Source organism: Mytilus galloprovincialis, chromosome 1 (genome assembly GCF_965363235.1).
Source record: "Mytilus galloprovincialis chromosome 1, xbMytGall1.hap1.1, whole genome shotgun sequence".
Taxonomy (NCBI): domain Eukaryota; kingdom Metazoa; phylum Mollusca; class Bivalvia; order Mytilida; family Mytilidae; genus Mytilus; species Mytilus galloprovincialis.
Window position 1 is genome coordinate 66440255 of NC_134838.1, and position 144179 is coordinate 66584433.

Consider the following 144179-nt stretch of genomic DNA (forward strand, 5'->3'; position numbering starts at 1 on the left):
ACATATTTTGGTTTCCTAGTTTTCATTTGGATCAAATATTAAGTGCAAATATACTAATTTAATTTTTATCTTTAGTTATCAATTACAGAATATCATTCTGTAACTGCAAGTGGTCCTTTGTTAGTTCGTGTATCATTGTCATTTTGATTAGTTTCTTCTTATGACATTGAACTCTTAACTGATGTTTACTCTGCGTATTGCTGCGTGTTTGTTTTTCTTCATTAGTTAGAGGTATGAGCGGAGGGTTGATAACTAACAAAACATGTTTAACCTCGCGGCATTTTTGCACTTTTCTCAAATCAGGAGCCTCTGAGCTTTGTTATTCTCATATGATTTTTAATTTTAGTTCATTTATATCTTTTTCCCGTTTAGTATATATGACGTCCATTGTCACTGAACTAATAAACATTTTTGTTTAGGGGCCAACTGAATCCCGTCTCAATGTGCGGGATGTTGACGACTCATTAGTGGCCTCCGGCTGTTATCTGCTCTTTGTTCGGGTCGTCCCTTTGACACATTTCCCATTTCCATTCTCAATTTTAAAATTTTAGTTACACCTAAAAAGTTGAGACATGTTTAACAAAACTCATAAAAAGATGGCATCATTATTTGCAACATAAGTTAAATTGCTAATGTACAAGGTCTATATGCCATATTGTGCTTCTTTGTTACATATTTGTTTGTTTTTATAGTGATTAAGATAATAACACAATGTTGACTGCTGTACCCCTTTTTGACATTTTGAACGCTTAGTATTATGTCTTTTTGTTTTGTTCATACAATCGTTGTCAATATGATGAAATTTGATGCGACTGTAATTCAAATGAGAGGTTTAGTTAGCTTTAAAACCAGCGTTAATCAAGTATTTTTTTTCATTAGAAAATCCGTGGACCAATTCAGGAATGTGACAATTGCTATTCATTCGTTTCATGCGTTTTAGCTTTTGATTTTGCCGTTTGATTATTGAATTTCCTTTTTGAATTTTCCTCGGAGTATAGTATTTTTGTGATTTTAATTTTTGCTATGTAGAAACAATTCAACAGCATTTAATAAATGTTCCTGTGCTGTGTTACCGTTCCAGTTATATCATCCTAAAATTTTCTGTCGCAATCAGGACTTCATTGACTATTGATAGAATACCTTGGTCATAAAAGATTCTCAAAAAGAATGAAAAAGATAGTATAAAACTTTACGATCCTCGATGTTAATATATATGATGTCCCTCATTAAACATGTCAAATTCAAATATACAGCTTTTGTGAAAGGCGGAAATCATAGTTCAATTTAAAATCCATTAGTCAAATACTGAACTCAAATGTTGATTTCAAATTAAACAAAAAAATGAAATGACTGTTCTTTTCTGTGTTTGGGAAGGAGATTTTTGTATAACATTTGATATGATATAATATCACTAAATACAAAAATATCTTAAATTCTACTTACATGCATTTCTTTGCTTTGTTGAAAACTAAAGAAACTATTAAGAAGACAAAAAATCTTAAAGTTTGCATAATAATTTTTCATATATAATTTTCCTTTGATGGCCCTTTTTTTTTAGAATTATTACACCGTTTTATAGTTAAATAAGAATTAATTTAGTTTGTACATTGGTCTAGCTTTTATTTTCGTTTTTATCTGAATTCATTCGATATGTTGATTTTAATAACTTAACATTGAATTTTAAAAGTAAGAAATGTATTTCCCTCTTTTAACTCTAGATCATTAAATATCTTTATTACCTTGAGCTCCGAATTGTTATTTATCAACATGTTATAATTTAGTTATATATGCAAAACGAACTATCATTATGCTAATCTGAAGACATCAAAATAAAATAAGGATAATTATGTCAAGTATATCAGTTAGTGATAAATTTATTTGTGCATTTCTCGCCTGAACATTTTCAAATCTGATCACACATACATCCAGAGACGAATTGATTTTTAGATAAAAAAAGACTTTTTTATTTTCTTTTTCACATCCTTCTATGTAGGTTGTAGCTAAAAATGTTTAAGCGGGACTTATTGTTATACTACAGTAAATGACTAGTAAATTATAAAAACTCATAAAACTACCAAACTGTTACACACATATTTTAAAGTAACAGATAAAATTGAGGATGGAAATGGGGAATGTGTCAAGGAGACAACAACCTGTCCATAGAGCATACAACAGCAGAAGGTCACCAACAGGTCTTCAATGCAGCGAGAAATTCCCGCACCCGGAAGCGTCTTTAAGCTGGCCCCTAAACGAATATATATACTAGTTCAGTGATAATGAACGCCATACTAAACTCCAAATTGTACACAATAAACTAAAATCAAAATAATACAAGACTAACAATGGCGAGAGGCTCCTGACTTGGGACAGGCGCAAAAATGCAGCGGGGTTAAACATGTTTATTAGATCTCAACTCTCCCCCTATACCTCTAGCCAATGCAGATTAGTAAACGTATAACAATACGTACATTAAAATTATGTTCAGGAGAAGCCCGAGTCTGATGTCAGAAGATGTAACCAAAGAAAATAAACAAAATGACAATGATACATAAATAACAACAGATGTACACTTGGTGGCGCTGGTACAAATCAAAATGACATGTGCAATTGAATACTCTAACAATTCCCATCATCAATTTCTGCCCAACAAAAACAATTTGTAAACATTTGTGATTGCATTTAATATTAATGTGCACTTCTCACTAAAATTCTATTTCAAGAGTATTTCATTTGTCACTAGTAATACCTATTTTCTTTAAATCTTGGGTATAAGTACTTTATTTTATTCTAAACAGTTTTCATAATTTGATTGAGAATAAGATAACGTTACAGCTATTTAATGGTATAGAGTTTTAAAATAGAATACTTCTCAGATCATATAAACATAATAAAGAATTGTTAAAGTAAACGTAATTTGATTATTTTTGTAAAAAAAAAAGTGATGTTACAAAAATTATAACACGAACGTTATATAGTTCAATTAATAAAAAAATAACTAAAAAAATGCGAAATATGAAATATGCATTAGATCAGAACTCTCATCATTATTGACAAAATGCATCGTGACTGTTCTTATTCATTTTCATTTATATACGATTTATGTTTGTTTTGTCACATTTACCAAATAATAAATATGTTATTACGGTTTTCGTGGAAGAACTGATAAATTTTAAATTATGACTACATGTAATTATAAATTTATTATGATTTATAAAGGTTAAATTGTGTGTTTCGTCAAACATTTCAAACACTATACAATATTTGGTACTCAAAAATTCCGTGTATAAAATTGAGAAAGGAAATGGGGAATGTGTAAAAGAGACAACAACCCGACCATAGAACAGACAACAACAGAAGGTCACTAACAGGTCTTCGATGCATCGAGAGGTTCCATAATATTTACTTATTAATTTTGGATTTGCCTTGATTATAATTTGGTTTATTCAAATTAATTCATGAACGAATTATGTATTTGCTGGTGTGTTTTTAAAAATATTGAATTGATTTGACGCTAGTATGCGGAAAAGAGAGGATATTGGTTTGTTGAAGAAGGAAACGCAAATATATAAGGTAAGTCCTGATTAGAATTTCGAATTATTCTATTTTAGGCGTTGAGAATCTTTGGTGACCTTACAGTTTAAATGTATATAATAAGTAAGTCGTGAGCAGTGGGCATAACAGACGAACGTTCACATAATCTGTCCTAGTCAATGGATGGACGTAGCTACACTGTTATGATGTTCATTCTATGTAACCTTTGTGTTGATTTCTTTGTTAGAAATATTTTCATGTTCGATTTAATGTTTTAGTAAGTTATGTTTTTTTTTTTATTGATGTTTGAACATATTTGGATAGCCTAACTATTGTCATATTGATCTCTTATGCCTATTGCAGTTGTTCAACAAAATTTGTCAATATAACAGAAATCCAATCATTCCCTTGGTTAATAACGTTTGATTTTGCCAGTTTTAATACACGTCCCTTTATTGATTTACCTTGGAGATCAGTATTTTTCAAATACTATTATTCTGCACAAGCGAATATATAGCTAAGTTGATACATACGTGTGATTGTTTAAATCTGTAACTATATAAATAACAAGCAATTACGCATACTGCATTTTTATAAAATATCTCACCTTGACTGAATTGCAAAATCATTATATGTAATGAATAAATCATTTAAAAAAAAAATCAAGGACACGAAAAAAAAGCAAAACAAAATATTTTGGACATCAAAACCATTGGTTCAGAGAAATCAATTTTATTTTGCAGATACAAACATGGAACGTTTGTATTTTTATAACTAGAAGCTACAGTAAAACTACCGAAATATCATTGATTGATCAACCCAACTAGAGTCATCAGGGAAAATAGTTCTTACTAAAGAACAAGTATAAATTTAAAACGAAGTGTGTTATATGAAGCAATTTTTTTTACAAAATGGCTTACATATATTTAAAGCAGAGATACCCAAAAAGTCCATTTTTGTACTTTGAATTCCTCAATTGGACAGATGTTAATTACTGCTGTAGATATAAAGCACTTTGAAATGACGTCAACTGTTTTACTTATTTTACAATATATTATTTTATTTATCATATGCATGTTTATATTTGAAGACACTCATCAACAGACTTATATGATTGAACAGAGGCATTTGATGCAAATCTGTATAGAAGTCAAATGAATTAAAACTATGAAGAGAAAACTACTGCAATACTTTTCTGGATGAAGAAACACCTAAATAGTTCAAATAACTTATAAGACTATAAACAGTTATTAACAAAGAAATAAGGAGACAGAAAATCGTACACATGATGATAAAAACATTTTCAGAGATTTGTTCATGATAAACAATGAACAACTAACAAAGTAACTTATTACAATTGTTATATCTTTATATAACTGGTTCATCTAATAGAATGTTCCTGTAAGCATTATATTTATTGCCGCTCATACCATTTCAATGGTTTCCAACTCGGATTAGAAGAACCACTTGGTTGTCCTTCGTTTTGCTGGTTTACTGAAACATAAATTAACATAAAAACGAGATAACGGACAGTTAATTTTGAAATAATCATAGTTAGTTTCAGCAGTAACATTTTGATTATCAAAGTAACATACTTTTACTATGTTTAAGAGCGTTTCCAGAAAAAATCTCGTACCGAGGTTAGCTCTCCTTACATTCATGGATACAAATTTACGAAAGACTGTGTGGTGAATGTTACGGTAAAAGTTTGTATTACTAGTTCTATTTCTCTTTTATTTTGTTAGCACTTTAGATTATTTTACATATATTACTTAGATGATGTACAATATATCATTAAACCTATTAAGCTTTAAAGAATGTAAATTCAAATATGTATCATGTATTTTCAGTGATAGGTAGTGCTGGAGACAGTCTTTGTACCAGAATAGTTTACTGATAAATGTTAGTTTATATTTCGTTTATAAGTGACTAGACTGAGTAAATAAATATTCGTGTTATTGCCGATATTCAATCTTCAAGTATAAGATGGACATTCAGTGACTGTTCACTAGTGTTAATTAAGAAATAATTCCATGAATTATTTCGATTCTAATAGGACAAATAAGTTCATTCAAATACTGAAGCTAGGGTGGGTATGCCGTGTGTGTAGCTGTTCTTTTTTACTCCTTGTTAGATAAATATTCTCATAAATCTTTAGCTTGCATTGATTATTTCGTCAATAACCGCTAGAAAAAAATATGTTTAATTCTCAACCCAATATTTCCGATTTTAGATTTACATGTTTTCTCGTAAACTACCGTCAAATCCAAAATTGACATTTCGTATCGAAGGAGCTGTCATGTTGACTCGCTAAAATTAAATGCAATAGAAAACAAAACAAAACAAAACCTACCTCAGAATTCCATTCAAATACAGTATTAAACGAACTTCGATGGTTACAAAAATGTTTGTATTTTTGTGACATTGAAATAATATTGTTTTTATACTGCAACTTAAATTAGTATATTGATAGCTTTTAAAATCGTAACATAAATATCAAGCTTATTTTCATCCTTTAATGAACCCCTGATTGTAGAGAAAGTGATGTAATCGACATGGCACAAAATATAGCTGTGTTACTATATTTATGAAATAAACAAAACTAGTTGCAATATATTAATTCTTTTTATATGCATAAAATAAAAGTTCTTTTTTTTTTTGTTTTATTACAATTTCTAATACAATAAAATTGGCAAAGCGTTTGCAAAGTAGGTTCAAATACATGTGGATTTACGTGGGAGGTATGTTGTAACATCCATTATTATGGATATCTCTGAGTCTGTGCTAAGTATAGATATATCGAGATTTTTCACACAGTGTTGTTTACAAAGCGAAAGAAGCACGTCATATTAGAATATGTATTTTGATTGAGTTAAGTCAATGTTAGGAATCTGATGTTCAGTAGTTGTCGTTTGTTGATGTGGTTCATAACTGTTTCTCGTTTTTCTTTTTAATAGATTAGACCGTTGGTGTACCCTTTTGAATGTGTTTACACTTATCTAGTAATTTTTTTAGGCTCATTATAGCTTGCTGTTTGGTGTAAGCCAAGGATCCTTGTTAAATAAAACAGAGAAAAGACCGTACTTTGACCTATAATGTTTTTTTATTTTTACAAATTGAGACTTAGATGGAGAGTTATCTCATTGGCACTTATATCACATCTTCTCATTTCTACATTCATATTATGATATATTTTTTGAGATAGAGTGTGCGAGAGACAGTCGTTGTTCCAGTATAGTTTATTTATATATATATAAATGTTAGTTTTTTTTAGTTTGAAAGTGACTAGAATGAGTAAATGAGTATTCTTGTCATTTGCCGGTATTCGGGCTACCGGTTTACGATATACCTTATCAATTATTCACAGAATATCATTTTCATATAATTGTTTGCAGGTTAAACAGGTTTTGTATATAATAAACACCCTGAGAAATTTACATAATAATTACAGGTTAGCAATAGCATTGAATATGTGTAAACAATCCGATGATATTCTCCCAACCTCTGAGATGTAAAAAAAAGTTTCTACTCACTTTCAGATGGTTCGTGAAGCTTTTCGTGGTAGTCACCAGGTCTATAAAAAGTCAATCTAATTAAAAACCGATCTCTCATAGCTCCTGTTTCTGATATGTCGCGTGGGAGATCTAACGAAACCCGCTTTGAGGTCACATGTGAGTGAACTAAAAGTCATGAATTTATAAAGATATGCAAATGAGTTGACGACCTATTAATAAGCCAATCAAAAAAGTTTATGAATTATTATGACTGACGATTTCGTCGTAAAACAACTGAGTTACATCCCTTTGTCTTACGTTAAACTTCCAAGATCGTGGAAGACTCAATTTCATTGGTCGAAAAAGACACACCTACGAGGTCACTCACATGTTACCTCAAAACGGGTTTCCTTAGATCTCCCACGCGACATATCAGAAACAGGAGCGATGAGAGATCGGTTTTTAATTAGATTGATAAAAAGTGCATTGGTATTAAAGAATTGAAATTATAAATTATCATCTTCGGGGCCTAAAATAAATAGTAATTTGTTTCCGTCTTCTTGTCATCACTTGTAAACAAACTTTGATTTGAAACGGTCATTTTGAGAAGGAACCTTTATTAAAGACTTAACAATAAATAATTAATTCATTTTAATTCTTTAATTTAATTTTTCTTGCAGTCAAATAAGATATGTCGTACTTAATATTCTGATTGAAATCAATGTTGTTTTTATCTTTTATAGAGGCTGAATTTAAGTAAGAGGCAGCTATTGTCAATCGATGTTAAAAGTTGTTTTTTTCCAAAACATACATTCAGTTAAAAACGTAAAATACTCGTAAGAGCTGTAAATCATCGAAAGGCCGGATGCGTTAAAACACAATGTATTTACAAACTTATCAAGACCAAAGGGAAATACACAAAACGTAACAAACCCAAACGACTGAATTTATAGTTATCAAAAGTACCAGGATTATAATTTTATACGCCAGACGCGCGTTTCGTCTACATAAGACTCATCAGTGACGCTCAGATCAAAATAGTTTAAAAGCCAAATAAATACAAAGTTGAAGAGCATTGAGGATCAAAATTCCTAAAAGTTGTGCCAAATATGGCTAAGGTAATCTACTCCTGGGGTAAGAAAATCCTTAGTTTTTCGAAAAATTCAAAGTTTTGTAAACAGAAAATTTATAAAATGACCATATAATTGATATTCATGTCAACACCGAAGTGCTGACTACTGGGCTGGTGATACCCTCGGGGACGAAACGTCCACCAGCAGTGGCATCGACCCAGTGGTGTAAATAGTTATCAAAAGTACCAGGATTATAATTTTATACGCCAGACGCGCGTTTCGTCTACATAAGACTCATCAGTGACGCTCAGATCAAAATAGTTTAAAAGCCAAATAAATACAAAGTTGAAGAGCATTGAGGATCAAAATTCCTAAAAGTTGTGCCAAATATGGCTAAGGTAATCTACTCCTGGGGTAAGAAAATCCTTAGTTTTTCGAAAAATTCAAAGTTTTGTAAACAGAAAATTTATAAAATGACCATATAATTGATATTCATGTCAACACCGAAGTGCTGACTACTGGGCTGGTGATACCCTCGGGGACGAAACGTCCACCAGCAGTGGCATCGACCCAGTGGTGTAAATAGTTATCAAAAGTACCAGGATTATAATTTTATACGCCAGACGCGCGTTTCGTCTACATAAGACTCATCAGTGACGCTCAGATCAAAATAGTTTAAAAGCCAAATAAATACAAAGTTGAAGAGCATTGAGGATCAAAATTCCTAAAAGTTGTGCCAAATATGGCTAAGGTAATCTACTCCTGGGGTAAGAAAATCCTTAGTTTTCGAAAAATTCAAAGTTTTGTAAACAGAAAATTTATAAAATGACCATATAATTGATATTCATGTCAACACCGAAGTGCTGACTACTGGGCTGGTGATACCCTCGGGGACGAAACGTCCACCAGCAGTGGCATCGACCCAGTGGTGTAAATAGTTATCAAAAGTACCAGGATTATAATTTTATACGCCAGACGCGCGTTTCGTCTACATAAGACTCATCAGTGACGCTCAGATCAAAATAGTTTAAAAGCCAAATAAATACAAAGTTGAAAAGCATTGAGGATCAAAATTCCTAAAAGTTGTGCCAAATATGGCTAAGGTAATCTACTCCTGGGGTAAGAAAATCCTTAGTTTTTCGAAAAATTCAAAGTTTTGTAAACAGAAAATTTATAAAATGACCATATAATTGATATTCATGTCAACACCGAAGTGCTGACTACTGGGCTGGTGATACCCTCGGGGACGAAACGTCCACCAGCAGTGGCATCGACCCAGTGGTGTAAATAGTTATCAAAAGTACCAGGATTATAATTTTATACGCCAGACGCGCGTTTCGTCTACATAAGACTCATCAGTGACGCTCAGATCAAAATAGTTTAAAAGCCAAATAAATACAAAGTTGAAGAGCATTGAGGATCAAAATTCCTAAAAGTTGTGCCAAATATGGCTAAGGTAATCTACTCCTGGGGTAAGAAAATCCTTAGTTTTTCGAAAAATTCAAAGTTTTGTAAACAGAAAATTTATAAAATGACCATATAATTGATATTCATGTCAACACCGAAGTGCTGACTACTGGGCTGGTGATACCCTCGGGGACGAAACGTCCACCAGCAGTGGCATCGACCCAGTGGTGTAAATAGTTATCAAAAGTACCAGGATTATAATTTTATACGCCAGACGCGCGTTTCGTCTACATAAGACTCATCAGTGACGCTCAGATCAAAATAGTTTAAAAGCCAAATAAATACAAAGTTGAAGAGCATTGAGGATCAAAATTCCTAAAAGTTGTGCCAAATATGGCTAAGGTAATCTACTCCTGGGGTAAGAAAATCCTTAGTTTTTCGAAAAATTCAAAGTTTTGTAAACAGAAAATTTATAAAATGACCATATAATTGATATTCATGTCAACACCGAAGTGCTGACTACTGGGCTGGTGATACCCTCGGGGACGAAACGTCCACCAGCAGTGGCATCGACCCAGTGGTGTAAATAGTTATCAAAAGTACCAGGATTATAATTTTATACGCCAGACGCGCGTTTCGTCTACATAAGACTCATCAGTGACGCTCAGATCAAAATAGTTTAAAAGCCAAATAAATACAAAGTTGAAGAGCATTGAGGATCAAAATTCCTAAAAGTTGTGCCAAATATGGCTAAGGTAATCTACTCCTGGGGTAAGAAAATCCTTAGTTTTTCGAAAAATTCAAAGTTTTGTAAACAGAAAATTTATAAAATGACCATATAATTGATATTCATGTCAACACCGAAGTGCTGACTACTGGGCTGGTGATACCCTCGGGGACGAAACGTCCACCAGCAGTGGCATCGACCCAGTGGTGTAAATAGTTATCAAAAGTACCAGGATTATAATTTTATACGCCAGACGCGCGTTTCGTCTACATAAGACTCATCAGTGACGCTCAGATCAAAATTGTTTAAAAGCCAAATAAATACAAAGTTGAAGAGCATTGAGGATCAAAATTCCTAAAAGTTGTGGCAAATATGGCTAAGGTAATCTACTCCTGGGGTAAGAAAATCCTTAGTTTTTCGAAAAATTCAAAGTTTTGTAAACAGAAAATTTATAAAATGACCATATAATTGATATTCATGTCAACACCGAAGTGCTGACTACTGGGCTGGTGATACCCTCGGGGACGAAACGTCCACCAGCAGTGGCATCGACCCAGTGGTGTAAATAGTTATCAAAAGTACCAGGATTATAATTTTATACGCCAGACGCGCGTTTCGTCTACATAAGACTCATCAGTGACGCTCAGATCAAAATAGTTTAAAAGCCAAATAAATACAAAGTTGAAGAGCATTGAGGATCAAAATTCCTAAAAGTTGTGCCAAATATGGCTAAGGTAATCTACTCCTGGGGTAAGAAAATCCTTAGTTTTTCGAAAAATTCAAAGTTTTGTAAACAGAAAATTTATAAAATGACCATATAATTGATATTCATGTCAACACCGAAGTGCTGACTACTGGGCTGGTGATACCCTCGGGGACGAAACGTCCACCAGCAGTGGCATCGACCCAGTGGTGTAAATAGTTATCAAAAGTACCAGGATTATAATTTTATACGCCAGACGCGCGTTTCGTCTACATAAGACTCATCAGTGACGCTCAGATCAAAATAGTTTAAAAGCCAAATAAATACAAAGTTGAAGAGCATTGAGGATCAAAATTCCTAAAAGTTGTGCCAAATATGGCTAAGGTAATCTACTCCTGGGGTAAGAAAATCCTTAGTTTTTCGAAAAATTCAAAGTTTTGTAAACAGAAAATTTATAAAATGACCATATAATTGATATTCATGTCAACACCGAAGTGCTGACTACTGGGCTGGTGATACCCTCGGGGACGAAACGTCCACCAGCAGTGGCATCGACCCAGTGGTGTAAATAGTTATCAAAAGTACCAGGATTATAATTTTATACGCCAGACGCGCGTTTCGTCTACATAAGACTCATCAGTGACGCTCAGATCAAAATAGTTTAAAAGCCAAATAAATACAAAGTTGAAGAGCATTGAGGATCAAAATTCCTAAAAGTTGTGCCAAATATGGCTAAGGTAATCTACTCCTGGGGTAAGAAAATCCTTAGTTTTCGAAAAATTCAAAGTTTTGTAAACAGAAAATTTATAAAATGACCATATAATTGATATTCATGTCAACACCGAAGTGCTGACTACTGGGCTGGTGATACCCTCGGGGACGAAACGTCCACCAGCAGTGGCATCGACCCAGTGGTGTAAATAGTTATCAAAAGTACCAGGATTATAATTTTATACGCCAGACGCGCGTTTCGTCTACATAAGACTCATCAGTGACGCTCAGATCAAAATAGTTTAAAAGCCAAATAAATACAAAGTTGAAAAGCATTGAGGATCAAAATTCCTAAAAGTTGTGCCAAATATGGCTAAGGTAATCTACTCCTGGGGTAAGAAAATCCTTAGTTTTTCGAAAAATTCAAAGTTTTGTAAACAGAAAATTTATAAAATGACCATATAATTGATATTCATGTCAACACCGAAGTGCTGACTACTGGGCTGGTGATACCCTCGGGGACGAAACGTCCACCAGCAGTGGCATCGACCCAGTGGTGTAAATAGTTATCAAAAGTACCAGGATTATAATTTTATACGCCAGACGCGCGTTTCGTCTACATAAGACTCATCAGTGACGCTCAGATCAAAATAGTTTAAAAGCCAAATAAATACAAAGTTGAAGAGCATTGAGGATCAAAATTCCTAAAAGTTGTGCCAAATATGGCTAAGGTAATCTACTCCTGGGGTAAGAAAATCCTTAGTTTTTCGAAAAATTCAAAGTTTTGTAAACAGAAAATTTATAAAATGACCATATAATTGATATTCATGTCAACACCGAAGTGCTGACTACTGGGCTGGTGATACCCTCGGGGACGAAACGTCCACCAGCAGTGGCATCGACCCAGTGGTGTAAATAGTTATCAAAAGTACCAGGATTATAATTTTATACGCCAGACGCGCGTTTCGTCTACATAAGACTCATCAGTGACGCTCAGATCAAAATTGTTTAAAAGCCAAATAAATACAAAGTTGAAGAGCATTGAGGATCAAAATTCCTAAAAGTTGTGCCAAATATGGCTAAGGTAATCTACTCCTGGGGTAAGAAAATCCTTAGTTTTTCGAAAAATTCAAAGTTTTGTAAACAGAAAATTTATAAAATGACCATATAATTGATATTCATGTCAACACCGAAGTGCTGACTACTGGGCTGGTGATACCCTCGGGGACGAAACGTCCACCAGCAGTGGCATCGACCCAGTGGTGTAAATAGTTATCAAAAGTACCAGGATTATAAGTTTATACGCCAGACGCGCGTTTCGTCTACATAAGACTCATCAGTGACGCTCAGATCAAAATAGTTTAAAAGCCAAATAAATACAAAGTTGAAGAGCATTGAGGATCAAAATTCCTAAAAGTTGTGCCAAATATGGCTAAGGTAATCTACTCCTGGGGTAAGAAAATCCTTAGTTTTTCGAAAAATTCAAAGTTTTGTAAACAGAAAATTTATAAAATGACCATATAATTGATATTCATGTCAACACCGAAGTGCTGACTACTGGGCTGGTGATACCCTCGGGGACGAAACGTCCACCAGCAGTGGCATCGACCCAGTGGTGTAAATAGTTATCAAAAGTACCAGGATTATAATTTTATACGCCAGACGCGCGTTTCGTCTACATAAGACTCATCAGTGACGCTCAGATCAAAATAGTTTAAAAGCCAAATAAATACAAAGTTGAAAAGCATTGAGGATCAAAATTCCTAAAAGTTGTGCCAAATATGGCTAAGGTAATCTACTCCTGGGGTAAGAAAATCCTTAGTTTTTCGAAAAATTCAAAGTTTTGTAAACAGAAAATTTATAAAATGACCATATAATTGATATTCATGTCAACACCGAAGTGCTGACTACTGGGCTGGTGATACCCTCGGGGACGAAACGTCCACCAGCAGTGGCATCGACCCAGTGGTGTAAATAGTTATCAAAAGTACCAGGATTATAATTTTATACGCCAGACGCGCGTTTCGTCTACATAAGACTCATCAGTGACGCTCAGATCAAAATAGTTTAAAAGCCAAATAAATACAAAGTTGAAGAGCATTGAGGATCAAAATTCCTAAAAGTTGTGCCAAATATGGCTAAGGTAATCTACTCCTGGGGTAAGAAAATCCTTAGTTTTTCGAAAAATTCAAAGTTTTGTAAACAGAAAATTTATAAAATGACCATATAATTGATATTCATGTCAACACCGAAGTGCTGACTACTGGGCTGGTGATACCCTCGGGGACGAAACGTCCACCAGCAGTGGCATCGACCCAGTGGTGTAAATAGTTATCAAAAGTACCAGGATTATAATTTTATACGCCAGACGCGCGTTTCGTCTACATAAGACTCATCAGTGACGCTCAGATCAAAATAGTTTAAAAGCCAAATAAATACAAAGTTGAAAAGCATTGAGGATCAAAATTCCTAAAAGTTGTGCCAAATATGGCTAAGGTAATCTACTCCTGGGGTAAGAAAATCCTTAGTTTTTCGAAAAATTCAAAGTTTTGTAAACAGAAAATTTATAAAATGACCATATAATTGATATTCATGTCAACACCGAAGTGCTGACTACTGGGCTGGTGATACCCTCGGGGACGAAACGTCCACCAGCAGTGGCATCGACCCAGTGGTGTAAATAGTTATCAAAAGTACCAGGATTATAATTTTATACGCCAGACGCGCGTTTCGTCTACATAAGACTCATCAGTGACGCTCAGATCAAAATAGTTTATAAACAAACGAAACTACGTTTGTATCGTAACTTGGTAAAGACATTTGTAATAAAAAGAAATGATAGTTTATATTGGTGTTATAACTGTCCAAAGCTTCTACTTGTATGTCAATTGTTTATAGTTTCGCCTAAAACTAACAGAGTCATCTAGAAAATGTGACATTTGAATTCAGTTGCCCAAAATATGCACACCTTCATTATAAATGTCAATCACATTTTTTTGTCAATGTTGGTAATTTAGGAAACTGTATAATGTGTAAAAAGAATATGAAAAAGGATGTTTTCGGACATTTATCATTTGTCTGAGATATACTATACATTTCTGGGAATATTATTGGTTATTAGCGTTCGCGTGGAGACCGTGTATATTCCATTTTAGGATAGTAGGGAGGTGGGGCTTATTCCAATACACGGTTAGTAGTAGAGTTGCGAATTTGGCGCACTATTTGATTATTTAAATGAATTGAAAATTCTGTTTAATGTTGTTATATCAAGGTTGTTGATATTAAATTGTTATAGTTGACATAAGTTTTTTTGTGCAGACCAATGGAAGTAGGTTCTTAAAATTTAATACTTAAACACTTTAACATATAGAATATGAAGATGTGGTATGATTGCAAATGAGACAACTCTAGAATAAATTCAACAAATAGAAAAAGTCGGTAAGATAAATTCGTTACATAGTGTACTAGTGACCTAATACGATAAATACGGGGTCAGTAAATTCCATATGGGGTGAGAGCGAATTCACTGACCCCGTTTATATCGTATTAGGTCATTAACACACTAAGTAACTAATTGTACAGGAAGGTTGTTGGCATGCAATGGACATCGTACAAAAATTTGCTTTGAAAAGGGGTGAAGATAAATGAAAGGAGTAGATCCGATAAGGGCCGATTTTGGCCTCAAATTTCAGGTTCATCTGACGAAAGATTTTGGACACTTTTTAAACCCTTAAATGTCTATTTCAGTTGATTCAGTTAGTTTATGTAAAATATTTTAACTGATTTAGTCATTAAAAACTCTCCGATTCAAGCTTAAATATGAAAAATCTATCAAATATGCAAAAAAATGTCACTTTTCATATGGTTTTTGTTTAAAATGAAAATGGCCGATTCCGTGTTCATTCTCAACCTTTATATATATTATGTATTATCATTAAATACAACTTACTTTTCAACATTAATAATGAACACAAATGCGGCCACTTTCATTTAAGACGGAAACCGTCTAAAATTTAGCTAAAATGCTAAAATGGTGAGGATTTTAGTAATTTAGCATGACTTAATGATGCTAGTACCCGATATGTGCATTGTATTGTCATAAACAGTCCATATTTATTTAGCAGAAGCATATTACTTTCCAATAAATAACTAAAATTTACATTTTTACAATTTTGTAAAACTGCTATAGTTTGGGGCCAAAAAGGGATCTTACTGGACCTACTCCTTTACACAAAACATGTAAAAGCATTAAAATATTTAATCAAATACCGATTGTATATGGTGCATAAGCTTTAATTAATTTCACATAGCAAAATAATAAAGGTGTTTGACACGTTTTGTCTAGAATAATAGTTGACTTACCGCCCTCTCCATGTACAAGAAAATCCGTTTTTGTAACACATGTAGCAAGGCAAAACCATAATTATAAGTCCAAGAAGACCAGCAATAATAACCCATGCTGGGTTAGCAGGGTATTCCCAAAATGTAATAGGTCGTTCCGTTGTAGTTGTGGTAGTTGTAGTAGTTTGCGGTATAACGATGAAAACTGTTGCTGTACCCTGAAGACTGCCAGTATCTGTAGCCTGAACAATAAAGCTAATACTTGAACCATAACCATAACTTGTTAAAGAATTCTTCAAGTATAAATCTCCATTTGCTTGAATTCCAAATGTTTCTGTTCCTAAGGCCGTTTGGTCAATGCTATAAATGAAATTTCCTGGAAAATGCATCAGTAAATATGAATTCATCGTAAAAAAGAGTAAAAAGGATTTAAAACTCATTAGCGAAAAAAAAAAATACTTGCACTGACATAGTAAAACAAGACTTTAAGGGCATACGCTACAGTTTTGATCCCATATTAAAATTTTGCTGACAATTTGCATATTAGCTATTTTTTGTCTGATTTAATCAAATATGTAATAAAAAATACACCTTCTTGTGCTACTTTTTGAGTAAAATGAGGTCGACATTTTTTTATATTTGCTCAAAATTCGGATTTGTGGACGTGATTTTTTCCTTTCGACAGATCTACTTAACCTTTTTGTTTCAAAATTGAAACACAAGCTGTTTTTTGTTTAATTATTTGTAAATTCTGTTGTTATTTGATGTCCTTTAAATTTGTGCATTTTGTATTTTTAAATAACTCATATTTATCAAATGTTCATGAATGTAGAAAAAAAAAATTTGCTGTATATTTATCAAATTTAAAAACAATTGCTCAATTGACGTTTTCATGAAAATTGACACGCATAATCGTCTCATGTAAACAAACCAAATAGCATTTAAAAAAGGAGGGGTCCATGAAATCGTTTTCAAGTTAAATAAGTCTGAATGATAAAAATCAGTCGAAGACTTCATCTTTTCCCGATCAGTCATAGTTTGACGTCGCAAAAATAACAATACACGTTAGCGACGTCATTGCCACTCCTGTAACTGTATCGTATGCCCATAAGTCTACAAAACCCAACACATAACAATAGACTGTGCGAAATGAAATACTTGGATTATTACAGGTGCTCTGGAGAGAAAAGCATATTCATTATCACTGGTGGCACCTGTTTGATTGCGTATCAAAATATAAACTCAGTGATAAGCCTTAATTCTTAGGTAACAATCTAGGAGAACATGTGGAATGAAGAGACAAACAAAAGCTCAAAATCACTTAATAGACGACTGAGCAATAAAAATGTCGGCATAATCCGAGAACTTCTCGGGTGTACTCGATAAATAAACATTTGCAGCAATCATCGTTTCGCTCATGTCATGTGAACATTCGAATTTGTAGACTTTTACAGTTGAAGGTGTAATACCACCAAATCATGGTACGTCACATCCGGTTGTATACGAAAGTAGGTCTAAAAAAATATTCCCTTGAATTTGACAGTTGTAGGTAATTAATCCTACATTTTATTGCAGTAAAAACATTTTTGTGTCATAAACATATGTCTTGGGTATTTCAAAACACCATTATTTTTATTTGGGATTTCTATAGAAAATTTTGTAATCTTGAGGTTACATGGTGACTAAACCTTGTAAACAGATAAAACAAGGGGAGACATTTGATTGGTTAACTTCCAATGATGGTTATTTTCTTATATGCAATGAAATGTTATGTGAATTTTTTTCTATAGTACTGGACAGGATAAAACTTTACTCATGCCAAGTATTTCTTTATTTGAAACAAAGATAAATTCTGCACATTTTTTTGAAAAGTGCAAATTTAACAAAGACTAATAGGGGAAAATCAATGGTGGTATTACACCTGAAGTAAAAAAACATATTTTTGTCACCACGAAAAGTAGAAATAATGCATTTTGAAACATATACATGATATATGATATGGTGGTCAACCTTAATGATAAATTTCGTATATCTATACACTTTAATGTGGTCAATTCAACCTTACCAAGAGGAGCAGTTTATTAAATACATTCCAGTTAAGCAGCAACCTTATACTTCTAAATCGTTAAGGAAAAGGAAAGCCCTGGTATATGTTTTTATTTTAAGTTATATAATGTATATACAATCATTTATGGAAGGTTCCTTTGTTTGAATTTTAAAACTGAAAACTATAAAATAGCATATGTCAGATGTTAAAGTTAATCAGATTATTGTTTTAAAATATGTATTGAATAATTGATTTTCTAGTCTCAAAGGTTTGAATGTAATAATAATAATAATTGAAAAATTCAACAACTGTCAAAGATGTCACTTGAGACCTGGTCAAATATATTTAGATGTGAACCGTAACACTTGGATACAAGATGCCTTATTTGGTCAAATGTTAAGGGGGCTCACGGGTCTAAATCAACTTTTTTTCTAATATAGGATTTTGCTATTTTTTTCTATGATTAAACTTTATCTTATACCTAATTGAAATATAAAATAAAAATATGGGGTCACCGTTCATTTAAGCTCACAATCTGCCTCCGTAAGAAGCATACATTTTTTGTTAATGTTCTTTTTTTCTGTTGAACTAATAGGTGAAATATTGGTAATATCGAAATAAAAAAGAGCTAAATTACAGAAATCGCTTAAATTTTACAATTATTTAGTTTATGTACAGCTCGTTTGAAAACAATAATAAAAAATATAGGTCACCGATGAGTTAAAAGAGATATTTCAATTTAAACGTCAAAAAATGACTTTTTTTTTGCACCAAAGGGAGATAATTTGGAGCTTTTTCAATGATATAAACATTTTTAAAGTCATCTGTGGCCAAACCAAATCGATTTGTCTGGGTGATTTTTGTACCATATTATAAAGTAATGACTAAAAGTGTTTGTAAAGAAAAAACAAATGTTTAATTTTTTGCTGAATTTTTTTATACCCACGAGCCTCCTTAAACGTTATTTATTTGTAAATGTGTAATTTTCGAAGTATAAAAAAAAAACCAAAGTCTTAATACAACTGGCATTTTTCATTGAAGTACTAGCATCTTCAGAGTTTTCATTCTTTTTATTTATCAATACAATAAAAAGATACGAAGGATTGTTAAAATCACTTACCAAAGGGTCCAGTATCGGCATCAGTTGCAATCGTGGAACCAAAGACAGAGTTAAGTGGGTAATTAATATCCAGGTAGTAGGTAAACAGATTGTTTGAAAACCTTGGAGCATTGTCATTTATATTATTAACGGTTATTGTTAAAGATGCACTGTCTGTAAATGAACCGTCTGACACAACCACTGTACAAGTAAAGGATATGGCAGAACCAGCAGCATCAACATCAATGTTAGTAGTAAGGCTTATGAATCCTGTTGTTGGGGCTATCGAAAAATATCCAACATTCGATGCACAGGTCATTGAAAACTTATGAGTGTCACCATTATCCTCATCTTGAAAGAGGTAACTAGGGTCAGCTAAAGTAGTACCAGCCTTAAAAAATGTTTGACATGTTATGAAGATATTTGTCGTGCTTGATATACTGAATATGCACTCTCCCTTAAGATTCTAATGATCCATGTGATAGGAAGGCAAACTGAAGCAGCTGAATAATGTTATTGTCTTAATAGGGAATTACGTTATCAGATATTTATAGGTTTCATAACGAATTAGAATTGGATACCGCTTCATATCAACTCGAGTTATTGGATTTCAATATTATAATAAAGATGTGGCGAGTTTTTTTTTATTACCATTTAAATTAATTTATGAGATTTGAAAACAAGTGATATCCAATTATCAAGAGTTTTTCTTCTGGTCAACACTCCTATTGTGTTAAATAAAAAATTCCGTGAATCTTTGTTCGAGTCTTTTGCACATAATAATATAACGATATATATCTTTTTAGATGTTTTTCGGCGTGTATCTTGAATATCAGACAGTTTAAAATAAATTTGCAACGGGATATTCCGTTTAAATTACACATGTTCGTAGCTATAACTAAGAAAATGTCCCGATATTTTGCGTTATGTTATGTTATTTTATTCTTTGTCATAGTAATCAAAATTCCCAATTTAATTCATTAAGTTCAAATTTACGCCAGTAATGTGAAGATGTCACAAATATTCATTTATTCATGGACATTGTGAATTATTTAACAAAATAACAGATGAGATAAATTTAACAAATTGTCAATACTTGTCAATAATTGTAATATATTTTAGATTATGGTTTCTAATAGAAAGAAAGCATCTAAAGTTTAATACATACCACACCTTCATCAACACTTAGGGCATATGCCTTCTTTGTAAACACCGGAGCCTCGTTTTGATTGACTATACTTATAGATAGATTCTGAGATGCCGAATCTTTTGTGTCAGTAACTGTTATCGTAAAAGTGAAGGAAGTTGATGATACGCCCTCGAAATTAATATTTGTTGATGAAGATGTACTGAAAAGGCCATCTATAATTTTTCAAAAAGAGTAAGTTTATCAAAAAAAAAAATAGACATAATGAATAATTCATATTTGTTTTTGAAGTACATAACTTTGTTTTGAACTGTGGTATACTACTGTTGGCTTTATCTATCGCATGCTGTAGCAATATTTTAACCAGGCAAGTGGTTTTCGATTTTCGGTTTCATTTGTTTAGGAAAAGGTTATACTTTGCATTATGAATTAAGAATCAAAATATACCTGCGTATTATATAATAATCTTTATTTGTCATATAAGTAACATTATACTTGTGACATAAACAAAAGTAACTAGTATATTGATTTCACTGTTGGTTTGTTTTGAAAGTTTACATTATTTGCTGGTTTACATAGTTTCTGTTATATTTACTGGAAACGATATTACGATTTTTATTAGATAGTAAACAGTTGTTAAGGGTAAAAACTACTGTAAGTTGTAAGATATAGTAGCATGTTTCTGTACAATTACAGGAAGCAACGTTTTGACTTAAAATTTCTGTAAGTTATTCATGAAATCGTTTGTACTGGTCGCACTTTTTATTTCATAAGACATAGCAAGAGACGCTTACATTTTCGACTCATACTACCTCGCTTTTGTAAGTTCATGCGAATAACTCATTTATTTTGTTAACTTGAATTGTCACCACTTAATTGACTTCCGTCCCCTCATAAAGAATATTATAATATAATAAATTTAAAATATCATAATAGGGGTTTCGAATAATGATATAGTTGCAACTGCGTGACGAGTTTAACGATTAACATGTCGGCTTAGTCATTATCTGCCATACAAAGATTATTACTCAAACTTCGTTTATTCTTACTTAAGGTTCATTTTCCGACAAAATACCATACATATCTCTTTATGCACCAGTTTTAAGCTTTCACTGAATTTGTCAGCTAGTATAGTGATGCATTATCCAGGTATGTAAATAATTCTAAAGTTACATTGTTTCTCCTTAACTCAAATAACACAACACATTATTGTAGTAACTTACTTGAAGGATTGATATCGAAATACGACACCCCATCTGAGGGGAATGACATCATTGTGTATGTGTGTGTATCTGCACCATCATTGTCTTGTATTGATACTTGAAAAATGCTCAATCCTAGAGCGGAATTTTCGGACACCACTAAGGCTGACGGTAGTGGTAGATTCTTTATAACAGGGACGTAGTTTATATCTGAAATAGGTCAATAAGGAATGAAAAGACACCAAATGTAATTTCAAGCTATATATAAGACATATCTCTTTAAACGTATAACTTAGAATAGTTCAATCCTTTCTATTTTAGATTGGTCTAGTAAAATGTTGGATATGTTAAAATTTATCATGAATGCTTTTTGTCCAGGAATATTTTTCTTTGTTTGTTACAACACCTGTATTTCTCTTTAATATAAACCACACTCTTGCATTGTCTTGGATATGTAATTACATAATCAAACATCGTTGTCAATATAATCGAATTTTATGCGACTGTCGTACAAATGAGAGGTTTAGCTAGCTATAAACCAGGTTTAATCCACCATTTTCTACATAAGAAAATGCCTGTTCCAAGTCAGTAATATGACAGTTATTATCCATTCGTTTGATGTGTTTGAGCTTTTGATTTCGCCATACAGCTATGCACGCTTATGGTTTTACATCTAGTCGATATATGTTTGGCTTTGTAAACGATCATGCTATCATCAAGCTGTTTATGATAATAGCATAGCTACTGATTGATATAGTTTTCTCGAAAAACATGACTTATTTATCAGCTTTGAGTATTTCCGATCCGCATACTGTTTCTTTTGTGTTTTTGTCTTCTTGTAAGTTGATTGTTTGTGATTCTTGTCGATCTGAACTGTCAGATCCTTTTAACTTTTTTTAACGTGTGTGCTTATGTTATGCTATATCACCAATATACACTGCTAGGGTAATGTTTAGCCATCACATTATGTTAAAATTGGCCAAATTAAGTATACTAGTATACCTGTCCAAGTCAGGAGACAGTCATTTAGTGGCTGTCGTTGGTTGCTGCTTGTTATATTTGTTTTTACTTTTTTGTTTTTCGTACAAATTTGTCAGTTGTATTTCTATTTTTGAACACCGGTATACTACTTTTGCATTTATTGAATTGTTTAACTTTTGGTCATAACATACCATTTATACCTTACTATTATATACTATCCATATAGTTGCTTATACTACTGACTTTGGTGTCTGGTCGATAGTTTTCTCATTGGCAATCATAACCATTCCATTGTTCTTCAAGAATATCGACACAAACAGTTTACAAAAGTTTACGAGATGGTATATCTCAACAAAGACGTCCAGTTAGAGGTATCGTATTAAAAGCTTAGTACTTATCAAAACGATCTATATATTCTGGCTCCTTCACGGATATTTCTTTATATCGTTATTTCAACAATGGCGTTAAGTAATCAAGATATGATTTTACCTAGCACATGAACTGTCAATGATCTAGGTCCCGCTGTCGACCTTCCGTCGGTTACATAAACATACACGTCATAAGCTGGTATAAATTCACCTTCAATAGACCGCTTGAGCACTATTTCTCCAGCTATAAAATATTGAAAGAATAAAAAAACCTAATCAGTTAAATTTTACAATTTTGCGAATTTTGCGATAATATTAATATGAAAGAAATACTATTTTAACAGTTTTTCTTATAATTAAAAATTATGTTCCTTGTAAAATTTATAAAATATTATTCTTGTTTATAAAAAATTACAAATAGGCAATAAATAACCCTTTTTCATATTACCGACTTTAACGTTAATATTTTTCGACAGGTAACCTACCTTCTCTGTGGTAGGACATCCTGGTACTGAGTAAATCAAGAACAATGTAAATAAGTAAATTTAAGATTTCAATAGGTACAATTTTTAGGGAAAGTTAACTGTTTACATGATTTCTATACATTACTAAATCATCGGAAAATAGTGAATCCCCCCCCCCCCCCAAATTGCACCTATCATATATTTAATTTATTTTGTTGGCTGCTTGTAATTGACCGAGTACCAGGATGTCCTACAATAGAATATGTAACCTGTCGAATACTTGTAGAACCAAGAGTCAAAAGTCGGTAAATGAAAATGGTCTATAATTCATTTTTTACATTAAAAAAATAATCTTACAGTGATATATTTCAAATGGACAGTTGGTTGACGGTACACAAAACATTGAGAACTCCACCTGGTCATTTTCTGGGTCAGATATATCAACGTCGAAGACAATTTGTCCAATATAAGTTGCAATACTCGACACTGATGTTATATCTAAAAAATAAACAAAGTCAATTAGATTTCATTTAAGTTAATTTACAAATAAAAATCTAGTTTTTTAAGGTTAAGCACTTTACATTAACAATCGGCTTTGCAGTGGATACAAGTATGTGTCTCTCTTACTCAAATCTTTTTCATTCGCTGTTTAAATCTAGCAATTTGACCTTTATTTGCATCAGTGTAATTAACATGAACTATCGTATCAAAAACTTTAAAAAATCAGCACACTAAAATATTCTAACTCTGTACTATTGTTCTCAATAAAGTAATCCCAACAAAGTAATAACAGTTAACTGCTAGTAGTCTGTTGTTATTTATGTATTATTGTCATTTTGTTTATTTTCTTTGGTTACATCTTCTGACATCAGACTCGGACTTCTCTTGAACTGAATTTTAATGTGCGTATTGTTATGCGTTTACTTTTCTACATTGGTTAGAGGTATAGGGGGAGGGTTGAGATCTCACAAACATGTTTAACCCCGCCGCATTTTTGCGCCTGTCCCAAGTCAGGAGCCTCTGGCCTTTGTTAGTCTTGTATTATTTTAATTTTAGTTTCTTGTGTACAATTTGGAAATTAGTATGGCGTTCATTATCACTGGACTAGTATATATTTGTTTAGGGGCCAGCTGAAGGACGCCTCCGGATGCGAGAATTTCTCGCTACATTGAAGACCTGTTGGTGACTCTCTGCTGTTGTTTTTTATTTGGTCGGGTTGTTGTCTCTTTGACACATTCCCCATTTCCATTCTCAATTTTATACAGTATCGATGGCAGTACAAGATTGTTTTTATTATCAGTTACAAAGTTTCAAAGCATTTTACTTTTTAATCACTTGACTCAAATATATGCTTAAAAACTTACTTTGAAGGTTTAAAAATACAGGTGGCTTGTTACGTAAAACGTTCATGAAGAAGACACTGGAATCGGGGCGTCGACCGTCTCTACACTGGATATCAATTCTGTAAGTTCTTACCAGATCATATTGAAGACTGGGGTTTGATTGCAAAATTATATTAAATTCTGCAAGAAGAAGGTTTTGCACATACATACCACATCTTCCTATATCTATTGCACATACATCCGCCTTTTGTACAAAACTGTCATCTACTCTTTGGTCGGGTTGTTGTTTATTTGACATATTCCACATTTCCATTCTCAATTATAGTATTCAACTTATGTCACGAAAAACAATCATTTATATGTTACTTTGCTGTACACGATATGTGTACATATTTTAGAGAAACACGCACAAGCGACATAATAATTTACATTATATGTAAAAAACGAACTTAAGGATTTGATACATGCGCAACGGTATGAAAGTTGTAAAAAATCGGTTAATTTGAAATGGAATAACATTTCTTTTTTTTTCTAGAAAGGAGAACAGTGATTGACGAAAATAAGACATCAGCCAAGCGATGTAAAACACTAAAGACTTCTTAATCATGTTAATGACAATGTTATTTTCGTATGTCAGACAACAACAGTGTTTCGACATATATAAGTGTATATTTTATGCTAACCTTTATTTGTAATATGTCGTTCAATTTTTTGTTGTTTTCTATTTTAGACTAAAGTCCCCTAAATAAAAGATGACAGTTAAAACTGTTTTTGAATATTTTGTCAAATTTAAGCTATGTTTGTGAAGGCGGAGAACTATTGCTAAACGAAATACAAAGCTAAATAGTATAAAGACGTAGAAAGCTATTAATTAATGTATTCTATATTTCAGTATAATACTTCACAGCCGCAGAGAATTAATGATGAATTCTATGTACGCAAACATGATGTAGTTACAGAAAAAAAGATAAATAGAATCGTTAGTAACATATAATTCTAACCAAATCTTGCAACTGCAAAGACCATTTATGGAATTCTATCCACCTACAAGACAATTGTCAAGAGATGCGAAAGATAATTCCATATTTTAACATTATTTAATATAATTTCAAATAAAATAATGTAATTTGTAACATTGAAAAATCCGAGGATTACCGTTTGGAAGAGAACAAAATATCCTTCTAGAAAAGGAAATAAGCTTTTTAATATCAATTTTCGTTTTCACATATACCGTTTAATCCATTAAAATGTTACTTACGATTAAAGTTGGTGGATGGCTTCATGAATATAATATTTGTATTGGGAGTAATTGCTGTTACAGAACACGTTACTGCAGTGTTTTCTGGGTCAGTCACAGAAAATGTGTAAAGTGTTGTCTCTACGACAACGTCTTCTTGTATATCGGTAGCTCTGGGAAGTCCGTTTATTGAAGGAGGCTGAAAGTACAAAAAATAGATTTATTTTATGCTATAAGTCTACTGGCAAATAATTCATGCTTTATCAGGACAATATTTTGGACAATCAACAAAGGACCCGTTTGGCATGATATGAAGATAGCTTGTTCACATTTATTTTTTCTAAAAGTTGTAGATATTTAAAAATAAATTATCTTTGCATGTACAAATTGATATAACAAGAAACACTCATTGTTGAAGGCCGTACGGTGACATATAGTTGTAAATATCTGTGTCATTCGGTCTCTTGAGAAGAGTTGTGTCATTGACAATAACACCACAACTTCTTTTTTATACTCACCTCATTTCTAATAAGATAGACCGTATACACACCCGCTGTGTCATCATACGTATCAGTGCAAGATAAGTCTAACACATATGCATTTTGTGCGTCGTAATCTAATGATGCACCGGTCGACAGGAATATTCCAAATTCTGAAGTACATACAAAGCAGTTGAAAACGCAAGGAATCTAAGAATTCAAGTGTTACAAACATTATTTTGTCAAAGCTAATATCAAAACAATAGGAAAACTAAACAAAATGGTAAAATCAAACATGAACATTAATGAATATTTGAATGAGATGGTGTTGCCAAATATGATCTTGATTCAGGAGTATGAAGCTTAGATTTGTAAAAAAAAAATTTACAACTTGGCGGAACTTATAAATGAACAGAAATGAAGATTAAACGTCAATGCTACAACATGATTGCAACGCAAAAAGAAAACCAAAACAAACCCAAACAACAAACTATGTTTAACAAATTATATTATACGTGTATGTCTATTGAGTTTACCAAGCAATACATCGTCCTGAATCATGGCAATTTCATATTCTTGTACCATTACAAGGGGAGATAAAACAGAATAAAATCCATATTAAAGACACGCCGCATATATATATAAGCTAGACACACACGTACATAACGGGGAGACAATATGAACTCATATAAATAGTACTTATCTTTAATAGAAGGTTTTCAGGATGACAAATGCAAATAAAAAAAAAGAGAAACATACGTAAAGTTTAATACTGTCATGATGTTAAAGAATGGTCGTGTCAGGTCTTCAAGGAACATTATGGTGATACAACTTACTTGTACTGCCGGAAATACGTTTGATTTCAAATGGAACTCCGGTAAACAACGGTTTACAGGTTGTCGGCTGTGTGTCCGTGACATCAAGAGTATGAAGTAAGGTCTCTGCTGATAAGTCCTCTGATATAGTGGTTGAACTACTGGTAGCCAAACTTGTAATAACTGGTGGCTGCAACATCAAATGTTACTTATTCAAGGTGATGAGATTATAGCAATTTTTTGAATGGTACAACCTCCTCTCTCGTCCGCTCTCTATACATTTATAATCCAAAAATCTATTCATATTGCATGCCTTAATGTGAATTTGTTAAATCTATCCTCCCAGTTTCTACGGTATGCGTTTTAGTGTTATGTCTATGCATTCCCTAGAATGTCTATTTGGGAACTTTTATGTTTCCATTTTGGAGGAATAAAGATTTTGTGTAATGTGAGTTTGTTAAAAAAACTAAAAATATTCAGGACATCGTTGGTTTATGTCCTTTATGGTACGTTCCCGTTTTATAGTTTGTTGATCCACCAATATTAGTTCTATGTCGCAAAAATAGAAGCTGTTCTACAAAGTTTTGTTATTTAATCCACTTAGTTTTATTTAAAGTTTTTTCGATAAATAAGTACTTCTATGTATTTTGGACGAACGTTCCAGGACAGGAAAATAATAAAAGCTGTCAACTGTCTTAACTCCTTCAGAAAACTAGGAATTGATGCTCTAAGATTTACCATGCTTAACCGAATCAATTTCTTGGTGCGCAATAAAATCTAGGTATTTAAAACATCACGTACTATATTGTTCTGTTTTAAATGCAGTAAATTATTCGATTATACTTACATCATTCTCCACCCGTATCGTCAGAATGCCTGACGACGATCGTGCACATGGATCAGTTACAGTAAAGGTCATCGAATGATCTCCAGGGGAAAGAGACACACCAGACTTAATTTTAACTTCCACTGTTTGTCATAAAAAGAAGAAACAATATGTACTTTAGATTGAAAGTAGTATAATTTTCCCGGATTGAATTGCGATATATCAACGACTTTTATACATAATTATAGCTATTCTATATACTTTAAGCCTAATTAAGATTGAAAATCTCGTCGGGTTTTCTGATTGTTTTTCAAAGTGATGTCTTTTGTTGTTTATCAGTTTGCCTAGAGAATGGTGCTTTTTCTTTGATTTACATGGCCTATTCCGAGCTTTTGTATTTCTTTTTTGGTTTGTTAAATCTGGTTTTGACCATCTATGACTTTTCGTAAATAACATTTTATGATCAGTCAATTAACATAAAATGACCACACATATAGGTAAGCTTCTGAATTAACAGTTTTCCTTTGAAAACACATACTTAAAATGAAATGCATGTACTGACAGAATGCTCAATAATCTATAATACTAAAATTACGAGGTCCAATTTGTCAGCCGTCATCACGTAAAAACGACGAATCACAGAATTCAACTTTATATAAAACTAATATAGTACAAATGTGTAGATTAAAAATTACACCACTCCAGGCCCTTTTGTTTTCCACGTAATTAATATTGCCAATAATTAAGATGTTCCGGGTCGAGTCCGCTACCGATACCAATAGTATATTCACCTGTTACCTATTACCTTATCTGTACGTTCCGCATCTGACAGGCGCACCACCAAACGTTGTATTCAGGATTAATATGCTATATACACGGGTCATAACCACAGGGTTGACACTACTAAATTGTCAAATTGTTACCTATTGTAGTATTTTAATCAATAAGACTTTCTAAGATAACAATACGAATACTAAAAATCTGGACTAAAAATAAGGCGTATAGGTACAGTTTTCAATTTGTTAGTGGTCATGACGTAAAACAGCGAAGCAAATAATTCAACTTTATTTATAACTTATATAGGACAATGCTGTTGATTAAAAAATACTCCATTCCAGGACCTTTTGTTTTCCAAATAATTAATATTATTGTTTCAGTTCGACGGGTTCAAACAGAAAGACTTGAAAGCAGAGAAAAACTGTGTATCTTATAATCGGCATGACTTTATCAGATGACAATACTAATACTATAAAATAAGGCTTGCGCATAGTTATATACTTTAATTCAGTCACGGACCCGTGATATCACGGGTGTGTTCTAGTAGATTTAATAATGATAGTAAAGTCTTACAAGTATTAAGGTCAAGTTCAAAGAAAGCAGAGCTTGTTGAATGAGCTATAGTCAAAAGTCCAGCATCTTCAATATCACTGTCAATCGCAGCGACAGTAAACAGAACAGTTCCGGCTACTGCATTGTTACTTATTGCCACAGTATCATCTAGGTTAGTGAAAGTTGGTATTTGACCTACGAAAAGATTAGCCAATTAAAGAACAATATAAAAAATAAATAAAACTGTAATTAAGTAGTTATCGTATGTTGCTGTGTCAACTATTTATTTTTGTTCAATTTTTTGTACAGAAATTAGGCTGATCATAAAACTATCAGAAGGATAATCAAAATATAAGTCAAAGGGAGACCACCAGTACAATTGCAGAAAACGACAACAATACTAACAACAGGCTACATGACACTTCTTTAACCGTTGGTGATATCATGTGTTCCTGATGTTAGTGCAACTCCTGCAAATTGTGTGAATAGGTTAATTTAGCTTTCTAATGTTTTCAATAATAGAGGATCTCCGACGTGGTACATAAAAATATTTTCGGAAAAACTAATGTATACATTTGTGAAAATTCTAACATCAAGATGAAAATCCTATAACCTTGTTTAAAAATAAATTTTCACGTATACCTTTTTTGTTGACTGTCCTTAATCATTTCTGAAAATGCACATCTGAATCATGGTAGAAATATACAGGTATAACTTAATTCATACTGTCCATCTTAGGCATACAATTGTGTATACAGAAACATTTATTATTAAAAAAATATTTTTGGTTTGTGGTATTTTTAATTTTACCCCGATAACATTAAAACGGGCTTTTCAAAACAATGTGGTTTATAGTCGTTATTTGAAAATAAGTTTATTGTTAAACTTATGAAGCGAATTTCATCCGCAGTTGTGTTAAATTATGGATATGTCACGATATTGTCGATATTCACTGTTATAGAATTTAGATCATTTGTTGTTATGCCACCGTAAAATATGTGTTGTTTAAAATAAAAAAAAAAACAACTTACAATATCGTCTACAAAATGTACTTTACTTTGATTCTATAGAATTGAACTGATAAGCTTGTGGACTAAACATTTTACCGGAAATTTTTACACTCAAACTAACAGCGTAAAAATAAAACCTTTCACATATTTTTCATATTTGTAAAGGTACAAATATTTTATTTTTTAAAGTTATCCCATCGGCTTATTTGTTTCATGATATGTTTAGGTGATGAGATGAAGTAATGTACACAATTATCATCTAATCTATCTATTATGCTTTGTATGAATTCAACCATTGTATCTAGTGAGTTACGGTATTCATCTTCCAATATTATTTCTACAAAGTATATTCGTGTGTGTGTCTCAACGGTGACACCAGAAGAAGAAACAGTTGACGTTATATTTGAATTTTTACCCAATAAAAGCAATGAAAAACTGATATCGAACAAACCCAACATTGACTTTTTGAAGAAATACAATTGTGCTGAGGATTAGGGTTCAATTTTAACAACTTTAATAAATCCTTGGCTCTCGGTCATGAAACTTTACTCAGTACTCCGAGTACAAAGTACGTGTTCGAAACACAAAATCCAGTATTTTGATTGGTTGATTCTTGAGTCTTGAGTACAAAAATCGTGCTCGAAAGTTTTATGACCGCAAGGCCTTATCTACAGTGACTTTATAAATTAAGTGTACTTGGAGTTACTCTTGCGTGAATTGCATGGTCTCTGTTGTCGCCACTAGTTGCTGCACCCCAGTCAAACGTTGTCTCGTCCGTATCAAATTTAGCTGTTCTGTAGTCATCTCCATCATCGTATGTGATAATAAACCCATCATATTCATAACTAACAAATAACAAATTAAAGAAATAAAAATATGTTTCTTTAAATCTTTATTGAATCTATACAGTAAATATGTCTATATCTTAAAAAAACACACAAGAAATCTGATTTTCGTATGTTTCTGAAATAAATAGGATAAAGTCATGAAAGTATGTTTTGTAAATGACCGATACTTTTATTTAGTCCGTTTATTTTTCTTTAATATGAGAAAAATTCCTTAATTGATTTCTTTTCAAATCAACATTTTTATGTTGATGTACGTTAATATGTAATGAACTCAATTTCATAATTTATGGTATTTACTAAAAGTTACCAATTAGTTCTCTATGCTAATTCTATGGAATAAATGCAAGTATAAACAGTCTAACAGAATTCCGATTAAATCAATAACAACATACATGTGCGTTTTATATCTATTTTATTGTACCACATGTCTTATCAAATCGATCATCACTTTTTTACTTTTGATTTTTGGTTTTATATTTATTTTGTTTGTAATTTTTTGTATTTTTCTAGATGAAACATGTGAAATTAAATAAAACAGTATAAGTATATTGATTTTATATTTTGTTTATAAGTAAACATGTTACTCATTCTTAGTTTATTTTCGACTTATGAGTTTGCATGTCACTTTGGTATATTTCACCACTCTCTTAAGGTGGTACCTAACACTACAGGGATAACTCTGTAAATTCAGCTAAACGTTTTAATTACGTTGTGTTGTAAAGGGATTATAAGCTTATCAATGATCAAAATAAGTGTTTGTCAAACTGCTATATAACCAGTGTATTTTTTATGACAAAACGTTTGGTTCAACATTTTTGAAATTTTTATATTTTTGTTAAAGGGTTAAAGTAAATACTTTGACAAAATTTTATGAAAATTAAACGAGCCAAATTAATTTTAAGTGTTGGGTACCACCTTAAACATAGATAAATGATTATCGGGTGAATATTATCATACTAAAACTAATTTAACTGATATACCGAAAATGGTCAACGTATGAACCAGAACAGACCTAGGAATTCGTTATGAATATAGACAATGAAGGTGCTGACAAAGAAACAGAAACAATTTAATACGTTAACAAAATAAGTAAATTGTTAATAGTAAAAAAAACACAGATATAAATCACAATCCATCTTAAAATTTCAAAATCCTTGTTTAGAAATAATTCGAAGCCATATAATGAAGATTGAGTAGCAGAACAACATTTTAGTCGAGGGGAAGCAAAACAATATTTCAGTCGAAAGGAAGCAAAACTATATTTCAATCCCCGGGAGGCAATACCAGACGTGAGCGGCGAGAACCAAACTAGAATGAGCCTCGGGTAGACCAAGCCATTCAGACGAAATTTTATCGGTTCCGAATCGATTACATGAAAACAAAAGCGTAATGACCAAAAATATTATTTTAATTAAAGCAATTATGACTTAATGAAAACCTCCATCGATCAACCCATACACGATGATTTCGGACTTAAGTGAGCTAAGTTTGCTATACATAAGATTATAACGATAAGAAGAAATAGGCGTAAAATGATTACAAACAGATACAAAATTTAAATACATTGTTGGATAAATGTGGTAATATACAATATACCTGAAGAACTGAACCAGAGTATGAAAATTCGGTTTTCTAGAAAAATGACGTAGAAGTAAGCATTTGACAAACTCTGACAGTATTTAAAGCACTATTAACTATTGAAAAGAATATACTCGATGAAAGGTTTTGAAGCTGGAGCAATCTTATCGCCGCATAACACTTATTATTTGGTTCAACATCTTGTTACACAGTTGCTTTAGACTTATCAATTTTTAGATACCTTTTTACATCTATGATATCCTCAATTCCAGTATTGTAAATTTGGCTCTCTAGCATTATTTAAAAAGAGAGGCAAAAGATACCAAAGAGACATTCAAACTCATAAGTCGAAAATGAACTGACAACGCCATGGGTAAAAAAGAAAAGAACAACAGATGAAAAAAATGAGGGTGATCTCAGGTGCTCCGAAAAGGTAAGGAGATTCTGCTCCATGTGTGGCACCCGTCGTGTTGCTCATGTTAGTACAACTTTGCATCTGTTAAGAACAACAACATTTGGACCTACATTATCATAACATTTACCGTTACCAATCATACCTTCGACAATCTTTCTAAAATGTTCATTAAATGTATACGTTTTATTGATATTTCTTTTATAACCTTTTTTTACATTGTTATCATCTTTAAATTTCTTGCTTGAATAAGATATAACGTCAAGGCTTTCCAATGATACATAAATATACGTAAACTTTCTGTTAGTTCACCGTTTATTAAAAGTTCAAAGAGTAAATATAAAAAAAAAAGTTGTTTGAGACCTCTTCACATTAAATATACATACAACCCAATGTAATCGTCAGGCAAGGCACGTATTCTAGATCCACCTGGAATTGCTATTACATTCGTTTGTCTATCTGTATAAAGCACACATACATGAATTCAAGTTAGAACAATACAAATTCCGTTAAACATTGGCTCATAAAACGTTGATGATTCATCAGCGGTCTTAATAATATGTGTTTTAAAAATACTCGAAACAAATATGAAAGTCAGGAATTAGAATGATTATGAATATGGAATTGACGCTTACGAAATAACCAATAAACAATATGATTGGCTGCCCAAGTTTGTAGATGTAACGTGCGTCCGGCAAGCACACCTTTAATCCTTGTTTCTACGATGAGTTTGTAATATTTATCAATAAACCTGAAATTATACTATATAAAAACATGACCGATAATTGAACGTAAGCCCTATATTTTAGTTTTCTAGCAGCAAACAATGTTTACAGAAATACATCAACAATAATCCAGTGGCAATCACTATAATAAAGGCAATTGGGCGGCTTACTTAAGTCACAACGAAATAAAGATTTAATAATGATAATATTAAGACTATAAGTTATCACAATAAAACTGCAAAACCATCCTTTTTCTAACAAAAAAAAAAAAGAAGTTTAGGCTTATCACCTACCCAAAAACATGAAAAAGATAATGCAAGGCGAATTATTTAAGAAATTTGAACTAAATGTTTTGGTTATTAATAATACACATGTATATTATACGGGTTTCAAGTGATTCTAAACTTAGAATGCAACATACATACATTTGAGTTCAATGAAGATTTCCTTAATCTTAATTGAATATATTCATAGTTGTAATGAAGAAAACATTAGAAATGTAATTTCAACCGTTCAAAGGAACTGAATTGGATTGAAATTAATTTCTTTTAGTTGTCTGCCCATAGACCGTTATTTGTATTCCCGCGCTTCATGTTATATAACCATTCAACACGACAAGGCCGATTCGATAAGACGTGTTTTTCCAGTTAAATTCTTTATCTTGCAAATGTGATTTTTTTGTTGTTGTATTTTATGTTTTGATTTAAGTAGTATTTATAAATTACTGACCATATTTTGTCGAGATGATATAATGTATCATAATGTGCTTAAAAATTAGCACATGGCACTAGTAATGACGTGTGGGTATTCAATTTGAACTTTAGTTTGGTTTTATTAATGTTATGTGTATAGAGTTGGGTATTCTATGGGCCTGAGTAATTGAAGAAGAAGGATAAAAGTGTTATAATGTTGATTGCAATACTGATGAATATAAGTTTAAATATCAATTTCAGTAAGAACGCTTGTTTTTACACTCAGGACCAAATGGTTGATAAGTCAAAAATTAACCCATTGACGAGCATTGAGCGTGTATCATATGTCCTGCCTGTAACTAAACGTTGGCTAATAAGGAGTTGACATGAATATCAATTATATAGTCATTTCTTCTTATAACTTAACTGTTTGCAAAAGTATGAATTATTCAAAAAATTTAGAATTTTCTTATCCCTGGCATAGATTACCTTAGCCGTATTTGGCACAACTTTTTGGAATTTTGGGTCCTCAATGCTCTTCAACTTTATACTTGTTTGGCTTTCTAACTATTTTGATCTGAGCATCACTGATGAGTCTTATATAAACGAAACGCGCGTCTGGCATATCAAATTAAAAACTGGGTAACTTTGATAACTATTTACACCACTGGGTCGATGACACTGCTGGTGGACGATTCGTCCCCGATGGTATCACCAGCCCTGTAGTCAGCACTTCGATTGGTGTTGACATGAATATCAATAATATATTAATTTCTTATAAATTAATTGTTTGTAAAAGTATGAATTATTCGAAATACTAAGGATTTTCTTATCCCTGGCAGAGATTACCTTAGCCGTATTTGGCATAACTTTTTGGGAATTTTGGGTCCTCAATGCTCTTCAACTGCATACTTGTTTGGCTTTCTAACTATTTTGATCTGAGCGATACTGATGAGTCTTATATAGACGAAACGCGCGTCTGGCATATCAAATTAAAAACTGGGTAACGTTGATAACTATTAACACCACTGGGTCGATGCCACTGCTGGTGGACGATTCGTCCCCGATGGTATCACCAACCCTGTAGTCAGCACTTCGATTGGTGTTGACATGAATATCAATAATATATTAATTTCTTATAAATCAATTGTTTTTAAAAGTATGAATTATTCGAAATACTAAGGATTTTCTTATCCCAGGCATAGATTACCTTTGCCGTATTTGGCATAACTTTTTTGGAATTTTGGGTCCTCCATGCTCTTCAACTATATACTTGTTTGGCTTTCTAACTATTTTGATCTGAGTGTCACTGATGAGTCTTATATAGACGAAACGCGCGTCTGGCAAATCAAATTAAAAACTGGGTAATTTCTTATAAAATTAAGTGTTTGTAAAAGTATGAATTATTCGAAATACTTAGGATTTTTCTTATCCCAGGCATAGCCGTATTTGGCATAACTTTTTGGAATTATGGGTCCTCAATGCTCTTCAACTATATACTTTTTGGGCTGTTCTTACTATTTTAATCTTAGCGTCACTGATGAGTCTTATATAGACGAACGCGCGTCTGGCGTATCAAATGATAAGCCTGGTACCTTTGATAACTATTTACACCACTGTTTCGATGCCACTGCTAACCACCGTTTCGTCCCCGATTGTATCACCAGCCCAGTACTCATCACTGTTGTGTTTTAAAGAAATATCCATTATACGGTCAATTTTTTGTAAAATTAACAGAGTACAGGACATGTGTGTTTAGAACAAGTTTCGTGTTTAAGCTCGCGACCTAAGGACAAGGAAGCCAAAGGTATACATCATTTGATTACTCAAACGGAACAGACCCTTTGAAGAACCGACTTCATTTTACTTTTTTTAAATAGTCTTTTCTTTTACTAAATTAATGGTGTGATCAAGTTGCTACCTAAATGAAAGTAAAATGTGTTTAGATACTGAAAACATACTAACACTACAACAATGACAACTTGGTAAATGCCATCATTATGAGATATTTTCATTGAATCGTTTCCTCTGCTTATCACATGAAACCAATCAATAGTTGCCCCAATAACTGAACGAATTGTACTAGGGTGTTAATCACAAGTGTAACGTATTAGACTTTTGTCTAATTGTCAGATTATAATTTCCGAGATGTGTACTCTAATGTTTTTTTGCTTTTAGTACCATAATGCCTTTTAAAACACTTTAACATGACTCATGTTCTATCCACTTAATGTGCTTTTTCTTTGAAATTCAAAAATAAAATTAGTCAGAACAATAGCAGAAAAAATCTATATCTTCCATTTTAAATAGTACTTACTAGTATCAAATATTTAAAATGCAACTATAAGATCAGATCTTTATCAATATCTGTTGAACATTCTAATATTTATAGATGCATTGCATTTGAAAAGCCGGAATTTTGTGTATAAGTATTAATATATGACATAAATCCCTACACGCTCTTAACAAAATCTAGAACAAATAACGTCGGTAGTATTACTGCTATTCTTTTCAAAGTAACCGAACGGTCTTCAGTAACTTGAGTAAAGACTGAAACCTTTAAAAGCTTAAAACAGTCTTAAGCAGCTGTTTGACTGGAATAAGTCGGTTCACCAGTGCATTAAGACTGGTATTGTTTATTCTTTATGTCATTGCATACATGCACAGCCAAAAGAAAACAGACAAAAAAAAGTGCTGTTCTTCCTCTTTCAACAAGGAGCAACAAAATAAATTCTAACCTAACTGTAATTTAAGATGGTCCCTACCACCGGCATTACCGGAATGTTTTGCAAACAATAATTCGAATAAACTTTGTAAGATATAACACCACCTTATCGGGCCAGGTAAAAAAGTAACATACTGGAAAGTTGTACATTTAAAAAAAAAACAAAAAAAAAAAAACAAAACAAAACAAACAAAGTTATTGCACATAGATGTAAATGTCAAACTATGTTGAATATATTCTATTTATTTAAGTAACAATTGTAAGGTGAAGGGCTGACGATCCTTTTGACTCAGTCTGATAATTTTGAAAAATCAGAAATGTATGAATGAATTCTTAAATTGAGGGCATATATTGCTTGTTTCTCAGATATAAAGTACCTGATTGATGTACCCATTAACTCGCTATGTCTAAGTGTAATTAACGGTATATTAATCCCGCCCCAAAAATTTTTGAAAATGAAAAATTTAACGTGGATATGTATAGGGCCAAGAATAGGTGGTGTGCATCTTATTAAAACGTTAGTACACACACTGGTCTAAATTTGAGTGAATTACTTGGCATTCATAAGAGAAGTAATTTAAATTTTAACTACACCATTACTTTTAAAATACAGATGATCATGCTTCTCAACGTGGAGGAACTCAATAAAACGCGTAGACTTACTATTTGCGGTGATGTCATTCTCTCCTCGCAAGTTCCACGAAGTCCCTGCATCATACCAAACTTGTACTTTGACATTTTTTGGTGTCACGGCATCATTGCTGACATATATTTCCCATTCATATATAAAACCACAGCAACTGAATCTGTAATCGTTGTCCAAATTTAGAACTGCATTCACTATAATACACAAAAACAACAACAAATAGGTACAATTGAACCTTACATTCTAATTGCATCCCCTTGATGTAATCTTACATTTAAAACAGTTATGACATATTATATTCTATTAACTATCAATTCTTCAAACCAGTAAAAGTCTGAATTGGCCTATATATGTACTCGACTGTACTGATTTTTACTCAACCAGTCTGATTTGGTCTTAATTTTAATCAGTATTATTCGACACCAATCTTAACCAAGCTCAACTGTACTGATTTATGCTCGACCCTTATCGTTGTCATTAAAAAAAGTCTAAACTATTACTCAAACCGTCTGAAACAGTCTTAAACCATTATAGACCTGTTCTCAACCAATACTTGACCAGTTCTTGACATATTTTTCAGTCCATCAGTTTAAACCATACTCGACCGAAGTCTGAACAACGCTTGACCAGTCTGAACCATTCTCGACCTAATAACCTCTACTTTTTTTTTATGAATATAAATTTAAAAAAGTACTACAATTATTGTTTTGTTTTTATTAACCATGCCCACTTGAAAAAAATTTTATTTAATTTTCCTGCCAGGAAAAATATCAAGAACTAATGAGAAAATTTCAAAATTCTTTTAACCGAAAACTTAATTTATTACATGTTTTTTAATCCGACCAGAAATTACTTCAAATTTCTAGCCAAGGGAAATAATTGTTGATCAAATAGTTCCGAAATTGATGAAATACAACAGATATATAGAGATATTAGTCTAGGTTTGATGAAGGTTTGGTCGAGTATGGTTCAGACTAGGTTGCGTATGATCTAGTCTAGGATGCGTATTTTTCCGACTAGGTCAAGTACGGTTCAGAAACGTATAAAATGGTTAAGTACTGGTCAAGTAAAGGTCAAGTATAAGTTCAGAGTATTAAATACGGTTCAGACTATAGTCGAGTCATATAAAGTAAATTTCAGGCTAATTCAGACTGGTCAAGTCAAAAAAGTACAGTCGAGTACAGATATAGGCCATTTCAGACTTTTAATAGTTTGTAGTGTTTAAAGTCGTATATTGCTCTTTCCGTATAGCTATTGTTCATCAAGTCACTGAAATGTTTTTAATTACATTATCGTTAAGCTAGGTATATTTGATTTCATACATATTTTATAAAATTGTTGAACTTGGCATAGTGGAGTGACAAATCAAGAAAAAAGTTTAATTTGCTAAGCCAATATATTAATCCTAATTTTTGCCTAGTCGTAACCACTTCCAACGGCGCATTTTTACATAATATGGAAAGAAAATGACATGTTGATGTTTTCATTCAAAAAGCAGATCGACGAAATATTTCCATTTGTTTCTTTTTTATAGTCATCAAACTTTTAATTTGACATTTTATGAAAGTTTAAGTGTTTGATAAAGCTATAACTCCTTCTACTTAGCCTTATTTATTTCGTGTTCACAGTTTTAAGAATATGCAGTTTGTTTGATTTCCACTGAGTGGTGATAACATTTGTAAATTTAAATGACATCGATATCTTCTAAATTGTTTTTGTTAAAAAGTAATAAAAGTAATCCCACTTTATTTGGCAAAGTTATAGACCAATCCGGCTCAGTTTTTTCAAATAAAATCACGTTTTCGACATATTTTTGATATACATTATAAGAAAGGGAATTTACGAATTCATTTCTTTTACCGGATACGAAGTATATTTACTTTTTATTGACGAATTGCTTCAAGACTGAATCATACCATTGTTCGTGTTTGTGTCAATTAAATATGTCAGAATTGATATTTTTGTATCATATGTTGATAACAAAGTTTTAAAAAGTTGGTCCAAAAGAAATTTCATCGTGTTTTTTTCTAAAGTAAAAAAGATTTTTTTTGTAACGGTAAAAATCAAATTTGAGCACAAGAGTGTTATTCCCGAATTATATCTACTTTTAGTAGTCCACTAATACTGACATCTTTGGAGGCTAACAGAAGCTATGCTTAAAAAAAACTGGGATTTTTCAAATCCATATCAGTTTAAAACAAATGAAACTGCGAGATACTGCTCACTGATGATACCCCTGCCGCAACTGGATAATTTTAATAGTGTAAAAATATGTAAGTGTTCGGTAAACAGGAAATTGTTGAACGATGAATCTGAAAACGCATAGTTCCTAAGGAAGATGCGACGAAAAGTATTCATTGGACGGACGGACGAACAGAGAGAGGTAAAACAGTATACCCCCAATTTTTTAAGGCGGAAGTATAACAAGGAACTCTATAAAATGCTATGAACACAAAAAAGGATGATGTGTTTCAGCGACTCCATGAAGTTAGTATAGGTTTCCTGATGATATTCATATATAGGTATCATTGTCACAAATCTTGTAACAAATCATACATTAGTATGGTAAATTTAAAAAAGTTTATCCACACAGCCTGACATTTAAGGTAATCATACAGATACTTTCCATACTGATGATCAACCATGTTGTTCCTACATGTAGTCTGTTCTGACCAGATCAATGTCAACTGCTTTTTGACTAGACCGCTAGTATTTTCTATAAGCACAGATCGTAGAAACGCCGCGACAAACATCTACGATATGCAGAAACAGGGAATTACTCCAAAACATTAAGGAAATATCGGACAAAATTGACCTTTTTACAAGATTTTAAAACAAGGTCCTTTACTGTACAAGACTTGAATGGTTATTATTTTCGTAGCAATAGGCACTTTTTGGTTTTTATTAAATAACGAGTTGAATGTTTAACGAAAAAGATTCTTAAAGCCTATCTGGTGACATCCATGAAAACTTGCCTGTTCACAAAAACCCCTTGTCATGTCTTTTCTTTTTGGAAAATGATGATGCATTCTACTTCACGTATTGAAAACTACGTTCGCTACAACCAAACTATATTGTACGTTAGAAAAACATTATGGAAAACCAATATTTATACGGAAAAAGAAACAGAAGGGCTAATCGAATGTAGGGTACAGTCTGTATGAAGCCATTCAATCAGCTAGCCATTTAAAATCTGGATAAATACTGTCAGCAATTGGAACGTATTACAATAACTATGAATGAAGACCAAACATAAAGTGCAGCCACTTCAATAGTTTCTAGTTAAATGCAGTCCTTAGATATATCGAACGGGACTTACCCAACACCATCTTAATATCTATTTCATTTTCCACACAAAAACCTCCTAACTTACCTACGAAGTTTTTGTTGTGGATAGTTGATTCTTAATCTTACAATAGTGAGGGTAATGCTTCCTAACCTTCTAATGACAAGATATGCAAAATCGTGTCAATTGCCGATGTAAAGTTACATGTATATTACATGTAAGCAGCTTTAAATTCCATTCAATCATGAGTTGGCATTACAACTACACCAAGAGTTTAGATAAAAAATATGATCGAAAATCAAGATTTCCATGGCTTTTGTTAATCATAGTCGAAAGTATAAATATACAACACTAGCTTAGAATATTTGGAAATATAGTAGGCAGAATGTAAAGATGTTATATGAAAAAAAACAAGTTTTGTTCAGCAAAATGCAGAGCAAACCTTTAATCAGCAATTGTATGCAGTTGCCTAACAATAATGGTCTATGACAAACGTTTCATACTCCCACTTTAATAGAATATTATGATTTCATGGGCTTTCATCTTTTATATAGAAACAGTTGGTAAATAATAAACTTCAGCTGAGTTATTGACCTATGTTTTGACTGTGGCATGGTTGTCCGAAATACAGTAAACAGATACTCATTTTCGCAGTAATTTCTCCGATACATGTCCGAATAGTAGTTACCTCGTATCCCTGGAATGTGAAAATATTTATGTTCCAAACAAATTAATTTGCATTCGATCTAAACCCTATTTTCCCTTCTTCTTAAAAGGATGTTTAAGGATATGTTATATGTTATTTATAAGAACAAGTCATTATCTTTACCTGTATCTCCATCATAATCACTTCCTCTTGCATTCCTTGTTCTACGTTCACCGATGATTACATTTGTGGTACACTGACCTAAAATGAATAATAATGATGCAATGCATACACTTTACAAAGAGTGTTGTGTATCACACTTACATTTGTTAATTTCTGTCTAATCAAACAAGTTTGTTGTATTTCTTTTGTAAAATTTCTTAGAAACTGCTCCAATAAATACGAAGAAAAATCATATAATGACTAGGATGTTTTTTTGTTGCACAAAAAAAAAATAAAAAATTTAATGAACACAGATATGTTTTTTACGATGTATGTGTATGCATTGTCAGGCAAAAGAAGATGAACTGTAACACAGTTCTCACTTAAACTACTCTTAGTAAACAGAACGATGTTGAACGTTGGATTCGAAAATGCATCTCATTGTATAGTAGTCTGACAAATATGGCTTAATTTAGATACAATTTCATGATTCGTATCATCTGAGAAAGTAGCAATAACATTTCATATATGGCTATTTTTTTTTTCAAAATATACATGATATATTTGAATAATTTAATTTTGAATATAACGCGTCTTCTGATTGGCTGACGTTATTTTGTTATCAGCCAATAGACATAATTTAGTTATGTGACCGTGACATCATCAACGTTTTTTCGTGGTTTTCTACGGTTTAAAATGGAATTTAGAATTAAATCATAAGAAATGACTAATTTTGTTTCTGTCTATTCGAAATAACACTAAAAATGTGGTGCACACTGTAAAGTAACCCGCTACGCGCGTTATTCAGTGGGCACCAAATTTTTTATGTTATTTTTTCATAGACAGAAAAAATATTACAGTCATTCCTTAAATAATGAATACAGAATCGAAATCACAAAGCCTGCTTATGAAGCGTGCTATCAAAATTTCTGGATTTTCTGTCTCGAAGTCCGACAAACGTATGGAGAAGGATTTTACAGTTTGCGTCATACACAGTGACACACTTTCATTTTCATATCATAAGGTTGAATACTGTATAAGAATAGATAATAAAGTGTACTAGTATATTAACATGTTTTCTGGACTAAACCTATATTAATGACAGTCACATGGCCAATTTATGATGACGATTTAAGTCATTAGTAAATAAAATATGACGCATGGAAGTAAATAAAAATATAGACAAACAGTCAGTTTGATCCATGTATATCCGCAGGCTTTGATTGCAGGAAATATATTATAAGAAATTATTTTCACAATTTCATAACATACTCGAATTTACTGGGTTTTTTTTCTGAAATTTTTTTTTATTTAAAAACACGAGAACATGATTTCAGATAAATATATTTTTACATTATCTTTGTCTTAAAAATGTTAAAGAACTCATTCCGATGATATTAACAATTATTTGATATGTTATTTCAACTGTTTTGGTTCAAGTGTCACTGAAGAATCTGATCAAAACTAAACGCGCGTCCGTCTAGAGTACCTAATCATAAGCCTAGTATCTTTGATGTGTTTTTTGTTTAAAACAATATTTTCTGATGTAAGACATTGTTTACAGCAGAAAAAACAGTGTTAACATTATTTATAGCAATTTTATACAAATTAACTCATCAGTAGAACACTATTTGTTGTTTCAATTTTTGATTGAGAATTCAAGTTGTCACGAGAAAAATATTAAAAGTTGAACTCTCTCGACACTGCTCTTATCCTTGTTAGTTGATAAAAAGAAAGAAAAGTAGAACTAAGTCTTACCAAATTAAATTATTTTTTTTTCTCAACTGGTTTACTATTATTATTACGCAGAAACTAGTTAGGACCTTTTGAACCTAGGATGATAAAAGGTAACTGGCCATAAAACTGTGTTCTCATAAAAAAAAAATAATAGAGTTCGTTTGGTGGATAATATAAATGTATAACTTTTAATATCTCAAGTAACTAGAAATTGGTCAAACCACTGAATGAGTATTTCAAGTTCATACTACCGCTGTGAACAATTTACTTCACAAGTCAAGTTTTTAAGGTAGGGGTCATTGTTTCTTTATATCAGAAATCCAGGTTTGTCACCTGGTAATTATCATTAAAAATATCAATATCAATCATAATCATTTTCTTCACGGAAATTTAAAAGTGAGAAAAAAAATTGTGTCTCTTATATTAATTTTTATTGTGTAAAGGATTATACGACATCATTTATAACTAATGAAGTACGGAAAATGAACTTTGTTCGAAGAACAAATGTTCATCTTTATGATCTCAGTACGCATAAACTTTTTTGAGCATGCTACTTCATTGTTTAAATCTGAAAATTTTTAATTAGACTATGTACATAATGTTCTTCTTTAATCATAATGGTCACGAATTATCTGTATGAGATATTTCCCGCGGGGAATACTGTTTTAGGAAAGTGACCAGGAAAATGTGGGATTGATGAAACAAAAGGCCATGTATGATATCTAGCTTGATCAATAAATTAACTATATATGTTAACGATATGATAAACTTACTTATAGTTGATTGGAAACAAACTAATAAACAGAAAAGAAAGAATAACATTATCCGTTTTTGTATATCCAATTTCACTCAACTGTGGTCCTTTCCTAATCTATATTTCGACTGTTAACTGCAACTTAAATGAAGGGATGATTTAGCGTTTAGTTAAATTCATTTGAAATTTGATTTACGCCAAAATAACTTTTTATTTTAACTGCATTTTGCATATTATGTAGACGAACAGGTATACAACTATTATTATTATTAATGATTACATTTTTTTTTTTAAGTTTTGCTTGAATGACATAAAACGACTCTTGTATTTCCTTTATTTAAGTGTTACTTTAGTTCGCCTTTTAAAGCTATTATTTTTTGTTGTTAATTTTAGATGTATACATTGATGCATGATGAAGCATTTAAGAATAATATGTAGCACTGTTTAACACTGTTATTCCGCAATTTAAGCGAAGTGGTATAATATTATACATTGAGTTTTGCTGTAAAAAATAGAGAATCATATATCAGCTGAAGTGTAACGAATTTCAAATTCAATTATAGTCATTAATGAGTTATGTTGGTACCCTTCGTGAAATATTTAGTATGCCTTCGAAATACACAAATATTATTGGATGTTGTCAAACAATGGCCGGTTACCGTTTATCTACGATACGAGTTGTTCGGCATTTGGTTAAATGATTTTCGTGAAGAATCTCAGTTTTGGTTTTTTCTGTATGTTGTTTTGTACGCTTTTAATTTTTTCTGTTGTATCTGTTCGATTTTTGAATTTGATTGCTTCTGTCGTATTGTCATATTTTAAAATTTCACAATTGCTTTCTAATAGCAAAATTAAATTTTGATTTGTTTTGTTTTATATTCACATTTTTCTCCTCTTAAATGTTTTCAAACGATGTAAGGTTACAATTTGTTGTTTTTTGGTTGGTTCAAGTGAAGTTCAATCTTACGGCTATTAAATTGGTGTCGTCTTGTACTATAAATCTTGTTCTTCGACAGTTTTTTCCATATGCAGTGACCTGAACAATGACATCGTTCGCTACAAATTTGGCAATTATAGCACATCGTAAGTGCAATAGAATTACAGTGATAAAAGAAAAGATAAACAAACACGGAAAGATAATAGTTTTTTTCTGAAAAATATTAAAACACTAGATCATATTACACAAAAGTGGCATACCGAATTAGACTTGTTACCAGGTTTGAACTAACATGAGCAACACGACGGTCGCCACATGTGGAGCAGGATCTGCCTACATTTTCGGAGCACCAGAGATCACTAACAGGTTTTACGTAGGGTTCGTGTTTATTAGTCTTTAGTTTTCCATGTTGTGTTTTGTGTACTATTGTTTGTCTGTTTGTCTTTTTGTTTTTTAGCCATGGCGTTGTCATTTTATTTCGATTTATGAGTTTAAATGTCATTCTGTACCTTTCGCACCTCTTTTATGCTAGATCGTGTTGTTCAGTCTTAAGTTTTGTTGATTGTATTTTGTGTACTATTGTTTGTGTGTTGGTCTTTTTCTATTTTAGCCATTGAATTGTCATTACATTTTCGAGTTATTGTTGTGAATATCCCTCTTGTATCTTTCGACTCTCTTTATATTGAATTTTTTTTTTCATTTACTAGTAGTCCGTTTCTATGTTTGTTGGAGTTTGTTTTTGTTTCTGTTGTTCCGTTGTTTTCCTCTTATATTTGATGTGTTTCCCTCTGTTTATGTTTGTAACCCGGATTTGTTTTCACTCCATCGATTCACGAACGCATGCATTGGTTAATCATTTCCTAAACATAATACAGAAACTCATTTCATATGATTTTATTTTTTGATGACTCACTACGTTCTACTCAATTCTCACTTGTATTGCTTTTACTTATGTTAAAAATGATGCAGTACGTGTTAGTTTTAATTGCTTGTACTATATATATGTATTATCAGGTCAAATTATGTGTTACGTAACACATCATGTGTCCGCGGGAACATCGTTTGGCAAACAATCTATTCATACAAGTAAATAAGAGGCAGTATTTCAAACCTTATTAATAAATAAAATGGACATCATGTTGCATATAGGTTGCAATTTTGTAAATATATACAATGCAATTTCACACAGGAACTCCCTTTGCGGCTTTAACTGTGCCACTTTTACTATGAGGTTTCGTTAAAAATTATATCCCAGAACGGAAAGTTGATATGCACTACTATTTTTTCCTAAAATATAGAGCAGTGCAGAGCAACACTTACATGCCCCGAACTTCTAAGAGTTAAACTTATTCTAAAATTCTATACTACCCCTACCTTTACTTTTGGACATCATAAGATTTAAATTTTAAGTTTTTCTATACTGGTAACATTTCTAAGTCATGTGTCTATGAGATGAAACACAGAGATCATATCTGGAAACTAGTACGTTAACAAATTAACATATCTATAAACATTATATGTCTCCCCAAAAGAGGCATGGCTTGTGAAACAGCTGTATTTACAAAGTGCAACCTATAATCTGTTAAGTTATAAGTTTGCAATTCTTAGGTACATGTATATCACAGGGAAAAATATTGTTTAACAGTACAGTACAGCTTTTTGGGTAAAAGGGAGAATATTTAATATTTTCAACACTCATGATGCACAGAATTCTGAACAGAGTTTTTTTAACAATCATTAAAACTACTTGTTTGTTCAGAATAATTGCACAGCAAAAAAATAGTCATGTTCTGCAATCAGTTTATTTTTTATTATCTTTCGTCCCCTATTCTGCAACTATTTGTAAAACGATGTACAGCTCAACAGATAGCTTGAAATTATGTACAGTATATTTTTTTTTGCTCAAACTCCTTTAACATGCCTATTTATAATATGCAAATTTGAATATACAACTTCTAATGTGTTTCTTTCTTCATCGATATTCCCTGCTTCCATTAACTATAACTTTTACAAAGTGTTCAATTGAGTTTCTACCTTGGTCTAGATTCTTATTACTTTTCTTTAAAGTGAATAAATTTAGTATTTAATGTTCGTCATAATAGTTCTGGCTTCATAACTTTCATGTAAAAAAGTAAGTAAACAAATATTTTATCAAAAATGAAAAAAAAACAAACCCACAGAAATCATTGGGTATATAAGTCACTTTGAATATATATTCAAATCTCAGTATAATGATAATGATGATGTGAAAATATCAAACATATTTTTCTAGTGTTAACAATCATTTGAATACTGTCTTGAATGAACATATCAAACTAAATCATTGAAAGAGTTGTGATTGTGTACCCTTTCCTAAAGGTAGTCTTTTTTTTTTATCATCATTAACATTTTATGTAAAGTTTATTTAAATGTTTTATGACTGGGCAGTTTTGAAAATTCAGAATTCATACACAATATAAAAAAGAAGAGTGCGGTATGATTGCCAATAAGACAACTATCCACAAAAGACCAAAATGACACAGACATTAACAACTAAAGGTCACCGTACGGCCTTCAACAATGAGCAAAGCCCATACCGCATAGTCAGCTATAAAAGTCCCCGATAAGACAATGTAAAACAATTCAAACGAGAAAACTAACTGCCTTATTTATGTAAAAAAAATGAAAATAAGTCGAGATAAACGTTTAATAATGCCATAGCAAGGAACAAAAGATAATGAAAAGACAAGAACGATTGTGAATCATTTCATATAGAACTATAAAACTGAACAAAATTAAGCTCTCTAAAAGGTTGTGGCGTCTCAGGTGCTCCGGAATTAATGGTAAGCAGATCCTGCTGATAATTCAAAAATGATAGTTGTAAAATTCAAATAATCGTTTGTTATTTTCAGTTCAGTACTCAGCTAACACTCAGTGTTAGTTTTAAAATGCATATGATACGAGATATATAGCAGATCTAAACGGAATTGATTTTTCTCATTGTTGAAGTTCGCTCGGTAAAGTTACAGATGAGACTTGAGACAACAACTGAGAAACTTTCTGATCTGGAACAGACACATTACATTCAGCGGACCATATTTTATACTATTCTCCCTCCCTTTTTATCACGATAAGTCGGTACTTTTTTGTCTTATAGATAATATAGCCTCGGTTGGGTAATAAATACAACTTTCATTCCTGTAGGTTGAAATATACTACAACAGTTAATCCTTATAATCGGTTTAAATTCAGCAAAATATGACAAGGTATTTCATTTGGTATGCAGAAATATGTCATTAAAAAGGAAAGACGACAGGTTAAAATTCCTTTTTAAAACATTTATCCATTGCGTTTAAACCTAATTTGTGCTATAATATTGCTTGTATTAATATGAATGAGTTTACTGATTCAATTTCCATGATAAGACATACTACGACGTTTTCATCATCATGATATTTATAAAATATACGTCAGTTAAGCTTAAGTATTTACAGTAAATGTAAATTTTGCCACTCCTGTGATAGTTATTTTTGATTCAGTGTCCTTTAATATACATCTATCGATAATAAGACGTAATTAATAACTCAAAACGGATTTTTGTTGTTGTTATATTCATAAAGTTGATGCTCGAGTGCGTTTAAAATGACATGTTTATGTTTCGTCCTTAATTGAGTATGAAGAATTTTATATATTATCAATTTATGTATTTGGCACAACTTTTTGGAATTTTGGATCGTCAATGCTCTTCAACTTTGTACTTGTTTGGCTTTTTAAATATTTTGATATGAGCGTCACTGATGAGTCGTATAAAGACGAAACGCGCGTCTTGCGTACTAAATTATAATCCTGGTACCTTTGATAACTATGTACAGTATCAAAAACTACTTTCTATAGGCTGACATTTTATGTGTTGATGATGTAAAAATTCCGGCTGTCGTAAAAATGCAATTTATGTTGCTACACTGATAATCAGTTGTTGAATTGCTCTTCTTACTTACATTTTCTTATAAATTAAGTAACTAGAGACTGTCAAAATAACAAAAAAACGATTTTCATATATTTATTATAACCATTTTTACTGCAATGAATGACCATTTTGCCATAAAGAACAATACAAAAATGACGGTATGTAGGGCGCGTTGTGTGTCTCATTGAATAAGAAAATAAAAAAATATGAATTTTATAAATAACATCTTTCAGTCTGTTGGGCAATAGTAATTTTATTTTCAATTTTGTCTTACAGATAGGCATGCGGAATTTAATTGTCTTACATTAAATGAAAAACTGACACATAAAGGTTTATGTAACACTTTATTAATTTAATTCGTTTAAAGCGGTTTCCTGAATCACTTTCAAAATGGACACTCAAATGCAATCATTTGAAAGCTCAAAATTAAATATCAGGGAAATCGTAATAACCCCGAGTTCAGTATCCTCATAGTCAGCAACAATCCTCAATGCATATACGCCTGGTATGTGACGCACGCCATTGAATATTGTATCAACTGGGAGATACATAGCCCATATGTAGGCGTTACCTTTTATTTCCTTTCTTTTTTGATAGACAACATGCATGCATGAAAACGCAGATTTATAATAAATTGATATTAAATCCGTTATTTAAGTAAAATTGTTTTTTTTTAAAACAAATTGCTTTCATGGATACGATAAATATTGGAATTAGCAAATGCTTGGTGAATAGCTGTAGCATTGCCAATTATAACAAATCATTATGTTTGTTAAGACTAAATTGGCAAACAACTTATAAATAAAACAAAAACCAAAAACACTTAGTTCAAGACGTTTCACGGATATTTTGTTCCTTAATGTAGGTTTGAATTAGATTTTTTTAAAGTAACCTCACGCGCAAATGGACTTTCAGTGTTTACTACGTTTACTGCTTTCGCAAGTTTAAGTGTTCTACTTAAAGAGATTCAATATCTCATTATTTGACACTTTTAATTGTATTTTGTTTTGGCGAAAAACTATGTTGTAGTTTAACTTTTTTCAGATTAAACCTCTTTTAATATCATTTCCAGCTCCTATAAATACTTTTTTTCAACATGCAAAGCGTATTTGAAGTTAACAAAAGTTTCACTAGAGGTGCTGGAATGAAAACAGTTGGAATGTCAATTTCTTTACCCAGTTCAAAAGTGTAGAAAGCCAAAAATTGAAGAAATATGAAATCTGGATAAGACAATCTTTTCATATGGATAGAAAGCAACATCAGTATTTTGAATAATTTTAAAGATACCAAATCGTGAATTCAATAGGAAAAAGATTAAAAGCAGGTAATAATATTATAGTAAAACTGTTCAAGTGTTGAAACAACAATTGTAGTGTCAATGTGTGTTCTCAGGATACACATAAAACAAGTAAATAGTTTAGGTAACACTTTAAACTCGGTCAGATATATCTTTAACTACTGTTTCAACTACTATTTTGTTCCTGTAAACATTGTTTTCATTGCTGCTCATACCATTTCCATGCTTTCCAACTACCATTAGAATAACCTTTTGGATGTTTGTCTTTTTTCTGGTTTTCTGAAATGTTCAATAACATCAACACTAGATTAATGGTAGATAATTTATGAATTAATCACATTTCAGGTGGTATTTTGTTTTTTTGCTTATAGTGTTCCATATTTTATGTACATCTTAATATTTTTAGGCATTTATATTAGAAATGTACAGAAGAAGGTAATGCTAGAGATAGTCTTTTACCATTAATTTATGATAATATCTTGTTCTATTTATGGTTCTTTTACTAATTGTCGTTAGGGAGCTACCCTTTGATTTTTATGGTGGTGGTGGTGGTGGGGGAGGGGGGGGGGGGGGGGGAGGCTAGGATGAAATTTGAAAAAATAGGCAGGACAGGAGTTTTGAGTAAAAAAAGGCAGGATGAGACACTTGCAAAAAAAAAGGCAGGACGACAATTTAGGTAAAAAAAAATCAGAATAAACTAGGAAAAAAAGGCAGGACCGAAGTGTAAAATAAAAAGGCAGGACAGAGATTACAGCTAAAAAAAAAATGCAGGACAAAATTCTTCATCCTAGCCCCCCCTAAAAATCAAATGGTAGCTCCCTTAGTATCATTATAAAAACGTATTAACAAAAGTACCAAACTCTAAGGTAAATTTAAAAAAGGGCAAAATACATGAAAAATTCAAACTATCGGCTTAAATAACATCGTAACGATAAGAAAATAACTGTCATGTTCCCAACAAAGTCGGTATGTTTGTTTGTGGCTATACCTTGGCTATCTTAGAGTAAATGAGTTCTCAACTAAATTTTCAAATTCTCATGTACAGTTTTTTTCATACATTCCGTGAAATAACTAGGAAATAGCATATTTCAATGAAAAGATGCTAATTTTGAATAATTTTTCAAAGTATTTCTCAATTTTTTAATTGCTTTCATATTTTGCATAAGGTAGCATCTTTTTATAGTACGTATGCTGTGTGTTTTATTTTATATGCTTCCAGCATTAAAATTTGATGTAGATGCTGTTGTTGAAATAATAATGTACTGGCGCATCTTACTATTACTGGGATGCTAGTTTTGCATATATATTTTTTTTAAATATTTTTTTTATTTTTTGGGGATGCTGGATTTCCTATACATTGAAATGCTGGCATCCAGTCATATTGGGATGCTGACATCCCGTTTTATTGAGATGCTGGCATCCCGTTATTATGGGATGCTGGCATCCCGTTTTATTGAGATGCTGGCATCCCGTTATATTGAGATGCTGGCATCCCGTTATATTGGGATGCTGGCATCCCGTTTTATTGAGATGCTGGCATCCCGTTATATTGAGATGCTGGCATCCCGTTATATTGGGATGCTGGCATCCCGTTTTATTGAGATGCTGGCATCCCGTTTTATTGGGATGCTGGCATCCCGTTATATTGAGATGCTGGCATCCCGTTATATTGAGATGCTGGCATCCCGTTTTATTGGGATGCTGGCATCCCGTTTTATTGGGATGCTGGCATCCCGAAAAAGCTGGATGCTGGCATCCAAAACTGTAGGAGTGCAGACATCGCAAAATATCCAAATGCAGTATAATCCTTCAAGTACTGTTTGATATACCGTTGGCTGAATTTCTATAGATGTACTCCAATGCATAATTTTGTGTAATGCAAAAAATAAAACAACAACAAAAATCCGTTTGTTGTTTTCTTCCCAACACTTTATCTAAACGTCAGGGATATTGTGACGTAAGAGGTGGTTTACCATCATGCGTAGAGATTCGTGCAGACACAGTAAACATGATAATAAATCAATTTTCAAGAATCACTTATACCGATATAAATATTTTTTGAAAAGTAATTAAAACAGATAACCCTTTTAATATTCTCTTATTTATTAGTTTTTCTTATGTTTAATACTGAAAGCGCTTGGACTATTTTTTTTACGCTAATTACGGTAAATCCCACCCGCATGACGTCATGTAAAAAGAATGTTTAAAATCGGCGAAGTGGACATGGTTGCAAGGGGAAGGACGAAAAACACTTCTTTGGCCAGTATGCCGCAATTTATTATCATTTTGATATAACAGAAACATATACGTAATAGAACGCTATTCATACAGTAAGTACATTTGCTTATATTTTACATGCACTTCGTAGTCCGAGATTTCTCAGATTTTGCCATTCATAAGGAATGTTCTACTCAACTCAACAGCTGTAATGGTTTCATATATATATATTATCAGATGTCGAATTTTTCTATAGGAGACGATTTGACCTGTCCGAGATTACTCTGACGTCCTACGCTCATGGGCCTAGCTTGTCTGGCAAAACAGCTGTTTGAAGTCCGAGTAATCTCAGACGCATATTTCAGTGACTTGATACGCCAGCCGGATAATATAATTCTGATTACTTTCCAGAGGGAAAATTACAGGCTTAAATGGTTAGGCAACAATGATTAATGTCAGTCGCCAGATTCTTCCATGTCGTCGGGGAGGGATGCACTTCGATCCGTTTGTGGTTGCAAATGGTGATTCTACAACTTTCTATAAATGGGAGTTTTTTTTTTTTGGGGGGGGGGGGAGGGGCACTGACTGCCATAACAGAGGTCCCCGCTAAAGTCATCTTTTAGTGTTTATCTGTATAATAAACCATTTTTTTTCCACACGAAAAAGGAGGGGGGCTGGGGCTGAGCAGTTAACTTGTGCCCGTCTGAGATTACTCTGAGTCTTGACTTCCTATGCTCATGGGCCTAGCTTGTCTTGCAAAACAGCCGTTTGAAGTCTGAGTAATATCTGAGTAATGGTATGATTGCTAATGAGACAACTCTCCACCGGACTGAGACCAAATAATATAGCACTAACATGACTAAGCAGTTTACAGTTAAATGTCAGCATATGGCCTCCAATAATGAACAAAACTCATACCGCATAGTCATATATGAATAAGAGTGAATGTAAAATTTGAAATACTATGTTTTAAAAGAAAGAAACGCTTACCATACATAACAGATTTACCGATTTCAAAATAAATTTACTCTAATATATATACATGGTCATACATTTGGTACTTAAGTTACCTTACTGGCAGGAATTAATATAAAAGGTTACATAGTTTTATCGGTCAAGCTAGTCTTACAATTATGCCTCGGAGTCATCTTTTCATTAATGATTTTAAGCTGATATTTTCGTGATTTGTTTCTTTTTTTTTGTAAAAACGAAGCTCGGTGGAAGTTTGATAATAAAAGAAATACATAGCAAATTTGCAAAATGAATGAAAAGAAAATACGAAAATTAAGGAAAATGTAAATATCGCTACAAGAGTTTTGTGTTCCAGGACTAGGCTAAAATTAAAAAAAAAAACACACAAATTAATGTGTTAACCGAATGCAACCTTAGATGGGAATTAAATTTCACGAAAGTCACTAAATACATGCAAGATGTATTTAAAAAAAAAAACTTCGATGAAATTGAACACTTTTCTCCCTTTCATAATGTACAGTATAGATCTGGATGTTGTTTCATAAAAATTCAATTGAACTAGTGGTTCATTATGTGTTTTGAATAGTTTTTAACGACTACGCAGAAACAACAGGCATATATTGGTGTGGAAAACTTTATTTAAAAGAAGTTTAAATGAAGATTTTCTTCGAATAATAATGCGTTTTCTCGTAGGGAAGGGGTGTGCAAGTATTTTATTTTTAATATCAACCACGAGTGAGAAAGCAATCTATAAATTTAATTCTACATCATTATGACATCTTACATGAATATTTACTTTCTGTTCCCTAGTGTTGTGATGTCACAACGAAAAATTATTTTTGATAATCTTTCATATAATTATTATTTCTCTTTTCAGCATTTGTAAAGAGTAAAGAAGTGGCTTCACCTTTCTGGTTACTATTCATGTGTTGTGTATTAATGTATCGCAACACTTTATAGTTATTGGACAGGTTAAACTCAGACGACGAATCATCCAAACAGCACCAGATCATATGTGATTCCAGCTGATTTCAGATTACTAGCAATACATGATAATAGAAAGTTTGAAAGTTTCAGTTCGTGTAACTGATTTGATTAAATGATTAACAAATATTGAAATATCAAAATTCAGAAAAAAGATTTAATAATGATTGTAATAAAGAAAATGTAAGTTTTGTTAATGAAATGAAAGACTCCAGTACTAGAAGATGCTGACATGATGTACTGACACATTGGAAGATGTATACAGCAAGTCCAGATATACTGACAATATCCAGTACGTACAGATCAAAGACATTGCACCAGTATCGATAATAGATTTTTTTAAATATTGCATTGTGGTACATGTTTTATGGTATACAGGCAATAGTGCGGAAAACAAATCTCCTTACTTTATACATTAAATGCACCTCATACTTAGCATCTTCAGAAAGGTACAGTCACCAATCTGTTTTGTAGAGTGTATGTCCTGAATGACTTAGTTAATCAGACATTCCAAAGGTTGATGGTCATAGGGCAAATTTATTTGATTGATAATATGCATTTTGTCCAAATCATATGTGTGATTGTCCTGTAAAAAAGAATCTAGTCCAGTAAAAAAGAATGTCCAGTTGATTTCTGAAAGCCTTGGGAACTACTAAACTTGATATGATTTCAGCCGGCAATTGCATTAAGCTTATTTTCAAAAAAAATATTCTATGAACATTCGAAACATGAGCAGATTTGAAAATTGTAGTCCTGATGTCATCATATATAAATGTATTGTCTCGAGACCATTATACATGTAGTCAATAAAATGTATACATCATGTCTTTCATAATGGTAATCAAAGTCAGAAAATAACATTAAAATTGGCTAATTATTGTAAACTTACCGGTAGTACATTGACATAGTTTTATAAATATCAAATTGTTAACATCAACATTCACATGGTAAACTAGCACTTTACAATTCAGACTCAGTTTGTTGGTCAAGTATACATTTCACACTCTGACCTATGATGTCACATTCTAAATATGCATTAAACTGGCCACTGGACATGAACAAAGACAAAAAATATAATCTTCCCGGCATTCATCAGTAGCTTTTTTTTTATGTTTACTTGATTGTTTTCGTATGCATTCAACACACATCAAAACCTTTGGAAATGTACTGGGTGTTGTTATATTGGTGGCTTAATACTAAAATCAATTGATTAGGAAGCAGCATTTAAATTCGTATTTCATAATGAAAAATGGTACATGTCTGCATGGTTGTGATGGCAGAATCCCTATATTTTTGGGATGCCAGCATCTGGATATTTTGGGATGTCAGCATCCAGATATATTGGGATGCCAGCATCCCGATATGTTGAGATGCCAGCATCCGGATATTTTAAGTGCCAGCATCCAGATAAACTGGGATGCCAGCATCCGGATATTTTGGGATGCCAGCATCCGGATATATTGGGATGCCAGCATCCGGATATTTTGGGATGCCAGCATCCGGATATTTTGGGATGCCAGCATCCGGATATTTTGGGATGCCAGCATCCGGATATTTTAGGATGCCAGCATCCGGATATTTTGGGATGTCAGCATCCGGATATTTTGGGATGCCAGCATCCGGATATTTTGGGATGCCAGCATCCGGATATTTTAGGATGCCAGCATCCAGATATATTGGGATGCCAGCATCCGGATATTTTGGGATGCCAGCATCCAGATAAATTGGGATGCCAGCATCCGGATATATTGGGATGCCAGCATCCGGATATTTTGGAATGCCAGCATCCAGATAAATTGGGATGCCAGCATCCGGATATATTGGGATGCCAGCATCCAGATATATTGGGATGCCAGCATCCGGATATTTAGGGATGCCAGCATCCAGATATGTTGGGATGTCAGTTTCCGTATATGTTGGGATGCCAGAGTCTATAAATAATTGGAAGCCAGCATCCAAACGTTGAGGTATTCAATGGACTTCAATATGTAATTAAAAGAATTACATCAGCATCTATCAAAGGTGGAGATGCAAATTTAATTTTGTTCTTCATTATCCGCAGACGCTTTTCTTAAATATGCCATATACAGAAATAAGAAATGCTTTTTATACAAAACAATTTCACAACTACAAAAGTTATTAATATAATCGAGAGAGCATCCATAATCTTTGAGAACCAATAAAATCTATAATGCAGCATCTACTATTCATAGAAATAAATGAATCAGTATGATTTTTTGTAAAATGAGCATATGTTGATACTAAAACAAATGCAATATAGTAGAAATATTCCAAATATGGAACATGGCCGTAACATTTTCTCTGAACATTGAAATATTTAGTAGAATACAACCTAATTTTACCTTAAAAGTTCAAAAATTGTCAAAAAATTATCTTTGAGCATATGAGAATTACAAATTTTAGTTGAGAACTCATTAGTAGTAAACACTGTTTTGATTATTTATCGTTGGTCGATATTCGATTCACTGGTTTGAGAATCACAGAATATCGTGTTGAAGATCAATTATGCAAGAAGCACTGTTTACCTCTGAGAAAAACATCTATGGAATGAACATAATGCCTAAAGAAAGTACTGGTTGTCTTGAATATTTACACAATGATTACTTGATTGTTTAATTTTTATCCTAAATATTAAAAGTAAACCAATTTTCTACTTACTTTCAGATGGTTCTTGAAGTCTTTCTCGGTAGTCACCAGGTCTGAAAAACAAATTGTAAAGGTACATGTGCCTCAATATTAAAACGTTGAACTAGTATTATCGCTTCAACTTGAACAAAACATAATATTTTGTCAGAATCTAAAACGTATGTGCCAAGAAATACCTTACGTTCATTTTATAAATTGGAAAGATAAGAAATGCCAAAAAAAGTAAGAGTATCAATAAGTGCAATAAGTAATTAAAGATACTAGTAATATGTTATTAAAAATGTACGTAATACTATATGAACTAGCTATTTGTTTGATTAACACTGTCAATAAATATGCTTTAACTTATCATTTTTAGATGGTGGTCGTAATAAGATGGCAGCACGAGAAAATCGATGAGCTATAATCCTAAATCAACTTTGCAATGTAAAGACCAAGAAAAATGCTTATAGAATAGAATGAACTCATAGAGGAGCGCAAACGCACAGTGCGTCAACACATATCTCTTTTAAAAATTGACTTACCTTCCCCTCCATTCACAAGTACATCCGTTTTTATAACACATGTAACAAGGCAACACCATAATTATAAGTCCAATAAGTCCAGCAATAATAACCCATGCTGGGTTAGCAGGGTATTCCCAAAATGTAATAGGTCGGTCCGTTGTAGTTGTGGTGGTTGTAGTAGTTTGTGGTATGACAATGAAAACTGTTGCTGTACCATGAAGACTGCCAGTATATGTTGCCTGAACGATAAAACTAATACTCGAACCATAACCATAACTTGTTAAAGAATTCTTTAAGTACAAATCTCCATTTGCTTGAATTCCAAATGTTTCTGTCCCTAGAGATGTTTGGTCAATGCTATAAATGAAATTACCTGTAAAAATACGAAAACAATAACTCAAGTCACAGATGAATAAGTATCAACTGATTCGCATACACTAAACGTGATACAATTATTCTAACGTAAACGACCAATACTTGACTATTAAACGGAATTTGTACACAATGTACATTCAACTTCAATTTTTCAACTGATTTTTATAGTTCGTTCTTATGTTGTACTGTTATACCACTGTCCCAGGTTAGGGGGCGGGTTGGGATCCCGCTAACATGTTTAACCCCGACACATTATTCATGTATGTGCCTGTCACAAGTCAGGAGCCTGTAATTCAGTGGTTGTCGTGTATTTATGTGTTACATATTTGTTTTTCGTTCATTTTTCTTGCGGTATGGGCTTTGCTCATTGTTAAAGGCCGTACGGTGACCTATAGTTGTTATGTCTGTGTCATTTTGGTCTTTTGTTGATAGTTGTCTCATTGGCAATCATACCACATCTCCTTTTTATATATAAATGTCATTCCTTTCTTTAACCTATTATATTTGCACAAATTTAACAATTTTCTCCTGGCGTCATGCCAACTACTTGAAAAAATTATCGAAACCAAATAACGTTGAAAATAGTTTAAACTGAATTAAAAAAAATATTATGTTTACGGTTCCATCATTGATTTTTTTGTGTGCCAATTATTGCATACCTCAAAAAAGGTTCATTTAAGTTGATATGATACTAGTTTCTAGTCCATAAGGATAGTGATACCCTTTTGACAATTATCTAACAAAACAGATGAACGGAATTACGCAGTCAACGACAACATATACAAGCACTTCCATTTTGATATATAAAAATATTAGGAAACATGTAAACATTATCGCTATCATAATCTAAGAAAACAAGTAAAGTGAACTCTTCTTGTTTATACTATAATTAGTTCAATAGTTTGTAATGTTTGAATTTGTAGTCAAAGCTTAATGCATTGAGCTTATGAATTGCAAACAACAGGAAATTCAAAAAACTCAATTGTTTCTAAATATTTTTGGAATCAATGTTTAACACATTTTGTTATTTTTTTGTCATTTGTTGCGAAATACAATTCTTGACAAATACATTTCCTATAATCCTATCCAATCAATAATTTTACATGATACTTACCAAATGTGCCGTCATCGGCCTCAGTTGCTACCGTGGAACCAAAAGGAGTGTTAAGAGGGTAGTTTATATCCAGGTAATATGTAAACAGATTGTTGGAAAACCTTGGCGTGTTGTCATTGACATTGTTAACATTGATGGTTAAAGATGCACTATCAGTTAAAGAACCGTCAGACACTTTAACTGTACAGCTATAAGATGTCGCAGAACCAACAGCATCAACGTCAATATCAGTAGCTAGGCTGATGAATCCTGTTGTAGGAGCTATCGAAAAGTATCCAACATTTGATGCACAGTTCATAGAAAACGTATGTGTGTCACCAGTATCCTCATCCTGGTACAAGTAACCAGGATCGCCTAAAATGGTGCCAGCCTAGCGAATTGAAAGAAAATCAATTTAGAATAACAAATGTCTTACATTAGCTTTTTTATGTCAATAACGTGTTGTTATACTGATTTTTGTCATAGATGAAGTGTTCAGATTACACAATGTCTTTTAAGTATAAATATATTTAAACATATCTACCATTTTATATTGATTTTGAAACATCTTATCAAAATAAAACTATCGTCAATAATAGAACAAATAATGCACTTTCAAGACTGCTATATAGCTAGTTGTACATGGTATCATTCGCTCACTAGTAAAATGTTTGTTAGTGACATAATTGAAAATGTACAGATAAAAACTACCAATTAAGATGAAACGAAATTTGTTAAACTAACTAGGATTCAAACTTTCTAGATAACCTTTGGTAAATGTAGTTGTTTGTGCCCCTTTTGGTGAAATTGCTCCGTGTCAAACGTATTTATACATCCATGGCTATCATCGGTTAAGCTTTCCTTGTGAATATATAGTCAAAAAGTATTATCGTCGAACAGAAGTGATCAAGTGTAGGGTTTTTAGGGGGGCTCTGAAATACTATCGATAGAGTGGTTATATTGTAATAACTGTTAAAATATCTTGTCAAATATCTTAAATGTTGATTTTATTTGAAATTTTGGATCTTCCAGGCTTTTCAACTTGGATCTTCCATGCTCTTCAACTTTGTACTTGTTTGGCTTTATAAATATTTTGATATGATCGTCACTGATGAGACTTATGTAAACGAAACGCGCGTCTGGCGTACTAAATTATAATCCTGGTACCTTTGATAAATATTTACATCCCTGGGTCGATGCCACTGCTGGTGGACGTTTCGTCCCCGAGGGTATCACCAGCCCAGTAGTCAACACTTAAGCGATTTTGGAATTTTGGAATTTTGGATCTTCCATGCTCTTCAACTTTGTACTTGTTTGGCTTTATAAATATTTTGATATGAGCGTCACTAATGAGTCTAATGTAGACGAAACGCGCGTCTGGCGTACTAAATTATAATCCTAATACCTTTGATAACTGTTTACACCACTGGGTCGATGCCACTGCTGTTGGACGTTTCGTCCCCGAGGGTATCACCAAGCCAATAGTGAACACTTAAGCGATTATGTGTTGTCATGAATATCAATAATGTGGTCATTTTGTAAATCTCCTGTTTAAAAAATTTGGAATTTTCCGAAAAAAAATAAGGATTTTCTTATCCCAGGCATAGATTACCTTAGCCGTATTTGGCACAACTTTTTGGAATTTTTTTTATCTTCCATGCGTTTCAACTTTGTACTTGTTTGGCTTTGTAAATATTTTGATATGAGCGTCACTGGTGAGTTTTATGTAGACGAAACGCGCGTCTGTCGTACTAAATTATAATACTAATACCTTTGATAAATATTATTTTAAATACATACCGAACCTTCATCTACGCTAAGTGCATACGATGTTTTCGTAAACATGGGAGCCTCGTTTTGATTAGCAATGATGACTGTTAAGTCTTGAGATGCCGAGTCCTTTGTATCGGACACTGTTATTGTGAAAGTGAACGATGTTGACGATACGGCTTCATAATTGATATTTGTTGTGGCAGAAGTACTGATTAACCCAGCTTAAGAAAATAACAAACATGCTAATTACAAAAAGCTATTAAGCAATTATAAAATGCATACTAACTATTACTGCATATTTAACAAATTAAAGAATGTATTGCACTGCAATGATGAGGTTTACCAATTTTGTGCAAAAGTTCGCATCTTTCTTGATTACTTTACTAAATAGATGTTATTACTTTAAATAGCAAAAGGAATCAACTAGCACCCAATTGTTGTAAGGGTGTCGTTATACTCTTTATTCGTGAACAAATATAGTCATTACAATCGTTCACACTAACACCATTTACATGTTGAGTTAAACGCGCTCGAACGCTTTTTTGACATATATTTTCTGAAACTCACATCATTATAAATGTGTGTACTTATCTTTGGGAGCCCTAAGTTGGGTACTCATAACTTCATAGCGGACTACCTTAATCAAAGCTTAACTATTTGAAGACGCACGTAAGAACAGAAAAAAAAACAATATAATGGCACTACTCTTGGAAGCGCTGCATCACAATTAATAATCAATAAAAATGGATAGTTAATTTAAAACTTACTTGCAGAATCAATATCAAAGTACAGCACTCCATCTGACGGGGAAGACGTCATAGAGTATGTATGTATATCGTGACCGTCGTTGTCTTGTATAGATATTTGAAATATACTCAAACCGAGAAGAGAATTTTCGGATACCACTAAAGCAGAAGGAAGAGGTAGGTTCTTTATAACGGGAACGTAATTTATATCTGCAATACAAACATTAAATAAATATAAAAAAAACAATGTACTGGTACATTGTTATATATTTTGTTTTACAACACAACCTACATTTCTCAATCTTATGAGTTTTTAGACCATCAATAGTTATCAAATGTACCAGGATTATAATTTAATACGCTAGACGCGCGTTTCGTCTACACAAGACTCATACGCGCGTTTCGTCTACACAAACTCATCAGTGACGCTCAGATCATAACACGTTTCAAAACAGACATGTTTAACGATCCGGGTCGCCTTACATTCAATAATTATTTTTCTTTTATTTGGATACATCCAATAATTTATTGGTACCAATGTGATATCTATATTTCTCACATTCTTACACGATTTGTCCGTTCCTGACCTGTTGTTTATCTTTATTTAATCAACCTGTGGTTAGTTTGATCTCATTATTTTATTGGTTAAAATTCTATGACATCAAAATTTCTTGATTCCCTGTGAATTTCCTATTGTGACGTCATAAAAAAAACACGATCTTGCCTAATGACGAAACATAAAAAAGAACTCATCATTTTGCGGATCAATCGTAAAGATTGAATTTGTCTGCATATCATTTAAAATCATAAGAGAAACAGATTCCGCCTCTAAATCGTGTGCAATATGATATTAATCCACTCTCAACAGTCAAATTTCAAAAACGAGCCGCGTGTTTAAGATTTAAAATTTTAACGGTATCAGTTATATTGTCAAAACGATACAATAACAAATAAATATCTTATGATTTATCTCATTATAATATTACCTAAGACATGAACTGTCAGTGACCTAGGTCCTGTTGTCGACTTTCCATCAGTCACATACACATATAAATCATAGGCTGGTACAAATTCACCTTCTATGGACCGCGTTAGAACTATTTCACCAGCTACAAAAAGAACCTACATGCAGATGTATAATTTCTTTGATGTTGATGAAGTTTAATAAATATTGTTTCGTTATAAGCTTATGCATTTTTTTCTTTTAAGTCATTGACGCAAATTAAATACTAACTTTTATTTGCAGTGCAGTTACTCTAAAAATGGATGCAGCTTAAAAATGAAGAGTATTACTTATATTCTTATTCCGTTAATACCCATATATCAAAACCTCATATTATTTTCATAATAACAACAACAAGATATATCAAAGTACAGTACCACACGACAGAGCCGATGGCTGGTTTAATTACCATTTAATAATGTAATTCATATACAGAATACAATGAACACACACACTTATGTAAAGCAAACCAATCTCTTAATGCATGATACAAAATCGTAGATAACAGTGGTATTTAAAAAATTAACTTGACCGATCGAGTAGATACTGTCCTGTCAAATGATTTAACCGCCAAATCAGATAAAACACATAACCCAAAAACTCTACCTATTGGCAGACAATTCCAAAGAAAATATTTTCATTCTAATTCTTTAAATCAACCGATTGAAATTATATTTCAGCCACAACTTACACGTACTTGAATGTTGCTAAAAGTGAATCTGGACAATTATTTTAATAGATCTATTTTGATAATCAGAATACGTTTTGGTAATGGCTTTTGGATTAGTTAATTGTTGTAGCTTTTAGATTTTGCTTTATAACTGCCGCTTAAATTTCGACGTATTTTCTTGAGATGTTATTTATGTCCAATTTAATTAAAAAAAAAAAACGGTACTGTCAACCTTATAAAACTTATTTTCTCGGATACTTTATTTCGCGTTTCACAATCTTTAAGTACTCTTCGCGGCTGTTTATGTTCGAGAATTCTAATTCACTTGATGTAGTTTAGTAAGAAAAGATCAAAGTCTTACATATTCGAGAAGATTTCTATTTGCGTTATTTTTCTACTCGCGACAGTCTCGAAAATAAGTTGTTTTACAGTACTTTACAGACTGTTAACTTTAGTTCATTTAGATAATATGTACAAATTAGACATACAATGGTATACTTCAAAGGGACAATTGGTTGACGGTACACAAAACATAGAAAACTGGACTTGGTCATTTTCTGGATCAGATATCTCAACGTCGAAGACAATCTGTCCAATATAAGATGCGACACTAGACACTGTTGTTACATCTGTAAATACAAGTTTAAAAAGTCATCTTTCAAAAAAGACATGATAGTACAAAAACAAATAAGAAACTAATGATTAAGAGAATAAGCATTATGTAGAAAACATAAAAATCCTTAAAGTTATTTTTGACGATACATGTAGGTACTAAGTAATATTTGGGGCACAATTAGACTTACAAATGTACCCTTCCGGGGCACCTAAGATAATATATGGACACATAATGGTTATATAATTGCGTGCGTGTTGCTTGAGCGTTATTTTTCTATGCTTTTTTGTGTACTGTAGTTTTTCGTTTTGTCTTTGTTTGCCCTGGCTTTGCCATTTTGTTTTTCTTCTGATGTTTTTAATATCTCCCTGTTATCTTTCGCCTCCCTGTATATGCAAAATATGTTATATTCTATCTGTTATAGACTGGAAAATTAAAGTTTGACAATAATGTGATACATGTATATGAAAAAAATAAAAATCAGTTTATTAACACAGTGTCGGCAAATTACGATACACATTGAATACCAAAATAATTAAAGGAATACAAACATTGTATATCATCCAACACATAAGTAATTTCATAAGACATAAATTAAGTAATTGTTTACTTTGAAGATTCAAAAACACAGGCGGTTTGTTACGTAACACATTCATAAAAAAGACACCAGAATCTGTACGCCGACCATCAGAGCACTGAATATCCAGTCTGTATGTTCTAACTACGTCATATTGGAGGCTGGGGTTTGATTGCAAAACTATGTCAAATTCTGCAAATAAAGATATTGGTTAGCAAATACATATTATATATAGTTCAACATGAAAACATATATATGTAACAGAAAAAATCAGATGATATTCCAATATTGTTTGAAAACATGTTTTGCTTTAAAGATGCGAACAAATCAATTTTAGTGCAAATGATTTATTTTGATGTCAGAACTAAAGTTTTCAATTAAAAATATATACTATTCAGTTTTCAGAATACCATTTTACATTACTTATAAATGCCTGAATTTTAATCACACCTAAAATCAATCTGCAAAAAAATATTCGAGAAGAATCGGCGTTTTGTCAGTGTACGTGTATATATCAACACCAAATTATAAGAAACTAAATGATATGCAACCCCATAGGTAATTATTCACATATATCATTTTGACATTGTCTATGTATAAAAAGCCGGTTCATCATCAAAGAGCAATAACTCAAATGAGTAGTCGTGTCCCTGTCTTGATACTTGAAAAATATACTGGTTTTCGATTACATTTGCTATATTTTCCATTTTATAGTGAAGTTATCACTCTATGCATTGATAAATTTCTTTTTAATACCATTTTCAATTTAATTAATGACGAGCTAATGATAACTATATATATAGCTAGGGCTTGTTTTAACCTGATATCGTTATTCAAAATAATCAGGACGTCCTAACGCCTTGAGGAAGAATTTACCAAACAGATACTATATGAAGAATGGAAAGCCGTTTCAGCAGAACACCATTTTATGTTTTTATTTATCCTTGCGGCATTCAAATGTAAAGTAAAAGGTATAGAATGCTTCGTAACCATTGCCCATACTTTTAGTTTCGATACTAACCATTAAAGTTTGACGATGGCTTGATAAACATAATATTTGCATTTGGAGTAATTGCTGTTACATCACATGTCACAACAGTATTTTCTGGGTCTGTTACAGATAATGTGTACAGTGTTGTCTCAACAACAACATCCTCTTGCATATCTGTAGCTCTTGGTAGTCCGTTAATAGTTGGAGGCTATATAGAAGTAACAATGAATGCATGGTCATATAAAGAATGTTATTATCAATTGACATAGTTTTATGCATTTTGGAATGATTGTTTATGATGATTTTAACGACTTATTCATATCTTTCTGAGCGAATCAATAATTACACTTACATGTAGTAATGAAATTAGTGGGTGAAAGTGAAAGCAAAACCATATGACAAAGAAAGACGAACGAAACCTTTGAAAGAAGAAAAGTCGAACAGAAAAACAATACACTCGTATTTTTTGGGGCCCTTTATAGCTTGCTGTTAGGTATTAATCAAGGCGCCGTGTTAAAGACCGTACTACGACCTATAATAAATTGATTTTACAAATTGTTACTTGGATGAAGAGTTGTCTCATTTGCACTCATACCACATCTTTCTATATCTACTTAACATAAATTGTATGCAGAGGAATATAAACCCATCAATATTTCACTTGTGAATTCATATGCAGTGAACAGATGAGCAGTTTCTATGACTTAAAACATTTATCCTTTCAACCGACCAATGACTACATTTGGTCATGTTGATGACGTATATTTGTTAACAGTTCCGAAACCTGTAATAACCCCCTTTTTACGACTTTAACATCTTGATTTCTATTTAGAACATGTATTTTTTATTTTACCTATGCATGATTTTCTAGAATTATAAATATAAAAATGTATTCAATTCACTTTACGAAATGTTAAATAAAATAGGTTATTTACTAACCTCATTTCTTACAAGGTACACAGTGTATACGCCCGTTGTGACGTCAAATGTATCATTGCATGATAAATCTAGGACATATGCATTTTGTGTGTCGTAATCCATGGATGCACCGGCTAACAGAAATATGCCATAATCTAAAATATACATAACAAAAAGTATTTAGTAATATGTGATATGAAAAAAAGTAAAAGAAGATAAGTCAAATTTAAACTAAAATTGTTTCATTTGAAGTTTGAACTTCATTTAAGGCCTCTCAGTGACCTGTAGTTGTTTACATTTTGAAAATTGTTTTTTATTGGATAGTTGTCTCAGTCTTGCAGTTTGATATGACCAATGAACAAACAATGATGTACATAGTTACCCGTGCTCCCAGATTTTGTTTTAATCTCAAATGGAACTCCAGTGGAATCTAGCTGGCACGTAGTAGGCGTTGAGTCCGTTACCATAAGGGTATGTAATAACGTTTCTGTTGTTAAGTCTTCAGATATTGTAATGGAATTGCTCGTGGCCAGACTTGTTATCACTGGTGGCTGTAAAATTCAATGTTTTGTAATTTTACTTTGGAAATATATCTACTCAACTACACAAGATTTATCGGTCATTTGAACATTTTCCTTTTGATTGTAAATGTCTCAGATTTTGTTAGATCATGTAAAGGATGTGATACTCGAAAATATGAGAAAATTGCATCACGTAACCATGCAGCAATGACACGATTCAATTTCAATTCATGTCAATTACGGATTTGTTATCACATAAGCAACACGACGGGTGCCGCATGTGGAGCAGGATCTGCTTACCCTTCCGGAGCACCTGAGATCACCCCTAGTTTTTGGTGGGGTTCGTGTTGTTTATTCTTTAGATAGATATAGGAAGATGTGGTGTGAGTGCCAATGAGACAACTCTCCATACAAATAACAATTTAAAAAGTAAACCATTATAGGTTAAAGTACGGCCTTCAACACGGAGCCTTAGCTCACACCGAACAACAAGCTATAAAGGGCCCCAAAATTACTAGTGTAAAACCATTCAAACGGGAAAACCAACGGTCTAATTTAGTTTTCTATGTTGTGTCATGTGTACTATTGTTTTTCTGTTTGTCTTTTTCATTTTTAGCCATGGCGTTGTCAGTTTGTTTTAGATTTATGAGTTTGACTGTCCCTTTGGTATCTTTCGTCCCTCTTTTATCAACGAAATGTACCCACCTTCATTTATACGACTATTCCAACTTTTTATACGTTGAACACTAGTTTTACTTACTTTTTCTTGTTATTTTATGTTTTTAATCATAAAATGCATATATTTACAAATTTGCAATGAAAATGTCAGATGTCTCCATACATTCAACTATGATTTTCTACATCACTGAATAGCACGTTCGTTACTTTATACGTGCAAATATACAATATGATAGGGTTAAACCCGGGATAATGGTGTAACAACACAACAGGAGACTGAACTATAAAATTCAGTCAACAATGACTTGGCTTGTTAGATTGCACATAGCACAAACAATTATAATAATCATAATTAAAAACCAATTGTTCAGAGAACAAGTGAAGGTCTTTCCACCAGTTAATATCTATTTTGATATTAAAATATTAAAAATCAGTCTAAAATGTCAGTTCATATGGCTTTATGATGTATAGATATGAATTTAAAGCAAAGGTCAAAATCTAGAACGTCAAATTAACCTACGACCTTGACCTCAATTTCAAGGTCACAAACTGAGGATCTCAAATCAAAAGACCCTAGGTCTCTAATATGTATGGTTAATAAGTTATATCACTTTACACATAATTTAAGATATGATAGGGGCAAAAACTCCCATTCATTGTCTACGCATCCTTTCAACTAAAATTATTAAGTTACGACATGTCACAACTAACAATTTAATCAAAATAATTTGTCGATATCTTATACGGTTTTTGGAAATGAGTGGAAATAGGCCTAATTCAAAAATTAGAAAATGACCTTGACCTTTGACCTTGACCTAATTTTCATTTTTTTGGACCAAGGACCTCAAATCAAAAGATCCTGGTCTTTATCACTTATGGTGTTCCAGTTTAAAATACATTTCCAAATTTCAAATACAAAAGGGGAAATAACTCTCGTATGGAGCGTTCATATTGCTTCGGTCGAAATTGGACAAATCATGCGAAGGATATAACGAGCAATTTTATAAAATAAATTTGTCGTAATCTTTTACGGTTGCGAAGGAGTCGTGGACACAAGGAAAACAGTGTTTGGGGAGATAACTCCTACAAAGAAAAGTATTCGGTTACGCAGGGTAAATTTCAAAAGCGCATAAACTGTTCGATATCATATACCAAATATCTAAGCGACATATTGCGAAACAAATATTTATCGCAAGAACAAAATTAGGCGGAAGAAAAACAATAGGTCTTTCCACAGAAAAGTGGAAAGACCTAATAATAATAATAAAATGATGACAAAATACACAAAGTACCGATAAAAAAACTAATAAATAAATCATGTTCTCCAAGTTTTAAAGTATCAATCAGAACAGATTTAGAGTGAAAACGTAATAAACAGTCTAGTAAAAGCATGGTTTTGTGCAATGCCAAATTTATGTATATGATATCGGCACGAAGTAGGAACACAAGATTTTATACTTGTGTGACAATATTAATTTATGGATACATGTTTAAGTGTGTCAGGAAAAAATCAAACAAAAGTAAAAACCATGAAAAACAATACTCAAAGATCGTAGTTTGGAAGTATATTGATAGCATTTAAGAATATGTTTATTTAAAAGATGAATGGGTTGCCATGAATGGTATCGAAATTAACGGACTTTGAAAAAAAAAGATATCTATACAAATTAGAATGCAAAATTTGTTTTTAAAACTTTAATAGATTACATAGGTATTATTTTAATTATGTCTTACTGCCAGACATGATAATAAATGGTACTTTACTGATAACTACCAATCTAAAAAGAACTGAGAGTACACATACATGTGTTTTGTGTATATCCGATTAATTGAAAGATCATGCGGTAAACTATGGTATAGAAAATGTAAAATCACAAAAATACTGAACTCTGAGGAAAATTCAAAACGGAAAGTCACAAATCAAATGGCAAAATTAAAAGCTCAAAAGCATCAAACGAATGGATAACAATTGTCATATTCCTGACTTGGAACATGTATTTTTTTTATGTAGAAATGAGGATTGTACCTGGTTTTCTAGCTAGCTAAACCTCTCACTTTTATGACAGTCGTATCAAATTCCATCATATTGACAATGTTGCGTGAACAAAACAAAGTGACATAATAGTTTAAAATGTCAATCATACAGCAGTCAACATTGTGCTATAATCCTAACATACAAACATGTACAATGATGTAGCAAAGTAGCACAAAATTGGCATACAGACTAAGTATATTAGTAATAATTAAAGACAAGAATACACAAATTTACAACTATATCAAACATCAAAGGTATTCATTATTCTTACGTCGTTCTCTACTCGTACGGTCAGAGTACTAATTGATGATCGTGAACATGGATCTGTTACACTAAAATTCATCGCATGGTCTCCAGGGGAAAGAGAAACATCAGACCTTATCTTAACTTCCCCTGTAAGTTACAAGAAGGTATCTAGATTTAATTTAAGATACCTGTATATATGTACTTTCTTGTGAATGTACGACATGCACACACAAAAAAAAAAAACAATTATGAAATATCCCGGAAGTTTGATAAAACTTTTGCCTCTTAAGTCCCAAACTTCATACATATTTGATGTTGGGATATTCTTTTCTTTACGCGTTAAAATCAAAGATAAAATGTATAAACCGCATATGTTTGTCCAAAGTTAGTGACTCCATTTATACAGTTAGTTTGTATGTGATAACTTTGTCCCATTAATGATAGATTTTATAATTCGAAACGGGTGCAATATGTAAAGCAGGGGTGGCTTACCCTTCCAGAGCACCCTAGATCACCCCCAGTTTTTGCTGGGCTTCGTGTTGCTTAGTCTATAGTTTTCTATGTTGAGTCTTGTGTACCTTTGTTTGTCTTTTTGTCTTTTTATTTTTTCAATATGACGTTGTCAGTTTATTTTTTATCTATGACTTTGAATGTCACTCTTGTTTTTTTCGCAAATTTTGTAACATCTCGCCTACTTTTATTATTACCTTGATCTTCCTAACATATTGTGATGTTTGATTGAACGGATTTCAAGTAAGAGATTAAATAAAAAATATTCAGATTTTAATTTACTTTACTTCAACACTGAAATGTCTAGTTTTCAGCCAAACCACATAAAACGGTCTGCATCACATCAAAAGAATGACTTCTCAGACTTTTAATTTGTTAGGAAAGGACTGCTATCACTGGACGATAGAGCATTCATGCTCATTTCAATTCAACTTTTTATGTATTTTTGGCGTGGCATAATAAACAAGGCTGTATTGACACCTTCCGTGCGTCTGAATACATGCAACAGGTAAAGTTTAAGTAAAGATTACCTGGTTGTGTAAAGGTGACTTTGTATTAACTCCCTTACACCCCTGTACATATTTTTATTCTACAGATAGGTTGCATATTACATCATTTATTAAAAGTTCCTATATTTTTAATTTGGCAAATTCTTATGATAAATGACATATTGTTTAGAATTGTTTATTTGTTACTTCCAAATAGAAAAAATAATAATAAGAAAAGATAAGAAAAAAAGAAAGACAAAAAAGGATTTCAAATCTAATAATTACTATCTTTGATATTTTTGATAGTGATGCCTTACACGTAGTAGAGTCTAGTTCAAAGAAGGTTGCAGCAGATCCAGTGCTCCCTGTGTGAGCTACAGTCAACAGACCGGTATCTTCAGGGTCGTTGTCACTCGCAGTGAGAGTAAAAATAACGGCCCCGGCAACCTCGTTGTTAGTTATTGCAACAGTATCATCCAGGTTAGTGAACGCTGGTATTTGACCTAGAAGAAAATTCTTATGATATTAAAGTATAAAACAATCACGTTGACCTCTAGAGGACTTTCAGGTGTTTGTTGTTGTTTTAATGTTAATTCACATTTTACTAAATTTATTTTGAGAAGCAGATACCAAGAATTTTAATTGGTAAGTATTGACAAATATGACATATTTGAAATATTTATCTGCAAGCTAAAAATGTGTTTAAAATACTTTTTCTGTTTTGGTAGTTTAGGGTATCGTGTATCAGGAAAAAGTAAAACAAAAAACAACTTAATGTTCAATCATAGATTCCTATTTGTTTCTTTTACACGTCATTATTTTTTTTAAATACAAAAAGATTGTCAGAACAAGGAAAATATCTTTGATAAAGTGAAGGAAGATGTGAACTTTGAATTATTTTTGACTTTATTTCTAACCTATGTTTCAAGTACAATTCTCAAAATCAAAAGGTGCATTGTGTTGCCTTACATTGACGATCAATCGTCAAAAGCAAAGCATTTTTTTTTTATCAAAACAAAAATCGGAATCCGTTTGCAACGACGATTTATATGATTTAGTTAATTTCTCGCTATCCACACATTTACGTGTTTCAGCATGTTCAGTTTAAACATATTTTATTTGCATAACACAAATTGGATGAGACACAAGTCAAACAGACATATGAAGTCTTCTCCATTTAACATATATAACAATACAATGAATAAGAGCATGCATACATTACATTTTTTTCAACATTTGTATAAATTGGACAGTAAAAAGTAAGTGATAAAAAAGGTAGAGAGAGAAAGAGAAAACAAACCCAACCGACAAGGAAATAAATCAACAGAAAAAAAACCAAACAAATAAAAAAATCTATAAAAAAACCCAAAACAACAAACAATAAAAAATCTCTTCGACCCTCTAATAAACTTAAACACATGTTTAAAGATATTTTTATTTTGATCCTGAGTAAGTAAATTACTACCCGATGTTAATAGTTCTACATTTAATGGACAGTATTACTTCGGTACTGGCATGAAAATACGGATTTTTTGTGTTAGTAAAATTTGCTGTTACAAAATGATAGAAATTATTATAAATTAAGGAATGTATCTCCCTCATGCAAAGCTCTGATTCCTTTCACGGATTTGGTTATACTTTTTGGACCTTTTGGATTATAGCTCTACATCTTTTATATAAGCTTTGGGTTTCAAATATTTTGGCCACGAGCATCACTGAAGAGATATGTATTGTCGAAATGCGCATCTGGTGCAAGAAAATTGGTACCGTTAATTTTATTATTTGGGAGACAGCTTAGATTTTCTAAAAGATTTCTCCTTACACAATGTAATTGTAAATATAAATATACATTTAAAAAAGAAATGATGTGAATCTTTTTGATGAATACCACAGGGACAAGAAGGAACAGCAATGACATATACTCGATACAGATCATAATTTAGGAAGGAAGCAGAACATCGAAGTTGAGTATAAGCAAAATATGAAGTTTCCGACTTCCAACCTCGTTATGTTTCGGCATGTATTTATTACGATTGGGATTCAATTATTCCGTGTCCATTAAAAACCGTATCATTGTCAACATTTCCTCACGAATATAAACATTTTTCGAATGGTTTCTTAAAATTTACTAGATGTCACAATGACGATAGTTGCCAAAGTTGGTTTAATTTGAGAGAAGAAGATTTTGGTAAAGTTAACGGACGACCACAATGACGACAACGGACGCTAAGTGATGAGAAAAGTTACATTGTAACATGGTTCTATTGGCCAGGTGAGCTACAAATGATGAACATACTTTGAGTAATCCTGGCATGAATAGCATGATCTCTGTTATCGCCAAGAGTTTCTGCAGTCCAGTCGAACGTTGTCTGGTTTGATGCGAAGAAAGCTGTCTTATAGTCATCGCCATTTCCATACGTGATAACAGATCCAGCATATTCATAACTGAATAAACAAACAACAAAGGAAAAAATCTTTTTTTGTAATATCAGTCATGTCAAACCGAACATATGAAAGTTTATGAAATTAATCTATTCGTTACTTATCAATATCTTACGATTGTTAAAACTTTTATCTTAGGACTTTTTCTAAGTTTATCTACAATTGTCTAGCATTAACTCAAGATATTAAACACTTCATTTTTTTTACTTTTAACTAGCTTTTAACAATGAAATATTTAGTAAAATTAGAAATAGAAAAATAGAAGAACAAAAATGACTCTACGTCATTGATGTGGCCTCGGGAGTTAACTATTAAGGTACACGTCTTCTTAATGTTAAATTAACCACTCGTGTTTTTCTTGTGATAAATATAATATTTTATCAAAAAAGATTCTATATGCTTTTAGTCAATGAGAAATAGGAAGCTGTTAATCATATATAATTAAGTATCGCATTTATCATACTTTATATCATATCAAATTGACTTCTTTTGACAGCAACAAACACAATTACCACTTTTTCAAAAAAAAATGTTCTTTCGCTCGTTGAAAATATTTTGCATCATAGCGCAATTCGTGGTCAAAATCAAGCTCCACATTAGACATTATGATTTCTTAAGTTATAAGCTGATGTTATTGTGCGTCTCTGTCGCACTATCATTATATCTATAAAAACCATATTTTTATACATTGTCTAAAAATATATAAAATGTATTTACTAAGTACAAATTGAATACCCGAAAACAGGTAGAGTGCAAACCGGTATAGTTTATTAGTATTTCAAAAGAGATTTATACAAGCAAAGTCGATGAAAATATAACACTATCATTTTAACGGTCAATGCGTTTTGACTGTGCCAATAAAACAAATCCAGTTTAAACCGGATTACTTCATTGGTGGTACACAGCGACCCTGTTAAAGAAGATATATCATTACAGCAGAGAAATCTGGAGATTTGTTGGTAATTTTATACGTACAAGCCTATATAATCGTTTTTGAATGCACGGATTCTAGATCCAGTCGTAATTGGAATTTCATTTTCTTTGTCATCATCTGAAATTATTTTATTTTCAAATTATTTCTACTGTATTATACATTTCAACAAAAATCGTTAATACATTTAAGTTCTTCAAATGATAAAAAACATTTTATTGGTGGTAAATTTAGATAGTTGTAGTATGTTATACAGTGCTTGGTAGATAGCATTTACCTGTCATAGAAAATGAAAAGCATACTTATGTTTCATATTGTATAAACAAGATGTATTTTTGTTACACGACAATGCCTGGATTATGACTATGACTGATAAAACATATCTTTGCGACTTATCACACAAATATTTGGCAGGTTCCAATGTGTATTATAGTCTTTACATGTATAGGTGTTTTTCACAGAAAATACCTTCACAAATAGTTCAATTGTTATTTCAGATTTTTTCGTTAAAATAACAACCTTTGAAGATGAAAAAAAAACCACACGGATACCATTACTTTTTGACTTTCAGTTTTGAATATTTATAATTCATTAATATCATTAAAAAAGAATGTGACAGAACCAGTATGTGTATAGTTTTTGAAGAGACGACTTTATTCAGTGTACATGTGGACATGACAATTTTAGTACAATAAACATTGAAGTTCAATTTGTTCTTACTAATGTTCTACTTTTGATATCAAGGACTTTTTAGATAACCGAAAAAATATGTATTCTCTAGCAATTACATTTCTTTATTATTTTAATAGATACAAATGACTTACCAGAAGCGGTAATATTATTTTCTCCTCGCAGAATCCATGTTGTCCCTGAGTCGTACCAGACTTGGACTTTCACACTAAATGTACTTGGATCTTTTCGTACAAAGATTTGCCATTTATTTATAAAACCACAGCAATCGAATTTGTATTCGTTGTCAAAATTAAGAACTGCATTGACTAAAAATGATTACAAAACATATTATCATAGTTGGTAGTAAAATACATGTAAAACCAGCAATTATCATAGATTTGCAAAATGCAATATGTAAATGTAGCTTGATTTATATATCAGTAGACTAAGTACTTTGAAATTGTTTTGAATGGCTGTGAGTATTCTTATCACGGTTGTGTTAATTTTGGTACTGCGATTTTTGTTATTTAATAAATTAATATTTAAGTTTAAAGTATTTTCCTATTCTCATTGTAGTATACTATTTTTATGAAACTTCTGTTTTTTTAACTCTTGATCTTGATCTGACCGAAATTCAAAGACAGAGGGTTGACATATATAAAAATGTCAACCCTGTCACATGTTCATTTACCCTTCCCAAGTTACATGTAGGGACCTCGATAATAAATGTCGTTTGGTAATAATAGCATACAGTTTTGTTTTGTTATAATTTGAACTCGGGGTTGATGTTAGAGCTTTGACAGTCTTAGGTGTAAAAACTCACAAATTTTGTAGACTTTAAGCGAGCTAGAGCTTGATATTTTGTATATATTTCAAAAATTCGAATCATTTTCATAACAGCGTGGACAAGACCATTTCTTGGCGCCCCGAGGTTATCATTGAATCGACTCATTTTGCCTCAGCTGTCAAAATCTTTATATACAAATAATCCCATTTTGCCTTAGTACACATTTTCAGGTAAAAAAAGAATTAACTAAGTCGAAATGGGAACATGTGTAAACAATGTAAATTTTTTTGGTGTTTAAATTGCAAATAGTAGATATTTGTTATGTCAATGTTACTCTGATATTTTGTGGTCGTCCTGACTGTCACACTTTTTAAATAACTCATTTAATAGTGGCTCATCTTTTTTAAAGAAGTCATTATTTTGTGGTACCAGCTGCATAGTATAAAGAGATCATGGTTCGTCCGGCTTTCTCCTCCTAAAGTTACATTATCGCACCAGGGACAATATATATTAACTATATAATATTTAAATTCCTGTTCATACATGTTGATAAATATATAATATCCTATGGTAAGGCGGAAGGGGGCATCATATGTGTCTTACAGACAGTGTAAACATTTCAAGTTATATGCCAACTGTTTGTCAAATCTTAAATATTTTGAATTATGCTAATGTATATATGACAGAGCAGAACAAATTGGGGCACTGTCCATGGCTAGTTTTTATTTATGTGATATATTTTGTGAATACAGTCTTTGTTCTTGTTTCTGATTAAAGATGATCAATAGCTATAGGTTACAACATATTTCATATTTTACTGAAAAAAAATTAAGAAAACTATCATACAATCAATTATCATAACAAATGTTTCCTTTCTGAATCAGCACTGAATTACAAGCAAGATTTTAAGTTAGCATACTAATATTATCATGATATATAATAAGCACAATTTTTTGTAAAGATCTAAATACAAAGTTTCTGTTATAAATGTAAAAAAAGTCGTGGGAAAGTATGTTTTTTTGTTCTATTCAACTATTTGTGTGGCATAATGTAAATGGTAATTGAATTTATGGAGTTTTCTTATTGCATAAAATTCACAAAATTGCAACTTTGAGTTAAATGAAACAAAAAATGTTTTTATTGCATTTTCTGATTTCACAACTTTTGAATTCATAGAAACGTTCATTTTTTTGTCGAATATAAGAATACCAACTCAAGTGAAACAATAACCTAATTACTTGTTGTATAAATTGTAATAATGAGGTTTAATTTGTTTAATTAAATTTGTTTTCAAAATTCATATTTCGCCGTGGTTCAATTCCGGATCCCATGTCGCCTTCACTCTAGTTTTTTTTTACCTTTTATTTTACCTGGAATTCACTTCTAAGGCGAAACGGGAACACACTTGTCAGATTTGGTGAAACTCGTCTGTAACGCCCACTTGTCATATCGTACGTTTTGTAGACATTTAAACTGTGGGCCAGACAAAGGTTCTAAACGCATAAATTAAATAGTACGAATAACTACCAGAGTGTTTTGATTTTAATTGAACACTCAAATTTTCCTTTTTTCTCTCTCGTGCACATGCATGTACTTTACTCTTTTATTCAATTTTAATCCTCATTGAGAGGCCTCTGACAGACTGAGGGAACGTAAAATAACTGTTATCGATAGCCGATGATAAATTCTGTTATTATTTTCATTATATTATATTATAGACATTTGCCTTTAATGGTTTTAGACCGAAACTATGCTCACATCTAAAAGATTATTTTTATTTAGTTTTTGTTGATGTTTTATCAATGTACACCTAACGTCTCTTTAACAAGACTCAAGCTAGAGAACATTCCAGCGACCAATCAAGCTACCGACAAGTTCGATCGACCACTTAAATTAACAATAAAAATCATCTTGTCAAAGTATGATAATGCGGTATGTGTAAAAACCACAAAACCCAATCTTGAAAAAACGTTCTGGTAAAAAGAAATTCTAGCAACCAGTACTGTATATATTCTTTTTTAACGTTTGCATGACCAGAAAGGCCTAGCTTTGGAGTGAAAGTGGAACACATCAACACCAATGAATTCTGTAGCTGAATGTACTGACTAGTTTGCTTGTTAAATGATGTCATATCTATATCAATAAAGAAAGAAAGACAAGTATATAATTTCTATAAAACAAAACATGCCAGCAATTCATAAAAAAGTAAAAAACATTTTTAAATTAGCTTGTTTTAGATGTGTGAAGTTTGATTAAAGTCTGTATTTGTCTATTATTATAACAGTCTATTTTATTCTGCTGCATCCAAACACATACTAAATATTATGATACATGTATTTTTATAAATGAAACTTTTCACAGTATGCCCCTCCCCCGATTTTAAACCATCGGGAAATGGAAAATAACCATGTTTTGACGCCTTCTATACGTTTTATTTGTTTTTCAAACTCTAAACAGTTTGAAAACAACACGTTTAATAATTTATTATTTCCGAAGCGCTTTTCTGGGTTTACATTCAACAGGAACGCTCTAAGCCAAATATTTGAAATCCGAAGATGTATAAGTACCGAACACGTTGAAGAGCTATATATAAAAAAATACTTAAAATACATAGTCAAATTGATCTAAAGCCAACTTTGCCTGAGGAATTTGGAATCTTAGTTTCTTAATAATTTCAAAATTTATAAACGGACAATTTTAGTAAAGTTTCTTAAATCATGTCAGGACCGAAATACTGACTACTGAGCTGATGATATCCTCGGGGACTGGTAGTCAACCAGCAGAGGTATCGAAAAAGTGATGTAAAAAAATTGAAAACTACACGTTTAATAATTTTTTGCCTCCGAAGCGCTTTTATGGATTTACCTTCATCAGCAACGCTCTAAGCCAAATATTTGAAATCCGAAGATGTATAAGTATCGAAACCGTTGAAGAGCTATACATAAAAAATACCTTAAACAAATAGCCAAATTGATCTAAATCCAACTTTGCCTGAGGGAGTTGGAACCTTAGTTTCTTAATAATTTCAACATTTATAAACGGACAATTTTAGTAAAGTTTGTTTAATCATGTCAGGATCGAAATATTGACTACTGAGCTGATGATACCATCGGGGATTGATAGTCTACCAGCAGAGGTATCGACCCAGTGATGTAAAAAAATTGAAAACAACACGTTTAATAATTTATTGCGTCCGATGAGCTTTTCTGTAAACCTGTCATATTGTACATTTGTATCATTTATTGCATATAGAAAATTAAAGACGTATATCTCCTAAGCATATCATGGCTAGAATGAAATTCAAAACAGTGTAGCTGTGGCCATTGATTGACACATTAAATTCATCCATTGACTGAGACAATTTAGGTGAACGTTTGTATGTAACGACTACTGCTCACTATGTACATTTTAAAGACACTCAAACTATGGGGTGACCAAAGGTTCTCAACACATAAATAAAGTAATTCGAAAAATTAATCAGAAATAACACGATGTTTTGATTTATATATATTATATAAATTAAAACCTAAAGGTTATTCCTGATTAATTATTTTTATAATTAAAGGCGTTAAGAAACCTTTGGTGACCCCACAGTTTAAATGTCTATCATAGGTACGTCGTGAACAGTGGTCGTTACAGACAAACGTTCACGTAAATTGTCCCAGTCAATGGATGAATTTGATGTGTCAATCAATGGCCAAAGCTACACTGTTTTGAATTTCATTCTATGTTATAGCACATGGCGGATCAGAAATGAGAAAAAAAGTAAGCTAATTAAATAAAAAAAAAAGAATAATTTTCCATGATGATTTGGTCGCACACTCATTTTTCAAATTCAGGAATCGTAAAACTTGTGTCAAAATCCTAATTTTGCAATTTAATTTTAAAGATACATGTGTACCAAGTTTCATATTGTTCGCACTACAACTTCATCTTCAACTATATTCATTAAAAAGTAGTACATGTAAGAATGAAGAGACGGAAAGATTAAGGAACGGACGAACGAATGAACAGACAATCTGATGAACATGTTAAACGGAAAAACGAACGAACAAACGAACAAACGAACACACATACCAGAAAATATTATGTGCTTTACCATCATAGGTCGAGTATTAAAATATATGCTATATAATGTGAGTTGAGATAAACCTGTTCCTTAGAACAATTTTAATATATATATATGCTTTCAACTTAATGAAATAGGAACAATACTATGTGCAATAGAATAACTATATACTAGCTTTCCATCCTGAAGGAAAAAAGACTTCTTCTGATTTGAAAAAAGCATGTACACTATAAACAGCAACTTTGAAACCCTACACTTCCCGAATGGGCCTTACTCCCAAAAAAAATTTTCCATACAGAACTTGCAATGGTTAAAAACATTTCAGTTAACCCTTTTATACCAATAAGAGAATCATTTGAGTTAGTGCTAGAGACTTATTCGAACAAATAAAAGTAATTTGTATAGGACCTTTGATTTTTCGTTTGATTTGTACAGCTACTTTTACTTCTACCATATAGTCACCGCGTTCAAAACGCTATGGTATATGCCACTTGTACTTCGCGAAGCTAAATTGAAACGTAAATACAGTGAAATTAACAAAATTATTTCTTACATTTTAACATTCTAGACAGTAAACATTTTTTTTTCATATTAAAATATAACTATTTACACACGATCCATTTACTGACTGTATGTGTAGGTTGAGACCGCAGCTTTGCATGACTGTACAGAGTCGCTTATCACTATACTCAAATGAAGGCTGATTCAGTTTTTAATTGTATATGAAACAAGATTGTTGGCGTATTTGTGTTTTGTAGGATGGAATTTGATATGAGATCGTGTGCATGTTTCCAGATTGTCTTAGCTGCTGTTACAGTCTATCGTTTTTTGTTATTGAAATGAGTTGATATAAAACACGCTAATCGTGCGTCTGTTCTTCTGTGTGCAAGGTTTCTCTATTTTAGGCGATTTATCATTTCACTTACACTTAATGTGTTTTCTTCATTTGCAAATGCCTGTACCAATTCAAGATTATGGCAGTTGTTGTCCATTCGTTTGATGTGTTTTGTCATTTGAATTTGCCATTTGATTAGGGACTTTTTGTTTTGAATTTTCCTCGGAGTTCAGTATTTGTGTGATTTTACTTTTTGTGTTGGATATTGACACAACTAGCACCCTATTTTTGTACTTTTTGAGTTGTTTTATATCCACAGTAACCAAGACCGAACAGGCATAATCTAGTGATGGTCGGAATTAAAATATATATATTATACTAGAACACACCCGTGATATCGCGGGTCCGTGACTGAATTAAACTATATAATATATAACTATGCGCAAGCCTTATTTTAGTATTAGTATTGTCATCTGATAAAGTCATGCCTATTATAAGATACACAGTTTTCTCTGCTTTCAAATCTTTCTGTTTGAACCCGTCGAACTGGAACTTATCAATTATTGGTAATATTAATTATTTGGAAAACAAAAGGTCCTGGGATGGAGTATTTTTTAATCAACAGCATTGTCCTATATTAGTTATAAATAAAGTTGAATTCTTTGATTCACTGTTTTACGTCATGCCCGCTAACAAATTGAAAACTGTACCTATACGCCTTACTTTTAGTCCAGATTTTTAGTATTCGTATTGTTATCTTAGAAAGTCTTACTGATTAAATGATTAAATTTAGTAGTGTCAACCCTGTGATTATGACCCGTGTATATAGCATATTAATCCCAAATACACCGTTTGGTGGTGCGCCTGTCAAATGCGGAACGTACGGATAAGGTAATAGGTAACAGGTGAATATACTATTGGTATCGGTATCGGACTCGACCCGGAACTTCTTAATTATTGGCATATTAATTACGTGGAAAACAAAAGGGCCTGGAGTGGTGTAATTTTTAATCTACACCTTTGTACTATATTAGTTATATATAAAGTTGAATTCTTTGATTCGTCGTTTTTACGTGATGACGGCTGACAAATTGGACCTCGTAATTTTAGTATTATAGATAAAGAGATTTTTTTACATGTTCCTTTACTGAGGTGGAACTGATGTTCAGATTCCTTCTAAGAAAACCTAGTGTGCTGTCAGTCTTATAACAGATGGTGTTTATGTGACTGTTTCATTTTAGGTCTGATTGGATTGTCAAGCTAAGATGTTGTGCCTTGTCAAAATGTTCAAGAATGTGGCCATTTAAAGTGTACCTGTATATGTATGGATTTTTATTTCGACTGATGGATTTAAAATTACACTTGCCAGGATGGCCATTTGACATGTGTGTTTCCAAATATCTAGTGTATCAAGATCTTTTAGAATGGATTCGCAATCGCTGTTATATGTTATTACCAGATTAACATTGCAATGCATCTTTCTTTTCAGTTGGAATGATTCTGTTTACATCACAATACTACAGAAAACTAATTTTAAGCAGAATATCATTTGGAATATTAGAATTGGAATTTACTGTGTAAACCAGTTAGTTATAATTTCTTACGAGAGTATAAAAATAGTTATGATTTCTACCATTGCTCTGGTTGGTAATTTTTTCACTCAATATTTTGTGGTTATACTTCATGAATTTTCAGAACGAATACAAATTAACAATTAATGCAATACATATGTTCTGAAAAGTCGATCGACCGGAATGAATCCTCTTTAAAGATATAGAGAGCATAAAACTACCTACAAAAGATGCAGCGGACTTAATGTTCTTATCTTCAACGAACGCATCTGTGTATTTATACATCCTTTACAAACGAATAGACAAACTCTCACATGCCTCGTGCATTTGCATCATATTTTGATACTACTTGATTCATCTGTTCGACAATAGTCTTTGAGGCACTCAACTTGCAGTTAATCATATATTATATAAAATATATTTGTTACCTGTATCTTTTTCATTATTGTTGCTTTTTTTAGACTGTGTTTCCTTTACACCAACGATGTCTTCATTTTCTGTACACCAAATCTGACCTTGAAAATGCAAAATTGTGCTTCATTTGAAAATGTCGCAGTTTAAGCTACTTTTTAAAGTAAATTTTTAATGTATTCATATAAAATGAAAAGGAGTATATTGAATTATCTTAAAATATCAAAATTATTTATGTTTATGTTAAATTGAGTGCATTTCCTTATACAGGTCAAGTCTTTTTTTTAGATGCATGGTCACATTTACACAAAAGGTTTCTGTGAAGTCAGCCAAAATCACTGTCATCTTATAATTGCCGAGTTGTATATATAAAGTATGAGTACAATCAATAAATTTAGAAATGATATAAATTGAACATTTAGGGACGATAATCTTTTTAGAATACTCATCAATTCAGATAGTTTTATTTCCATGATATGTGAAGAAATCATTTTTTTTTTAATGTTTTGTAAATATTAACATCTGCTTATTTTGACTATAACGTTGTGTACCTGTATATATACGGAAAAAGGCTACGTCAAACTGTCAGATATAACAAAGGCGAAATTGTGTCAAAGATCCTTCAACATTATGATTCCTTACCCGACTTTGGTATTCTGCTTGTTTTTTATTTTGTTTTATCATTTTTTTTTTATAATATTTTAATCAGTTTTGGATTTTCAAATATTTTTGCCTCGAACATTACTGCAGAGTTTTTCGTTCTTGGTTATTGTCCCGGATTTGTATCAGTTAACTTGATTTATAACTGATGAATGGCGGTATGCTATTGCATTTATTTATGACTGTAGTACGTGTTACGGTCCAGGCCCAGCTATTTGGTAACAACATGTTGCATTTGCACTTAAATAACTATATATTAATAATATAATGTTGCTATCTGTTTGAGCGTGCTATTTTTGATCAAGGATAATATTACAATCTAGTTCATTTTTCTGTATTCCTTATTCTGTTATATTTAAGCACCACATTATTCTCTATTTTCTATATCTATTTGAGCACTCCATTATTCTCTATTCTTTGGTTGATTAAAACAAAATTGCCCTTCGTTACGCTTTTTTTACCATGTTTCACTATTTTGTAAATTCCATCCAGCTTTGTATATTTAGGTGAGACTATAAAAATATATATTTCCTATGACAAATTAGGAGATGACGACGTGAGACAAATATGCATTAGAGTTTAAATGACAAGAATGCAATTTTGAGAATAATCATACATATACCGTATAGTTAGCAATTAAAGGTCTCGACATGAAAATGTTGTGAAAATTGATAAACGTGTACACAATTTTAGAAATAATTAGGGCTTGCAAAGAACACGCGAGAACTCGAATTCTTGCTCGATCGGTTTAGTTCTCGAGTGTACATGTCATGCTCGATGAATTCTTTTTGACCATTACTTAAAGTTATTGTATTATGGAAATTGTCAACCGTTTATTTTAAAAGCAATACAATTGACACTATTGATCGTGAAACACCTCCACATAAAGCTTCGTTAAGAGAATATATTACGCTGAATTTACATTCGCAGATAACGCTCCAGCGACAAAATACATGTACCAGCAACAATATACCAGCGACTATTATAATAACCTGTCACTTTGTTGATTTTCTCCTTCCTAGTTCTCCTGCGTTTCGTAGTCTGATTCTGTATACATTTTTATGAAAATGACCTGATTACCTTTATGAATTAAGACAGTATTTTACTGCCTGTGGTGAACCACACACAGCTAATTACTAGACAATTTGTGGGACTTTGACGATATTTCTGCATTGCTCAACAATTTACCTTTTAATAGTTTTGTAGATACTTTATGATAATGCATTTAAGAAATTGTTCATGTTGAATATTATTTAAAAAGATTAATTATTAATTTTGCATCTTAAACTATATATTACATAAATGATATTGCTTAATTATAGAAAAGACACCTACGTTCTAAGGTAGAGAAATGTTTCACTTAAATTTGTAACTTTCTATATTACAATGTATCCAAATACTCGAGTACTCGTCAGAATTTAAACAGAGAACTCGGTTTCAACATGTTTTGCCATCACTACAAATAACGTTAACACCTTTAAATTAATAAAAATGCATGACAATTTTAATTATCAAATTCTATTCTCTCTATGATATTTAAACCCTTGAGAACTTCTTTAATTGCGATGACAAAGATTATAAAACCCTCTTTATATTAATATTAATAACTTTCTAAAGTTATTATCAGGTTACTGTCAACCGATTTGCTGTGAAAATTCAAAATATTCATATATTCAATTTTACATTTTAGAAATTTAAATGATCTTGTGAAAAAAATAAATTTAAATTGCTATGTTTAATTATAAATCGAAGTGTTGTCCTTGAGTAACATATACACGCATTCATTCAAAACTCTTTTCAAGATGAAGATTACTAAATAAAAGTTTGAATAAATCCGTGTTTGCTGTAAACGATTACAATCAGTAAAAATTATCTTACAAGTATTTATATATATTACAGCGTAATATTCTTGACGAGTCCTCGGATTGATGAAAGAACTAGGTAATATAAAAATGTTAAACCTTTCATTTACTAATCAATTTCTAAATACATATTTCCAAAATATACAAGTATATAGAGGAATAACTTAGTGAGCATTCTCAGACTTTTGTCAACACAGCCTTCATCATTACGTACAGGAAATAAATGCTATGTTTCATTCTGATAAAAGACATACATGAAAAGTAATAAAAGTATATTGACACTCAAAAGACAAAAACAAACTGCAAAACAAAACAAAAAACGAGATAAAATAAATTACAGATCACATAACACAACATACAAAACTAAAAACAGAGCAAAACAAACACCTCCAAAACAGGGTGTGATCTCAGCTGCTCTGGAAAGTTAAGCATATAATGCTCCAAATTTGGCATCCGTTGAATTGCTCATGCAAGTACCCACTCAGTGATTAGTCTAATGGGGAAATGCTGTTATGACATTTAGAATATATCCGTTGTCATCTATAAAATAAATATTTAATAATAGTCAGCAGACTCCTGACAGCGTTCGACAAATTTCGCATGAATGATTTCAACTTCATCAATCTTTATTAAATACCTTTCTTTTTTGGCAACAACCGTCTAGAAAGGAAATCATGACACAAAAAAAACCCTCTGGAATATCGTATCAACTGGGAGATATGAACTATATATGAAGGTGCTGCTGGAATGTTACTACATATAAATGGAAAGTTCACAATTGGTAAGCTGAAACCATCTCTTTTGTTCTCATTGTCAATTTCAAGATATTTGCAAAAACATGATTATCTAAAACTTTTATGTTAAAGAAAAGTGAAGTAATTATTCTTTGATATTTCTCATATAGATGAGCATATAAGATGACAAAATGAAGAAGTTAAAATAGAACATCAGATATAAATATTAAATAAATCAAGTGATAGACTAAAATTTAGTTTGATTTGTTTTGGACAAAATGTTAACATTTTCGTAACGACGCTAAAACACATGGTCATAAAAAAATAGTCCTTGTTTGACAACCATGAACAGTAATAAGAGGTAAAAACAAGACTATACTAGTCGTTTATTATATCTCAATGAGGGACCTCGGTGACTGAGTGGTCTGAGTAGTTTCGACACCCGTTTCTTATTCTTACTTTATATAATGAACAATGAAAATTATTAATAATAATATGGTGAGATTATCAAGTGTCATTTTTAGTCAATAAAATGCCAAATATTGCAAAAATGCGCTTATTTCTTATCCAATTTAATATTGCCCTCTTCTAATTAAATGGAACTGCTGTATAAAGTCTGGTGAAATTTGGTTTCTTAATAATGGTATAGTTGTATTAGGTTTTTCTAATAAATAGTGTGATAGTAAGAAAACAAATTAAAGTAAAGTAATATTAACTTACCATTTGTTGTTTGTAAATAAACAAATAAATATAACGGGATGAACCATCTTGAAAACATCATGATTTATTTATTTCCCAAATATTTCATTAACCGTTCGTTTCTATGAAGTAATTCCCTTCGATTAAAGTCCACTCTTCAGTCTGATAAACTTCTTAGTATTAAATATAAATCATTCGGTTGGTCGAGGAAAGTGGCCTTGTGGTAGTGAATACATGAATTAAAACTTTATTCGTGAACAACAGGTACGTGATCGTAAGTGAATGTCTACTGAATCTTTTGAACTAAACTTATCCGATTTCTTATTTCATCTGTTATTTCAATTAAACAGCAAACTAGACAGAGTGCTTTCTTTAAGATATTGCTGTTTCTTGGAGACACAATTATGCCCCCGCAGATGCAAAGTGTTATTTTAAAATGACAATAATATCTAACCGCTTATAACCCGAAAAAAAAAATCCTAGCATTCAAACTGTAGGAGGAGGTATGCGAAATAACTATATACACATAATGGGACCAACGGGAGGTAAAAAAAATTAAAATCACGAAAAAACTGAACTCCGAGGTAAATTCAAAACGGAAAATTAAAAGATAAAACACATCAAACGAATGAACAACAACTGTCATATTCCTGACTTGGTAAAGGCATTTTTAAATTTAGAAAATAGTGGATTGGTTTTATAGCGCTAAACCTCTCAATCGTATGGCAATCGCATCAACTTCCATTGTATTTACAAAGATGTGTGAACAAAACAAACAGACATTAAAGTTAAAAATTGTCAAAATAGGGGTACAGCAGTCATCACTATGTGACAATCTCAACCAGAACAAAACAAACGAGTATTTAACAAAAAAGCACAAAAAGTACAATATGCCTACCAACTTTCAGTTTTTGGGGCATAAAAAGATACATAGCAAATGTCAATCTAGCAGATATATGCTTGATTTGTTTTATATCAAAATCAAAATGTGTTTGCTAATATAAAATTCAGGAGATGTTTTTTTAATTGAGTATGATACAACCTTCCAACAGCGTTCAAATGACACGGGTGTAAGCGAATATGTACAAACATAGTCAGCAATTAAAGCTTGGAAATGACAAAATGTAAAAAAAAAATATATAATAAAAATCAAGCTAGTTGATTATGACAAAACCATTAACGAAAAAACAAATTTCAGACCGCAAACAAACCGAATGTTTACTGTACTACTTTTAAAACAAAAGATGCTTCTTTCTCTCTTCACAAATATATAGCAATATTTTAAAAGAAAATTGTTTAAAGAATGACTGTAATATTTTTTTCTGTCTATGAAGAAATAACATCGAAAATATGGTGCACACTGAAAACCCGCGTACTGGTTATTTCAATGTGTGCACCACATTTTTGATATTTGTTCGAATAGACCGAAAAAATATTACAGTTATTTTTCATAATTTAATTCAAAATTCCAATTTACACCGGAGAAAAATCGTGAAAAAAACGTTGGTGACGTCACGGTCACATGACAAAATTATGTCTATGAGCTGATAAACAAAACATTGTCAGCCAATCAGAAGACGTGTTACATCAAAAATAAAATTATTACAAATTAAAAAACAATGAACAAACACTTATCCTTTGTTGAAACCCATAAATTGACCGCTTCAGATGTTGTTTTTTTTTAATTTTGTTGTTTTCTCATTGACGTTTAATATCAATCCCCTTTTATTATTGCTTTTAAATACTTGACCACCGTTACTCAGATCGTTAAGATCAATTATCAGAGTGATTATCAAGATAAACATATTTGTCTCTGTGAAAAGCCTAATTTGCACTAAATCTAGTTTAAAGCCTTTGTAAAGCGCAATCTATTGAAAACTATTACAATCAAGTGATAGAACATGTTTTTTTTTTATTTAACACTTTTGTTATTTATCAAGTCTATTGTCAACCAATTTTTTGACGTGAAAAAATAGTCATTTTACGGCTTCAATATAATAAACTATGATCATCTCTAACATAAACTTTCAATCTTCTTTCAAATTAAAAATAAATTTAAAAGAAGTTTTATCAATACAATTCTTTATCTTTGATCAGTTTGCGAATCAATCAAGGATTTTAACTTACAATGTTCTCACAATATACTATTTAAATTTAAAATTAATTTTAATGACATGTGACTAAAATGCAATACATATCAGTATTAAAAAAATACAAGTTGAATCAAATGTCTGTACCTTAAGAAATTCTAAAGTTACACTAAATTATTAACTAAAAATTTTTGCAAACAAAATTCAAGGATTTTGACGATGCATTCGACGAACGTCAGGGTTCACTTATAATTTTTTTAGGATGTCAAATAATGGCAATTTGCATCTACTTAAGTGAAACGTGAATTTTTATTTCATTTCTTTTTTGATAGTCGTGCATAACATAACAGGCATACATAAAAAGGTAGATACACAATAGATTGAAACTGATTACTCCGTTGGATAAGTAAACTTTTTCTTTGTGAAAAAAATGCTTTCATAAATAAGCTTGATTAATTATTGAATAAACAAATGCTATGGTGGATAGTTGTAGTGTTGGCAGCTATAACACATCTTTTAAAATTTTTATTTCGATTAAAATGGCAAACGACTTATAAATTAAAAAAAACCCACTTAGTACAGAGCGTTTCACGGTTATTTGGTTCGTAAACGTATGTTTGAAATAGAACTTTTTAAAGTTACTTTACAAACAAATGAACTTTCATTGTTTACTGTGTATACTGCCTTCGTAAATTTTTAGTGTACTACGTAAAGGAATTTAAGATTTAGATTTTGTTTTAGTTTACTTATTTTCATGAAAAATCAGTTTAAATATAATTTTCCAACCTCAATAAATACTTTGTTCCCCTTTGAAGGCGAATTTAAAGTTTACAAAAGATTCATTAGAGTTGCTGGAATAAAACAGTTGGGATGTCAATTTCTTGAGACAGCTCAGAAGCGTTGAAAACCAAAAATTAAAGAAATAAAAAATATGAAAAATGGACAAGGCAATCTTTCCATAAGGATAGAAAAACACATAAGAATTTAAAAGAATTTCAAAGATAATGAATAGTATATTTAATAGACAAATGATAATGAAAGCAGCTTTGTAGTATATATGTTGATGTAAGTTTTATTCCATATTTTTTTTCTCAGAATACAAAGAAAAAAATTGATACAGTTTAGGTAACACACTAAACGCGGTAAGATCTATCTTTAACTACTGTTCCTACTACTCTTATTTTCCTGTAAACATTGTATTCATTGCTGTTCGTACCATTTCCATGCTTTCCAACTACCATTAGAATAAATTTTCGGTTGTTTGTCTTTTTTTTGGTTTTCTGAAATGTTCAAATAAACTCACCATAGATACCAGGACTAAATTTTATATATACGCCAGACGCGCGTTTCGTCTACAAAAGACTCATCAGTGACGCTCGAATCCAAAAAAGTTAAATAAAAAAAATAAAAAAAAAGCCAAATAAAGTACGAAGTTGAAGAGCATTGAGATCCAAAATTCCTAAAAGTGTTGCCAAATACAGCTAAGGTAATCTATGCCTGAAGTAAACCATCAACCCTGGATTTATGGCAGATGATCTTTGAATTTGCCGGAAGTATTTTGTGTTTTGCTTATAGTGATCAATATTTCATGTACATTTTAAAAGTATCATCATTTATCTTTGAATTGTACAGAAGAAAGGTAGTACTAGAGAAGTCTTTTACCATTAGTTTATGATGATAGTTTGTTCTTTGTATCGTTCTTTTACAAATTGTCGTTAGTATCATTAGAAAAAAATATAAACATAAATACCGAACTGCAAGGCAAATTAAAAAAAGGGGGAGGCCAACAAAATTTTACCTTGACAAATTCAAAAGAATGGCCGGCCATAACAACTAACGTAACGATTATAAAACAATTATCAAATTCCTGACTAGGTTAACATGTTTGTGTGTGGCTTTCACGTAGCTATATAAGAATAGTAAACAATGTTTAAATTATTTATCGTTTGCACTATTCGGTATTTGATATAATGGTTTCAGATTCACAGAGTTTCGTGTTGATGGTAGGTTATGCAAGTAATACTGTTTGCTTTTTAGATGAAATATCCAAGATAAAAACAATGTTTGACAAAATTATTAATTGTCTTGAATATTTACGCAATAATTATTCAATAATATCATATATCTTAGATTTTCTACATACTTTCAGATGGTTCTTGAAGTCTTTCATGGTAGTCGCAAGGTCTGAAACAAAAATATATTGGTACCTCAAAATTAAATTATTGTCTTCTAAACCTTTAATAAAAAGTTTTTATAATGTGAGAACCTTTTTTAAAACTATAGACAATTCATTACATTTATTTTGCAAACGGACAGTTCAGATACGCCAAAAAAAACCCGAAATTGAAGAGTATCAATAAGGGCCTCACAAAAGACAATATGCTACTAAAAATTCACGTACTAGTATAAACCTTATATATTTGTAGTTAGATAGACACTGCCAAGAAATATGTTTTCACTTATCTTTTTTTTTTTGTGAAAGAGGGTGGTCGTTATTAGTAGGTGATTACAATAATTAATGTGCCATAATCTTGCATCAATTTTACAATGTATAGACCAAGAAAAAAGTTGAAATAAAAAAAGAGCCAGTATGCGCAATTCTTCGTCCAATTCACTACAAACCAGTAAAAGTCTGAAATGGCCTATATCTGTACTCGACTAATATTTTCAATGTTATTAATTTTTTTTTAATGTTTCAGAAGTATCATATGGTAACTGGGCTATTTTCACCATTGACTTCAGCCGTCTATTATAGATTCATGGTGTTAGATGAGTTTAGTTAATAATACAGTGAATATTTTTTTTTATTAATAAAAACATAAACATTATACATGTATATAAAAAAGTATATAAAGCAACTTAATAAATTTAAAAAATGAGACCTGTGTATGTTTTTGTTTAACCAAGAATTTAATATAATCCTGACTTTCGAATTTCCATAGCAATCCTAGATAATCTTTTTGAAAAAAGGAAATGTGTTTCAAAGTAAAGTAAAAATTAATTTCAATTGAATTTTAATATTGTTTGTCAAATTATAGACATGGCATACAAAAAGCACTTTAATATGGTTAATAGTTATCAAAGTTACCAGGATTATAATTTAGTACGCCAGACGCGCGTTTCGTCTACATAAGACTCATCAGTGACGCTCAAATCAAAATATTTATAAAGCCAAACAAGTACAAAGTTGAAGAGCATTGAGAATTCAAAATTCCAAAAAGTTGTGCCAAATACGGTTAAATTACATCAGTATATGTGTGTTTTACAGTTAAAAAGAAAGCCCTATTTTCTTAAACTCGTGTATTACTTATCTTGTATATACGAAAAGCCTTGTTATTTAAGTTAAACAGGATGTTGCAATTTTGAATAAATGTTATTTTGAATTTAATACCTCTGACCAAGTTTGATCTTATTAATGAGTTTACCCCAAGCAGATAGTATACTGTATACTTCGCCACCAATCAGTAGAACAATTTTATTAATTTCTTTAATTATATCCTTTTTTCATATAAATTATATATAATATAAAAAAAATTATCCCAAATTATATTAATAGATATATTTCTAATATAAGGTTAAACAATTCATTGATTTTGTTGCCGTTTTTATGTATGTCAGTTAAAAAGAAATTTATTTTAAAGGGGCACTAGCTGTCAAATTCATGTTCATAAATTTGACTCAAATTCTCATATTTTATTTATAACAATGTAAAACATTTTCCCAAACTATCAAAAGTGTAAAATAAGCAATTTACAGGCCATGGTCTCAATAAGATTTAGCTTCGTTTCGTGTGCATTTTAGCAATGACGCCATCTAATTAAATTTCGAGTTGACCTCCTATGACCATATAAGCGATGTAAACATAAACATAGACATGATAGATATAAATAGATTAAGCAACTCATGCAGTTACATTTTTATAGGTCTACTAAATTTTGTATTATAGATTGAAAATTTATGTTTATTGTCGTGTTTTTCTAAATAAGAATATTTTTTATTTACCTTTGTTTCACTTTCAATGTTGACATTCTTTTCCTTTGAATAACCGTATACGGACAATGCATGCGTTATTCTATCTATTTCTACGGGTTTAGATTGGAGTTCACATGAATACAGGTTTAATAAGGTCGAATTATTCACTTGCAAGTGAATAACTCATTATCAATTCTTATTAGCTTAATTTGACAAAATTGAACCATTTTAGCTGCTAAAATTATTATTTCACTATTTCACTTTCATTAATGATTGAACCAAAAAAAATCATTCTTTAGAATTTTTATTTTGTCTCGTAGCTAGTGTCCCTTTAACAGTTAAAAAAAGGAGAGGTTATCTGGTCCAGTATGGTTCAGACTGGTCGAGTATTGTTCGGATCTTTGGATAATAATGGTTTAGACTGGAAAAATAGGTCGAGTACAGGTCGAGAATGGGTTAAAACTGTGGTCAAGTAATAGTTCAGACTATCTTCAATGGCAAAGATAAAGGTCAAGTACGATTCAGTACAGTCGAGTATGGTAAGAGTAATGTCAAGTAAACGTCAGAACAATTCAGACTGGTCGAAAAAAAATCAGTACAGTCGAGTAAAAATATAGGTCATTAATAACGAATCTAACATTTAACTGGTTGCAACATTCAACTATCTCATCACATAGAGATAGCACATGGTTCTTGAGCTTCAAAATATAACAAATTGCTGGATAATCACGGTTTTTTTAAAACTTGTAGTCTAAAATGATAATTTACTTACCTTCCCCTCCATTCACAAGTACATCCATTTTTATAACACATATAACAAGGCAACACCATAATTATAAGTCCAATAATGCCAGCAACAATAACCCAAGCTGGGTTAGCAGGGTATTCCCAAAAAGTAATAGGTCGGTCTGTTGTAGTTGTGGTGGTTGTTGTTGTTTGGGGTATAACGATGAAAACTGTTGCTGTCCCTTGAAGACTGCCAGTATCTGTTGCCTGAACAATAAAGCTCATACTTGATCCATAACCATAACTTGTTAACGAATTCTTTAAGTACAGATCTCCATTTGCTTGAATTCCAAATGTTTCTGTCCCTAAAGACGTTTGGTCAATACTATAAATGAAATTTCCTGTAAAATAGCGAATAATAATCAAATTATTCATATATTTGTTGTTTGTATTCTTTTTTTTCAATGCTATTTTGTAACTAAAACAGGTTTAGGGCGTACGAGAAGCGTACATAAACGTTTATCGGGCGTCGGTTTATACGCTAATATGTGACACTGGCATAAGTAAGGAAAAGGCATGAATAAGCATCAACTGATTAGTATAAAATAAAAAGAAAACAAATATTCTAACGAAAAAAACTTAATTACTGTTCAGAAATTTGAACATAAAATAAAGAATCAAGAATGGGCATAATTATTATTCCGTGCTGATATTCAGTGGTTGACGTTTGTTGATGTGATTTATACATGTTTCTCGTTTCTTGTTTTTTAAATTGATTTGGTTTTCCTGTTTGATTTTTTTTACACTAGTCATATTGGGTCCCTATATAGCTTTCTGTTCGGTGTAGGTCAAGGGTACGTAATGAAACCGTGCTTTGTCATACTAGTATTAATATGTATTCTTGGTGCAATGTCATCTCCTTTCAAAAATAATCGAAACCGTTGAATATTTTTAACTGAATATAAGAATTAAACATGAATTCGAATTATTTGATTATATGTTAAGGTTCAATGGTTTATAATTATCGTTTGAAATCGTATTGGAAGCTTATTGTATCATTGTTATGAATGCAATCAACAGGACGTTCAAATCAAATATTTCTAAACAGTTTTAAAATCAACACTAAACACTTTTCGGTACCTTTTCTTTATTTGCTTGTTCAAACAATTTGTAAACAGAAAAATTTCCTATAACTGTATCGAATCATATTTTACACGAAACTTACTAAATGTGCCAGTATCAGCATCAGTTGCTACAGTGGAACCAAAAGCAGTGTTTAGAGGGTAATTAATATCCAAGTAATATGTAAACAGATTGTTGGAAAACCTTGGCGTGTTGTCATTTATATTGTTGACATTGATGTTTAAAGACGCACTATCGGTTAAAGCACCGTCAGATACTTTAACTGTACAGGTATAAGATGTCGCCGATCCGGCAGCATCTACGTCAATATCAGTAGCTAGGCTGATGAATCCTGTTGTAGGAGCTACCGAAAAGTATCCAACATTTGATGCACAGTTCATAGAAAACTTATGTGTGTCACCAGTGTCCTCATCCTGGTACAAGTAACCAGGATCGCCTAAAATTGTGCCAGCCTAGCGAATTGAAAGAAAATCAATTTAGAATAACAAATGTCTTACATTAGCTTTTTTTTATCCAAAAAATATATGCATGTCAATAACGTGTTGTTATACTGATTTTTTCCATAGATGAAGTGTTCAGATTGCACAATGTCTTTTAAGTGTAAATATATTGAAACATATCTACCATTCTATATAGATTTTGAAACATCTTATCAAAACAAAATTTTCGTCAATAATAGAAAAAAATAATGCACTTTTAAGACTGCTAGTCGTCGTTGGTATCACTCGCTCACTAGTAAAATGTTTGGTACTGACATAATTGAAATTGTACAGATAAAAACTACCAATTAAGATGAAACGAAATTTGTTAAACAAACTAGGATTCAAACTCTCTAGATAACCTTTGGTAAATGTAGTTGTTTGTGCCCCTTTTGGTGAAATTGCTCCGTGTCAAACGTATTTATACATCCATGGCTATCATCGGTAAAGCTTTCATTGTGAATATATAGTCAAAAAGTATTATCGCCGAACAGAAGTGATCAGGTTTGGGGTTTTTAGGCTCTGAAATACTATCGGTATAGTGGTTATATTGTCATAACTGTTAAAATATCTTGTCAAATATCTTAAATGTTGATTTTATTTGGAATTTTGGATTTTCCAGGCTCTTCAACTTGGATCTTCCATGCACTTCAACTTTGTACTTGTTTGGCTTTATAGATATTTTGATATGAGCGTCACTGATGAGTCTTATGTAAACGAAACGCGCGTCTGGCGTACTAAATTATAATCCTGGTACATTTGATAACTATAAGTAGTCAACACTTATGCGATTTTGGAATTTTGGAATTTTGGAATTTTGGATCTTCCATGCTCTTCAACTTTGTACTTGTTTGGCTTTATAAATAATTTGATATGAGCGTCACTGATGAGTCTTATGGAGACGAAAAGCTCGTCTGGTGTACTAAATTATAATCCTGGTACCTTTGATAACTATTTACACGACTGAGTCGATGCCACTGCTGGTTGACGTTTCGTCACCAGCCCAATAGTCAACACTGAAGCGATGAAGTGTTGACATAAATATCAATAATGTGGTCATTTTATAAATTTCCTGTTAACAAAACTTTTAATTTACCCATAAAACTGAGGATTTTCTTATCCCAGGCATAGATTACCTTAGCCGTATTTGGCACAACTTTTTGGAATTTTGGATCTTCCATGCTCTTTAACTTTGTACTTGTTTGGCTCTGAAAATATTTTGATATGAGCGTCACTGATGAGTTTTATGTAGACGAAACGCGCGTCTGGCGTATTAAATTATAATCCTGGTACCTTTGATAACTATTATTTTAAATACATACCAAACCTTCATCTACGCTAAGTGCATACGATGTTTTCGTAAACACGGGAGCCTCGTTTTGATTAGCAATGATGACTGTTAAGTTCTGAGATGCCGAGTCCTTTGTATCGGACACTGTTATTGTGAAAGTGAACGATGTTGATGATACGGCTTCATAATTGATATTTGTTGTTGCAGAAGTACTGATTAACCCAGCTTAAGAAAATAACAAATATATTAATTACAAAAAGCTATTAAAGAATTATACAATGCATACTAACTGGTATTGCATATTTAAAAAAATAACGAATGTAGTGCACTGCAATGATGAGGTTTTAATTTTGTGCAAAAGTTCCCATCTTTCTTGATTACTTTACTTAATAGATGTTATTACTTTAAAAAGCAATATGAATCAGCCAGCACCCAATTGTTCTAAGGCTGTCGTTATACTTTTTATTCGTAAACAAATAGATTCATTACAATCGATTCACACTAACGCCATTTACATGTTAAGTTAAACGCGATCGAACGCTTTTTTGACATATATTTTCTGAAACTCACATCATTACAAATGTGTGTACTTATCTTTGGGAGCCCTAAGTTGGGTACTCATAACTTCATAGCGGACTACCTTAATCAAAGCGTAACTATTTGAAGACGAACGTAAGAACAGACAAAATAATATAATGGCCCTACTCTTGTTAGTGATGCATCACAATTAATAATCAATAATAATTGATATTTAATTTAAAACTTACTTGCAGAATCAATATCAAAGTACAAGACTCCATCTGACGGGGAAGACGTCATAGAATATGTATGTGTATCGTGACCGTCGTTGTCCTGTATAGATATTTGAAATATACTCAAAGCGAGAAGAGAATTTTCGGAAACCACTAAAGCAGAAGGAAGAGGTAGGTTCTTTATAACGGGAACGTAATTTATATCTGAAATACAAACATTCAATAAATATAAAAAACAATGTACTAGTACATTGTTATATATTTTGTTAAACAACACAACCTACATTTCTCAGTCTTATAAATTTGTAGACCATAAATAGTTATCAAAGGTACCAGGATTATAATTTAATACGCCAGTCGCGCGTTTCGTCTACATAAGACTCATCAGTGACGCTCAGATCATAAAATGTTTCAAAAACAGACATTTTTAACGATCCGAGTCGGCTGACATTCAATATTTAAACTTTTTTTATTTGGATACATCCAATAATTCATTGGTACCAATGTGATGTCTATATTTCTGACATTCTTACACGATTGTCCTTTTCCTGACCTGTTGTTTATCTTTATTTTATCAATCGTTTGATCTCATTTTTTTATTGGTTAAAATTCGATAATGACATCAAAATTTCTTGATTCCCTGTGTATTTCCTATTTTGCGGATCAATCGTAAAGATTGAATTTGTCTGCATATCATTTAAAATCATGTAGAAACAGATTCCACCTCTAAATCGTGTGCAATACGATATTAATCCATTTTCAACAGTTAAATTTCAAAAACGAGCCTGACGTTTAAGATTTAAAATTTTAACGGTATCAGTTGTATTTCCCAAATAATACAATAAAAAATAAATATCTTATGATTTAAATCATACTAATATTTATTTACCTAAGACATGAACTGTCAGTGACCTAGGTCCTGTTGTCGACTTTCCATCAGTCACATACACATATAAATCATAGGCTGCTACAAATTCACCTTCTATGGACCGCGTCAGAACTATTTCACCAGCTACAAAAAGAACATTTATGCAGATGTAAAATGTCTTTGATGTTGATGATATTCAATAAATATTGTTTCGTTATAAGCTTATTCATTTGTTTTTCTTTTGAGTCATTGACGCAAATTAAATATTAACTTTTATTCAATAATTCTCATTTTCGGTGTAGTTACTCTAAATAAGGACGCAGCTTAAAAATGAAGTGTATTACTTATATTCTTATTCCGTTAATACCCATAAATTAAAACCTCATATTATTCTCATAATAACAACAACAAGATATATCAAAGTGCAATACCACACGACAGAGCCGATGATATTAATTACCATTGAATATTATATTGCATATACAGAATACTTTTAAACATCTTAAAAATATGTAAATAGTTCAATGAACACACACACTTATGTAAAGCAAAGCAATCTCTTAATGCATGATACAAAATCTTAGATAACAGGGGTATTTAAGGTGGTACCCAACACTTTCACTAAAATTAATTTGGCTCGTTTAATTTTCATAAAATTTTGTCAAAGTATTTACTTTAACCCTTTAACAAAAATATAAAAAATTCAAAAATTTTGAACCAACCGTTTTGTCAGAAAAATTACACTGGTTATATAGCAGCTTGACACACACCAAATCTGATCACTGAGAAGCTTAAAATTCCCTTTACAACACAACGTAATTAAAAAGTTTATCTGATTTTACAGAGTTATCTCCCTGTAGTGTTAGAAACCACCTTAAAAAGTTAACTTGACCGATCGAGTAGACCCTGTCGTGCCGAATGATTTAACCGCCAAATCAGATAAAATACATAACCCCAAAACTCTACCTATTGGCAGACAATTCCGAAGAAAATATTTTCATTCTAATTCTTCAAATCAACCGATTGAAATTATATTTCAGCCACAACTAACACGTACTTGATAAGTTTTCATGAATGTTGCTAAAAGTAAATCTGGACAATTATTTGAATAGATCTATTTTGATAATCAGAATACGTTTTGGTAATTGCTTTCAGATTAGTTAATGGTGGTAGCTTTTAGATTTTGCTTTATAATTGGCACTTGAATTTCGACGTATTTTCTTAAGATTCTATTCATGTCCAATTTAATTAAAAACAAAACGTTACTGTAAACCAACTTATTTTCTCGGATACCTTATTTCGCGTTTCACGATTTTTAAGTACTCTTCGCGGCTGTTTATTTTCGAGAATTTCTAATTCACTTGATGTAGTTTAGTAAGAAAAGATCCAATTCTTACATATTCGAGAAGATTTCTATTTGCGTTATTTTTCTACTCGCGAAAGTCGCGAAAATAAGTAAGTTTACAGTACTTTGCAGACTGTTAACTTTAGCTCATTTAGATAATATGTACAAACTAGACATACAATGGTATACTTCAAACGGACAATTGGTTGACGGTACACAAAACATAGAAAACTGGACTTGGTCATTTTCTGGATCAGATATCTCAACGTCGAAGACAATTTGTCCAATATAAGATGCGACACTAGACACTGTTGTTACATCTGTAAATACAAGTTTAAAAAATAAGCTTTCAAAAAAGACATGATAGTACAAAAACAAATAAGAAACTAATGATTAAGAGAATAAGCATTATGTAGAAAACATAAAAATCCTTAAAGTTATTTTTGACGATACATGTAGGTACTTAGTAACATTTGGGGCACGATAGGCTTACAAATGTACCCTTCCGGGGCACCTAAGATTATATATGAACACATAATAGTTATCATGGTTATATAATTGCGTGCGTGTTGCTCGAGCGTTATTTTTCTACGCTTTTTTTGTGAACTGTAGTTTGTCGTTTTGTCTTTGTTTGCCCTGGTATTGCAATTTTGTTTTTCATATCTCCCTGTTATCTTTTGCCTCCCTTTATATGCAAAATATGTTATATTCTCTCATTTATAGACTGAAAAATTAAAGTTTGACAATAAAATGATACATGTATATAAAAAAAATATCAGTTTATTACACAGTGTCGGAAAATTACGATACTCATTGAATACCAAAATAATAAATACAAACATTGTATATCCTTTAACACATAAGCAATTTCATAAGACATAAATTAAATAATTGTTTACTTTGAAGATTCAAAAACACAGGCGGTTTGTTACGTAACACATTCATAAAAAAGACACCAGAATCTGTACGCCGACCATCAGAACACTGAATATCCAGTCTGTATGTTCTAACTACGTCATATTGGAGGCTGGGGTTTGATTGCAAAACTATGTCAAATTCTGCAAATAAAGGTAAACGATACATATTTTAGAATAGTTCAACATGAAAACATATATATCTAGCGGATAACAATCAGATGATATTCCAATATTGTTTGAAAGCATTTTGTGCTTGAAAGATGCGAAAAAATCTATATGAGTACAAATGATATATTTTGATGTCAGAACTAAAGTTTTCAATTAAATACTATTCAGTTTTTCAGAATACTATTTTACATAACATGTAAATGCCCGAAATTAGTCTGCAGAGCAATATTCAAGAAATACCGGCGGTTCTTCAGGGTACACACATTCATCAACATCTAGTTATAAAAAAAAATAAAAGTTATGTTACCCCATAGTTAAGTATTCCCATATATCATTTACAAACTGTCCACACTTGAATGAATTTAGCGTCTTTGTTCTTCGTAGCATCCCAAAATATTTGATCGATTCTTGTTCAACACAGCTTGACCTCCAAAAATGTGTCTCAGATTTCCAAAAACATCAATAGAACAAATTGTATACCCAATTGAATTTAGTGATCTCTTATGAATTGATGTTGCAAACTTCATTGAAGATTTATGAGAATATGAAATGCAATAGGAATAATCTTAGACACAGTTATGGAGGTCAAACTGTGTTGTGCAAGTATCTATAAAATATTTTGGGATGCTATGAATAACAAAGAAGCTAAATTCATTCAAGTATGGACATCACAATGTAGCAACTAATTACATAACAATTAATTATGTAATATTTATGTCATAATGAAATTATCACAATTTGAAAGATTAATCATTCTTCTTTCTTTTGGTACCTCATTTATAAAATTTAAAGAAGGATGAGTGGAATTCATCAGTTTAAAGATGTCTGATTGGGGATGAAAAATCTTTGTATTGTGCTACCTTAACCTGATATCATTATTCAAAATAATCAGGACGTCCTAACACCTAGAGGAAGAATTTACCAAAGAACAGATAATATATGAAGAATGGAAAGCCGTTTCAGCAGAACACCATTTTATGTTTTTATTTATCCTTGCGACATACAAATGTAAAGTAAAAGGTATAGAATGTTTCGTAACCATTGCTCATACTTTTAGTTTCGATACTAACCATTAAAGTTTGACGATGGCTTGATAAACATAATATTTGTATTTGGAGTAATTGCTGTTACATCACATGTCACAACAGTACTTTCTGGGTCTGTTACAGATAATGTGTACAGTGTTGTCTCAACAACAACATCCTCTTGCATATCTGTAGCTCTTGGTAGTCCGTTTATAGTTGGAGGCTATATAGAAGTAACAATGAATGCATGGTCATAAGAAGAATGTTATTATTATCAATTGAAATAGTTTAATGCATTTTGGAATGATCGTTAATGATGATTTTAACGACTCAGGGCGCATTTCAGAACAACTTTAAAGTTTGGGAAAACGTTGCGTTGCGATACGTTTTCCGTTTTCAGTATGATTTCATTATTCATATCTTTCTGAGCAAATCAATAATTATACTTACATGTAGTAATGCAATGAAGTACTGGGTGGAAGTGAGAGCAAAGCCATAGGGCAAAGAAAAACGAATGAAACCTTTAATAGAAGAAAAGTCGAACAGAAAAAAACAATGCACTAATATTTGTTGGGGCCCTTTATAGCTTGCTGTTTGGTATTAATCAAAGCGCCGTGTTAAAGACCATACTTTTACCTTTACTTTTAATTTTACAAATTGTTACTTCGACGAAGAGTTGTCTCATTTAAACTCATACCAAATCTTTCTATATCTACTTAACTTAAATTGTATGCAGAGGAATATGAACCCATCACTATTTCATTTGTAAATTCATATGCAATGGACAGATGAACAGTTTCTGCTCTAGAAGTGGATTGTTGTTAAGATTGTAAACAGTTATCCAGTGACTAATTTACAGGGATACTCGGGCAGCTGCGGAAGGTCAAGTAATTTGTTATTACAGCAAAGAAAGGTGCAATAAAGATATTATTTTAGAAAAAAAAGATTGTTCAAAGGCGCTTACATATCAACCGTGTAAAGGATCATTCAACAACCATAAATGCGACAATGACTTAAAAAATGTATCCCCTTAACCGAACAATGACTACGGTTACCCAATTTGAAGTTTGTACATTTGATCATGTTGATGGATTATATTTGCTAACAATTCCGAAACCTGTAACAACCCCCTTTTAAAGACTTTTACATGTTTAATAACGTGGTTGTCTATTTGGAACATGTATCTTACGCCTCATTTATTATTTGAACTATACATGATTTTCTAGAGTTATGAAAATACAAATGTATTCGATTCACTTTATGAAATGTTAAATGAAACACACAATATAAGATGTGGTATAATTGCCAATTAGACAACTCTCCACAAGAGACCATAATGACACAGAAATTAACAACTATAGGTCACCGTACGGCCTTCAACATTGAGCAAAGCTCATACCGCATAGTCAGCTATAAAAGACCCCAAAAATGACAAATGTAAAACAATTCAAACGAGAAAACTAACGGCCTTATTTATGATCAAAAAGTTAACGAAAAACTTATATGTAACACATAAACAAACGACACCACTGAATTACAGGCTCCTGACTTGGGACAGGCACATACATTCATAGTTAGGTTACATACTCACCTCATTTCTTACAAGGTACACAGTGTATACGCCCGTTGTGACGTCAAATGTATCAGTGCATGATAAATCTAGGACGTATGCATTTTGTGTGTCGTAATCCATGGATGCACCGGCTGACAGAAATATGCCATAATCTAGAATATACATCACAAAAAGTATACAGTAATATGTGATAAGAAAATCCAATGTAAAAAAAGAAACAGTTAAATTTAAACTACAATTGTTTCATTTGAACATCATTAAAGGCCTCTCAGTGACCTGTAGTTGTTTACATTCTCGAAATTGTTCTTTATTGGATAGTTGTCTCAGTCTTGCAGTTTAACCATGACCAATGAACAAACAATGATGTACATAGTTACCCGTGCTCCCAGATTTAGTTTTAATCTCAAATGGAACCCCAGTTGAATCTAGCTGGCACGTAGTAGGCGTTGAGTCCGTTACCATAAGGGTATGTAATAACGTTTCTGTTGTTAAGTCTTCAGATATTGTGATGGAATTGCTTGTAGCCAGACTTGTTATCACTGGTGGCTGTAAAATTCAATGTTTCGTAATTTGTATCTATACCTAAATACACATGACGTATCGGCCATCTGAATATTTTCCTTTTGATCTAAATGTCTAAAATTTTGTTAGATCATGGGAAGGACGTGATACTCGAAAATATGAGAAAATGGCATCACGTAATCATGCAGCAATGACACGATTCAATTTCAATTCATGTCAATTTATCCACGAAATGCACGCACCTTCATTGATACAACAATCGCAACGTTTTATACGTTGAACACTAGTTTCACTTACTTTTTCTTGTTATTTTATGTTCTTAATTATAAAATGCATATATTTACAAATTTGCAATGAAAATGTCAGATGTCCCGACACTTCCAGCTATGAGTTTCTACATCTACTGAATAGCACGTTCGATACTTTATACGGGCGTATATACAATGTGATAGTGTCTAATCTATAAAAAAAAATCGAGAAACGTAGAGAAGTACTGAGAGCATACATACATGTGTTATGCTTACATCCCATTAATTTAATCTATTTCACACGGTAAATTATGGTATAGAATGATAACAACCAGCAAAGGTATTGAATATACTTACGTCGTTCTCTACTCGTACCGTCAGAGTACTAGATGAAGATCTAGAACATGGATCTGTTACACGTAAGGTCATCGTATGGTCTCCAGGGGAAAGCGAAACACCAGATCTTATTTTGACTTCCCCTGTAAGTTACAAAAAGGTATCTAGATTGAATTTAAAATACTTGTGTATAGTTCCATTCTTGTAAATACACGAAATACAAAAACAAAAACAGACTATGAATTGTTCTGAAAGTATGATAAGAATAAGTCTTAAGTCTAAAACTTCCGACATGTTTCTTGTGGTATTATTTTTATAATGCGTTTAATACAAATCAAAATTAAAATGTATAAAGTGCACGTGTTTGTCGAAAGTCGTATACGTATTGATCTTATATGTGATACATGAATTCTATTTTATATAGTTTTAATACTTCTATTCAGATTAGTAATAGGTTCCTCGCCTACTACAACTTAACCATGCTCTTCTTGAAATTATGTCATGTTCGATTGAACAAACGTCAAATTAAAAATTAAATAGACAAATTCGGATTCTTTTGTTTTTTACGTTTCTTTAACATATGTTCTAAACTATTAGTATCTATATGAAATGTCTAATTTTAAGGTAAATCAATTCAAACTGTCCGCATGAGAACAATAATTATTTACCAATGATTTTCTTAGTTCTAGTTCTAATTTGTTAGGAAAATATTGGGCCCGCTAAACGTTGAAGCATCACACCGAAACGTTCACTACTTCAAATTGTAGGACACTATTTTGCTTCCAACTTTTTATATAACTTGTACTCGATTTCTCGCTTGGCTATTTATGGAGCAAAACAATCGTGTCTCTATTTACACCATCCATGCATCTAAATGAACGCAATAGATAAAGATCTCCAGTATACATTCCAAACAAATTGGGCTTGGTTTTGTTAAAGTGATATGAGTTTGTATTTTCTCCTGTAATTTTCTTACATGTACTTATATTACCTACATGCACACGTTTTTGTTCTACAAATAGTGAGCCAATAACAAAATGATAATATAAAGATTAATACATGCATTTAGAGTCCCAGATCTCTTAAAAACAGTTGTTTATTACAATTGCACAATCTTATTATTCTGAAGGAGTATCTAAGTCAAACTCCACCAAGTGTGTCTTTTTTCTTAATAAAATTCTATGATATAAGACATTTTTTGAGTATGATAGAATTGCTTACAAGTGGTGGTATCGAGTTCAAAGAAAGCTGCAGCAAATCCAGTGTTCCCTGTATGTGCAACAGTCAACTGAGTGGCGTCTTCAGGATCGCTGTCACTAGCAGCGAGAGTAAAAATGACGGTTCCGGCTACTTCATTGTTACTTATTGCAACAGTATCATCCAGGTTTGTGAAAGCCGGTATTTCACCTTGAATTAAAATTAGAATTACACAATGTCACAATGAAATACAAATAAAGAAAGATATGAAATAAATCATAACAACCACTTTAGATGTCTTTTTTGTGTCGTTTAGTTAATGTCTGTTTGACGTATGCATCACATCTCCTTTTATTGGTTACTACAATACGAATAAATTAATCATAGATACCAGGATAAAAAAAATTATACGATTGACACGCGTTTCGTCTTCAAAAGACTGATCAGTGAAAAGGTTAAAAGGCAAAATAAATTACGAAAAGATACCCTGCGGTTCAGCTATATCGACATGATAAAATGTAAAACAGTATAAAGGAAAAAAACATAATCTATGACAAATAAAAAAAAACGAAAAATATATATAACAGACAAAAACAATGACAATCACAGTATGGCGGGGTTAATCATGCCATTATGTAAGCGCTCAACTCGTCCTTTATCTTAGGACAATGGTGTAACAGCACATCATAAGCAAAATCTGTCAAAATCAGTTTGAACTGTCTTGACTCAATAGATCGACACGAAGCACAAACATACTTAACATAGACACAAAACGCCAATCTACGAGTACTAGCAGTTACTGAAAGCTAGTTCAAAGCTAGTTACAACTACGGTGACCTGTAATTGCTTATATATATTCATTTGAACTCTGTTGAATAGTTGTTTCATTGGCTATCACATCCAATCTCTTTATTATTATTATAAATAAATCGAGTTCTCTGTGACTTAGGTTTCCTAAATGCTAAAAATACTTTGACAATAAGGGTCATACTAGAAATCTAAACTTCTACGAAAATTCAGATAAAGACAACACTATTGACATTAAGTATAAATGAGAAGAAAGAAAAGATTTGCATATGCACGTTTAGTTTATATTATTTAGTTTCCTCTTTCGAAATCATGTCATATCTCCTTTCTCTTCATTTCTTTGAAAGAGAGACAAGCAGTTTTCAAAACATACTCGACGTAATTCTGGCGTGGATTGCATGGTCTCTGTCATTTCCATCCATTGCTGTGTCCCAGTCAAACGTTGTCTGGTCTGTTGTAAAGGTAGCTGTTCTGTAGTCATTACCACCTCCATACGTGATAACAGATCCAGCATATTCATAACTAACAAGCAAAAAACAACTAATTATCACATTTTGAAGATTTGATACTAAGTTTTGTCCTACAAAATAAATGTTTAATTTCATTTATCATTCAATTGCTTATACTGTAAAAATACTCGTAAAAGTGGTAACTACTTTCCCATATCAATATGTTAATATAGAGTAAACATAATAAGCTGATATTTGGAGTGCATCCACCGTCTTAAAAAAAAGGCGGCTGTGAAGACTTTCGGCCCGTGCAATGGGAACCCTAATATCTTAAAAGTTTTGGAAAACAACTGTTTTAATTTTGAAAATAAAAACATAAATCATCAAAGATATCAGGCTGACATTTTAAAAAACAGATTTTTGAACCTGGTTTTGTGGCTAGCCAAACCTCGCACTTAATGTGTTTAAACAAAGCCAAATGTGCAAAAGATGTATGCATGACGTTACCAGTTTGATTTGTCAATTTGTTAAACATTTTATTGTAATGACTGCTAAAATCTGTCTTTTGCACTACTTCAAAGCAAGAGTTATGTTTTCTTTACAAAAGAACGTTATATAATAATAAAAACATAGCTTATACAGGTTAAATGATCTGTTTTATGACTCAGGGGTTAGGGATATTTTTCTATTTTTGCCACTAGAGCCAAAATATTTGCTTGTTAATTTTACTGTTTCCATAAATATGAAATTTGCAGTATATTTTTAGAAAAGAACGCTATTGAAAGTTTTATAGTGGTAATTTTGAATCTCTAGCTTTTATGTTGTCATGCCACGGTCACAAGAAACACATTTAGGTGTTACGGCTTACTTTTAGCTTTTCGACAGAAAATAAAACCCACCCAACAACAATTTCCATCAATTATCAATGCGAAAAGTATAAATAAGCAGTTCCTAACTATTCAACTTACTTATATGGATATATTATGAATATACTTTGCTAACAGGGATATTGGTAAACTATGCATACTGTAAACTGTGAACTTATGCTGAGTCATATCTAATGCCGAATATTTTCTCAACCTTCATGAAATATTCATAAAACGTTTAATTGGAGTTAAAGTCTCTGGAGAAAATCGGAATATTTTCAACATGTATATGCTTCAAACTTCTAAGATTGCAAACTTATAATAAAACACTGTTCTACCCATCCCTTCACTTTGGGTCTTCCTCAATTTAATTTGGCCGCTATCTATGGGTATTTATATTGGTCATCACCAGTCGTTAGTAACATTCAAATCAGCCGGGTTTTCATAAACTTAAAGATTGTGACTCGGGAAACAGACAGTGGGAACATTTTTTTTATATCGACGAACGTAACATGCACATTGAATTTCTGTACAACGGATATACCTTTGATGATGAACCTTGGATCAATAAATCATTCTAAAAAACGTTAGTATTTACAGTTATATATCCACAGTAGTTTGATACATAATACCATAGAAGAGCGATACGTTATACCGTTTGTTTGTTATTTTATACGTACAAGCCTATATAGTCGTTAGGGAAGACACGGATTCTGTTTCCAGGTGTAATTACAATGACATTTTCATCTCTATCATCTGAAGAAGAAAAATTTGTACAACATTGTTAATATTTTTTAGTGTTTTGAGTGAATAACATATTGAAAGTACCAGAATACTATAGTTAGTACATTTGACAAAAACTATCAATAATTATTACTACCTAAATGATTAAAAGTGCATGCTTCATGAGTTTCAGAGATACTGGAGTTTCTTGTCAGATTGTCAATATGAATAAGTGTCTGTAGATCAGAACATGTAGCTCAAAGAGTAATCTGTTTAAAACATGCTTTTAATTTTTTTGGAATTCAACATTGTAACAATATTTAATGCTGCATAACAATAAACACAACAATGTCAGACTTTTAATTCTGTTGCATTTATGTCAGACATTTGAAAAAAAAGTCAAGCAATTAAAGTAATATCAAAATGTGATCAATTGTAAAACTTTCAAAAATCATTTATCAGAGGAAACACATTTTGTATATATGTCGGTTTGGGAAGCTCGTCTTAGAAGGAGAGAAGTAAAATCACAAAAAAACTGAACTCCGAGGAGAATTCAAAATAGAAAGTCACTAATCAAATGGCAAAAACAAAAGCCCCAACACATCAAACGAATGGATAACAACTGTCATATTCCTGAATTGGTTAAGGTATTTTTTATATAGAAAATGGTGGATTAAACTTTGTTTTATAGATAGCTAAAGGAAACAAATGAAACAATGACGGGATGTAAAAGTACAGAGCCAGAACGACCCTTTTTTCTTTTTGAGAGATTTGTTTTTTACTTTTTTAAATCATGAATGGTAACGGTGATGTGTCAAAGACACAGGTCACAATACAATTTGTGTTTAATCGTTTCAACAGTCATATTATAGTTCACGTAATCTGGAGAAATGCGTAATAGTTATTTTGCGATTCATTGCATGCTTGAAGTTGCTCATTTTGTTCAATCGGGGAAAATATATTCTTTACATTTGTAATGAACTCATCTGTACAAGGAATTCAAGACAAGTTTTAACTAGTCAGGTTAACCCTTACTTTATTTATGAAAATCATCGACAGCACATTTTATATTATCTAAGTTTCTATTAAAAGATTTTATTAGAGATTCGATTCTGCTGTTGTAAATATTTAAGATGCCGCCATTTGAACTGATGTTATATGTAAATATCTCTCATGCACTACTCTTATTTCCTATTTCAGGTTGTTAAGTTTTGCTATTCATGTTTTGATGGTTTTATTGGCTCTATAAGTTTATATGCTGCTTTGTATTTTCATGTCATTCCTATAACTGACTAATGGAAATCTCTTTACCAGAAACCCTAAATTTTCCAATCAAATTTACTTTAACATTCATTCAAAATGACGTCAGGCACAATGACCTTGTATATATTTGGTAACAATAAAAGAGCTTATAAGAGCAGTTAATAACTTAAAGGTTCTGAAAAAAAACACTTGCAAATTGAAACTGAGAAGTTCACTCTCATAACTGAAACAGTCATTCGTAGTACCGTTTTGCGGGTTATTTTCGCGGGGTGAAAACTTTGGTTTATTTTCGCCAAAATAAATTCTACAAATTAAACTGTGCACATGCAAAGGTATTGATACAAGTTATAAGCCCGCCAAAATAATAACCGCCTCAATGAAAATTGCGAAATTTTAGACCCGCGCAAATAACCGCTATACGGTATATCAGCCTAACAATAACATGTACATTGTGAAACGTCTTACTAGTGGCAGTAATATCATTCTCTCCTCGCAGAGTCCATGTTGTCCCTGAATCGTACCAAGCTTGGACTTTCACATTTATTGGTGTGGTCACATCTCTTCTAACATAAATTTCCCAAGTATAAATGAAACCACAACAAAGAAACTTGTATTGGTCGTCGAAATTTAGAACTGCATTAACTAAAAATATATAAAAATAGATTTAAGAATATGTGTCTATGATGGCTTTTGATTTGAAATTGTGTAATCTATTCTGAACTGCATCCAGTGTGTGGAATGGCTGCACAAGAGATATGTATTCACCGATTTTACTCTACTGTTTTCCTTCATTAATTCACATTCATTTGTAAATGTAGTTTTGAATGAATATTTTTTTCCATAGAACTAGTTAAAGTTGTATACAGGTATTTGTTGAACATATGTTATGAATACATCATCGAAAACATGAATTATAATATTAATATCACTTAATCGGCTCGGTAGTAGCGTGTGTTCATGTGGTTTCGTAATGGAAGTGCGTACCCTTACATAGTTAAACATTGTTTTGGATTAATAAATGTCATGCACTAAAAAAGGTCCGTCAATGTCAAATCAGGGATCCGTCCTTGATATACTGAGTAATAATTCAACATTGACTAACATACCCATTGTGTTCCTGGTATGTATATAATTACTCAAAAAACAAAATTAGAAAATAACTGGCTCATTTTGTTTTGAGCAGAAATCAGATCATTTTGTTGTTTGTTTTTATCACAGCCAAATGCAATAACTTCAATTTTGTATTTATTGTTTTTAGCTGTAGCAACATTTTATTAGGTCTTTCCACTTTTCGTGGAAAGACCTTTTGTTTTTCTTCTGATTACTTTTTTTTTTTTTTTTTTTTTTTTTCTTCTGCCGTCTGAGATGCTTTTTCGTTTTACAACATATCGAATGGATGTTTGACCAATGATGTTGTACAGTAATGGGGGTTTCAAAACTCACCCTGTGTGACCGAAAACTTATTCTTATAGGAGTTATCTCCCCGCGTCCCTTTTTTTTGTTATCGCTATATCTCTAAAACCGTAAAAGATTTTTACAAACTGTTTTCAACAAATTGTTCGTCTACTCTTAAGAATGTTTTGTTTTATTTTGACTGGAGTAATCGGAAGACATCTTATGGGAGTTGTTTCCCTTTGAAAATTTAAGATAGACGATATGTTGGATAAATTCATACGGTATAAGTCGTAGAGGCCTACAGTCTTTTGATATGAAGTCCTTAGTCCATTTGAAGGAAATTGAGGTCAAGGTCAAAGGTCAAGGTCATGTTATAAATTTTAGATTTTGCTTGTTATCGTTATTCAAAAGAAACTGTTACAGTTAATGATATGATATTTTTGCCAAATTACTGTTTACAATAGGGCGCAACTTCAACCTATTCAGTCGAAGTGTTTTGGTTAACTCTTATAGGAGTTTTCTCCCCTTCTGTATTTAAAATCATTATTCCTCCACAGCCATACAAGTGATTGACCTCGGACCTTCCAATTTGAGTTCACTAATCGATGACCTTGAAATTGGAGGTCAAGGTTGAAGGTCAAGGTCATATTCTAAATTTTAGATTTTGCTTGTAATCTATATTCGAAAGAAACTGTAACAGTTAATGATATGATGTGTTTGCCAAATTACTGTTTACAATAAGGGGCAAATTCAACCCATTTAAGTCGAAGTGTTTTGGTCAATCCTTATAAGAGTTTTCTCCCCTTTTGTATTTGAAATCGATATTTCTCCACAACCATACACGTCAAGTGATTGACCTGGGGTCTTTTGATTTGAGATCACTGACCTATGACCTTGAAATTGAGGTCAAGGTCAAAGGTCAACTTGACGTTCTAGATTTTGACCTTTGCTTTAAATTATTTGTTGTTCATTATAAAACAATTAAGTCTTCTGCATATACCTCTTAATCTTATTTTTTTATATCAGTTTGAGGTGCCAAATTACATCAACAAGGAGTGACCTTTTCTAACATTTTTTTTTTAAATTTCATTCTTATTATCGACGTGGAAAGACCTTCAATTGTTCTCTGAAGAATTGATTTTTAATATTTGTATTGGTTTTGTTGACATCACAACAACAAAACAATACAATTATGTACGCAAATTAAATGCACAGGTTAAGTTTGATTTGTAAGTATTTTTTTATATTAACTTATTCTTGCGGAACTATTTATAGAGTGAATTTTAATCATCAGTCTCTTTAAAACGCGTAGCTTTCACATACTTTGATATTTCTTATATTAGAATGAAAATAAATCTTGGTCGATGGAGCTCGAATATTAATTGAGTTGAATTTTACCTGTATCTCCATTATAATTATCATCATCTTCAGACCGTGTGTTCTGTTCACCAATGACGTCATTATTTATACACTGCCCTATAGATAAAAGAAAATGTGAGGTATAAGACCATGACACTGTAAACAAACAACAAAAAATAACTCAAACACATTCAGATGATAGCATACAGTCCTCATTGTAGCCTACCAAGTCAAATCAACGTGGCTTGAAATTAATATTCTTTACTAAATCAAATAATTTAGTCATAAAAGGAAATTAAATTATGTCCTGAATTATAATACAAGTATTCCATTCGAGAAGGCTTTATGTCTTCCCACGGACTCTTCAATGTACATTGTGAACATGCGTGTTAAAATCATATTCTACGTATTAGTCTTGTTTAAAGCAAGGTATACAATAATTTCTTTCTCATCTTGATACGCTTTTATTTTGTTTTGGCATTTGAATTGAATTGGTTTCAGTCCACTCTTTATTAATGTCCTCTTGGCGTGGCTTTGTTTTTAAACATCCCACTATGGAATCATTGTGCTACGGTCATATTTTTTTTGTATTCCTGTCTTTCATGTTTGCTTTTGTGTCTTCTTTTTTTTTACATAGGTGTTTATTTTTTTGTTTTTAAGATAGTTGCACAAAGTTGACGACTGTACCTCTTGTTTTGATATTTTAACAATTATTTTTGTATGTTTTGCTTACTCATTTGTGGTTAATAAAGTGGAATTTAATCATAATGAGACTGTCATACAAATGAGAGGTTTAGCTCTCTATAAAAAGAGTTCTCATCATCCCTTTTCAGCATACAGATATACCCGTACCAAGTCACTATAATGACAGTTGTTTTCCCATTCGTTTAATGTTTTTTATTTAGCGTTTGATTTAGCCATTTGTTATCGAACTTTCCCTTTTGAATTTTTCATTGATTTGAGTTCAGTATTTTTGAATGTTACTTTCCACAATCGTTTGTCATAATTTGTAGTTTTTAGTATATTCCTTTGATGTTAAGTGCAGTTGAAAGTATTTGGAGGAATACATGTTGTGTGGTTTCAGAACAGTTTTGGTGAAAAAATATTGCAGTAGTATATTTAGACCAAAATTCTTACTTTAAAGTAAATGGGTCTTGGTGAAGAAATCGTATTAATAAGATATATGCCATTAAATATTCTTTGTTATGTAATGATCTAAGGTATTTCATAACAGGGTCATGTGAGGTAGTTATACAATGTGTGCCGTAAAAGGATCTGGGTGAATTTACTCTAAGATTTAAACTGTAAAAGTGTCTAGGTGAATTAATCTAGAGACTTATGCCATAAGAGGGTTTGAGTTAAACAATTTTAAGATTGGTGTCGTTAAAGGGCTAAGGAGATGTAATAAGATCATTTGATTTATTCTGTACAATAAGTTTAGTGAATTTATCCTAAGATTGATGCCGTCAAAATGTTGTGACGAAGTATTTCTATAAGATGTGCCAAAAAGGGTCTGGCTGAAGTAATCCTAAGATGCATGTTGTAAAAAGGTTGGTGAGCCTGTATTTCTGTGGTTGTCGTTTGTTGATGTGGTACATATTTGTTTTTCGTTAATTTTTTGTCCATAAATTAGGCTGTTAGTTTTCGCGTTTGAATTGAATTTCATTTGTCATTGGGGGCCTTTTATGGCTGACTATGCGGTATGGGCTTTGTGCATTGTTGAAGGCCGTCCGGTGACCTATAGATATAAATTTTTGAGTCATTTTGTCTCTTGTGGAGAGTTGTCTCATTGGCAATCATACCACATCTTCTTTATTTTATACTCATGCTATTTTTGCTATAAAAGGGTCTGAGTAAAGGATTTCTAAGATGTATGCCATTAAAGGGTCACAGTGACGTAAATAAAACATTAAAATCATATTGTAAAAGGATCTTTGTGAAGTCGTCTTATAATTTATATCATAAAAGGGTCTATAGTGCATGTGAAGTAATTCTTAGGTCTATGTCATATAAGGGTCAGGTGTATGATTCAATATATTTTTCACGACACACATATTTTTTCAAAAATTGTATGATTTTTTGCTTTGTCCTTTTCAGAACTCATTCATTTTAACGAATGTGTATACAATTATGAATATTATCAAACTTTTCAAATGATTTTACTCAAAATTCATGACATTTCTTCCAGTTCCTTGACACATATTGAAATTTTGAGTTATTGATTGTTATAAAAAGAGGTAAAAAGCGGTACTGTATAATATTCCAACACTTTTTGCGAGTAATGTCAGGCTTTTGTCAAACGATTTGAATTGGAAAGAATTTGTAATGTACAAATAAACAATGAAACTTGTAACTCATTATTGTAAAACGAGATAAAATGATAATTAACATTTTAAATGTTCCACGTAAAGATATACGTTAACATATTTTACGTTTTCTAGTGTCAAACAAATTGAAATAGAAAACATTATGCGTTGAGCAGATTAACAATGAATCATACTAATATTTATACTGAAATCGTATTTTCAATTTTAGCTTTAACGTTTATCCGTTAATAGTTAAACAATAAATTGTTGCTCGGCATTCACATCAATTCAAAATGGATTCAAGAAATAAAATTCAGAATGGAAATGGGGAATGTGTCAAAGAGACAACAACCCAACCAAATAAAAAACAACAGCAGAGGGTCACCAACAGGTCTTCAATGTAGCGAGAAATTCCCGCACCCGGAGTCGTCCTTCAGCTGGCCCCTAAACAAATATATACTAGTCCAGTGATAATGAACGCCATACTTATTTCCAAATTGTACACAAGAAACTAAAATTAAAATAATACAAGACTAACAAAGGCCAGAGGCTCCTGACTTGGGACAGGCGCAAAAATGCGGCGGGGTTAAACATGTTTGTGAGATCTCAACCCTCCCCCTATACCTCTAACCAATGTAGAAAAGTAAACGCATAACAATACGCACATTAAAATTCAGTTCAAGAGAAGTCCGAGTCTGATGTCAGAAGATGTAACCAAAGAAAATAAACAAAATAACAATAATACATAAATAACAACAGACTACTAGCAGTTAACTGACATGCCAGCTCCAGACTTCAATTAAACTGACTGAAAGATTATGATTTCATCATATGAACATCAGGCACAATCCTTCCCGTTAGGGGTTTAGTATCATACCATCATAACATATATGAGAAGAACATAACCCGTGTCATGCCAACAACTGTTTTTAGAATAAATGTGTTTAGTTCCGATGCAAAGACCTTATCAGTGACTCAATATTAACGCCAAAATATGCAATCTTTAATGACTTGACAACAGTATCGTAATTATGTCCCTTCTTAATAAGTCTATTCAAAGGTTTTGTAAGTTTCTGAGGTGAATACTGACACCTTTGTGCTTTATAAAGAATATTTCCATAAAAAATTGGATGTGAAATACCTGAACGTATTAGAAATCTGCATGTTGAGCTATATTTACGAATGATGTTTTTATACCGATGATAAAATTTAGTAAATGTTTTGACTAGTTTGTGATATCGAAAACCCTGGTGTAATAATTTTTCAGCAATACATAAATTTCTCTCGTTAAAATCTAAAACATTGTTACATACACGAGCGAATCGTACAAGTTGAGATATATAAACACCGTAAGATGGTGACAAGGGAACGTCACCATCTAAAAACGGATAATTAACGACAGGAAATGAAAAATCATCCCTTTTATCATAAATTTTAGTATTCAGCTTTCAATTAGTGATATAGATATCAAGATCGAGAAAAGGGCAGTGGTCATTGTTAGTATTAGCTTTATTTAAAGTAAGTTCAACAGGATAAATTTCATTAATATACATACTGAAGTTGTCATTATTGAGAGCCAAAATATCATCCAAATATCTAAAAGTATTATTAAATTTGTTTATCAGATGTTGTTTCGATGGGTCTTTGCTTATTTTTGTCATAAATTGTAACTCATAACAATACAAAAACAGGTCCGCAATAAGTGGTGCACAGTTAGTTCCCATTGGAATTCCGATAATCTGACGATATACAGAATCCCCAAAGCGAACAAAAATGTTATCTAGTAAAAATTCAAGGGCATATATAGTATCAAAGCATGTCCCATTAACATAGTTTTTTTTGTTTATTGCTACTAAAAAATGACCTAAAAGAGTTTGAACATATATATTCACATTCTGATTTTTTGAATGCCCATTTAATTAGGTGTGTGAATTTTTTCTTAATGAGAAAGTGAGGCAATGTGGTATATAATGGTTAAAGACCATTTAAACGGATTGTTTCGGTAAACATGGACTTGCAGTATTTGATTCCAATAAAGATTATTTCCAAAGAATTGCTTCTCAACTCAAGAGTACCCTTATGTAAAGAAGATTTTTGATGTCTTTCTTAAAATAAAAAAAAAACAACAAAAAACCATGAGTTTTTACCTTTTGAAATTAATTAAGATAAATAAACCAGGTTTAATCAATCATTTTCTGCATAAAAAACAACGGTACCAAGACAGGAATATGACAGCTATCGGCCATTCGTTTAATGTGTTTGAGCATTTAATTTTACCATTTGCTTAGAGACTTTCCGCTTAATTTGCCTAGTTGTTCGGTATTTTTGTGTTATTTTACTATTTATCTGGGGAGAGAAATGTCAAAATTACTGATATTTCTTAAAGGAATTGTCTAAAATTTTGACCCCACAAATCTTTTTAATTAGCGCATGACGGTATACATTTTGTTTATAATTAATATTTTAATTTATCTACCCTTATATGCCTTGTATGCAAAGTTTTGTCATACATCATCATGGAAATCAAAACTGTAGATGTGATTAAACACTTATTAATGTGTCTTCTTCTACTAGAATGCATCGCATTTTACGTACGTACCTTTTCTGATAGGAAGTGGCTGCGAATGACTTCCCGCATATCAAAACGGATGCCTTAATTCGGCACTCGTTTTAATGTACGAAGGTGGAAAGAAGATCAAGGGATAACCATATGTCTATTCCCTATATATAGCTAATAAATCCTTGGATGACCAGATATAAAAACGACGAAAAGAGAAACAACCAGCAAAACCGGAAGAAGTATTTTTTTTCCCATTTGCGTCTGTTTATTAATGTCGATCGTCCTTTTAGAAGAGTTGAGACTGAATTTCACTGTCGGTTCACGGAAAGCTTATGTTTTCTTTTCTGATATCTATGACCTGCAATCTAAGTCATCGTTTATTCGTATTGAAATGACCTTTTTAACATTTTGTTATTCGAGCGTCGCTGATGAGTCTTTTGTAAACGAAACACCCGTCTTGCGCAAATATAAATTTAATCCTGGTATCTATGTTGAGTTATCTTATATGTAAATAATACGACGTGAGCCACATTAAGATCGTGGTGGTCGTGGTAAGGTAATGGGAAGTACATGTCTAGGCCTACATGATGGACTCATTTTGTAAATGCTCAAAATAGTCTTTTACATATTTGTTTTTCGTTCATATTTTTACATAAATTAGGCCGTTAGTTTTCTCGCTTGAATTGTTTTACATTGTCTTATCGGGGCCTTTTATAGCTGACTATATGCGGTATGGGCTTTGCTCATTATTGAAGGCCGTACGGGGACCTATAATTGTTAATGTTTGTGTCATTTTGGTCTTTTGTGGATAGTTGTCACATTGGCAATCATACCACATCTTCTTTTTTATATTTTGGCAGTCGTGGCAAAACGTATTAGAACCGTAGGAATTTCGTAGTAAGAATTTAGATGTGGGATTGTTAATTGCACGACCTCATTCTGTTGATATAAAAAGAAATACCGAACGGAATAACTACTACCTGTAGTTCAACCCGTGTGCACAATGGGAAAATAAAGATCTACAGGGACGATGAGCACTGTGACCACGTAATGGAGTCCTAGTTCGATCGTAGTAGACTCTCAATGAGATCGTAATACGATATGGAATGTCTTGTTAGAAGTAAACAGAGATCGTGTAAGTCATGGCTAGGTCTTTTTACACCACTAGAACATGTTAACTTTCGTATTTGAATCGTAGCAGGATCATATCAGAACCATAGCAAGGTCATGGTATGAACGTAAAAACTATTAAATATTGAATATTACCACGATCTCACCGCGATCTTATTTTTTCTATACATCGTAGTGGGATCTTCGTTGTTTTGGTCTAGTGCGACGGGGCTTAAGTAAAGCATACAATTTAGTGAAAAATTACGTAATAGAGCCTTTGTCACATAATATATACAAGAACAAGTAATGAAACAAGATAGCCGAAATACTCGCACAACGGAGATATATAGTGAGGAAACTAGATTATACAACCGAAACGACAGTTTTTAGCAAATTTCACTAACACCATTCAAGTATATAACAAGACAAACTCAATACAGCGAACACAAATAATAATAAATAAAGCCTTGATCGATCCCACCAATTTTGTAGTTGAAGTTAATCTATTTCGAAGGTGATTATACGAATAAATTTCTTTCTTAGAGGCCTCTTGGGCCGATTGGTCTTAGGATTGTAACTACTGTATCATAAGTTGAAAGTGGTGTTCAACACCAATTACTCAATCAAATGTTCCTTTCTGTGAACACTACGATAAAACTCTTCAAACAAGAATGTGTCCAAAGTACACGGATGCCCCACTCAATCATTTTCCATGTTCCATGGACCGTGAAATAGGGTAAAAATCTAATTTGGCATTAAAATTAGAAAGATTATACAATAGGGAACATGTGTTCTAAGTTTCAAGTTGATTTGACTTCAATTTCATCAAAAACTACCTTGACCAAAAACTTTAACCTGAAACTCCCACTTTTAAGTGGACCGTGAAATTGGGGTCAAAAGTCTAATTTGGCTTTAAAATTAGAAAGATCATATCATAAGCAACAAGTGTACTAAATTTCAAGTTGATTGGACTTCAGCTTCATCAAAAACTACCTTGACCAAAAACTTTAACCTGAAACTCCCACTTTCTTTTTCTATGTTCAATGGACCGTGAAATTGGGGTCAAAAGTCTAACTTGGCTTTAAAATTAGATAGATCATATCATAAGCAACAAGTATACTAAGTTTCAAGTTGATTGGACTTCAGCTTCATCAAAAACTACCTTGACCAAAAACTTTAACCCGAAACTCCCACTTTTAAGTGGACCGTGAAATTGGGGTCAAAAGTCTAATTTGGCTTTAAAATTAGAAAGATCATATCATAAGCAACAAGTGTACTAAGTTTCAAGTTGACCGGACTTCAGCTTCATCAAAAACTAACTTGACCAAAAACTTTAACCTGAAACTCCCACTCATTTTCTATGTTCAATGGACCGTGAAATTGGGATCAAAAGTCTAATTTGGCTTATAAAATTAGAAAGATCATATCATAAGCAACAAGTGTACTAAGTTTCAAGTTGATTGGACTTCAGCTTCATCAAAAACTAACTTGACCAAAAACTTTAACCTGAAGCGGGACGAACGAACGGACGGACGAACGAACGAACGGACGAACGAACGGACGAACGGAGCCACATACCAGAAAACATAATGCCCCTCTACTATCGTAGGTGGGGCATAAAAAACGGTGATCGAAGAGAGTATCGATAAACTTTACTGATATCAAAATATAAGCCGTTAATTTAGAAAAAAGGCATAAACAGATATAATGAAATGTCCATAGTATACTTAGACATCAAGCACCATGACATTAATTTGAATCTAAATGAATTTTGTACAATGTGAAATGTAATCTTCATTAATATTAGTCTTTATTACAGTTAAATTTTGGTTTTAATGTTTGAGTTTTGAAAGGAAAATGATAAAACATCTAAAAATAAATATACTTGTAACTCATTTTTGTTTTTGTTGTTGTTAATTTTACATGCAATATGTCAGTGGAAACATATCTAAGGAGAGGGAACCCTTGTTTACTTATAATTTCACAGTTGACTATGCGGTATGGATTTTGATCAATGTTGCAGGACGTTCAGTGGCCAGCAGTTGTTAATTTCTATGTCATTTTGTCTCTGGTGGAGAGATGTTTCATTGGCAATAAATCACATCTTCAAAATCCTATCTTTAACACGAGACAGTTTTGTTTTTAAATATGCGATATGGCAACATTTATAATCGTCCCGAGTCTATAAAAGTAGTGAGTGGTTTACACAAACTATCAAACTTCAGATGGTAAATAACACAAAAAAGACATAACTCTGTAAAAGTCAGCTTAACGTTTTAACAAGATTTAATCATTAAGCATTAAATCAATTTAATAAATTGAGATTATCGTCTGCTTAACTGGAGTTAACTTTCTTTAATTTTGAAGGACTTGAGCGTCTTTCGTTAACCTACATAATTTCATATTCGGTTTCTCGCTCTTATTTGATATAAAGTTGCATGCTTTTCGTGATTTGTTCATTGCGTGATTTGAACTACAGGAACACAAAAACCCACCCTATCCCACCCTTGAGAATATTTTCCTGCTGTTTGTTGTCTATTTTCAGATATTGTTAAAAGAATCGTCATGGATTTGGACAGAATGTTACCTTAATACATAGTTTTACTGAATGGCTGAATTTATCACAGTTGGCGTCTGGTAGCGCAGTTGCCATTTGGAGAAAACATATGAGGGTTGCCCTTCAATGCTTTTATCTTGGACATTAATGAGACATTGTCGATGAATGCAAATTTGTTGGCCGGTTGATATATAGTTGAACTGTCCTAATAAATCCATGACAAAAAATGTCCAGAATTCAAACTTACTATTTGTTGTTTTTTATTATGATCATTTATTAGTTTGTCTTACAATTTGTTTACATTTGTATAACGAAGGTAATCTGGAGTCGGTGGAAATATTTCGAGTGATTTCAATGAATTTGGGTTATCTTTTATCTGGTATATTGAATTCCTAAATTCACTTCTGTTGGTTTCTTTCGAATATTTAATAATCACGTATATTGCTAAGGACAATTTTATAATTAAGTTTCTCAATGATCTCAATTAGTGTTTGACAAACTACAATATAGCTTATGAAATTTTTCCAATAAATTGTGTGGTTCAATTTCTATTTTTTTTTTTGTCAAAGGGTAAAAAAATATTTTGTTAACATTTTAACATTTTAAAAGTAAACGAGCCTCAATAATTTTAATCAGGGTGTTTAGTACCACCGTAACACCCAATTCTCAAGATAACAAATATGTTAATATTAAACATAGTATTACGACAATGACTGATTAGGATTCTAATTTCGGACAGGCACATAACTATAATATGGAGTGGTAAACTTTTTTTTTATGTAAATCCAATCCCGATGACTTTTTTTTTTTAAATCCAGATCAATACTAAAAACAGTCAATATGAAAACATGTATATCAGTTGGAACACACTTTACTCAACAGCTCGATACTTAATAAACACACACACAATAATGAAAAGATAAAGCGACAAGTGTATTTAGATTTTTCTATAAAACAAATGTAATTTAGAACTACAATGTAATAATTGTTTCTCGCAACTCGACCTTCGTCACTCGCAATTTGACTTTCTTAAATCGCAACTCGATTTTCTGAAACTCGCAATTTACAACTCGACGTTAGGAAACCATAAAAAAATTTGTTGGTACAGAGTTTGTTTTTAAAGGGGTGCAGTAGGTACCCATCAGAAGACATGCAACTTGTAGATAAACTTAATTGCCGAAAAAATGTAAATAAATGTTGTCCAGGAGTTGTATTCATCTCATACAAGTTACAATAAAAAGTATATCGACCATACTTTTTTCAATACAGAAAATGGCTATATGAGTTACAACAACAGCATTGATTTATATTTGTTCAACGGACCATTTGATAATCTTTATTTCAGTGACTGTAAAGATTGTATTGTAAACAATAAATTCAGGAGCCGACACAGTTTAATGTATGTTTTTTGTGAAAATTGAGATATTAAAAATACAAAACTTTTGTAATTATGAAAGATTCACACTTTGTTATATTGTTTATATAATTGTAAATTTTTTAATGCCAATGTACACCAAGACATGTTTTTGAACAAACTATAAATTTCAATAATAAGTACTTTATATACAAAACTACATCAATAAATACATGCCTAAGTTAATATTTAAAGAAAAGACGTAACAAAATTTATTACGCTGCTATGATAAAATACAAATATAATTGGTCCTACACATTTCCCTTGTTCATCTTATCAGTATAGTAAAAAAATAAAATAATATGACCATAAAGAAAATTTGACACATTGATTAAAAAATAAATGCGAAATCCATATATTTTATTTGAAATGTATAGTAAAAAAAAAATGACATAGTTTCTTCAAAATCAATTAAACATCTTGTCTGCTCATTTTTACTTATAATTTACATTTAACCTTTTTATTTCAATAAATTTCTTATCATACATTTTAGTAAATGCCATTAAAAATAAATCTTATTAAACTTACCATGGATTTTTTGTAAATAAACGAATAAATAAATTGGAACGAAAAATGTCAAAAATATCATAATCCTTTTTTTTCTTCTAAACTTCAATCTGAACTGTTCTTTAAATCCTTATAGTTTAAAGTCCTGTTTGATAACTGAGAACCTCACTTTTATTCTATGCCAATAAATCAACACCGTAACTTCATCGAGAAAAATACTTATGAGGAATTGCAACATGTGACGGGATTTGAATATTACGTTGTACACTATAAAAAAAAAAAGAAGATGTGGTATGATTGTCAATGAGACAAATCTTCACAAGAGAACAAATGACACAGAAACTAACAACTATAGGTCACCGAACGACCTTCAACATTGAGCAAAGCCAGCGCATATGCATTTATATATTATCGTTGAAAGTGGGTCTTAAAACAAGATCAGCAATGGTTCAATGATTTTATCTCCATAACTTTGAAAGACCTGGTTCAAGGATGCTTTGTTTACCTACATGTATGTCATGTATTTTGTTGTAATTGAAACACACTTGTTTTGTTTATGTATTAAAGATTCAGTCTGAAGTACAGCGGCGGATATTTTTATGACGACATTAAGATATCAGTTTGTTTTTCAATAAGCAAAGAATGTTCAGTTTTATTTCATTTGTCAACAGATACAATAGTTTGTGCTTGTCTTTAATTAATCTGAATAACAAGAAAAATATTTTGATTTGTACCCTTAAAATCCATGGAATTTGATACCAAAAATTGCCTGGAATGAATAAATATGAACGCGTTTACTATTATATTCATAATTTGCAATATCGTGGATATAGATTAAAAAATATAGTACTTAGTTAAAATACACCTTTTAAAATCTGACATCTTTTCATGATTGTCTCAACTTGAGAAAGGTTTTATTGTATTCTTTCGTACCAATTTGTTGATAATGAAATATAGATATAAGTCTCTTTACAGTTGTTGATACTTGTACGACCCTATCATGATATTTTGAACATAAACATTTTTTTTTTGCAAATTTCTATCACAATCTTCGACAATAATTTCAGATCCGTTCTGCTCCATACTAGAAAACGCTGCATTAAATTGAAGACTTTTCAATATCTTTTTGTTGGGTACTAGTTTTTCTACAAATTTCGTAAGAATAAATATAAAGAAGTAATGCAAAGTATGCAAGGTACAAATATGAACCCTATGTTTGGGATTGAAGAAACCCACGTGGCTCAAACTTTCTGTTTAAACACTTCAAGTACTTTTAATTGAAAAGCAATATTCCTTTTGGGAACGGTGTTATATGTAACTATTGAGCAATATAATACAGTTGATATATATCATCTCGGGACATAATGATTTATTGATTAGTTGATTTATTGATTGGTTGATTGATTGATTGATTGATTGATTGATTGATTGATTGATTGACTGATTGGTTGGTTGATTGATTGATTGATTGGTTGATTTGTTTATTAATTGATTGATTGGTTGATTGATTGATTGGATAACGTCGCCAAAGATACACGCGACGTGGCTAGGTAAAACATCAATGTACGGTTGTGATATTAGTTTTTGTTCTTCGTGTAGGAAGACATAACTCTAGGTTATAACTTGATATTTAAATTAGATTAAGTGTATGTCTTATTTGGCATAAAGGTATTTCACAAGCATTTTGTTCCCGTCATCCAATTTTGACATACTTCTTTTCGTTACACAATGCAGATGACAATGACACATTCGATTTTTTGTGTCGCCCTTATATGCACTTATCCTTCAAAGTATATATAACGAAGAAAACAATTACATTACTCAGTTTTTGACTTGTATGAATGCAATAACGGTATGACAAATACTTAAACATTTACGATCAAATTGGAATATCATTTTATCTGTTATTACATGTCGTTTTGCTATTTCCATATTTTCTAGTCAGGAGTCATGGCCTTTGTTAGTCTTGTATGTTTTTTAAATTTAGTAGATCTATATATTTTGGAGATCCACTGAAAAAGTACATACAGGGTTAATGTTTGTTTAGAGGCAAGCACAAGCCCGCCTCATGGTGAGGGATATTTTCACTTTGTTAAAGACCAAATTGTGGTCTTGGGCTGTTTTCTGCTCTTTGGTCGGGTTCCTGTTTCTATGGCACATACTCCATATTGATTTTTAATGTTATTCATTCGAAAATGATATCGTGTATCCTATTAAAAAGTAAAATTACAAAAATACTGAACTCCGAAGAATATTCAAAAAGGAAAATCTAATGGCAATATCAAAAGCTCAAACACATCAAACGAACGGATAACAACTCAAATTCCTAAATTGGTACAGTTATTTTCTTATGTCGAAAACAGTGGATTAAACCTGGTTTTATAGCTAGCTAAAGCTCTTGCTTGTATGACAGTCGCATCAAATTCCATTTTATTGACAACGATGTGTGAACAAAACAAACAGACATAAAAGGTAAAATTGTCTAAAATAGGGGTACAGCAGTCAACATTGTGTTATAATCTTTATCACTATAAAAACAAACAAGTTTAAGAAGTTTGAAAGAAGTTTGAAAAAAAGTTTTTATCAGATTTTTTGTTTATTAAATACACGACTAAAACCAAACAAATTTATCGATAAACCGAATCAGCGCCATTTTTTTTAAAAGATTGCACTCAATTAAGTGGGAAGCCTGTATTTATATTTTTCTTTACAAAAACATCATGAAATTTCTTTACACCCATTATTTAAAAATAAATTCAACTACTTCAGTCAAATAAAGAAACGAGAACTTTCATTTTTGTCAAACTTTCGAACGTTTAAACTGTTTAAAATGATAATGTCCATTAATTTTGAATGAATATTTTGATTTTTCAGTCTTTATAATTAAGCATTCCTATGCAGTACATTTAAACTCTCGTCTTTGTGATAGATATATATTCTAAATATATTCTAATCTGATCCATTATTATTCTAATAATAAAAATCAAACAAAATCATTAAATTTAAACTTCTTTCAAATCATAAATCATTTAAAAACCATTTATGTCAATATTGGTTTTGGTCCGTATCTTTGGTAAAAAAAAACATTTCAAAAAACATTTCTGTCAATATTGGTTTTGGTCCGTTTCTTTAGTAAACAATTCACTCTTTCATGAACGTAAACAAGTTTTAATCATTAAAATAAACTGGTATGAAAAAAGCATAAGTTACTTAATAGCAATAAATCTAAATATAATTATATATAGTCGTTTAATATTAGCTTCTTTACAGAAATTATATTGAATTACTTGCAACATGTACTTTGATTTTAGATGATGATCAACATTTATTCTTTAGTTTTCTATTTTGTGTCATGTGTACTATTGTTTATCTGTTTGTCCTTTTCATTTTTAGCCATTGCGTTGTCAGTTTATTTTCGATTTATGAGTTTGACTGTAACTCTGGTATCTTTTGTCCCTCTTTTAGAATTTCTGGAAATTGAGAAACAAAACAATTTTAAACAAAATGCTTGACTTTCGTGTAGTTTTTATGCTCAACAATGTTTATAAATTATAGATTTTTGGCTGTCCATTTTTTTGTTCAAGATTGTATGAAACAAAAAGTATATTTTATGTATGAATTACCCGCTATGCAAACAGTTATATTATCATATTTTTTTATTTTATTTTTTTATCTTTATCAGAAAATATTGTCTGAGCATTGATTTCATTACACGTTCAGCAATTTTAAATTAACTACTATCATGTGGGTTTATATTCATGTTTACCGATACCGAAAACAAACGATGGATCAGTAATACAGCTGTATTTTGCAAAACCTTTCGGAAATTGTTGTCCTTAATGATCGTCAACTTCGTAATTTAATTGACCTTTTAAACTATATGATTGAAGGTCACTGATGAGTCTTTTTAAAACGAAACGCGAGTCTTCCATACACAATTTAATCCTGTTATCTATAATGATTTTATTATTCATTACAACAGATTGTAATAATAATTGTATTGATATTTTTCATATTTTTAAGACAAATGAAGGTTTACTTTTTCAGCATCCAATTTCAATTATTTATTTTAATTTCGGAAAATTAACTTATAGATAAATGCAATAGAAGTTTATTTGCTTATAATATACTATTATTCTTTTTATCGATTAAACCTCATTCTAACCATTTTTGTGGTTTGACATTTATCAAATTAAAACAAATTTGATTTCAATAAAATTTAATACTAATGTCTGTTCACATTCAACCGTTACAACTAAAAACGAATGATGCATGGCTTTTAACTACTGTAATATTCAGAGGTTTTTCAACAAAATAAATTTTTATTACCGTTTTGTTACGTCAAAACGAAAGGTGTAGATTTACAGTAGGTTAAATGTGGTATAATAAGGGGACGAAAATAAATGAAAAGTAAACTGTTTTGACGGTACATTTTACAATTGATATCAAACTTTAAAAAAAATACAACAAACACACTCTGTCTTGAGTGGGGTTAGAAGTGAAAACTTTCAGTAATGAAATATTTGAGAGGAAAATATGTATAAACACTTTACGAGATACATGCCACTCAAAATTTAAAAAATCCATTAAAACGGAACTGCTAACTCTGCAGTAAAACACAAACAATACTATGTATAAACAGATCAAATATCTCTTAAAATAGATAATTCAGTGGCAGATCCAGGTGTGTGGTGGTAAGGGGGGGGGGGGGTCTGGGGGTTGGAATCTCGGTTTTGTTTACGGTCAATGCTTCAGAATTGGGACATATGGTTTGACCACCCTTCCTTATCCTTGGTTGGAACCATGCTTTTAAAAACGCCCTTCTTTGTAATTATCTGTATGCTGTGGTTGCTTCTTATATTTCTTTAAATTATACATTTTCAGCAATAATTTGGATTATATCAAGTACATTTTTTTTGTTATCAACATGTCCTATTGGTGGCAATACGCGGCGGTAAAAATCTTAAAAATAGATGAAACATAACAGTTTTTGGCGAGAAAATAAAATGTTTTAAATGTCAAATTTTAAAGTCATTGGCCTATCACTACTGGAAATACTTCAGGTATTTACACATTATCAAGTTTTATTCTTTGTTTTCTTGTTGATATCGGAAACAAATAAATAATTGCCAAAACAAAATAAGAATTAACAAGGAAATGAATAAATTTTAGGAGGTGTCAATGCTATTTATAAACAAGTAAGAAATTTGATTTTTGTTTAAAATTTTCACATAAAAAATTCTTTGTTGAAAACGGGTCAAGTATATCAAATATGTGTGATAAAACGGATTCATACATAGTTAAAGGTTTACAAATATATCTCTGGTGATTAAATTTCTTTTAACCTTTTGACATATTGAAGGGTCAGTAGACTTAATCAGTAATCAAAGGTACCAGGATTATAATTTAATACGCCAGACGCGCGTTTCGTCTACATAAGACTCATCAGTGACGCTCAGATCAAACTAGTTGTAAAGCCAAACAAGTACAAAGTTGAAGAGCATTGAGGACCCAAAATTCCAAAAAATTGTGCCAAATACGGCTAAGGTAATCTATTCCTGGGATAAGAAAATCCTTAGTTTTTCGAAAAAAAATCAAAAAGTTTTGTAACAGGAAATTTATAAAAATGACCACATAATTGATATTCATGTCAACACCGAAGTGCTGACTACTGGGCTGGTGATACCTTCGGGGACGAAACGTCTACCAGAAGTGGTATCGACCCAGTGGTGTAAATAGTTATCAAAGGTACCAGGATTATAATTTAATACGCCAGACGCGCGTTTCGTCTACATAAGACTCATCAGTGACGCTCAGATCAAAATAGTTGTAAAGCCAAACAAGTACAAAGTTGAAGAGCATTGAGGACCCAAAATTCCAAAAAATTGTGCAAAATACGGCTAAGGTAATCTATTCCTGGGATAAGAAAATCCTTAGTTTTTCGAAAAAATTCAAAGTTTTGTAACAAGAAACAGGAAATTTATAAAAATGACCACATAGTTGATATTCATGTCAACACCGAGTGCTGACTACTGGGCTGGTGTTACCCTCGGGGACCAAACGTCCAGAAAATGGGGGATAAATATACTTTGACAGTCACACATTGTTTAATATAATCAAGTACACTCAGGTTGCAAGTTCTGTAGAAAGTTGAGTAGCGTTGAATATAAAACATAATGGCAAAAGTGGATAATATAAAAAAGAAGATGTGGTATGATTGCCAATGAGACAACTGTCCACAAGAGACCAAAATGACACAGACATTAACTACTATAGGTCACCGTACGGCCTTCAACAATGAGCAAAGCCCATACCGCATAGTCAGCTATACAAGGCCCCGATAAGACAATGTAAAACAATTCAAACGAGAAAACTTACGGCCTTATTTATATAAAAAAATGAACGAAAAACAAATATGTAACTCATAAACAAACGACAAACACTGAATTACAGGCTCCTGACTTGGGACAGGCACATACCTAAATAATGTGGCGGGGTTAAACATGTTAGCGGGATCTCAACCCTCCCCTTAACCTGGGACAGTGGTATAACAGTACAACATAAGAACGAACTATAAAAATCAGTTGAAAAAGGCTTAACTCATCAGATGGACAAAAATACAAGTGGACGTGGCCGGGTAAGGCAGTATGTGGCTTAGGTAGACAAACTTCTTTTTAAGATTATGAATAGTAAATTTAATACAAAAAATAAATAAATATACGCAGAAAAACATGTATAAATGTTGATACAACAATTGCAGTTGCATAGTTTTTCTCAAAATAAACAGGAAACAATAATCATAGTTAAGGTAGCACTTTGAAGTCGGTTAGATCTATTTGTATTCATTGCTGTTCGTACCATCTCCATGCTTTCCAACTACCATTTGAATAACCTTTCGGTTGTTTGTCCTTTTTCCGGTTATCTAAAATGTTCAATAATATCAATACTAGATAAGTGACAGCTTATGTTTAATTAATCACTGTTTTATTTTGCTAAGAATGATCTATCTTTTTTGTACATTTTAGTATCATCGTGTGCCTATATTTGAATTGTACAGTGGGAGACAGTCTTTTACCATTAATTTATAATGATTGTTTTTTTTATCCTTTTTGGTTTTACAAATTATAGTTAGTATCATTATAAAAAAGTATTAAAAAATATCTAACTCTAAGGTAAATTCTATATAAGGAAGTAGTGTCAATGAAAAGCTAACAAATCAAACACTCGGCTATAACCATCAACGTAATGATTTGAATACAACTCTCATGTTCCTAATAAGGTTGGGATGTTTGTGTGTAGCCATCACTTGACTATCTAAGAGTAGTAAACACTGGTTTGATTATTTATCTGGTCAACATTCGATTCACTGGTTGGTGGTTTACGGAACGTCGTGTTGGTTGTTGATTAATTATGCAAGTAAAACTATTTGCTTTTTTGATAAGACATAAGAGAAATGAAAATAATAATTAAAAAAGTTTTAAATTGCCTTGAATATTCACATAACAATTATTGAATACTTTCCTAAATCTTAGAAGTATATCAATTTTCTACTTACTTTCTGATTGTTCTTGAAGTCTTTCCTGGTAGTCACCAGGTCTGAAACAAAATATATATGGTGGTACCTTAAAATTTCAACGTTGATACTTTATTTATTTTCATTTGGTAAGTGGACAATTCAGGAAGGCCAAATAAATAATGAATAGTATATTATCATTAAGGGCATCAGTTAATTTGTTATGGAAAATGTTCGTACTCGTATTTTCGATCTATGGGTTTAACTGTCCTTTTGGTGTCTTTCGCCCATCTTTTAAAAAGCTTATATAAGTTTACAATTATTATTTTAGAGGTAGCATCAATATAACATCGATGTGCTATAATCTTAAATCAATTTTATAATGTATAGACCAAGATAAAACGCCGAAATAATAGCCTAGACTTAAAATAGAACAAGAACGTGCCGTGCCGTTGGTCAACACGTATCTCTTGCCACGCATGCATCACTGTATATCGATATTTTTTATTACTGCATGTAAATCGATATCAGATAATAATTGAAGTAATGTAAATTCCACGTCCAACTACTCAAACAACAGAAAAACAAAATGAAATTTAGCTTATAAAAGCATTATTAATTTATATAAAACAAAACAGGATTGATGTTGTACTTATGCTTTGGTTATCGTTAAAGAATTAAGCCTCAGCTTAATGTTTTTTATTAGGAAAATATAACAATTGTAACAGTGGTCTTTAATCGACCAAGATGTTAACCATTTTTTTTAAAAGTCAATATATCACTAAAATGGCTAGAATTTTTATCAAGAATAATTACAATATAGAAATTCAAAGTAATTGAACATATCAATATTATGTTAGTTGAATGATTACTTGTTTAAGTATTGTGTTTTTCTTCAGAAAAGTATATACAACATTACATTGTCAAGTATAAATAATAGTTGGAGCTTCCTTTTAAATTGTAATTGGAATTGACGTTTTCAGGTCCTCGACCTGGATTCCATCTGTGCCAATGTTGCTCTGATATTAAAGGTTGAAATAAACGAAATCTTACATGAAACTTGTGGCAACATTAAAACATCTCACCAAACAGCGATTGCACATGCTTCATGAGCTTTAAAGAACAACAAATGGCTGGATAATAACGGATATTTAAACTTGAAGTCTAAAATAATATGACTAACCGTCCCCTCCATTCACAAGAACATCCATTTTTATAACACATGTAACAAGGCAACACCATAATTATAAGTCCAATAAGGCCAGCAACAATAACCCAAGCTGGGTTAGCAGGGTACTCCCAAAATGTTAGAGGTCGGTCTGTTGTAGTTGTGGTGGTTGTTGTAGTTTGCGGTATAACGATGAAAACTGTTGCTGTCCCTTGAAGACTGCCAGTATCTGTTGCCTGAACAATAAAGCTCATACTTGATCCATAACCATAACTTGTTAACGATTTCTTTAAGTACAGATCTCCATTTGCTTGAATTCCAAATGTTTCTGTCCCTAAAGACCTTTGATCAATGCTATAAATGAAATTTCCTGCAAAATATTATAAACAATAAACAAAATATCCGTATACATGGTGGTTCTTATCGCCTTTTCAATGTAATTTTTGTCAGAAAATAATGATGAATAAGTATCAACTGGTTCGTATAAACCAAACATGATATGATCATTCTAACGATCATACTTTATTACTGAACGGAAATTATGTTTAAAATCACGAAACAAGGATGGACATAATAGTCAATACAATTTGTAAACGGATTTTATTTAAATCGTATCGAATCATTACTTTTACACAAAACTTACCAAATGTGCCGGCATCAGCATCAGTTGCTACCGTGGAACCAAAAGCAGTGTTAGCCGGATAATTGATATCCAGATAATATGTAAACAAATTGTTTGAAAATCTTGGAGTGTTATCATTGACATTGTTGACATTGATGGTTAAAGATGCACTATCGGTTAAAGCACCGTCAGACACTTTAATTGAACAGGTATAAGATGTGGCAGAGCCAGCAGCATCAACGTCAATATCAGTAGCTAAGCTGATGAATCCTGTTGTTGGAGCTATCGAAAAGTATCCAATATTTGATGCACAGTTCATAGAAAACTTATGTGTATCACCAGTATCCTCATCCTGGTACAAGTAACCAGGGTCACCTAAAACAGTTCCAGCCTTTCGAATTGAAAGAAAATGAATTTTGAATAAAAAATGTCTCATATTACAAAATGTCATCTCATCAAACGATAAACCTGTCGTTACTGTGTTATTGGGATGATTTTTTCTATGAATATGTTTTCAGATTACAAATGTTTATAAAGTAAAAATATTTCGAAACATGTATCTAACATTTTATTTTGTAACATCTTATCAAAATAAAACTTTCGTCTATTTGAAATAATTGTCAATAATAGAATAAATACTTCACTTTAAAGACTGCTAATCGTCGATAATATCATCCGCTCATTAGTCATTTTGTTTGGTAGTGACATAGTTCAAAATATACATTTAAAAAACGAACCGATATTATCAAACAAAATTCATAAAAAGAACTAGGATTCAAACTCTTCCGATAACCTGGTGAATGTATTTTTTGTGCCCCTTTTGATGAAATTGCTCCGTGTCAAACTTATTTATACATCCATGGCTATCATCGCGTAAGCTTTCCTTGTGAATAAATAGTCAAAAAGTATTATCGACGAACAGAAGTGATTTAAATGTTGTTGTTTTTTTTTTTTTTTTTTGGGGGGGGGGGGGGCTCCGAAATACTATCGATAGAGTGGTTATATTGTCATAACTTTTAAAATATCTTGTCAAATATCTTAAATTTTGATTTTATTTTAAATACATACCGAACCTTCATCCACGCTAAGTGCATACGATGTTTTCGTAAACACGGGAGCCTCGTTTTGATTAGCAATGATGACTGTTAAGTTCTGAGATGCAGAGTCCTTTGTATCGGACACTGTTATTGTGAAAGTGAACGATGTTGATGATACCGCTTCATAATTGATATTTGTTGTGGTAGAAGTACTGATTAACCCAGCTTAAATAAAAACAACACACATTTTAATTACAAAACGCTATTAAAGAATTATAAAATGCATACTAACTGGTATTGCATATTTAAAAAATTAACGAATGTATTGCACTGCAATGACGATGTTTACCAATTTTGTGCAAAAGTTCCCACCTTTCTTGATAAATTTAATAGATAGGTAAACTTATCAGCAGTAGCAATCAGGTATCACCCAAAATTGCTGAAAGTAGCGTTTTACCCTAACAATCAATCATCAATAAATCAGGTCTACACAATCCATTCCCACTCTCACCGTATCCATGTAAATGATAAGTTAATTGCGATCAACACGATTGTTTGTCATATATTTCCTGAACTTCAAACCTTTATTAATCTGTGTCTTAAGCACTAGGTATGGGTTTTCATAACTTCATAGTTGACTACCTTAATTAAGTTTAATCTTTTTGGAAGTACAGACAAAATAACATAATGCCCCTTCTATTCTATTCATATTTATTGATTGTTAATATAAAACTTACTTGCAGAATCAATATCAAAGTACAAGACTCCATCAGACGGGGATGACGTCTTAGAGTATTTATGTGTATCATGACCGTCGTTGTCTTGAATGGATACTTGAAATATACTCAAACCGAGAGCCGAATTTTCGGAAACCACTAAAGCAGAAGGAAGAGGTAGGTTCTTTATAACGGGAACGTAATTTATATCTGAAATACAAGCATTTAACAAATATAAAAATGTATAAGTATTTTTTTATCACATATTTTGTTTAACTTCACAAAAATAAACAACCCATATATTCTATATCTAATGAATTTTTGAGACAATAATAGATCTATTTAGCCTGTTTTAAAGCTTTTTTCAAATTGTTTGGCAATTCAACCCATTAATCAATGATGGTTAAACTATCTTGATTGCTTGAATCTAAAAAAATCCACTGGTACCAATGTGATATCTATATTTATCGGAATCGATAAATTCTTTAAACTCTGTTGAATTTTCCTGAAAATACAACTCTTAAGGATGTATTCTTCTGACTTTTCAGTCTCGTGCAGTCTCGTTGAAATCTCGTTCTTGAATTATTTCCAAAACATGTAATACAAGTGGAAAATATCAATGAATTTTAAAAATATTATAATCAAACATAACTCTGTGAAAAAATTGTGTATTTACAATGAATGATTTTAGAGTAATCCAGTTTTCAAATTTTACGACCAATCAAGTCTGTATTTTTAGCCAAAATTTTGAGAAAATGGGTGAGGGATACAAAAAATTATTTTACAAGAATCATATTCATCCCATACAGTACTTGCAACCTTAGGCGTTACTGTTTGACGTGAACTTGACTGATCGGTGAATGATCGGTGACGGATGTTTGACTGATCGATGAGTAATCGGTGATCGGTGACCCATAGGATCCGTCAGATAAATCAAATAACCTATGTGAGAGTTACCCTGACAACTGTCACCGATCGATCAGTAAATTAAATTTATGCACGGATCGGACGGATACGTATATATTTAAAATTCTTATGTAAACCGAACTCCACAGTGTTTTCAATCGATGAACGCGGACCTCTACGAAGACACCTTAATTTACACGTTATAATTTGTAATAAAATTAGTTGCAATACAAAAGTAAAAATAGTTTAACAGAATAAGATGCTTAGAGCGTTAAATTGTTTGTGTTGATTAATATTTTCGTATTAAAAATTATAAACATCAGAGACATATAATACATAATTGTATTATATGACTCTGTTAACATGAACTTATTTCTACGAAAATGGTTATTGTTGACCGCCATTGGATTTTTGAACTTTTAATAGTTTCGAATAGGTTGTGTTTTCATGAAATTAAAAGAATGTTAAAGAAATGATATTAAAAGTTTGTTCCCATTTTTTAGAATTACCAAAATTAATATTCTTTTTATCAAATATTGTACTATTTATTTGCAATCAGTTATTTTTACCATCTTGAGACAAGTCTTCTAATTAGAATTGAGATATAATGAGAATTAAAATACTTAAACTTTTATTTTTGTGGAATAAGAATGCAGTTATTGATTTATTTTGATGCAAATTATTAACCATCATATGATTTCAGTACTTTTTGTTCATCAGGATTGGCTGTTCTTCATAAAACATGCCTACTTAAAGGAAAAAGATATTAAATTTGTGTACGCGTTACCTAAAATGCAAATATTTCTTCATTTTACTGAAAATTATTGACTGCCATTGGATTTTGTACTTTTTATAGTTTAGAATAGTTTTTTTGTTCATAAAATTAAAGGAATGACAGAGAAATCATACTAAAATTTTGTTCACATTGTTTAAAATAATCAAAATTATTCTTCTTTTTATCAAAAAAAATACTATTTTATTTGAAATCAGTTATTTTTACCATCTTGAGACAAGTCTTCTAATCAGAATTCAGATATAATGAGAATTAAAATACTTAAACTTTTATTTTTGTGGAATAAGAATGTAGTTATTGATTTATTTTGATACAAATTATTAACCGTCATATGATTTCAGTACTTTTTGTACATCAGGATTGGCTGTTCTTCATAAAATATGCTTGCTTTTAGGAAAAAGATATAAAATTTTTGTACGCGTTTCCTAAAATGCAAATATTGTTTCATTTTACTGTTTATTGACCGCCATTGGATTTTTACATGTTTTATACTTTTTTTAGTTGAGAATAGTTTTTTTTTCATAAAATTAAAATAATATCAGAAAAATCATACTAGAATTTTGTTCACATTGTTTAAAATAATCAAAATTATTCTTCTTTTTATCAAAAATGATACTATTTTATTTGAAATCAATTATTTTTACCATTTTGAGACAAGTCTTCTAATCAGAATCGAGATATAATGAGAATTAAAATACTTAAACTTTTATTTTTGTGGAATAAGAATGTAGTTATTGATTTATTTTGATACAAATTATTAACTGTCATATGATTTCAGTACTTTTTGTACATCAGGATTGGCTGTTCTTCATAAAATATGCTTACTTTTAGGAAAAAGATATAAAATTTTTGTACGCGTTTCCTTAAATGCAAATATTGTTTCATTTTACTGAAAATTATTGACCGCCATTGGATTTTTGTACTTTTTATAGTTGAGAATAGTTTTTTTTGTTAAGTTTAAAATTATATCAGAAAAATCATACTAAAATTTTGTTCGCATTGTTTAAAATAATCAAAATTATTCTTCTTTTTATCAAAAATGATACTATTTTATTTGAAATCAGGTATTTTTACAATCTTGAGACAAGTCTTCTAATCAGAATTCAGGTATAATGAGAATTAAAATACTTAAACTTTTATTTTTGTGGAATAAGAATGTAGTTATTGATTTATTTTGATACAAATTATTAACCGTCATATGATTTCAGTATTTTTTGTACATCAGGATTGGCTGTTCTTCATAAAATATGCTTACTTTTAGGAAAAAGATATAAAATTTTTGTACGCGTTTCCTAAAATGCAAATATTGTTTCATTTTACTGAAAATTATTGACCGCCATTGGATTTTTGTACTTTTTATAGTTGAGAATAGTTTTTTTTTCATAAAATTAAAATAATATCAGAAAAATCATACTTAAATTTTGTTCGCATTGTTTAAAATAATCAAAATTATTCTTCTTTTTATCAAAAATGATACTATTTTATTTGAAATCAGTTATTTTTACCATTTTGAGACAAGTCTTCTAATCAGAATCGAGATATAATGAGAATTAAAATACTTAAACTTTTATTTTTGTGGAATAAGAATGTAGTTATTGATTTATTTTGATACAAATTATTAACTGTAATATGATTTCAGTACTTTTTGTACATCAGGATTGGCTGTTCTTCATAAAATATGCTTACTTTTAGGAAAAAGATATAAAATTTTTGTACGCGTTTCCTTAAATGCAAATATTGTTTCATTTTACTGAAAATTATTGACTGCCATTGGATTTTTGTACTTTTTATAGTTGAGAATAGTTTTTTTTCATAAATTTAAAATTATATCAGAAAAATCATACCAAAATTTTGTTCGCATTGTTTAAAATAATCAAAATTATTCTTCTTTTTATCAAAAATGATACTATTTTATTTGAAATCAGTTATTTTTACCATCTTGAGACAAGTCTTCTAATTAGAATTGAGATATAATGAGAATTAAAATACTTAAACTTTTATTTTTGTTGAATAAGAATGTAGTTATTGATTTATTTTGATACAAATTATTAACCGTCATATGATTTCAGTACTTTTTGTACATCAGGATTGGCTGTTCTTCATAAATTATGCTTACTTTTAGGAAAAAGATATAAAATTTTTGTACACGTTTCCTTAAATGCAAATATTCTTTCATTTTACTGAAAATTATTGACCGCCATTGGATTTTTGTACTTTTTATAGTTGAGAATAGTTTTTTTTTCCATAAATTAAAAATTGTATCAGAAAAATCATACTAAAATTTTGTTCGCATTGTTTAAAATAATCAAAATTATTCTTCTTTTTATCAAAAATGATACTATTTTATTTGAAATCAGTTATTTTTACCATCTTGAGACAAGTCTTCTAATTAGAATTGAGATATAATGAGAATTAAAATACTTAAACTTTTATTTTTGTGGAATAAGAATGTAGTTATTGATTTATTTTGATACAAATTATTAACTGTAATATGATTTCAGTACTTTTTGTACATCAGGATTGGCTGTTCTTCATAAAATATGCTTACTTTTAGGAAAAAGATATAAAATTTTTGTACGCGTTTCCTTAAATGCAAATATTGTTTCATTTTACTGAAAATTATTGACTGCCATTGGATTTTTGTACTTTTTATAGTTGAGAATAGTTTTTTTTCATAAATTTAAAATTATATCAGAAAAATCATACCAAAATTTTGTTCGCAATGTTTAAAATAATCAAAATTATTCTTCTTTTTATCAAAAATGATACTATTTTATTTGAAATCAGTTATTTTTACCATCTTGAGACAAGTCTTCTAATTAGAATTGAGATATAATGAGAATTAAAATACTTAAACTTTTATTTTTGTGGAATAAGAATGTAGTTATTGATTTATTTTGATACAAATTATTAACCGTCATATGATTTCAGTACTTTTTGTACATCAGGATTGGCTGTTCTTCATAAATTATGCTTACTTTTAGGAAAAAGATATAAAATTTTTGTACACGTTTCCTTAAATGCAAATATTCTTTCATTTTACTGAAAATTATTGACCGCCATTGGATTTTTGTACTTTTTATAGTTGAGAATAGTTTTTTTTTCCATAAATTAAAAATTGTATCAGAAAAATCATACTAAAATTTTGTTCGCATTGTTTAAAATAATCAAAATTATTCTTCTTTTTATCAAAAATGATACTATTTTATTTGAAATCAGTTATTTTTACCATCTTGAGACAAGTCTTCTAATTAGAATTGAGATATAATGAGAATTAAAATACTTAAACTTTTATTTTTGTGAAATAAGAATGCAGTTATTGATTTATTTTGATACAAATTATTAACCGTCATATGATTTCAGTACTTTTTGTACATCAGGATTGGCTGTTCTTCATAAAATATGCTTACTTTTAGAAAAAAGATATTAAATTTTTGTACGCGTTACCTAAAATGCAAATATTTCTTCATTTTACTGAACATTATTGACCGCCATTGGATTTTGTACTTTTTATAGTTTAAAATAGTTTTTTTGTTCATAAAATTAAAGGAATGTCAGAGAAATCATACTAAAATTTTATTCGCATTGTTTAAAATAACCAAAATTATTCTTCTTTTTATTAAAGATGATACTTTTTTATTTGAAATCAGTTATTTTACCATCTTGAGACAAGTCTGCTAATTAGAATTGAGATGTAATGAGACTTAAAATACTTAAAATAAATGATTGCATTACTTTTTGTCCATCGGATTGGTTGTTCTTCATAAATTATGTTTACTTTAAGGAAAGAGATATTATTTTTTGTACGTGTTGGCAAAAATGCAAATATTTCTTCTCATATTTGAAAATTTTGTAATTTCAATTGCAATCAGTTGTTATAAATGATTTTCATATGTTTTTTGTAGAAAATGTGAATTATTCAAGAATAAATCTGCTTATTTCTTCTTTTTAAGGAATATATTTATGTTTACCAACATTGGATTTTTGTACTTTTTATTGTTTAGGAGTAGTTATCTTTTTTATTAAAAAAAAGACTATCAGAAAAATATAATGTAATGTTGTTTGCATTGTTTAAAATTATTTCTATTTCTTGTTAAAAAATACAGCAGTTATTTTTGTAATTTGTTATTTTAAATGCTTCGATTGTGACGAGAATATAGAAAGTCCGTGATTATGATAAGTTTTTTTTTAAGAATTTTATGATGATAAGGATACAAAAAATTAAAATATTGAAAAAAAATAGACTACATTTTTCAATAACTGATTCTTTCATTTTGTTTTTCCCGAGAATATTTGGAAAATAATGAAATAAAAATCGCGATGTAGACACCGTTTTAGAACTCGCCGGTTTTGAAAATATATAACCTAAATAAAACGAAAAAGACCATTCATGATATTTTAATTTAGGTTTTATCTGTACATTTCTTTTCATTTCAATTCATAAAACTTTGCTAAATAATTAATAAACAAAATGTATCATTGAACGTTCGATTTTCAAGAGTCGCCATTTTAATTAGATTAAACGAAACTAAGATTCCGTAATTTGTATTAGTTTATCATGTGACGTATTAAAGTTCAATCCGTCATCAAGGTCGATCGGTACTATCCGTCCAATCAGTCCGATCAGTCAATTACTTTTACTATAAGTCTGACGGATTGCTGACGTGAGTTTGACGCGAACTTGACTGATCGGTGACTGATCGATGACCGCTGACTGATCGCTGAAATAGTAACGCCTAAGGTTGCAAGTACTGTATCATTGTGGTCTTTTCAAACTTCTTAGATATGTATTTTTTCAATCATTTATAACAAAAAAGTTGAAATAATATGCATTTTGTTCTTAAAACTGAGAAAAATCACAAAAATACAAAATTTACAGCATAGTAAATTTTACACAAAAAGCGTCAAAATATGATAAAACTTTCTTATATTAACACCTACCTATATTTTTTTTTAAGTAAAATTTATTCAGATTGGTCCACTTCATCTTTGTAGAAAGTATGAAAAAAAGTTTAATTGTAGAACTGTGATATTTTTCATGATAATAGCCCAAAAATAGGTAAAAACCGATGAAAAATGGGAAAATCATAAAAATTGGGCATTTTCAAATGGCCGTAGCAAAAAAAAAAAGAAGTGCACCACCACATGATTTTTCTTCACCAATTATTTTGTTACAGTCTTATAAACCCAAAAATCAGGTTAAGAAAAAAAGTTTAATTCTAGAAATGTTTGGCTCCTCAGAGGTGTACATCCCTAATAAAGGTCTAATGATTTAACTCATACTAATATTACCTAAGACATGAACTGTCAGTGACCTAGGTCCTGTTGTTGACTTTCCGTCAGTTACATAAACATATAAATCATAAGCTGGTACAAATTCACCTTCTATTGACCGCGTGAGAACTATTTCACCAGCTATAAAAGAAAAGGAAAGAACGCATATGTAGATGTCTGATGTCTCTTTATTTTAATGATATTCAATAAATATTGTTTCGCTATAAGACTATGTATTTTGTTGTTATTTTCGCATCATTTGAGGCAAATGAAATGATAACTTCTTTTCAATTATTATCATTTTCGGTGTAGTTAATCAATGTTAGAACGTAGCTTAAAAAAGAAGTGCAATTCTAATATTCAACCACGACTCACTTGCTATGATTTTATGAAAGTTGCATAAGTTAAATCTGTAAAATTATTTAGATGTATATGTTTTAATAATCAGATTAGATTTTGGTATTTGCTTTCAGGTTAGTTAATGGTGGTCGCTTTTTGATTTTGTTTTATAATTGTCCGTTAAATTTGTCGTATTTTTCATGTATTATGCATGCTCAATATAATTCAAACCTAAACAGTACTGTACACCAACTTATTTTCTTTATTTCGCATTTACCCTTTTCTAGTGCATTTCGCGGCGGTCTAATTTCGCAATTTTCTAATTCACTTGATGTGGTTTAATAAGAAAAGATACAAGTCTTACATATTCGCAAAGATTTATATTCCAGTTCTATTTCTACTCGCGAAAGTCGCAAAAATAAACGCTTGCGAAAATTAGTTGGATTACAATACTTTGCAACTTTTGCTTATGAGATAAATTGTAAGAATTATTCATACAATGGTATACTTCAAACGGGCAGTTGGTTGAAGGTACACAAAACATTGAAAACTGGACTTGGTCATTTTCTGGGTCAGATATCTCAACATCAAAGACAATCTGTCCAATATAGGATGCGACACTAGACACTGTTGTTACATCTGTAATTATAGGTTATAAAATTAAGCTTTTAAAAAAGACATGATAGCAGCGTGGTTTTGGTTTTTGGTGGCGTGCGTGTTGCTCAGTCTTTAGTTTTCATGCTGTCTTTTGTGTAATGTTGTTGGTCGTTTTATCGTTTTTTTGCCCTGGCATTGTCCATTTGTTTTTCTTCTTATTAGGTGATATATCGCCTTGGTATTTTTTGCCTCACTTTACCAATAAAAGATATTATATTCTCTGTTTTTTAAACTGGTTAATTGAAAGTTTGACATAAATATGATGTATGAAAAATCTAATAATCACTTTTCTACACAATGTAGGAAATTTTTTTTTTAAACTAAAGCTTTATGCAATTTTTTTGGAGAAAGAAATAACGATAATACTTGAATATAAACTTATTAAAGGAATACAAACATTACATATCTCTGTAACACATTAGCCAATTCATAAGACATACATTAAATAATTGTTTACTTTGAAGATTCAAAAATACAGGCGGTTTGTTACGTAATACATTCATAAAAAAGACACCGGAATCTGTACGCCGACCATCAGAACACTGAAGATCCAGTCTGTATGTTCTAACTACGTCATATTGGAGGCTAGGGTTTGATTGTAAAACTATGTCAAATTCTGCAAATAAAGATATTGGTAAGCAAATACCTATTTAAGAATAGTTTAACATGAAAATATATATATATACATGATATATGTAACAGCAAACAATCAGATTATATTCCAATATTTTTGAAAACATGTTGTGCTTTAAAGATGCGAACAAATCTATTTGAACGCAAATGATTTATTTTTATGTCAGAACTAAATTTTCAGATAAATTCTATTCAGTTTTCAGAGTACTATTTTACATAACATATATATGCCTGAATTTTTATCCCACCTGAAATCAGTTTGCAGAGGAATGTTCAAGAAGTATCAGCGTTTCTTCATTGGACGGACATTCATCAACATCAATTTATAAGAAATTAAAATTTATGCAACCCTATAGTTAAGTATATGCACATATATTACTTAGAAACTGTCCATAAACACAAGCCGGTTCATCACTAAAGAGCAATAACTCATATAAGAAATCGTGTCACTGTCTTTAATTTTCGAATTTGTTTGCTATATTTTCCCTTGCATACTAAAGTTTTCATTATATTAGTCAATTTATTTGATTTTAATACCATGTTTAACATCTGATAAACAAATTTAATAATACTTTTAGATATTTGGATGATATTTTGGCTCTCAATAATGACGACTTCAGTATGTATATTAATGAAATTTATCCTGCTGAACTTACTTTAAATAAAGCTAATGCTAACAATGACCACTGCCCTTTCCTCGATCTTGATATCTATATCACTAACGGAAAGCTGAATACTAAAATTTATGATAAAAGGGATGATTTTTCATTTCCTATCGTTAATTATCCGTTTTTAGATGGTGACGTTCCCTTGTCACCATCTTACGGTGTTTATATATATCAACTTGTACGATTCGCTCGTGTATGTAACAATGTTTAAGATTTTAACGAGAGAAATTTATGTATTACTGAAAAATTATTACACCAGGGTTTTCGATATCACAAACTAGTCAAAACATTTACTAAATTTTATCATCGGTATAAAGACATCATTCGTAAATATAGCTCAACATGCAGACTTCTTATACGTTCAGGTATTTCACATCCAATTTTTTATGGAAATATTCTTTATAAAGCACAAAGGTGTCAGTATTCACCTCAGAAACTTACAAAACCTTTGAATAGACTTATTAAGAAGGGATATAATTACGATACTGTTGTCAAGTCATTAAAGATTGCATATTTTGGCGTAAATATTGAGTCACTGATAAGGTCTTTGCGTCGGAACTAAACACATTTATTCTAAAAACAGTTGTTGGCATGACACGGGTTATGTTCTTCTCATATATGTTATGATGGTATGATACTAAACCCCTAACGGGAAGGATTGTGCCTGATGTTCATATGATGAAATCATAATCTTTCAGTCAGTTTAATTGAAGTCTGGAGCTGGCATGTCAGTTAACTGCTAGTAGTCTGTTGTTATTTATGTATTATTGTCATTTTGTTAATTTTCTTTGGTTACATCTTCTGACATCAGACTCGGACTTCTCTTGAACTGAATTTTAATGTGCGTATTGTTATGCGTTTACTTTTCTACATTGGTTAGAGGTATAGGCGGAGGGTTGAGATC

The 144179-nt window shown here is 31.4% G+C and overlaps 5 protein-coding genes across 5 annotated transcripts in view; all 5 read right to left on the reverse strand.

Moving 5' to 3' along the window:
* Positions 1 to 4232: 4232 nt before the first annotated feature.
* On the reverse strand, positions 4233 to 31173 carry LOC143082124 (cadherin EGF LAG seven-pass G-type receptor 1-like). The gene is made up of 15 exons (XM_076257684.1): positions 31031 to 31173; positions 29346 to 29519; positions 28017 to 28138; positions 27191 to 27359; positions 26394 to 26527; positions 25897 to 26074; positions 24660 to 24818; positions 23653 to 23793; positions 22953 to 23075; positions 21504 to 21692; positions 20302 to 20495; positions 19155 to 19524; positions 16009 to 16363; positions 7065 to 7105; positions 4233 to 5025 (listed from the first exon to the last, which is right to left on the reverse strand). The coding sequence occupies exons 3-15, from the start codon at positions 28086 to 28088 to the stop codon at positions 4946 to 4948; spliced, it is 2205 nt and encodes a 734-aa protein (XP_076113799.1). The 5' UTR covers positions 28089 to 28138; positions 29346 to 29519; positions 31031 to 31173; the 3' UTR covers positions 4233 to 4945.
* An 18364-nt stretch (positions 31174 to 49537) lies between these two features.
* Positions 49538 to 77588, reverse strand: LOC143063352 (cadherin EGF LAG seven-pass G-type receptor 1-like). Its single transcript, XM_076235843.1, has 18 exons — positions 77546 to 77588; positions 75506 to 75679; positions 74726 to 74801; positions 73605 to 73753; positions 71626 to 71811; positions 70336 to 70457; positions 67213 to 67381; positions 66852 to 66985; positions 65943 to 66120; positions 64955 to 65113; positions 64220 to 64360; positions 63045 to 63167; positions 62080 to 62268; positions 61340 to 61533; positions 59561 to 59930; positions 58090 to 58444; positions 57578 to 57618; positions 49538 to 51004 (listed from the first exon to the last, which is right to left on the reverse strand). The coding sequence occupies exons 1-18, from the start codon at positions 77586 to 77588 to the stop codon at positions 50925 to 50927; spliced, it is 2883 nt and encodes a 960-aa protein (XP_076091958.1). The 3' UTR covers positions 49538 to 50924.
* Positions 77589 to 90073: 12485 nt separating this feature from the next.
* Positions 90074 to 95358, reverse strand: LOC143082134 (cadherin-related family member 2-like). Its single transcript, XM_076257693.1, has 4 exons — positions 94995 to 95358; positions 93816 to 94170; positions 91215 to 91255; positions 90074 to 90351 (listed from the first exon to the last, which is right to left on the reverse strand). The coding sequence occupies exons 1-4, from the start codon at positions 95290 to 95292 to the stop codon at positions 90272 to 90274; spliced, it is 774 nt and encodes a 257-aa protein (XP_076113808.1). The 5' UTR covers positions 95293 to 95358; the 3' UTR covers positions 90074 to 90271.
* A 1343-nt stretch (positions 95359 to 96701) lies between these two features.
* Positions 96702 to 107944, reverse strand: LOC143064094 (cadherin EGF LAG seven-pass G-type receptor 1-like). The gene is made up of 12 exons (XM_076237068.1): positions 107883 to 107944; positions 106814 to 106962; positions 105658 to 105843; positions 104458 to 104579; positions 103708 to 103876; positions 103349 to 103482; positions 101803 to 101980; positions 100547 to 100705; positions 99827 to 99967; positions 98324 to 98446; positions 97450 to 97638; positions 96702 to 96907 (listed from the first exon to the last, which is right to left on the reverse strand). The coding sequence occupies exons 1-12, from the start codon at positions 107942 to 107944 to the stop codon at positions 96702 to 96704; spliced, it is 1818 nt and encodes a 605-aa protein (XP_076093183.1).
* A 21704-nt stretch (positions 107945 to 129648) lies between these two features.
* LOC143064786 (protocadherin beta-18-like) overlaps positions 129649 to 144179 on the reverse strand; it is a 15598-nt gene continuing 1067 nt past the window's right edge. Inside the window, exons 2-9 of the mRNA XM_076238285.1 lie at positions 141816 to 141956; positions 140997 to 141119; positions 134027 to 134215; positions 133321 to 133514; positions 132274 to 132643; positions 131646 to 132000; positions 130505 to 130545; positions 129649 to 129871 (exon numbers count right to left, since the gene is read on the reverse strand). Of these exons, the coding sequence (XP_076094400.1) occupies positions 129792 to 129871; positions 130505 to 130545; positions 131646 to 132000; positions 132274 to 132643; positions 133321 to 133514; positions 134027 to 134215; positions 140997 to 141119; positions 141816 to 141956 (1493 nt within the window). The 3' untranslated portion in view covers positions 129649 to 129791. The remainder of the gene's footprint in view (positions 129872 to 130504; positions 130546 to 131645; positions 132001 to 132273; positions 132644 to 133320; positions 133515 to 134026; positions 134216 to 140996; positions 141120 to 141815; positions 141957 to 144179) is intronic.

Excerpts from the sequence above, each read along its gene's own strand:
- LOC143082124 (XM_076257684.1), bottom strand. The coding sequence starts at position 28,088 with ATGACCTTTACTGTAACTGATCCATGTGCACGATCGTCGTCAGGCATT. Across the intron at positions 27,360-28,016 it reads CGATACGGGTGGAGAATGAT|CCACCAGTTATTACAAGTTT; the intron begins GTAAGTATAATC and ends TTGATGTTGCAG. Across the intron at positions 16,364-19,154 it reads TGCCGATACTGGACCCTTTG|GAAATTTCATTTATAGCATT; the intron begins GTAAGTGATTTT and ends TGCATTTTCCAG.
- LOC143063352 (XM_076235843.1), bottom strand. The coding sequence starts at position 77,588 with ATGACAAGTGGGCGTTACAGACGAGTTTCACCAAATCTGACAA. Across the intron at positions 70,458-71,625 it reads TGAACTAGACTCTACTACGT|GGGAAGTTAAGATAAGGTCT; the intron begins GTAAGGCATCAC and ends TGTAACTTACAG. Across the intron at positions 59,931-61,339 it reads TTAGCGTAGATGAAGGTTCG|GCTGGCACCATTTTAGGCGA; the intron begins GTATGTATTTAA and ends TCAATTCGCTAG.
- LOC143082134 (XM_076257693.1), bottom strand. The coding sequence starts at position 95,292 with ATGAACTGTGCATCAAATGTTGGATACTTTTCGGTAGCTCCTACAACA. Across the intron at positions 94,171-94,994 it reads TGCTGATACTGGCACATTTA|GAAATTTCATTTATAGTATT; the intron begins GTAAGTTTCGTG and ends GCTATTTTACAG. Across the intron at positions 90,352-91,214 it reads ACTTCAAGAACCATCTGAAA|AAAACCAAAAAAAAGACAAA; the intron begins GTATGTAGAAAA and ends TGAACATTTCAG.
- LOC143064094 (XM_076237068.1), bottom strand. The coding sequence starts at position 107,944 with ATGACTCAGCATAAGTTCACAGTTTACAGTATGCATAGTTTACCAATA. Across the intron at positions 100,706-101,802 it reads GCCATCGTCAAACTTTAATG|AATTTGACATAGTTTTGCAA; the intron begins GTTAGTATCGAA and ends CTTTATTTGCAG. Across the intron at positions 98,447-99,826 it reads TCCGTTTGAAGTATACCATT|CTGGTGAAATAGTTCTGACG; the intron begins GTATGTCTAGTT and ends TTCTTTTTGTAG.